This window comes from Myxocyprinus asiaticus, chromosome 13 (assembly GCF_019703515.2).
Source record: "Myxocyprinus asiaticus isolate MX2 ecotype Aquarium Trade chromosome 13, UBuf_Myxa_2, whole genome shotgun sequence".
NCBI lineage: Eukaryota > Metazoa > Chordata > Actinopteri > Cypriniformes > Catostomidae > Myxocyprinus > Myxocyprinus asiaticus.
Window position 1 is genome coordinate 41,834,009 of NC_059356.1, and position 144,179 is coordinate 41,978,187.

General features: G+C 39.6%; 6 protein-coding genes and 1 non-coding gene across 14 annotated transcripts; 2 read left to right on the forward strand and 5 right to left on the reverse strand.

Annotated features, from left to right (window-relative positions):
• Positions 1-5,200: 5,200 nt before the first annotated feature.
• LOC127450703 (desumoylating isopeptidase 1-like) lies at positions 5,201-17,743 on the reverse strand. Its single transcript, XM_051714990.1, has 6 exons — positions 17,418-17,743; positions 16,524-16,545; positions 12,335-12,404; positions 9,526-9,635; positions 9,145-9,267; positions 5,201-6,492 (listed from the first exon to the last, which is right to left on the reverse strand). Exons 1-6 carry the CDS (start codon positions 17,497-17,499, stop codon positions 6,399-6,401), a joined length of 501 nt encoding a protein of 166 aa, XP_051570950.1. The 5' UTR covers positions 17,500-17,743; the 3' UTR covers positions 5,201-6,398.
• Positions 17,744-27,294: 9,551 nt separating this feature from the next.
• cbx7a (chromobox homolog 7a) lies at positions 27,295-36,753 on the forward strand. The gene is made up of 6 exons (XM_051714991.1): positions 27,295-27,669; positions 28,785-28,828; positions 30,187-30,252; positions 30,421-30,487; positions 32,455-32,785; positions 35,236-36,753. Exons 1-6 carry the CDS (start codon positions 27,595-27,597, stop codon positions 35,853-35,855), a joined length of 1,203 nt encoding a protein of 400 aa, XP_051570951.1. The 5' UTR covers positions 27,295-27,594; the 3' UTR covers positions 35,856-36,753.
• A 941-nt stretch (positions 36,754-37,694) lies between these two features.
• LOC127450308 (histone acetyltransferase p300-like) lies at positions 37,695-92,114 on the reverse strand. Of its 7 annotated transcripts, none has more exons than XM_051714294.1 (30): positions 90,065-92,114; positions 86,402-86,973; positions 81,062-81,223; positions 78,832-79,072; positions 75,046-75,159; positions 73,713-73,940; positions 71,159-71,264; positions 70,914-71,045; positions 70,669-70,786; positions 68,170-68,341; positions 65,845-65,922; positions 65,639-65,727; positions 65,237-65,389; positions 62,115-62,573; positions 60,827-61,048; positions 60,469-60,631; positions 60,131-60,249; positions 55,226-55,465; positions 50,283-50,371; positions 47,327-47,407; positions 45,698-45,754; positions 45,489-45,566; positions 44,851-44,918; positions 44,304-44,454; positions 43,794-43,940; positions 43,389-43,668; positions 42,604-42,771; positions 42,186-42,347; positions 41,818-42,099; positions 37,695-41,691 (listed from the first exon to the last, which is right to left on the reverse strand). In XM_051714294.1, the coding sequence occupies exons 1-30, from the start codon at positions 90,156-90,158 to the stop codon at positions 38,884-38,886; spliced, it is 7,833 nt and encodes a 2,610-aa protein (XP_051570254.1). In that variant the 5' UTR covers positions 90,159-92,114; the 3' UTR covers positions 37,695-38,883. The 7 variants fall into 7 exon arrangements, with proteins under 7 accessions (XP_051570254.1, XP_051570252.1, XP_051570251.1 ...); XM_051714292.1 differs by having other exon boundaries at positions 60,098-60,249; XM_051714291.1 differs by having other exon boundaries at positions 60,098-60,249; positions 71,159-71,267.
• Positions 92,115-94,635: 2,521 nt separating this feature from the next.
• Positions 94,636-106,582, reverse strand: xpnpep3 (X-prolyl aminopeptidase 3, mitochondrial). 2 transcript variants are annotated; one of them, XM_051715211.1, is made up of 10 exons: positions 106,280-106,582; positions 104,016-104,138; positions 102,581-102,994; positions 101,155-101,339; positions 99,446-99,508; positions 97,987-98,100; positions 97,787-97,872; positions 97,475-97,658; positions 96,233-96,353; positions 94,636-95,953 (listed from the first exon to the last, which is right to left on the reverse strand). In XM_051715211.1, exons 1-10 carry the CDS (start codon positions 106,347-106,349, stop codon positions 95,781-95,783), a joined length of 1,533 nt encoding a protein of 510 aa, XP_051571171.1. In that variant the 5' UTR covers positions 106,350-106,582; the 3' UTR covers positions 94,636-95,780. The 2 variants fall into 2 exon arrangements, with proteins under 2 accessions (XP_051571171.1, XP_051571172.1); XM_051715212.1 differs by lacking the exon at positions 99,446-99,508.
• A 2,421-nt stretch (positions 106,583-109,003) lies between these two features.
• Positions 109,004-123,869, forward strand: LOC127450037 (hsc70-interacting protein-like). The gene is made up of 13 exons (XM_051713747.1): positions 109,004-109,129; positions 109,434-109,597; positions 109,881-109,932; positions 111,137-111,221; positions 111,678-111,751; positions 112,113-112,179; positions 118,900-118,984; positions 119,076-119,186; positions 119,647-119,749; positions 120,843-120,959; positions 121,031-121,088; positions 121,617-121,708; positions 122,714-123,869. The coding sequence occupies exons 2-13, from the start codon at positions 109,488-109,490 to the stop codon at positions 122,843-122,845; spliced, it is 1,086 nt and encodes a 361-aa protein (XP_051569707.1). The 5' UTR covers positions 109,004-109,129; positions 109,434-109,487; the 3' UTR covers positions 122,846-123,869.
• Positions 123,870-131,185: 7,316 nt separating this feature from the next.
• LOC127450052 (E3 ubiquitin-protein ligase RBX1) lies at positions 131,186-135,861 on the reverse strand. The gene is made up of 5 exons (XM_051713762.1): positions 135,723-135,861; positions 132,436-132,514; positions 132,151-132,221; positions 131,980-132,065; positions 131,186-131,401 (listed from the first exon to the last, which is right to left on the reverse strand). The coding sequence occupies exons 1-5, from the start codon at positions 135,798-135,800 to the stop codon at positions 131,389-131,391; spliced, it is 327 nt and encodes a 108-aa protein (XP_051569722.1). The 5' UTR covers positions 135,801-135,861; the 3' UTR covers positions 131,186-131,388.
• A 183-nt stretch (positions 135,862-136,044) lies between these two features.
• On the reverse strand, positions 136,045-136,116 carry trnaq-cug (transfer RNA glutamine (anticodon CUG)). The gene has a single exon. It is a non-coding gene; the product is annotated as a tRNA-Gln (tRNA).
• Positions 136,117-144,179: the final 8,063 nt, after the last annotated feature.

Below are 144,179 nucleotides of genomic sequence, written 5' to 3' on the forward strand. Positions count from 1 at the left end.
TTTTAGGGAGTGGGAAAAAAATAAGGGGAAAAGAGGCCACGACTGGGTTAAGCCTGTCTCTATCTTTTGGGTAGTCGACTTGTCCCCAAAAAGGGCCGTTCGACACTCATAACTATGTTGGGGGAGGTTACGTGTCGACCTGGTGTGCTGGCTATGAGGCACACAGCAGTCTGCCCACCACACACCGCCAGTTCACGTAACACAGTTCAGCCAGTTGTGGCATTTCGTATAGGGACCCCTAGTGTCACTACATCGACACAACGTTGAGTGAGTGACAGATAGGGAATGTCATGGTTACTTGTGTAACCTCCATTCCCTGATGGAGGGAATGAGACGTTGTGTCCCTCCTGCCACAACGCTGAACTACCCGCTGAAATGGCCGGACCTTATATCGGCTCCTCAGCATAAAACCTGAATGAGTGGTTGCATACCAGCTCCTTTTATACCCATATGTCCGGGGGAGTGGCATGCAAATACCCCTCGCCAATTTTCATTGGCCTTTTATCAAAGACCAGAGGTGTCTCGGGCTCCCAAGAGTGACCCCTAGTGTCATTACATTGACACAATGTCTCGTTCCCTCCATCAGGGAACGGAGGTTACACAAGTAACCATGACTTTCTGTAGTATAAGATCTAAAAAATTCAGCGGCAAAGTCGCCTGGCCCCAGAGCATTGCCTGTAGGCGAGGCCTTAATTACCTCGCCAAGCTCCTCCAAGTTTATCTCAGAATCAAGAGAATTTTTTTGCTCAGTCGTCAGTTTAGGAAGTTGTAATGGTTCCACAAAGTTTCTAATATCCTCATCAGTAGACAAAGACGTGGAACTATAGAGATCAAGATAGAATTCTTTAAAAGCATTATTATTATCAGTGGCCGAGGTAAATATTTTACCACCAGCAGATTTCACTGAGGGAATGGTAGAAAAAGACTCTCTCTGTTTTATATATCTAGCCAGAAGCTTCCCTGCTTTGTCCCCCGACTCAAAGTATGACTGTCTTGCCCTGAATAGCCAAAACTCCACCTTCCGCGACAAAATAGTATTATATCTGTATTTCAATCAGGTCAATTCTCTGAGGCTATTAGATGACATTCTGTGTTTCAGCTCTGCCTCTGCACTTTTAATATTCCCTTCCAATTCCATGAGTTCTTTCGCTTTGGATTTTTTGGTGAATGTGGCATACTGTATGATCCGGCCCCTAAGAACCGCCTTAAGTGACTCCCAAGCCATGCCTACAGAGGATACTGAGGACCAGTTGGTCTCCATATAGACACTGATTTCAGCCTTTAATATTTGTTGGAATTTAGGATTTTGCAAAAGGGATACATTAAAGTGGCAACTATATGATTTCCTTTTCTTCATATGTGGCAACACCTCTAAACACACCAGGGCGTGATCTGAGACTAAAATGTTTCCAATTGAGCAATCAACAACAGATAAAATGAGGGACTTAGATATTTAAAAAAATCTGTTCTAGAGTAAATCTTATGGACCGATAAAAAAAAATTTATAGTCCCTCCCAGAAGGGTTCAAAAGTCTCTAAATATCTATAAGACCAAGATTTTTCCTGTGAAGCATCAATGTTGCACTAGGGGTCTTGCACACTTTTGCTTAACTATGATCAAGGACTGAGTCCATCAAAAGATTAAAGTCTCCTCCCAGTATTATATCATGAGGGGTGCCAGCGACTGGCAACATCCCAGCAAGATCTATAAAAAAGCCTTGATCATCAACGTTAGGTGCATAAATATTAGCTAAAATAAGACTTTGCCCCTGAATTTCAGCTAAAACAATAATGACTCTTCCTAATTTATCTTTAATTTGTTTGAGACATTTGAATTGTAGATGTTTACTTATCAGTGTATTGACTCCCCTGCTCTTACTCGAGCCAGCACTAAAGGAAAAATGCCCACCCCATATCCTCCCAAATTTTTCAGCTTCCTGCAGAGAAAGATGCGTTTCTTGAAGAAACACTATATCATATTTTTTACGTTTAAGAAGAGAAATAACCTTCCCTCTTTTTATGGGGTGTCCCAACCCATTCACATTCCACATGGAGAGAGACAATCCACTATATTAACATTTTACATTTTGACATATAAGAAAAAATAGATAGTGTATCAAAAACAAGATTATAAAGACCACATTTCAACATTAGTGCGACAATCAAAACCCGAACATCCCCCAGAAACAAACAAACAGAAAAAAGAAAAACTGGCGTCCGTCCCTCCAAACTCAAACAGTCCATGAATCCTACGAGAATTTCCCTCAATTTCCAGGTTATGGTCTGCTATGTCAAGCAGATTCGTGAAAGAGTCCATCCAGGAATTTCACTGCATCCTGTCCCTCTGCTCCCTCAGGGATTCCAACGATACGGACGTTATTCCGCCGGCTACAGTTCCCCATGTCCTCCAACTTCTCCTAGACACACTCCAAATCCACCTTGGTCGCTAGTGGATTAGCAGATAATTCCCTCTACAATTACTCCAGGTAATCGATCCGTTTCTCGATATCCCCCACTCTTGTAACCGCATCAGTGAACTTCGCCTCCATGGCAGTGATCAATCGACCTTCATCAGCATTGCCGACATGTTCAGCATCTCTCACCGCATTTCCAACACCTCTCCGACCAAATCGACTCCCAGGTTTGCGGCCTGCTCGGGGGTGTCAGCTTGAGCGCGTAAGTGTCTTTTATTGTCTCCAATGCCCGAGGATTTTGAATTTTTTGACATATTGTTCTCCTAGAACAGTTATGGAACAGAGTCTATCAAATCTCACGGTTTATGTCATAAAAAGTATTAAAACTAGCAAAGTGCGCAGAGCTCGCCATTCACATGTCCAATCCTCGCATGGCATCACCTTAAGTGAATTTTGAGAGTTTATTCACATATCAAGCGTTTCCATTCAGGTTTGTTTTAGTGCAAATTTAAAATTCACATAAAAATAGTTGGATGGACACCCAGCAAGTGAATTAAAGTAACATCTCAACAATCTTGTCAGGTAATGAGAGTTTGCTGTGAGGGACCAGAGATGGAAAAAGAGGAGAGGCATGAATGGAGAGCTATAAGAAGCCAAAGTGTAAGAGACATGAATACATGTACTCAAGCATAAGAGTTTTTCTCATTTCAGTCCAGAGAGAGGGAGGGAGAGAAAGTTTGAATGTTCTCAGAAATACCAAAACTGACAATCCAAACCAAACAAACATTATACAAGAACAAGCATGATGTAAAGACAGTCCTAGGATAAAACTTGAGTAAAACTCAAGAAGAACATTCAAAAAGAACATTCCATTTCTGTCTACTATTGCAGCTTTATTTTACTGCAGCCGACCTACTTAACATGGGGCACCATAGACAAGACAGTCAGGGTGTGAGATATCACGTTTAGACATTATGATGAAGCCCAAAATGAGTCTTTTGGAACATCAGCAGATATGTAGCTAAAACTTTAGTGTCTGTGAAATCATAATCTCTAATCTCTAATTAAAGTAGCAGTTTGCCAAAAAATTTAAATTTTCATTTACTTACCATCATGTTGTTCCAAACTGGTATGACTTTCTTTCTTGCGTGGAACACAAAAGCAGATGTTAGGCAGGAAGTTAGAATCCTGGATGGAAAAAAAGATGCAATCAAAGTGAATGGTGACTGAGGTCAAATTTCTGCTGCTTTTTTGTTCCATGGAGGAAAGTCAGTCATATGGGTTTGGAACAACATGACGGTGAGTAAATGATGACAGAATTTTCATTTTTGGATGTACTATCCCTTTAAGAAGTGATGATCTTATTTCAATATCACTAAAATGACACAAAGTGCAACAGGTCTGTCAAAAAGCATTTAAGATAAGACAAAATACTAACAGAATCAATCACAGGTCTCTTCGTAGAGATTATGTTTTGGTTAACTGCTTATTTCTATTTTGAGATGTTCTCTTAAGGCCTTTCTAGGTCATGCTGAAGTGTGCACCAAGGCTCTGGGTTGTCAGATTGAGGGTTTGTCACAGTCATAACACAATAACATGCACACACTTGTAAGCGTAAGTGTGGAAGGGGATACGGACCGTCTCCAAAGAAGTCACAGAGACTCCTAGAGTGACAGAGTGAGCCAGAATGAGCAAGCGAGAGAATGAGTCAGTGAATGAGTGTGTAACAGTGTTGACTTTGGAGGGAAACAGAGGTGCCCCCTCTGCAGTAAAATATCGGACTGCAGTGGTGCAGCTTCATCGGTTTGTCATGTGTTGGAAAGGTTCTGTTTTAGTAGGTGAAAACTACAACACTTTACAATATGGTTGGTTTAGGGAGTACAACTTTGATTGTACCAACACTTTGTATCTACACGTTGGTTTACTGTAGTGTAGATGCTGAAGTGAAGAATGTACAGAGAGATGAATGCCAGGAAAACTACTGACGTTTCACTGTGTAACAGCGACATCTTGTGTTCTCCAAGAGAAGCACAAGTTTCTCGGTCGTTCTCCAAATGTTTATTTCATTGTTTTGGTTGTACCTGCCTTATCTGAATAAAATCCCGGTCTCTTTGCCTATGATATATGGAATCTTTTTTTTATCTCCTAATAAAAGTAATTTTGTTGCACAGGTTGAAGAAAAATCTTCTCTTTTCTTTATAAATAACAAATACCATTATTGTGATGTAAGGATTAGTTATTTCTAATCAAGTTTTTATTTTTATTTTTTATTTAGTTTAGCATTTTAATATAGTCTAATAAATTTAATTAAAATGTAATTCATTAATAAATGATAAATTAAAATAAATAAAAAATACAAAACACAGAACTCTGTTTTGGGTTAGGGGATAGAGTTCATAAAATATACATTCCTGTTAACTGTCTGTATAACATAATTTACAACTAAAAATACAACTGGCTTCTGGCAGCATTTTGTGGACATTTCATTCGGAACCTGGAGCTCACGTGCACAGTGACGTTGCAAGGTGAGGCTTCAAGGGCTTAAGCCCATGATTTACATTTTTTTTAGGCACCTTATTTTTAAAAGAAGATCGCTGTTTTTTTTTTTGTTTGTTTGTTTGTTTGTTTGTTTTTAACAATCAATTCTTAATTGCGAGGGGGAGGCTTCAGGGGCTTAAGCCCCTGATATCTGTTTTTTGTTGGGGTTTTTTTTTTTGTTTTTTGTTTTTTGAGGGGGGGGGGTGGTATTTTAAGTCTAAAGTACAAGAAAATCTAAGTAGAGTACACTGATTAATACTGGTTCTCTTTAATGAGATGACAAATGAGTTTACAACTCAAAATAATCAGTGCAGTTGATTTGTAGCAACAACCTGATAATGATAACAATCACATAAAAACAATAAAGAAATGGCAACACAATGTTACATTAAGCATGTTATGCATATTACATACCATACAAACAATATCACTTGTGCAGGATAAATAAACTGATTCCAAAAGAAGAATATTTGATTAAATACCAATAGCAAAGCAATAGGTTCAGCCATACAACATTGACAACAGCAGCAAATGTTCCTTTAATGGATATAAAAACAGTGTTTTATCATAAAGCATATACATTAGCATTTAGCTGGATAAATAGGGGACAACGTACACTTGAAGCATAACACATATAAATAATTCTGACTTAATACAGTTATGTTAAAACATTTTCATTGTGCCCAAGCTGGCATGTTAAAGGCACAGATATGTAAGTTTCTCTTGGAATCTGAGCTATATTTATCATAGTCCATTTAGTCACTTTCAGTATCATCTTAAGAGTAAAATCTAATGCAAGTTAACTAGTAAGCCAAATACAACATGTGCTTCATTGTCACAAAGTTTCACATGCATACAAAAAATAAATAAATAAATACACAGATGTTGAAAATGAAATTCAAGATTCTTGTTTTTATATTCTTTTCACTTTTTTGGCTTGCAACTACAGTATTAAAACATGAACAGGTACAGCTGAGCATTGGAAAAAAAAAAAACTTGAACAGGCTGCACAAAATACTGTAAAAGGAATCAAAACTGACAATAAGGGAAAAAAGTTGGATTGTCCTAACAAGTCAACTTAAAAATAAACAACAAATGACCTCTGCATGTGTGGGCTGTAGAGATTCAAAATAAAGTTACGTAATAATATGAAAATCATAGAAACCGAGAAGTCCATACTGAAAAATATGAACCGTCAGTGATATGGGAGGATGACCCATGATCTTGTGCATAAAACATTTTAGGCAGGAACGGACTTCTCAAACTTTTTGTCTAACTGTGAATGTGGACAAAGATAGGTCAGATCTTATTCATAAGTGCTCTATGAATAAGATTTTCAAGCCAACTCTCATTTACAACAGGGCAAACGTGTGTGAACAAACAGCCTTTGTGTGAATTATTGCGTATTGTGTATGTATGTGTATGTCTGTGTGAATATAAAGCTAATCTAACTGTGTTTATTATGGCTGTTGATGACATTCCCACCAGGGGGGGCGATATGTATGGAGTCCAGGATTGGCCGCAACACCTGACCAAATGGCCTGAGAGAGAACGAGAGGAGAGCATGATGTAGAGTGAAAACTGTGAAAATCATACTGCTCTTGTTACATACATTTTCACTACTGGAAATGTGATAGTTGAAAATGAGAAAGCATCAGATTTGCAAACACAAATAAGAACCTGGAATCGGCTAAACCATCACAGATCACAAACAATTTGCAAAAACTGCCCTAGTACTTTAGGCCTGATGTGGGAAAATATGATTTCTTGAAAAAATGTAAAATAAATATAAATGATCGTGCACATAGGGCACAGTTTTTTAAGAATTACCTGCACATATAAAATAAAGTCTCAATTAAAAGAGTTAGTTGACCTAAAAATGAAAATTCTCTCATTATTTACTCACCCACTTGCCATCCCAGATGTGTATGACTTTCTTTCTTCTGTTGAATACAAAGATTTTTAGAAGAATATTTCTGCTCTGTTGGTCCATTCAGTGCAAGTGAATGGTGACTAGAACTTTGAAGCTCCAAAAGCACATAAAGGCATCAGAAATGTAATCCATATGACTCCAGTGGTTAAATCCATATCTTCTGAAGTGATATAATACATGTGGGTGAGAAACAGATCAGTATTTAAGTCCTTTTTTACTATAAATCTCCACTTTAACTTCCACATTCTTCTTTCGTTTTTGGCAATTCACATTCTTTGTGCATATCGCCACCTACTGGGCAGGGAAGATAATTTATAGTAAAAAGGACTTAAATATTGATCTGTTTCTCACCCACACCTATCATATCACTTCAGAAGACATGGATTTAACCACTGGAGTCTTATGGATTACTTTTATGCTGCTTTTATGTGCTTTTTGGACTTTCAAAGATCTGGCCACCATTATCTTGCATTGAATGGACCAATAGAGTAAGAAATATTCTTCTAAAAACTTTCATTTGTGTTCAGCAGAAGATACAGTGGATATAAAAAGTCTACACACCCCTGTGAAAACAGCAGGTTTTTGTGATGTAAAAAATGAAACAAAGATAAATCATATCAGACTTTTTGCACCTTTAATCTAAAAATTACAACCTATGCAATGCCACTGAAAACCAAAGTGACACATTTCAGAGAAAAAAAATATAAAAATAACTGCATAAGTGTGCAATTGGGTACGTGACTGTGTTCAGAATCAACCAATCATCAAGCTCATGTGAAATAGTACACACTTGTCTTCACCCGAAGTGACTCCAAATAAATCTCAGCTGTTCATGTAGGATTTTTCTGACATCTTCTTGGTTGCATGCTACTACAAGAGCCATGGGCCACAAAGAGCTTACAAAGCATCAACGGCATCTCATTGTTGAAAGGTATCGCTCAGGTGAGGGCTACAAAAACATTTCCAAAGGATTAGATACCATGGAACACAGTGAAGACGGTCATCAACAAGTGGAGAAAGTATGGCACAACAGTGACATTATCAAGAACAGGACGTCCCTCCAAAATTGATGAGAAGACAGAGAAAACTGGTCAGGGAGGCTGTCAAGAGGCCTACAGCAACATTAAAGGAGCTGCAGCTATTTCTGGCAAGTACTGGTTTCTCCCTACATGTGACAACTGTCTCCCATATTCTTCATCTGTCTGAGCTATGGGGCAGGGTGGCAAGACCAAGCCTTTTCTGATGAAAAAAAAAAAAACATCCAAGCCCGACAGAAACCTGTATCAAGTCTCCAAAACCATGTGGAAAAATGTGTTATGGTCTGATGAGACTAAGATTGAACTTTTTGCCCAAAATTGTAAAAGGTATGTTTGGCGCAAAAACAACACAGCACATCAGCAAAAGTACACCATATCCACGGTGAAGCATGGTGGTGGCAGCATCATGCTTTGGGGCTGCTTTTCTTCAGCTGGAACTGGGGCTTTAGTGAAGGTGGAGGGAATCATGAATAGCTCCAAGTACCAGTCAATTTTGGCACAGAACCTTCTGGCATCTGCTAGAAAGCTGAAAATGAAGAGATCTTTCACCTTTCCATATGACAATGATCCAAAGCACACATCCAAATCAACAAAAGAATGGCTTCAGCAAAAAAAGATTAATGTTTTGCAATGGCCCAGCCAGAGCCCAGACCTGAATCCTATAGAAAATCTGTGGGGGGACCTGAAGAGGGCCGTACACAGGAGATGCCCTCGCAATTTGACAGATCTGGAACGTTTTTGCAAAGAAGAGTGAGAAAATATTCCCAAGTCAAGATGTGTCAAGCTAATAGACTCTTATCCAAACAGACTGAGTGCTGTAATAAAATCAAAGAGTGCTTCAACTAAGTATTAGTTCAGGGATGTGCACACTTATGTAGTTAGGTTATTATACTTTTTTTTTTTTCTCTGAAATGTGTCACTTTGGTTTTCAGCGGCATTGCATAGGTTGTAATTTTTACATTAAAGGTGCAAAAATTCTGATATGACTTATCTTTGTTTAATTTTTTACATCACAAAAATCTGCTGTTTTAACAGGAGTGTGTAAACTTTTTATATCCACTGTAGAAAGTCATACACAGCTGGGATGGCAAGAGGGTGAGAAAATGATGAGAGAATTGTCATTTTGGGTGAACTGTTCCTTTAAGTAGTAAATACTTTATCCTGGATACGCATCTGTCCCTGAAAAATCTAAATGCAAGTGTGCTTATGTTTAGTATACTCACGTGGAGAGCACCTCAGAGGGCAGATCTGTAATGTAGGAGGGAATTTTATTGCCAGTCAGAAACTGGGCCACCTCATTAGTGAACGTGTTACAGTTGTGCTCAAACAATCTGTACTTGTCCCCACTACAGAGACATAGGGAGAGAAAGAGAGAGATATAGAGACAGCGATCTAAAAATTCCCTAAGTTTGAAACCACCAAACACGGTCTTCATAACACCTCCAGATAAGTGAACCTACAAACAAAAATTCAAGAATACAGAAGTCTACAAATGAGAGTTGTGTAGCTAAAATCTTTGTTGACCAAATGTTTTTGTACTGTAGAAAGACTAGAGACAAACAATGGAATTCTCCTTTTACTGTCAGTAATAAACACACAAAAACCTGTATGTTGTCTCTCCAAGTGAAGACAGATAGTCCATTAAGATCTCCTCTGTCACCTCTGTACTTCCCAGCTCAACCACTGTGTCTGGAGGTCCCAGCATCGTCCCACCCTGTAAACACACACAAAAAATGATATGGCTTGAACTGCCCTTGTAGTCACCCTAAAACAAATGTAACTCTTAAGATAATGTTTTCAAGGTCTCTTAATCTCATTAAGGTATTTTCCAGGGGGAAAAAAAGACAAAAACAATGTGTAATTCAGGATGTCATTATGCCATTGTCAAGCATTGTCAATGTGCACTGAGCATAATCTGGGGCAATGTTTGACAGACTGACTGTGCAATTCAGCAACAGTAGGCCAAAAGTCATGGATGTCACTTAGTGGTAGGGACAGTTTGGGTTGACGTCACAAAAAGGCGAAACACATGAAAAAGTTATGTGCAGATAATTTCAAATAATCTTTAACTATTTTGATAAACTGTCATTCTTCACGACCACATCAAGCACTCCAATGAATATTTCACATAATTAATTTGATAACTTGATCCGTACATCTAACAATGTCTGTAATTTTGTCGGTCAGTGCAGTGATGCATGGATCAGCCAAGATGTTTGCCAGAATGACTGATTGATCTCATGGTAAACTTTTTGCCTCTAGTACAAGGAGTTCTGGGTTCTAATCTGCCTTAATATAACTTTTTGATTTAATAAACGAAGATTGCATCTGAATGACAGTGGACGACTATTCGCTTGTTAACTTAAAAAACCTGAAATACACAAGTCTGGCCCTGTAAAAAATTACTGCATAAATCAATCCACTTCTCATTTAATGATCTGTCATCTCATACATCTTGAGCTCCCTAACTCCTCCTTACTGAGAGTATCAGTCTGTTTTCTATAAGCAAAATAGTTATATTTTGCATGTCTTCTCATCTGAAATTATTATAATGAACGGTGGATAGTACCTTGCTGGTTACGCATGCATATTACCTCACCAGTTCTTTGAAACATTGATGATTGGTTGAAACCTGCTGAGTGACGACAGTCCCACCTACTGGCCGGAACTGGTGTTCAACAGCTGACTACAAATGCTTTAAAACCCAGCCGATAGTTGCTTCTGCGGTGAACTGAATGAAAGTGCAAGCGGTTATCTTCCACTGCCAGCGGCCACTGCATTTCATCACGAACAAACCAACTACTGGGCAAACAAAGGCATAAAAACCTATTTTATTTGTTTAATGAAACACGTGTAAATCTTGATAAAATCTTCTAAAAAGTTCAGGGGCTTAAGCTCATGAAGCCTCCTCCTCACAACGCCACTGGTCACATGTGAGCTCCAGGTTCCAGGTTAAATGTCCACAGAATTCCACCAAAAGTCAGTTGCATTTTTAGAAGGGCTGTCGATTTAAGAATTTAATTTATTGTGATTAATTATATAAAAATAACACAAAAAATTTACGCAATTAATCATGCCCCCTGACGCGTATGTAAATTCCGTAATAATGAATTAGCCATTCAAGCTTAAAGTACATCTGTTTTTAAGAGCTATGCGGCTTAACAAATTTCAGAAGCAGCACAGACACAGAATTAGAACCACTCACTGAGGAAGCACAACACAAAGTTTCAAAGTTTCCACTACTTTGGAACAGCATCCTAAAAATGCGGCGTTTTTGTCACTGAATACCAGTGAGACGCTCCAAACACGTCCATCTGAAGCACGCACATGTACATACAGTAGAGAAAATATCATTTTGGGGTTTTATTCTGACGGCTGTTTAATAAAAAAATTTAAAAAAACAGTGGCCGATGGGGCTGTATTGTATTTTTTATTTTTTTTTAAAGAATAAAGAAAATACAAAAACTGAAAAATGGTGCAATGAAATACAAAAAATGTAAATGGTTCAACGAAATACAACAAATGAAATACGGTAGAGGCCAGTCCCCACATTAATGCAAAAATGTGGTCAAACTCCACACATGCAATCCATATGCATCCCAAAGAATTCTCAACCGATGAACAAAACTGGGAGCTCTCTTGCACAACGTTTGTTTTCACGTCTCTAATCAGCACACATGTGTGTAACATGAGAGAGTGCCGGAGAGCGGGTGTCGTAAAACTCTTAAAGGGGCCACGTCCAATTTATAACTAGAGTTAAATTGCATGAAATTTCTCCACTTGGCTACATATATTTATTATAGGCCCTACATATTATATTTATACATTTTTGAATTATGATGCATAATTTATATGAATTATCTTTATTTGGGGGCCTTTATAGCAAATAATGATGTATGAGATTAATTGCAATTAATTTGATTAATTAATCGGCATGTTATGTAACTAATTTGATTCAAAATTTTAATCAACTGACAGCCCTAAGTTTTTGTTGATAATGTTATATGGTCAGCAGGAATGTATATTTTACACTCTATTCCCTAACTCAAACCCCAACCATAAACCTATCCATTAGTGGAGTACATATGTAATTTTAGAACAATAATGCAACCTCCGAATCATGCACCATTGCTTATGTGAACAAAATTACTTCCTGGTTCCCATGGGACCAGAACCAATGTCTGTGATGTTGTTTGCACAATGTTCTATCAGTAGAGCTAGAGGGATATGTGATCACAAATATATTGATGCAAAAATGTCTGATGGGGATGGCGATTTTCAGTAATTTGGCTGAATGGTGTTGATTTTAATGTGCATTAACTTGGAAGCAACATGTCGATTTCCTGTGTGTTGGATTTGAAGTGCCTGTTCTATCTTGGGTCCTAAAAGTGTTGAGGTGGGTTTTGACTTTACCGGTGGGCAACTTGAGATCCCGGCCCCACCATAGAAGAATTCTTCTCCATAGACCACTATAGATGTGTGCCTGTGTAAACATATAAACATTAGGGTCATGGGAGAAAACACCTTCAGCTAACTCATAATACCTCACTGATTCTTGAGATAAGGGACAGAAAATGTCTTACATACAAAAGTACTCTTTATGTTAAAAATCAAGAAATTCAGGGCCTGGGTAGCTCAGCGAGTATTGACGCTGACTACCACCCCTGGAGTCGCGAGTTTAAATCCAGGGTGTGCTGAGTGACTCCAGCCAGGTCTCCTAAGCAACCAAATTGGCCCGGATGCTAGGGAGGGTAGAGTTGCATGGGGTAACCTCCTCGTGGTCGTGATTAGTGGTTCTCGCTCTCAATGGGGCGCGTGGTAAGTCGTGCGTGGATCGCGGAGAGTAGCATGAGTCTCCGCATGCTGGGAGTCTCTGCGGTGTCATGCACAACGAGCCACGTGATAAGATGCGCGGATTGACGGTCTCAGAAGCGGAGGCAACTGAGACTTGTCCTCCGCCACCCGGACTGAGGTGAGTAACCGCGCCACCACGAGGACCTAAGTAGTGGGAATTGGGCATTCCAAATTGGGGAAAAAAAGGGGATCAAAAAAATTTTTTTTTTAAATCAAGAAATTCATAATAATAAAAATACTGGAAAAGTTGAATCTAAAGGGAATGTGTATACTCAGGTCATTTATTACTTATATTTTTAATAATTTCATTATACCTTTTTTAAATGAATGCTCTATACTTGGAAGCACATGTAACTTAACCTGTCCTCAGCAAGAGGTCACAATGTTAAACAGCCAAAAAGTGTTTAAAAATGCAACAAATTCATAAATATAAATATCAAATAAAAGGTAGGGATCTATAAGATATCAAACAATACATAAAGTAAACTTTAAATTATATTTTCTATTAAAAAGAAAAAGTTGTGTCCTCACTTTGCCTCAACTCAGACAGAATAAATCAGACAATGTCATGGTCAGCTGTAACTCTGAGGACCCCATTCCCACTCCCTGCTCATGGTGGATGCAACAGTAGGACACGTGGTCTGGTAAGTTTTATATTTTCAACTAAAAATGTTTAAGTCTCTGTGGTCACAGCTTCAACATGTCAACTCTGTCATTCCCATGATGATAATTTCTGTTAGAAAGTTTTGGCATTTTAGTTTAGGTTATAGAGGCAGCTTCAACTGTCTCCAGTGTATAACAAATGGTTAAGATGGAAAAATATTTTTATTGTCAACTCTGTCAGAATTTTTTATTGTAAAAACAGAAAACAATTTATAGAATGTATTTTATCACTTAACTCCTTTACTGAACACCATTTTTAGATAATTAAAGACTTTACACTATTGTCTGATGGATTAAATTAAAATAGCATTTTTTTAGTGTGTCTGACAGAGTTGACAAAAATGACAGTAAGATGTAAGTTATGAAGTCAATAAATGTCAATTTAAAAAAAAAAAAATTGAAAAAAGCATTTTTATACAAACCTGTTCCCTTACATGGTTCATTAGCTGAAAACTTTGTCTACAAATATATCCATTTCAAATTAATTTAGTATTAAAAAAATAAAACTCTTAATAAATTAAACGTGTTTTGTCATTATCTCAAGAATCAGTGACCTTATATATTATATAACTAAATTAATTTGTGTTTTTTTTTTTTTTTTTTTTAACTCCAGGCAACTTTATGTCCCAGGGATTTAATATTAATATTTTATTAAACAGATTTCAACATTTTCCTTCCTGTCATATGACGGTAGCATAAAAACTGACTTGTAAAATTTTTACAAGGCCTTCATCCTTTATTTTTGGTACTTTTTAAATGTCTTTTATGTATAGATTTGACTGTTTTTGTACCAGACCCAGACTTTCAATATTAAACTATGAAAATCCATTCTAAAAATACAAATGATTACATGTTTACACATTTATTGCATGATAATCTCAGAGTGAAATAAACATTAACCATTTAAATATTTATTGTGTGAAATGATTTCTTTCAATTTTTAAACAATTATGACTGTTCCACAACTGTGGCGTCATTTTCACCACACCAAACAACTTTTCCCCTAATACAGTTTTTTCAAAATTTAGTTCGGAGAGCAATTATTTTACATGGGGAATTTCTCTCAACTCCCGCGAGAAAATTCCCGGCCAAATTACCTACTGTTTTTCTGACAAACACCAAGGTTGTGTGGTAATTTAATTACCGTCCGAATCCACATCTCTGAGTTTATAATCCAAAAGCCATTTTGGAAATCCTTTTTGACTACTGCTAAGTGCCGTACGTTTGCGCTGCACGTGGTAACAGCTCTGGTGGTAATGGACAGTTGTGAAAGTTGCAGGATTGTGTAACAGAAATGTTTGAAATAATTCACAATAATAAAATTATGTCGCAGCTCCACCACAGTGAGTGGGAACTCTTAAATAGAAGAGAAAGAAAAATGAGATCCAGATCACGTAAACTTTTGAAATGGTCCATTATTATGGCAGCAATGTAATAAAATTGTAATATATCACATTTTTGTGTGGAAGCATATACTAAATACATTTATACATAGGGCTTGCATGACTACTCATTTATACGGGCCGAGTATCCCAGAAAAGTTGCTTATTTAAAAGGTTTAATTTCCACCTCCACTTTTTAAACACTGACAGATAATTCCAAATGATGTCTGTCATGTTGATAGATAAAACATAAGAAAACCATTTTTACCATAGCTCCTCAAATGTAATTTTTACTATCTTTACTGTCCTTGATTTGTGCGGCTTCAGTATCTCCTTGCGTGCGCTTAGGAGAGAGTGCGCAAACGGCGCAACTGAGGTGATGTGGGTGACGAAACATGCGTATCCCCATTGACAGATTTATTTGGCTGCGTTGATAAACAGTCTTGTCCTTATAGTTTCTTGATTCGTTTAATTGCTCTTTGCAAGAATTTTGGCTTGTTCCGTATGTGAAAATGTACACTGTAAATGTCCACAGAGCTTTACAGCGCGGTTCCCTCATGCTTTAAAAATGTTATTTTCACTTTAGCGTAATTCCAAACATATTAAAACGCAAATACAGAGGACACAGTTTGTGTATTGATGAATTTTCCATATAACAAGCGAAACTGCAATCATGTGATCGACAAAGAGTCTCACTCGTCCCCTGTGATTTAATTGTCATCCGAACGCAAGAGTTTTATCACAGAGGAGCCATGAAAATTTACTTTTACAGACGTCACCCTGAGAAACAATTGACGTCCAAATCGACAAAAGTGTCAGTGAAGAGCATGCTTGAGGTGAAATATGATGGAAAATATCAATTGTGTGCAGAATATTTTTATTGGGCGTCATTTCCAGTCCAGCTGTAATTTTGCCAAATGATGCAAAAAGTGTGAAAATGTTGTTTAATTGAGTGTTTTTAGGATATATAAAATGTTAGCAATGAAATTAGCCTCAGCAAGACATCGGAGTTGGCCATTTTATTTGAAAAACATTAAAAACATCATGTCCATCACATCCATTTCCACCACAGCATAAAACACAATGCAGAAATTTCATTTGTTACAATAATTACATAAATCTCCAGTGATGCATGTATGGACACTGTTGGACATTGTTAGAAGACAAGTTACAAAAAAAAATGTGAGAGTGTGAAAAATATTTTACCAAGACTTTACTTATACTTTCTGCACTGTGCTAAAAGAACCCGAAGTTGAAGAAGTCAAGTGTGTGTGTGTGTGTGTGTGTGTGTGTGTGTGTGTGTGTGTGTGTGTATACATGTTTATACTACACTGTGGGGACCAATGTAGTATAAGATAGATTTGTCCCCACAAGGATACTAAAACCTGAGATCACCTACCTTGTGGGGCACAGCCAGCGGTCCCCACAAGGGAAATGGCTTATTAAACATACTAAACTATGGTTTTTTGAAAATGTAAAAATGCAAAAAGTTTTCTGTAAGGGTTAGGTTTAGGGGTAGGGGATACAAATTATCATTAGATCTGTATAAAATCCATAAAATGCATGGAAGTCTATGGAGAGTCCCCACAATGATATAAGTTTGTTTGTTTGTGTGTGTGTGTGTGTGTGTGTGTGTGTGTGTGTGATTTTTTTATATGTAATCTATTACACAGTAGCTATTATAGAAAATGTAATTCACTTACCAAATCCCATCAAGCTGTTTTCCTGTAACAAAGAGAATGTTTTAAGAATACTGAGAGCGAATAAAAATAATTTATGTATTTTCAATGTAATGTATGTATTGTTTTACTAAGCCTTTTCGTCAACAAAAATTTTGTATCGCCATGGAATAGACAAAGTTTTTTTTTTTTTTTTTTTTAATTGAACTGAATTGAATCTTCCTATTCTCAGAGATATTCCTTATAATAGGTTATAATATTAAAATAATTATACTAGGTCATGAACGAGAAGTGGTACATTATATGAATACTTAACTTATATAACTACTTGGTTAAATTGTTTTCCGTTTGATGAACTGGCTTCATAATAATAATAATAATAATAACCACTAGTGGTCCAGCGCGTGACGCACGATTAATTGCGATAAAGAACGTCATGTTCTAAACCCTCTCTGCACTGCATTCGTTAATACTACTATATAACTGAAAAGCCATCGGTCTCAATGTAAACAGCTTTTAAGGATAATGTCAATAAAATGTGCCTCCACCGATCAGCTCAGCCGCACAGTCTTTGGATGCCACGGCCCATACCCGAATTTAAAACTCTACTACAGTGAAGGCTTACTCATTAATATTCATGAGTCAAGCCTTTGCTATTGGGTGGTAACAACGTAACGTCATCATTACATAATTAATAATCAAAATATATATATATCATTAGGTTCTAAGTCTTCGCCATTGGAATGTTACCAACGACGTCAGCTTTACTAGATTAATATTCATGAGCCAAGTCTTTGCCGTTGGAAGATTACCAAACATGACCTCTGCTACATTGACGAGAAAAGCCTACCTCATAGTAGGATTTGCTGTTTAGCAGCCCGCACTATCGTAACGTTAAAGGTCTCTTTAATCACTCACCTAACATTATCGGGCTGATCTGGCGTGCCATTCCCCGAGACAAATCATAAATGAAGAGCTGCACTTTAAACGTCGAGTCCATGTTTGTGCTGGTGGTTTCGGCTAACTGGCCTCTCCGCGGTGTCCTGCTCGTGCGTTAAACGGCCTTAAGATGCACAAATGTGTACGATTCTCTTACATATTTATAAATGTATTAAATATTGTAGCTATATCGGAGTTTTTGAGAATCAAGAACATTAGGATGGGCTGAAGGATAAAATACGGCACATAAGCTCTTTTAAAATGCTGTCAAGATAAATGGAGTCTGTCCATGAAGCGTCACGCGCGTCAATATAACGGCACATCAGCGCCATCTACCGTGTTTTCAGACGATTACCTCAAGAAGACTTGAAAATAACACAAAACAAGCCCCTGATAAATTAGACAATTGTTGTTTCAGTTTGTACGTCTGTTTTTACTGTTATAAAAATCGTAATGACAATTTGCTGACCCATTTCTATCTCCACATTACTTCATTTCTTCATTCATATCAGTGGCAAAATGCTTAATTTTTTTTTTTTTTTTTTTTCGATGTTTACACGTCTTGTACTGGCTGCAGTTTTATCCTTTTCCCGCGCTGTTTTTCTACTCGTCTTGCCTATTAAACTCTGAGATGAAATTTAACATTTGAAGAGAAAATCCAAACCTTAACAAGAATTTCTGCAACTGAGACAAGCCAAAGCTTTCAGAAAGAACGATGTATCTAAGATGATAGACAGACGGACGGACGGACAGATAGATAGATAGATAGATCTATCTGTCTGTCTGTCTATCTATCTGTCTGTGTGTACAGCCATACATGTATCATTCTTTTATTATTTGTCTGTCTGTCAGTCTATTCATCCATCTATCTTTCTTTGATTATCTGTCTTATCAGTTTATTTATCCATCCGTCCGTCCACCCGTCTGTCTGTGTATCTATCCATCTATCTTTCTATTATCTGTCTATCTATTTATCTATCATCCGTCCATCTATCTATCTATCTATCTATCTATCTATCTATCTATCTATCATTCTTTTATTGTCTGTCTGTCAGTCTATTCATCCATCTATCTTTCTTTGGTTATCTGTTTTATCTGTCTATCTACCTGCCCATCCCTCTGTCCCCCGTCTGTCTGTCTGTCTATTCATCCATCTATCTTTTATAACCTGTCTGTCTGACTATCCATCTGTCTATCCATCCGTCCGTCCGTCTGTCTGTCTGATTGCGTATCTATCCATCCATCTATCTTTCTTTTATTATCTATCTATCTATCTCTGTCTGTCTGTCCGTCCTTCTGTATACATCCATCCATCCATCTATCATTCTTTTATTATCTGTCTGTCTATTCTTCCATCTATCTTTCTTTACATATACATTTTACATGTATTCATTTGGCAGACGCTTTTATCCAAAGCGACTTACAAAAGAGCAGGATTGGGGAGAAACAGAATACATGTAATGGGATTACGTATTTAAAATACAAAATATAAGTAACTGTATTCCACTACAGTTACAATTTAAATCATTGGTAATTAGAATACAGTTACATTCAAAAAGTATTTTGAATTTTATTGTCATTTGTTTCATTTAATATTTAGTCCTTTAAAAAGGAAAAAATTTATAAATATAAATGATGCGATTCAAAGTGCATTTGAACAGCGGTGAAACACTTTCTTATGATGTGTTACATTCATACGAGCAGACAGAGAAGTAAGTTTGAAGTAAGTTTGGAGCAGAAGAAATAGAAATTAACCTTGTGTAAATTGTCAGCTTTACGCTAAGCTAAAATGCTGTTTCTAGCCATTTTACATGCACATGTTACCAGGCACGATCTTATTTTTTTATCAAGAAAATTCACGTTGGATCATAATTTCTTTTTTACTAGTAAGATCTTTGATATTAGGGCAAAAATCTTATTCTTGATGATAATTTTTGTATTGTTTTCCTGTAAAAAATATCTAAAAATTCTTAAAACAAGATCAATATGATTAATCTTGTTTTAGAATCAACACTGCATAAGATATTTAGGTTTTTCAGAGAATGTATTTTGAACATGTGTATTTTGTCTTACTGTACTGGCAGAGTTTTTATAGTCAAAATAAGTGAAAAAAATCTACCAGTGCTGAAGAAGTAATCCAAAGTATTTAGAATACGTTACTGACCTTGAGTAATCTAACAGAATACGTTACAAATTACATTTTACAGCATGTATTCTGTAATCTGTAGTGGAATACGTTTCAAAAGTAACCCTCCCAACCCTGCAAAGAGGAATACATTACAAGCGAATCATCTTAAGGAGACATATTACCATAAAAGTGCCATATTACAAAGTTTCACTAGCATCAGAATAGTAGTATTCAAGACAGATTAAAGTGCAACAAGAATTATTATTATTTTTTTTTTAGTGACTGGTTTAGTGACTGGACTGGCTCATGGAAAAGATGTGTTCCCTATCTGTCACTCACTCGAAGTTGTGTCGATGTAGTGACACTAGGGCTGTCACTCAAGCCCCAAACGCCTCTTCTTTTGAAAAAAGGCCAATGGGAATTGGCGAGTGGAATTTGCATGCCACTCCCCCGAACATACGGGTAAAAAAGGAGCTGGCTCACAACCACTCATTCAGATTTTCTCTTCGGAGTCGAGTGGTTGTGTTCAGCGAGCTGAATTACTCTGCCGATCAATTCACCTTGAAAAGCTGTTGGATTTAAGGTGCATTACAACAGCTTCTCCCCCTCTTGCACTGGTGAAGTGCAGAGGATGCCCCTGGGCGCTTCAACACCTAAAAGAGTATATTTTCACTTCTAAAAGAGTGGCATTAATGGAGAGCATCTTTTTAAAGATACCTCTCTGTTTGTGTGTATTTCCTGGCTGCAGTCATTACCTCTCCGCTTCCGATGGCCACGATTGCGGTCTTACGTGCTTGGGCGCTGCCCACACGGAGACAGCGTTCATGGACGGGTCATGTTCTCACTGCGAGAGTGTGACCATTGCAGCGGTGCGGTCGCGGTTTTTCCTTTGTTAGAGGGAAAGACCACCCCAGCGGCTCCCCACCTCGATCCTTCTACCTACGGGTTTGAGGCCGCGTCGGTTAGCACTGGGGGCGATTTGGGGACCCCAATGGGAGCCACTCCACCGGGTAACTCCCCACAGACCTCCCATTCCCCAGTATGCTGGTTTGCCCCGCTGGGATGAGACCACCGGCTCGTTTCGGCGCTTACGAAGTGGATGAGCTCTCGAGTGCAGCATCAGAGAGCGGGCTGTCCAGTCTGACGCTGAGGACTCGACTGGGCTCCCACCTTCAGGTGCGGTCGCCCAGTCGCAGCCTGACGTGCAGCTGGCAGCCATGCTTGCCCTGGCGGCTGCGTGTGTCGGGCTGGAGTGGAACTCTTGAGATGTGGGAAGCTGACAAGATATGGTTCCTTGACGCCCCCATCTCCCAGGTCAGCCTGTTCGGCAACACCGTCAAGGACTTCGCCCAGCAGTTCTCAGCGGTGAAACAGCAGATGAAGGCTATTCAGCACATCCTGCATCGGCGCGGTTCAAGACCTTACACCTCATCTGCTCATCGCTAAGGGCGTCCTCCTGCTGCATCAACACTGGCTCCACCGCAGCCTACCCCTGCGGCCCGGCCCCGGCATGGAAGCCGGCCGGCCCCCAAGAACCCGAGGAAGTCTTCGAAGTGCCCCTGAGACGGGTGACCCAGGCACATGGAGACCTGCTGCAGGCCTAGAGATGGTAAGCAGACCACTCCAATCCTTTGCCTTTTCGTTGATTCGCCGCATGCCTGAAGAAAAGGAGTGGTTTCCTCATTCCCTGGGTCACATATCCGGTGCTCACGGCCGTCGTTATCACGACCACCGGCCACCGTTGTTTTATGGCAGGTATGGCGCTCCAGGTGCGTTCCCCCCGCCCCTGCGCACCCAGCTGTGGCACAAACACGCCCACACCAGGTTGGTTCTGACGGACCGCGGGGACAATATTCCTCCTCCCCCCTCCCCAGCCGATCCTATGGTGGGTATCAGGAGCCAGTGCTTCGATGTTCCTGGACTCAGCACGGCCACGGGGCTTGAGCCCTCTCGACATAGCGCCTCAGGCTCCGTCCCGCTGCGAGGCCCCACCCGCCGGTACGTCTGACGAGATTGTCCCCTTGGTTTCCCTAGCCCGGAGCTTGGAAGCGTGGCTTGCGCTTCCCAACCTGTTGCGATGGCTGACCCAGACCGTCCGACTCAGCTACACAATTCAGTTCGCCAGGCGCCCACCCAGGTTCAACAGCATCCGGTTCACCTCGATGAAGGGCGAGAACGCCGCTACCTTGTGTGCGGAGCCTGTCCCTCCGGCCGAGATGAAGAAGGGTTTTACAGCCCATACTTCATCCTACTGAAGAAAGGCGGTGGGTTGCGGCCAATCTTGGTACTGCGAGTACTGAACTGGGCTTTGCATAGACTCCCGTTCAAAATTCTGACGCAAAAACGCATTCTAGTGAGCGTCCGGCATCAAGATTGGTTCGCAGCGGTAGACCTGAAGGATGTGTACTTCCACGTCTCGGTTTTACCTCAACACAGACCCTTCCTGCGGTTTGCATTTGAGGGCCGGGCATACCAGTACAAGGTCCTCCCCTTCGGCCTGTCCTTGTTCCCTCACGTCTTCACGAATGTCACAGAGGCAGCCCTTGCCCCGCTAAGGGAAGTGGGCGTCCGCATCCTCAACTATCTCGACAACTGGCTAATCCTAGCTCACTCTTGGGATGTGTTGTGTGCGTACAGGGACCTGGTGCTCACGCACCTCAGCCGGCCTGGGCTTTGGGTCAACTGGGAAAAGACCAAGCTCTCCCTGGTTTAGAGCATCTCTTTTCCCGGCTTGGAGTTGGACTCAGTCTCGATGTCGGCGTGCCACACGAACGAGCGTGCACAGTCGGTGCTGAACTGTCTGAAGGCATTCAGACGGAGGACAGTGGTTCCACTGAAACTGTTCAGAGGCTCCTAGGGCATATGGCATCCTCAACAGTGGCCACACCGCTCGGGTTGATGCATATGAGACAGCTTCAGCACTGGCTTCAGACTCGAGTCCCGAGATGGGCATGGCGCCGCAGGACACATCGTGTGGTCGTCACGCCGATCTGTCGCCACCTCTTCAGCCCTTGGACCGATCTAGCATTTCTACGGGCAGGAGTTTCCCTAGAGCAGGTCTCCAGGTGCGTCGCGGTTACGACGGACACCTCCAAGACAGGCTGGGGCACCGTATGCAACGGGCACACAGCCGCTCTTGGACTGGCCTGCGGCTGCGTTGGCACATCAACTGCCTCGAGTTGTTGGCAGTACTGCTCGCCCTGCGGAGGCTCCAGCCATTGATCCTGGGCAAGCATGTGTTGGTCCGGACAGACAACATGGCGACGGTAGTGTACATCAACCGCCAAGGTGGCCTACGCTCCCGTTGAATGTCACAACTCGTCCGCCGTCTCCTCCTCTGGAGTCAGCAGTGCCTCAAGTCGCTGCGAGCCACTCACATCCCGGGCGACCTCAACACTGCAGCGTATGCGCTGTCATGACAGGTTACGCTCAGGGGAGAGTGGAGACTCCACCCCCAGGTGGTCCAGCTGATTTGGAGTCGATTCGGTCGAGCACAGGTAGACCTGTTTGTTTCCCGGGAATCCTCCCACTGCCCGCTTTGGTACGCCCTGACCAAGGCACCCCTCGGTATAGACATGCTGGCACACAGCTGGCCCAGTGACTACGCAAATATGCGTTTCCCCCAGTAAGCCTACTCGTACAGTCCCTGTGCAAGGTCAGGGAAGACGAGGAGCAGGTCGTCCTAGTAGCACCCTGCTGGCCCACCCAGAGGGGTGGCTGTTCCCCTCCACCTTGAAGGTGTATGTAACCGCCATTTTGGCACATCACGATGCAGTAGATGGTAAGTATTTGGGGAAGCACGACTTGATCATCAGGTTCCTGAGAGGCGCTAGGAGGTTGGATCCCTCCAGATCACGCCTCATCCCTCGTGGGACCTCTCTGTAATCCTTAGGGGTCTACGGGGAGCTCCCTTCGAACCCCTGGAGTCAGTTGAGCTTAAGGCACTCTCTTTGAAGACTTCCCTCCTGACTGCACTCTTTTCCATCATGCGGGTAGGGGACCTGTAGGCGTTCTCTGTCAGAGAAACGTGCCTGGAGTTCTGTCCGGGCTACTTTCACGTGATCCTGAGACCCCGACCGGGCTATGTGCCCAAGGTTCCCACAACCCCATTTAGGGATCAGGTGGTGAACCTGCAAGTGCTGCCCCGGGAGGAGGCAGACCCAGCCTTGGCATTGCTGTGTCTGGTGCGTGCTTTACGCATCTATTTGGATCGCACGCAGAGCATTAGAAGTTCTGAGCAACTCTTTGTCTGCTTTGGCAGACAGCAGAAAGGGAGCGCCGTCTCCAAACAGAGGATCGCCCATTGGGTCATTTACGCCATCGTGATGGCATATCACGCTCGGGACATGCCGCCCCCCCGTGGGGCTACGAGCCCACTCTATTAGGAGTGTGGCGGCCTCCTGGGCCCTGAACAATGGCGCCTCTTTGGCAGACATCTGCAGAGCAGTGGGCTGGGCAACACCCAACACCTTTGCAAGGTTCTACAATCTCCGGGTTGAGCCGGTCTCGTCCCGTATATTGTCAGGTACGAGCAGGTGAGTTCCGGGACAGCTGGCCGGGTGTACCGCTTGCGCCTAGCGCCTTTCCCCTCTCCTGAGGTGAAGACGTGCGCTTTTGACTCCCAGTTGTGTTCACAAGTTGTGATCCCTGGATGACTTTCCTCCTTAGCCCTGTGGCAGACGAGTTTGCGGAGGAACTTGCTGCCGGCCCAGTACATGTGCTAACTAAGCCCTGCTGGGGTAGGTGCTCCACATGCGTTGGTTCCCCATAGGTGACCCCATGTGATATATCTTCCGCTAAATCGTTTCCCTGTTGATAAACTGCGTCTTCCTTGGGCAGAGGTCACCGTGTTTGTAGAGCTCCTCCCCCTTTGGGTAGAACCTACCATGTGACATATTTCCACTCGAAATGCCCCCTCCCCCTTCCGGGCGGGGTGTGGTCTCCGCGGTGTCTTCCCCTTGGGAGTGACACCCCCCCAACGTAGACACTTATGGCCCCCAGCCGGTAAAAAAAATTCCACTCTTTTTGGGGAGAAAAAAGAGGAAAAGAGGCCACGGCTGGGCTAGCCTGTCCCTATTTGTTGGGCAAGTTGACTTGTTCCCAAAGGACCGTTCGATGCTCAGAGCATTGGGGGAGGTTAAGTGACAGCCTGGTGCGCTGGCTACGAGGTACACAGCTGTCTGCCCGTCTCGCACAGCCAGTTCATGTAACACAGTTCAGCTTATTGTGGCGTTTCGTGTAGGGACCCCTAGTGTCACTACATCGACACAACGTCGAGTGAGTGACAGAAAGGGAATGTCCTAGTTACTTTCGTAACCTCCATTCCCTGATGGAGGGAACGAGACGTTGTGTCTTCTTGCCACAATACTGAACTACCCGCTGAAATGGCCGAGACCTTGTCTCGGCTCCTCAGCACAAAACCTGAATGAGTGGTTGTGATCCAGCTCCTTTTATACCCGTATGTTCGGGGGAGTGGCATGCAAAATCCACTCGCCAATTCCAAATGGCTTTTTTTCAAAATCAGAGGTGTTTGGGGCTCCCAAGAGTGACCCCTAGTGTCACTACATCGACACAACGTCTCATTCCCTCCATCAGGGAATGAAGGTTACGAAAGTAACCAGGACGTATTTAGCCTTTTTTGAAGACAGAAAGTGAGTATGATGGCCAACGTGGTATGATGAAGCTGAAAGTCCGGGAAAGAGTTTTGGTGCCTTTTTGTGTTGCTACAACAAGGCGCCATTCCTTAGCCGACTGCGGGCTTCTAGTGGGTGCATATCTCTGCAGAAATGATTTTAGGTATGCTGGAGCAGACCCAGTGACTGTTCTGTATGCCAGCTTCAGAGCCTTGAATTTGATACGTGCATCAACCGGCAGACAGTGAAGAGAAACAAGGAGTGGTGTAACATGTGCTCTTTTTGGTACATTAAAGACCAGACATGCTGCTGCATTCTGGATCATTTGCAGGGGTCTAATTGCACATGCAGGGAGGCCTGCAATGAGAGCGTTACAGTAGTCCAGTCTAGTTATGACATGTGACTGAACAAGAAGTTGTGTGGCATGTTCAGAAAGGAAGGATCTTATTTTCCTGATATTGTAGAGTTTAAATCTACATGATCGTGCTGTCTTTGAGATGTGGTCTGTGAAATTTAGTTGGTTATCGATGGTTACCCCTAGATTTCTGACAGTTTTGGAAGGCGTTACTGTAGTTGCACCCAGCTGCACGGTGATGTTGTGTTCAACAGCAGTGTTGGCTGCAAAGACAAGGAGTTCCTTCATCCAGGCTGAGATGTCTGCCAAACAGGCAGAGATTCGAGCAGTCACAGTGGTGTCGTTGGGCTGGAAACACAAGTAGAGCTGTGTGTCATTGGCATAGCAGTGGTAAGAGAAACCATGTGCCTGAATGATGGATCCCAGTGATGTTGTGTATATAGAGATGAGAAGTGGCCCAAGCACTGAACCCTGAGGTACCCCAGTAAGTAGCTGATGTGACTTGGACACCTCACCTCTCCAGGCTACCTTGAAGGACCTACCTGAGAGATAGGAATTAAACCAGTCAAGCACTTTCTTTGATTATCTGTCTGTCTGTCTATCTATCTATCTATCTATCTACTGTATCTATCTGTCTGTCTATCTATGTATCTGTCTGTGTATACATCCGTCTATCATTCTTTTATTATCTGTCTGTCTGTCTATCTATCTATCTACTGTATCTATCTGTCTGTCTATCTATCTATCTGTCTCTCTGTCTATTCAACCATCTTTCTTTGATTATCTGTCTTATCTGTCTATCTGTCCATCTATGTATCTGTCTGTCTGTCTGTATGTACATCCATCCATCTATCATTCTTTTATCTGTCTGTCTGTCTGTCTGTCTATCTATCTATATCTATCTGTCTGTCTGTCTCTCTGTCTGTGTATTCATCCATCTATCTTTCTTTGATTATCTGTCTTATCTGTCTATCTATCCATCCGTCTGTCTATCTGTCTCTTTATCCATCCACCCATCTATATATCTTTTAGTCTGTCCAACTATGTCTGTCCATCCATCCATCATCCATCCGTCCGTCTATCTTTTTTTCTGTCTAAAGAAGATGTATCTTATCAAGATAAGTAGCTTATCTTTCAACTGAAATGACTGAACATGAAAATGGATTATGTTGTTAAAGTGTGATTTTTGCATGTGGTGATATTTACTGCCACATCTAACTGGTTAGACATATCAGCTGTACCTTTTTCTTTAAATCTGTGGAACGGATTTAAAGGCAATGAAATGTGTTTAATTTAATATAAAATAAATAAATAAATAAATAAATAAATAAATAAAAAGCACCCCGCAAGCGGTGGGAGATGCGAAGAACTTTGCGAATTCTCTGGAAATCGGCGGAGCTTTCTGTGGAATATATATATTCTTCCGGGAATTTTGTGGAATCCTTCGGTTTCCGGGCAAACCTAATTATCAGTCGTAAGCGGAGTTTACTACAGTCCATTGTAGCTATTTCTAGGAAAGCAATACTTAAGTCTTTCAAGTGCTTTCATTCCGTTGTAGGTTTACTTTTCTATATACAGTATATGGCTCTGAATAAACCCCATCACTCTATAATGAACTGCAATGAAGCAGAGGTCACCAGCGTTCTCGTATGGCTCAAAAGTGACTCATCGCACTAATAAGCCTTTATCGCTCACAGAGAGACCACCTTTTCCCGTCTTTCATTTCCATTTCTTGGCAAACGCAGTCTCGTGGCGACTCGCGCGCGGTGCAGCTGCTGCCAGAGGAACGGGACGGAGAAGTGGGTGGGCGCGCACCGCACAGATTGTGCACGCGCCGAGCCAAGCCATTGAGTGCATGTGTCGCAGATTTTAAAACTCAGAAAGAGCTAGAACAGCGGCGGAGCTAAGGGTACACAGAGAGAACAGGTGGGTTTAAAGCCAGTAAAAGCGCACCCGAGTCTTCGCGCAATAGTTAAGCAGCAAAGAAGAGGAAAAGAAAGAGCACAAACACTATTTGCGTCCTCTGCACTGGATGATCTCATGAATATGGAGCTGTCCTCAATTGGAGAGCAAGTGTTTGCTGTGGAGTCCATAACGAAGAAGAGGATAAGAAAGGTAACAATGTTGCTGATGCGTATAGAATTGCCATAATTTAACGCAATGTATTCTGCATGCACTACTTTCCCTTTTGAGATAACAAATACCCTGCAAAGTGCGGGGACAGTTTTCTTCTGTTGCCAGTTCAGGAATGACTCACGAGTGAAACATACCTAAGCATGCATAACATTTCCGAACTTTTTTGTGCATTACGTATAACTAACTGTTTTTATTATTATTATTATTATTATTATTATTATTATTATTTTATTTTTTCTTATTATTATTTTTATTATTTTACATTTTTAAAGTTTGTAAATGTTTTTAACATCTTAAGATTGAATTGCGAGCGCAATGGATGGGGGGGGGGGGGGGGTGAGAACGGTGCGCGTGTCATTGTCATCGATGCGCGTTTCGCTCGGAAAGCCGCCGCGTTTAGCGGCTACGCAGTTTATTTACAAGCTCACGAGGGTCAGGGAGAGGGGAAGAGGATGATGCATGTGCCTGTAACACCCGCCCATTTGCCAAAAAAATTGGGCCACTTAAATTCAACGGAATAATAAACCAAAAGATATTTAAACAGCGATAAATAAAACAATAGGTCATGTTTATTAATAGAGCACGCGCGAACAAATATCCCTTTGGCAGGTAGGTGTTTATGTCATTTTTTTTATTATTATTTTGTGTGTGGTATAAAGCCAGATGTCGGATGATGTTGTAATGTACAGTAATAGCTAGTGATGTTGATGATGACTAAGATTATGACTAACGCTGCATGTGCACGCGGGTTTCGTTTCTGCTCGAGCATGAGTGGGGGAAAGACCTTGGCCGCTCCACACGATGCACAATGCGAGTTGTTTACGCGTTTATGGCATCACCTATTTCCATCCCATGAATGTTCCTGAAACTCTCCCCTTTTTTTTCTTTTTGAACTCGAGCTCACCTTTTTCATTCTGTATAATCTTCCATGTCAAAATACTACTTTCTCAGTATTCACTCTTAAAGAGACAGGCTTGCTTTTCCAAAATCTGTGTAATGGATTTGTTGGGAGGAGAATTATAGTGAAGTATGTCTTTCTTTAAACCTTTAAAGTGAAACTGATGCGTTCTATTTGTTTCTCTCTCTTATTTTAGGGCAATGTGGAATATCTGCTAAAGTGGCAAGGATGGTCCCCTAAGTAAGTCTTATTCTCACATGAGAAAAATGCAAATAGTTGTTTTAAAAAAGACTAAATAACTCATGTAACTCATATAACACAATACTAGTCTATAGATTTTTTTTCTCAGTGTTTATTATCATTTGATTCTCATTACTGCAATACATTTTTAATTAATAATATATTCTTATTGTTTTTGCTTTTTTGGCTTGAGGTGTGACGTGCTTAATTGTCATGAAAATAGTATTTAGAATAGAAGAATTTTCACTAAGCAAAATGTAAATTCTTACTTATTTATTTATTTTTTTTATTTTTATTTTATTTGCATTGAAATTTTAACGACATGTTCTTGACAGGTTTTGTGAGATTCATTTATGACAATTTATGACAATGTTATAAACACTTACACACACACAGACACACACACACACACACACACACACACACACACATATATATATATATTTATATACTGTATATAGATTGATAGATTAGGACTGTGAATGCGGGTAAAGTCTTCATTCTATGTACAGTAAATCCGCTCTTGTGTTTATTATGCCCGGGACACGCATCGCGCGTAATGAAAAACGTGCACTGCTCCACACACTCAGTTTCTGTGCTTGGATGTGCAGTTGAATCAAGCATGTACCTCCTAAAAATATTCATCACAGAAATTAACGCGTTAAATTTCCCTGCCCAAATATATATATATATATACACACACACACACACACACACACACACACCGATCAGCCACAACATTAAAACCACCTGCCTAATATTGTGTAGGTCCCCCTCGTGCCGCCAAAACAGCGCCAACCTGCATCTCAGAATAGCATTCTGAGATTATATTCTTTTTACCACAATTGTACAGAGCGGTTATCTGAGTTACCGTAGGCTTTGTCAGTTCGAACCAGTCTGGCCATTCTCTGTTGACCTCTCTCATCAACAAGGCATTTTCCGTCCACAGAACTGCCGCTCACTGGATGTTTTTTGTATTTGGCACCATTCGGAGTAAATTCTAGAGACTATTGTGTGTGAAAATCCCAGGAGATCAGCAGTTACAGAAATACTCAAACCAGCCCATCTGGCACCAACAATCATGCCACGCTCCAAATCACTGAGATCACATATTTCCCCCATTCTGATGGTTGATGTGAACATTAACTGAAGCTCCTGACCCGTATCTGAATGATTTTATGCACTGCACTGCTGCCACATGATTGGCTGAATAGATTATTGCATGGATGATTGTGGGTGCCAGACAGGCTGGTTTGAGTATTTCTGTAACTGCTGATATAAAAAAAATCAACTATGCTTGGAATTGTTTTAGTGTGCTGAACAAATGATCTATTTGGTACTATCTGTGTGAATGTCAGGTACAACACCTGGGAGCCAGAAGACAACATACTGGACCCTTGTCTAGTCCTTGCCTACGAAGAAAAGTAAGTCACTCTCTGTTGACCATCTGTTATTGATGGGAAATGAATAGAAGCAGAGGGATGTTCTCTTCTCTCCTTTTCCTTTTCTCTATTTCTTTACATCTCTCTCTCTCTCTCTCTCTCTCTCTCTCTCTCTCTCTCTCTCTCTCTCTCTCTTTCTCTATTTAACAGGGAGGAGAAGGAAAGAGCTTTGGCTTATAAAAGGAAAGGCCTGAGACCCCGTCGAGTTATCTTGCGGGTATGAGTTAAATCTCCATTCTGCATTTAAATAAAAAACTAAAATAGATGTTCATGTGATATTTAGGTGATTATGGTGAACTGTAATGCATAATGCTTTTGGAATTTTTCTTCCAAGACAATATTAGAAGCCTTTGGGCCGTTCAGACTGAATACTAACTCTTATTGCGCAAAAAAAAAAAAAAAAAAAAAAAAACTAGATGCAGTCCAAAAAAATAGAATAAAACACAGGTGTCTTTAGATGTACTTTAAAAAGTTAGACACAAGACACTGAAAAACAGCGAGATGCTGCTTAATGATCAAAGATGACCAGCAAGCGTGTGTTTACATTGAAAAACAATTAAAAAACTGTGCAGACAGAAGCAACAAAACGTTTTGAGTGAACTGGCCCTGATCAGAGACTGTTTAGCCCCAGACAATGCACTTAAAATGAAGGGGAGAAATTGGATCACCCAATATGGTGGATGGAAAAAAGAAAGTCCCTCCTTACAGGTAAAAGAGCCAATCACCTTTTAGATGCAGACATCTCCTGTCAGTCAACTCGAGAATGTGCATGAGCATTAGCTAGATCAGTGTGATAAAGAGTGTTTTTTAGTGTGATCTGAGCCAACGAAGCACAATTTATGATACCAGTGTTGTCAGATTTTACTGCTGATTTTAAATATGCTCTTTGATCGTAATCTTGACTGACCGATTTGGAGATTTCAGTCTTTCCACATTCAAGTAGATAGGAGTTGCACTTGCTTTACTTGATTAAATCACGGCCAAAAAAAGTCATATTAATTCATATATTAAATATACGTAAATCAAAAAATTTATACAGATAATAAAAGTTCCAGTACTTTGGTTGCATCAAGTAATGTTTTCCTAATTAAAAAAATATGTACCCCTAAAGAAGTTAATAGTACTGAATAAAATAACAATACAATTTATTAATAATAGAAATATATAAACAATTATACACTTATATGTGAGATTGAGACCAGAGCTTATTTATCAGAGATGGGCCACTTTTATTAAAATGAATGGGAGTATTTGGAATACTAAACCAAGGAGCTCTGAGTGCCCAACGGTCAACAGATGTAGAAAGGAAGTCCCGCCTTGCAGTTAAAAGAGCCAATCACCTTTTAGATACAGACATCACCTGTCAATCAACTCTAGAACGCGCATTAGCTGTTTAAGCCGGGAAAATTTAATTTTCAGCATAATATGAGGTTAAGAATCACTATTTATGTTTCCAGTATTGTCAGATTGTATTGCTGATTTGAAATATGTTCTTTGATCGTAATCTTGACCAACCATATTTGAGATTTTGGTCTTTCTCCATTCAAGTAGATAGGAGCTGCACTGGCATGACTGGAAATAGCCTCCCGAGAGCGTTCCAAAGATGGCCGACAGTGGACTGACTTGCTAGAAAGACTTTGTTGAGACTCCAGTCAAGGGAGCCTCATGAGAGCCAAAATGTTGAGATCATATGACCACCCAAAAACTACTCACTTTATCTCAGTCACCTCCCTTTCACTCACTGAATAAATCAATAACTGAAAACTTGTTTTTCTGTGATGCCACATCCACACAGCTAGGGGTTAGTATAACTCCAAGACGACTGAAATATCAGCCAGTGCAACATAAACAACAAATTACTGAGAACACCTTTATATCTGATGTACTGAAGTGTCCAAAAAAACTGCTGCAGCGAATTCAGAAAGATCTGGGAATATGAGTTTGCATGTGTTTGTCCATTATTGGCTTCAGGGTCCAAATAGCATCCACAGGAGGCTGTACTTGACTCTTTCCTCCTGGATCAGTCCACAACTCTCCTCCTCTGTAAGCACATCAACAGAGCCTTTTAGAGTTGCAAGATATATTGCAACAGTTGTGATGACACTTCAGTATTTTAGAAACAACTTGCAGCCTGACCAATATTGGTGACTTCTGATAAATAGCATAACTTCAACCCCCTAACAGAACCTCTATCCCATGGACCTACGAAGTGCCCACAAGGTTCCGGAAAAGCCTGTCCCTAGAATCCGCCTGTCACTCAGCCGTTCCATGGGGACAGACATCAATAAGAACGGGCGGCGCAGCAGAGTGGGCTTCCGTCGCATAATGAAACTCAAGAATAGGCTGTGCAAGTCCAAACTCAGTGATGACATTAAACCATCGCAGCAATCAAGAAGTCCAATTCCTTCAAAAGTCTCTAAAGAGAAAGAGTGGGAGGAAGACGAGGAAGAAGAGCAGGAGAAGATGAGTGAAAATGAAGAGAACACAACAGACGTGCACCAGGAAATTCCAAGTGGTAGGTGTTGCGTTGCATCGGTATGACAACTGTTGCTAAGATACTCTGCATGTAGCATATTAAGGGTTATGAGGATCATTCTGAAAAATATTGTCAGAGAGACCATATTATACAATTTCTGAATCACAATGACAACTGGATAACATGTGTTTAATGTGAACATGTGATTTGAGAAATTGGTGTTTTGTAACTTGAAATACCATCACCTCTGTAAAGGAGTATTTAGCCAAAACTGTTATTGAAAACCCATATGATTTTCTGTCTTATGAAACACAAAAGGCAATTTTGCAGGATGTCTTGGTTGTGATTTATAATGTAAGTTAATGGGTACAGCTGTCTACGGAGCCCCTTAAGGCTCGGGTATACTTAGTTTTTCGCATACCGGTTCTCACACAGTCAAGCGCTCAGCCTTTCAAAGTATACTCTTTTGAGCTCGAGCGAAAATGAACCCATTCGATGCACATTATGACTGCTTTGTGATACTCTTTTAGTACAGGCAATGGCAGGTGCAAACACACAGATGAGTACTGTTCACATGTCATGAAAAACCGGGCTGCCCGCGGAGAGTCCGCACAGACTGTGCTGATGACGAAATTTGCGTCACGCATACTATGCACAATCTGATCCTGAATGCAGAAAACCTAAGTATACTTTGGCCTTCAGAGAACAGGGAAGGGAATTTATTTTATGGAATAGCTTTGCGTTCCCTCACAATAGCTTTATCAACTCCTTATGAAAATTAACCATGGTTTTACCAAAGTAATCACAGTTACAACTATGGTAGTTGTAGTAAAACCATAGTAACTATAAAATTTACCATGGTCTCACTACATTAACTATACTTAAGCTATTTGTAGTAAAACCATTACCACAAAACTTACCATGATTTTACTACAGTACCCATATTATAACCATGATATTTATAGTAAAAGCATAGTAATAATACAGGAAAACCAAAACTATGGTAAAAAAAAAAAAAAAAAAAAATTGTTTCTACAGTGTTACTGTAGTATAACCATGGTTAATTTGTGGTACAAGTACCATGGTTTTTAAACCATGGTTTCCACCAAAATACATGCCCTTATGAAAATTAACCATTGTTTCCATATAGTAAAACTGCCATAACCATGACTAGTAATCATTTTTGTGTTTTTTGGGGGTTTTTGTTTGGCAGAATGATTATGATTTTTACCACCATAATTTTGTTTTTTCCTGTATTATATGGTTTTCAAATCAAATCACTTAATTGTCACTCAACCATATACACAATTGCAACAGTGTGTGAAATTCTTGGGTGCAGTTCCGAGCAACATAGCAGTCATGACAGTGATGAGACATATACCAATTTACAATAACATCAAATTAACACAACACAATTTACATATCTAATATACTCATAATTACACACAACACAATAAACAAATAATAATATACAATGTACAGTATACAAAACACACAATATGGAATGCACAGTATACAATAAAAATAATATATATAAAATATACAGTAGGTTGTATTGTGCTTTATTGACATTCAGGTTGTCAGTTGATAGTCAATTGCCAGTGTTGTTAAGAGAGATATAATTATGACAGTCCGGTGTGAGATAAAAGAGTAATAAAGTGCAGTGCTGATGTATATTGATCGTGAGAGATCAAGAGTTCAAAAGTCTGATTGCTTGGGGGAAGAAGCTGTCATGGAGTCGGCTGGTGCGGGTCCTGATGCTGCGATACCACCTGCCCGATGGTAGAAGTGAGAGAAGCCCATGGCTCGGGTGGCTGGAGTCTCTGATGATGTCATTTTTCCATGAATATCATGATTAACATATGGTTAGTGTATTAAAACCATGTTAAAATTTGTGGCTACAATGGTTTTACTACAAATACCATAGTTCAACTATGGTTACTGTAGTAAACCAGTTGATAATTTTGTAAGGATTGGGCAAAGCTATTGTGAGGGAACGCCAAACTTATTGCGAGGAATGTAAAAATAGATCAAAATAAATTCCCTTCTTGTCCTCTAAGGGGCTGTTGAGCTGCAAAAATTAATAATAAAAAAAAAGTCTTCTGAAGCCATAAAATATCTTTGTGTTAGTAACAGACTGAAATTTATATAGTTATTTGCTGAAAATCTTCCCCTCTGCAGTAGCTCTCAAATCTTTTAGTTTTGCATACATTCAAACTTGATGCTTTAAGATGAGTCACACCGGGTTTCACGTCAATATAGTGCACAAGTTGTATGGACTACTTTTATTGTGCATTTATGTGTCATTTTTAAGATCTCGAGCCCATTTCCATTCACTTCATTGTATGGAAACGATAGACCAAGACATTCTGCAAAACATCTCCTTTAGTGTTGCAATGACGTAAAAGTCTTAACTATTTGGAATGACAGAATTATTGATGAATTATTCCTTTAAAGTTTATTGACAGTTTTTTGTCGTTCTCTATCAGGCCAAGAGATGTCCGAAGGCTACAACTCTTCCACAGAACAGGAAGCTGTAATCACCATGCAGGAACCTGAGAACTGCTCTTCCATTTTTGACCATGCTGAGAAGCAAAGCGAGGATACCTGCCTCATGACAGGTCCAGTTTTAGAAGTGACAGAAAGACCTGAAAACTTTATAATCACAAACACACAAAAAACCGAGTCAGTCACAAACATCACAGGGGGTGAATATGCTTTACGGGTATCACATGACACAGCAGACACTGACCAGCCACTACAAAACAGCACCAAAAAAGAAACTAATGAGGAAGCTGTGTTTGACAAAATACAGAACAGACCTTCGGTTATTGAGGTACATTTGAGTGCTAAATGTGGACAGAACCAGGTCAAAGAGGGTCAGTTAGAGAGTTCAGAGGCCAAAGACAAGAAAGGTATGGATGTTGATGTCACAACAGATTGTTCAACATTAAAGGTCCAAACTGACCAATCACAGGCTCCTTCCACCACTACAGTGCATCCTGGAAAGGTAATAGTGACTGAAGTGACTATTAATTCCTTGACCGTGACCATTAAAGAGGCCGTGAGTGCAGAAGGCTTTTTCAGTGGCGATGGTCTTGAGGTTTAAGTCGACAAAGAAACACAAGAACTTTACAACAGATTTATGTAACTTTAGTCAGGACCAAGTGACTTCTGAATAATACAGTTTGCAGTAGTGAAGCAGATATTGTCCATCTAAGCAAGGTAAGGACACACAAAAGTCTTTTTTTATTCCACAAAGTTTGTCATTGTGGTCAAATAATCATTGAACGACATTTCTGAGTATATTCAGTAATGCTGTAAGCAAAGACTTTTAAAGCATGTAATGAAAATCTCCATGTCTGTACAGCTACTTTTCCATCCGCAGCAGTGATTGCACTAACAGCAAGGAGAAGAAATGCTTTTGTAGGGATAATTCACCCAAAAATGAACCTTCCTTCCATGGAACACAAAAAGGAGATTAGGGACAGACAGTCTCAGTCACCATTCAATGTCATTGCATCTTTTTCCATACAATGACAGTGATACGGGTTTTGAAACAAGATAGGGGTGAGAAAATGACAAAATTTTTCTTTTTGGCTGAACTTTCCCTATAAATTCTAATTTAAAGACAAAATTACTGCTACATGTAGCATTCTGCTACATATTGTCCTATAACCAACCAGGTGGGAAAAGGAAAGGGCACCTGGCTTTGTTTCCATATCTGCGCCTGAGCTCTCGTCACTCTGAGGCCTTCGTGCATTTTTGAAGAGTCAGTATTAGTTTGCATTCACAACTGCTACAGCGGATGCTTTTTTGTAGGAGTAGAACCTGTTTATCTGAACACATGTGCTTTAGGTGTTGCTTTTAGCATAGCAGAAATCAAAGCTGAGCCTAAACGACATATTTGGGTTGTAGTCAAACATGGCTTGTCAGCTCTGTGGTTACTCACCTGTGACAACACTTTTTGCTTGCATGTACCGTAAATAAAATTGAAAAAAATGTTGTAGGTGACTTCAGTTCATTTTTGCATGTTATTTATGTGTTTGTGTCATTTAAGGAAGAAAAAAAAAAAAAAACTAAATTCCAAACTAGAATGAAGGTAAAAATATCCTTATTGCACACACTGGAAAACTGTATTCGGATTGATTCATTGCTAAACTTTATAATTGACTTTTTTCCCAGCAAACCGATTTCCTAAATAGAGACGGATACATCAATGTTACATTATAAAATAATTTTGTCCTATAAATGGTCATAATTGTTTGTCAGGAAAAAAAATAATTCTACTCAACCTTCATTTTCTTTGGTAAGTAGCCACCTAGTAATAAGTGAGGTTGGTAAATAAACAAGTTGGTATTCTCTGGTTTGTCAAAGCAGGTATATGATCAACTATTGGTGCTTTCCCTCCATCGGGCCTAATGGTTCCCTTTGCGGAACCGTGCCATTACGTACCGATTCTGGCTTATTCGATCGGTTACGGTTTCTTTTTCTATTGAGCTGCTGCTTATGAGTACAGTGAGCTAACCATGCTGGAAATTCTGTGCCAGGAACAGTTTCTAATCATACCGTATCGTACCGTGCACAAGTGGAAATGCTACTTGAACAATTACTGCTAAGAACTGTTCAGCCCAATGGTGGAAAAGTGCCACTTGATTCAACAGATTCCTGAGCATCGGGCTGAACCACAACCAGAAATGACAGCTGGCTGATGAGTCAACTATGACCATCCTAACAACCCTTATTAACACATTTATTCGACCAAAATATAGAGTATCTGCCAAATGAAGAGGGAGGAAGATTAAAGCACATAAGGTAAGTGGTTAAAAACAAGCAGTTACAATTTTCAAATGACTTTTCCGTGCTCTGCAAAGACAACAAGAACTTAATTGTGAAAATGAAAGGTTCAAAATTAAAAGGTTCAATTAAAGGACAAATAAATGAAATTTATTATCCTCATTTTATTAACAAACAAAAAAAAAAAAGTATCAAGTCCACAGTTTGTTTCCTTTGTACAGTACAAAATATTAAACTGAAACTCCCAAAGTTCAGAGCAAACCAAAATCTGTAAGTGGAGGACAATTAGGAGCAGAACTGGAGAGAGAAGGACAAAAACAGTAAAATCAGTGGCACGCTCTCCTTCTCAATTGTTTCACAGACATAGTTCATGTGTGAAATGCTGCTCAATGAGACATTGGCATGAAAAGATAAACTTCAGCACCGCATCCAACACACACATACATGCGCACGCACTCGCACATAAACAAATCTTTCTCTCATCCAACCTGTACAGATACACCTCCACTATCAATTGAGTTTTATAAGGAGTGTACACACATTCTGAGGGCGAGTGTGTGCGTCCAAGAACTTGTCAGGTTTCAAAATCTGTGATGTCCAATGGTTAGGCATTTCCAATATGGCATGAAATAAGATCCATTGGGCAGCAGAGTGCACACTTCAAAACAATCCCCCAAAACTGTCATTTATATTATACTTAATAACCTAAATCTCCAGCTTAAGTAAAGGAATAGATCCCAAATTTAATAGGTATTAACAAAAATATATTCTATGTGAACTGTAGCAGTCTCTGGGAACACATGAACAAAATCCATCATGATGACAAACGAAAAAGCTAGAATAAATAAAATGCAAAACTCAATTTACAAGAAAGATATGCATGTTTTGATGAATAATTATAATAACAATATAGGCATCACAACAAGATTTAAAATGTTCTACATCACTCTGTAAAACACATAACAGAGATTGGTACATTATGAAATAGTATGTAAAAAAGTCCATAGCATTTAATCATTCACCCATTAACTTTATAACACTTTTAAAATCTTAAAAAAATCTCTCTTGAAAAAGGCAAGTACTCCCATGGACCTGACATCGAAAATATTACTTGTGGATTGTTCTCTGAATCTGAGAAACAATTCTTTCTTTGTACACAATTGGCAAAAGAAAAAAAACTGCTATTCTTTCATCCCCCATACTTAATTGTGTTTAATAATTGTCTCACAAAGGAGAGTCCATTTTCAAAGAATGTATACTGAAAAACACTAAATAATTAATCCCTGTAGTATAAAAAAGCTAACACTGTCTCTGATGAGGTTTTGTGATTTGTGTAATAACTATATGTCTAAATGGTTATGATTCATGTTAATGCCAAGTTTCTGGCCACTAGAGGGCAGCATATCATTAGCTCCTGGTCCGTGGAGTCCCGCCATGCTGCTGAGCTGAGACAGCATGGCGTTCTGATCTGCACCAAACCCGCCTGGGTCTTTAGAGTTGTGCTGTGGCTGTTGGGGAGGTGGAGGCGGTGGAGCCATGCCCGAGTGGTGCTGCTGTAGGTGGCTGGGATGCGGAGAACTTGTCTGAGGTGAGATGTGGTGGGGCGAGGGCTGTGGTTGGAGTCGTGGGGATGGACTCGAGTGTGGTGGCTGGGATTGGGGTCGCGGGGAGGGCTGAGGTGAACAGACCTGGTTGCTGAGTGAGGACTGGAGTTGTTGGCCCTGCAGGTGGGGTGACTGAGAAATCTGTTGCTGCGGGCTCATGGGGTTGTTCTGTTGCGCCGGTGAGGTGCCACTGAGGTGTTGCTGTTGTTGAAGCATACGCTGATGCAAGGCCTGCTGCAATAATGCCTGTGTCGTCTGAGGCCCAGGGCCTCCCTGCGTGGGCTGTGGACCAATTCCTCCAGGGACCATGTCGGGACCTTGTGATGCCGTATTCTGCTGCATCTGAAGCTGGTGTTGCTGTTGAAGCCTCTGTTGCAAAGCAGCTGCAGCCTGCTGTTGCGCAGGGTTGCCTGGAAAGTTCTGCTGCGGGCCAGGTTGCACCCCTGGTAGTGACTGGCCTCCTGGGGGGACTCCCTGCTGACCCATGTAACCTTGCTGCTGCTGAAATCCAGCATGACTGCCCATCTGATGCTGTTGTTGCTGCTGCTGCTGAAATTGTAGTAGCTGCTGCTGTCTCATTACAAGTTCTCTGAACTGTGGGTTTATGTTGGCCATGTTTGGAGGACCCTGGCTATGCATTCCTTGCTGTTGCTGCTGCTGTAAGGAAGCAACTTGCTGCTGCTGCTGCAAAAGGGGCCGCTGTTGAATCTGCTTCTGCTGTTGCATTTGCTGCTGCTGTTGCATTTGCTGCTGCTGTTGAAGCTGAGAAAGTTGGTTCTGCATGTTAACATCCTGTCCAAGGTGCATGCCAGGCTGAGGCGCACCAGGATTGACACCCACTGGTTGGCCTCCCATAGGTGTTGGCCCTCCCTGTGGTCCAGCAGGGCCACCAGGGCCTCCTTTATACTTGTGAACCCGTTGCTTGATAAATGCTGCCATAAGTTGTGGGTTAGAGCGAAGAATATTGAGGACTTGCTGCTGCTGGAGAGGAGAACTGGGAGATCGCAGGGTCCGCAAAAGTTCCTGCAAGGCTCCCTGTGGAAGATTGCTCCCTGCTGCCCCGCTTGCTACACCACTCTGCAGACCAGCCTGCACCATACTCATCAAGGCATTTCGATTCAGTATTTGTGGTTGCTGCTGTTGCATTGGTTGTGGTTGTTGCTGTTGTGATTGGGGATGCATTGCAACCATTCCTGGCTGACCTATCATTGCAGGCCTCTGCTGGGGTGGTAAGCCTTGCCCTGTCCACTGTTGCTGCTGAGGCTGGAGTGATGGGTTAATTCTCTGCTGCTGTAGCTGCATTTGTGGTGGCATCTGGCCTTGCACACCTGCCTGTTGAGGCTGCTGCTGCATGGGCCCAGCTCCCACCATCATTCCCTGAGGTCCTTGCTGCTGTTCCATCTGCGCCCGGTTCACCGATGGTTGTGTCGGTGGGCAAAACCCTTGCACCCCTACCATGCCCATCCCAGGATGGGCTACTGCCATCTGTCCCTGCGGCTGCTGATGGTGCGGGTGCTGTGGCATCATGCCAGCTTGTGCAGCCTGTCGTTGTAGCAACTGAACCTGTGCCATCTTTCGCTGTGCATCTGCCACTTGCTGGATCTTCATGGCAATCTCCACAGCTGCAGGCGGAGGACCTGTAGGTTGCTGTTGCTGAGACATAGGAGCTGTGCCTTGGTTGCTGGGAAGTTGCGGAGGAGTTGCAGGGCCAAGGCCTGGTTTGCCCTGGGACTGTGAACTGGGAGAAGGACATGTGGGACGTGGACCATATTGATTGTGTGGCTGCAGCAGTTGTCCTGTCTGTTGCTGAGGAACCATTTGCTGTTGCGGTGAGGCCATCATTCCGCTTGGACCTCCCATCTGCTGAAACTGGTGGACAGGATGCTGTGGGGGCTGCTGAGGCACTCCAGCTGGGACTCCTCCTACACCAGGCTGTGGCATAGATGGATGGTTGGGTGTCAGCTGTGTGGGTGTCTGAGGGGTTGGAGGCTGTGTACCAACCGATGTAGGAGTGCTAGGACCTGTGGCTCCGTTGTTTCCTGGTGATGGAAGACCTCCAGGAGGCCCACTTCCACATGGAGGTGGTTGCCCTGCTCGCTGCATGGTGGCCATACGTCTACGCAGCATTTGCGCTTGCTGCAGCCTGTGCTGCAACTGCTGCTGACGAAGCTTGTGCTTGATGTTGAGACAGAAGGGCACAGGACACTTGTTTTCTTGGCAGTGCTTGGCATGATAGCAGCATAGTGCAATGAGTTGCTTGCAGATGGGACAGCCACCATTTGTCTTGCGCTTGCAGCCCTTGGTGTGTTGTACCACTCTCTTCATCTTCTGGCAGGATGGCAGAGAGCAGTTGGCATTGCGGCACTGGCATGCATGCACTAGTGACTGGATGCAGCGCTGAATGCTGAGACGTCGCGAGTCGCCAGGGTTCTGAGTGGAGGCTGCGGCTTGATTGCTGCTTTCGTCATCAAGACCCAGACCTAGTTTTTCCATCTTGTGCTCATGGCCTTTAGTGTTGTAGCAAGTGATACAGAGATCATAATCCTACAAAAGGACAGAGAAAGAATTTCAAAAGTGGTTTAGAGTTCTAACATAAGACCCCCTTTACTGAATCATATTTTTCACAACGTTCATTCACTACATCATATCCCACCTGCCACGATTTCTTACCTCACAAACGGTGCAGTGGAACCTTGTCTCGACATGGTGCTTGCATTCATTACAAGTGTAGACGAAGCGGTCCTGGCTCTGATTGTGCAGTTCTACTAGCATACACATGGAGCTCCATTTCGCCCGCCGCAGCGAGCTGAATTCCAGGTGCTTGTCTCGAGCCAGTGTTAGGAAAGCGTCTCGCCCATCCATCAGATCACAGGCCATCAGGAGGTCAGGGTCCAAAATTGGCGGAAGGGAATTGACCGTAGGGCCAGCGATGAGACGGATGACAAAAAAGACCTTGAAATTAAGCACCATGTCAGTGCATGTGAAATCAGACCATACACAAATTGCAAACGGTTTAAATGGTTTTGGGAGCTACATACCTCTTTGTGTTTCTCCATGGTGGCATAGAGTTTCTGTGACAGATCATTGGAGACATTTGGCATGCCTGGTTTCTTTTTATTGGCTCGGCTTAAGCTACTCTTGTTCTTGCTAGTCTTCTTGCTGTTCTTCTTTTTGGCATTCTTGCTGTCACCACTGGTCGCCTAAATGGCCAAGAAAATATTATGAATGAAGCAGCTGCACTGAAATAAATTCTTCCGTCAGGCGAAACATTAGGGCATTATCTAAAAAACCTAAGGATGTGCTCAATATTTTTCTAGACACTCCCTAGTTTGTCTATGGTGGGATTGTTTACATAGCAGAATAGGGACCTAGTATTATTGTAGTATTATGCAGTATAAAAGATCTCCTTTGGATTCTGAGTGTATGAGTGATGTTTCCCAAAACTCTTGCACTCACATCAATGCTTTCACTAGAGGTGTTGTTTTCTTCTCTCTTCCGTTCTTCCTCTTCCTGTTCTAGCTCTTTAATGCTCTCCTCCAACACATTAGGCCAAAAATCACCCTCAAAATATGGGAGCTCCTTCGCACTGGTCAGGCGATCCTCTGTTGCCTGCTTAAAAATGTCCTGGGTAAGGGGAAAGGAAGAGTTAGTGAAAGACTTCAAATATAACTGGTAAAACACATAACAGTTTACATGAAATATTTAAGACTTCAAAAGGGAAAAAAACTATCGGTACCAGAGTGCACAATTTGTATGGCGACTAGGGCTGGGCGATATATTAAGTATGCACAATATACAGTATTTGCCAAGATTTTACAGGTAACCTAAAATTTTGCAATATAGTGAACAGTGCAATGATATTAATAAGCTTATATTGTCCACTATGTTTCCCAAAGAACGTATCAGACTAATTTTGTGATCCCTCTTTGTGTTGCATCTTATAAGTATGAGAGAGCATTAAGACATTGTTTTAATAGCATCTGTAATTTAAACAATAGCATCAATTAATTTCTGTGAATCAGTTCAAACTGTCCATTTCAATGTCTAGATTCTTGGTACAAAAGAACGATTCAACTATTGTTTTGTGGAATTATGGTTCCTCCACTTCAAGTGATGAAATCATTTATAATATATTAAGAGAATTACAGAATATATAAGACCATTTATATTGCCCAGCATTAGGTGACTCTTAACCTCAAGAAGTAAATCAAGAAAATTAACTTTTTCAGCCATGGCAGTACCTTGTAGTCATGTATAATTCTTTCAGCAACTGCTTTGTCAAGCATTTTCTTGTACCACTCTTGTAAGCGTTTGGGTTTGGGAATCTTTTGGTCCGATGGGTGGCAGTGAAAGATGTAGTCGTCACCTTCACTCGGTGGGCAAGCCCATATATGGCCAGTGACAAAGCCCATTTTTTTAACATACTCCAGGTATCCAATGAGGATCTCATGATAGACTCCCGTTCTCAGGTGACGGGGCTGGAAAAAGTGCACACTGTCTAAGTAGGAGATGTACACACGTCTGCACGGAGAGAGAGAGAGAGAGGACATTGCTAAGTTAGTAGTGTTTCTCAGAACCTTTCGACTCCATTAACACCTGGTTTTAAAGTTGAGGTATGCAATTTTGGTGTTTATATTTTTTCCAACCTTTGATTGGGCGGAGGGCAGTCAGAGCCATATTCCTGCACATGCATTCCAAAGAAACAGACATCTGTTCCATCGATATCCTCAAATGCAAACAGAGCTTTTGTCCTGTACGGGAACGACTCAGACATCTCGCCGCTGTCTACAAACCTGTAAAAACAGTCAGTCAATTGTTTTGTTTTTTTACTTTTGTTCTTAGCTGTTGAAATTGTTTTCTTTAAAAAAGACTGGCATTGCATAAAAGAATGAGGACATTTACAAATTCAGGAATTTTAAATTAAAGCTGAAGTGTGCGATTTCTGCAGTACTAGCATCACCAAACGTAACTGCAAAAATTATCATTGTTTTCAAACAGATTCCAGAAAATACTCCCCTCTACCACTGGTTGTGAATGTCCTGAAACAGAATGTCCTGCCCCCACACTACTGGTTGGGCCAATTTCATTATCAATAAGTTGTGCTGCGTACAGAAAAGACAACACCATGCATTTTAAATAACTGCAAGGTCTCTCACCTGGACTTCATTCCAGGTTTGACCTCCACCACCTTATCAGAGATGTGCACCACACGGATGGTGACGTCACCGATTTCTGGATGACTGTGGCGCTTGAGGAACTCATTCACTCGTGTCTCTAGGAAACTACCCAGCTTTGTCTGAGGAAGCCCTGGAATAAGAAGCAAGCAGGGGAAACATAAGTTGCTTTAGATTTACAACATAGCAGTGCTAGTTTCATGTCTCTCGTCTCACTCTATAGTCTCTTACAAAATTAATTCATTTAAACTCAAATCATTAATTCAAAGTAACTAAGTAGCTGTAGGTATGTAGCTGTTTAATTAGTAGGATAATGTAAATAAAGTCGGTCATTACTGCAAAATTAACATCTTCAAGGTGATACAAGACCTGATCACCCTGTCCTAATTTATTTTGTGATAATGACCATGTACATTAAACCTAACTTATTCTTCTGTATTTCTGCATGTCTCTGCAATTTGTGTGTATTATTGGTGGGGACTTGTAAAAGAAAAATAAAGCAAATACATGAAGACACTTATACACTTACTCTTTGCAGCATATTTATTCTCTTTCCTCGTTGCATTGGCTTTTTTCAGACAGCCGTCACACACGAAGCTGATTGGATGGTCATAAGAGACAGAGAAAAGGGACAGGGATGATCAGGAACAGGGAAAACTGTGTCAGCTCTCTGGATATGCTGATAAATTTGGTTTATAGATATAATACTGAGCACTGATTATGATTAAATCAATTACACAACTGAAAAATTCTACTGCTTACTTTCAGATTGACAAATATAAAAAACAATGAGTAGTCCGGCTCCCTTTTTATGTAGCTCGTACTGAAAAGGTATTCAATGCATTTTTAATAAGACCAATAATCAATCTAAGAACATGGGCCAACGGACAGTACTCAGACTTATAGAGCTCTTGTTAGGGGAATATTTGACCCAAATTATTTTTAATTGTCCTGTTATTTTCAACCTTGTTTAAATGTTATTTTTTTAATTTAACAAATTAACTTTATTGAACATTTATTACTAAACGCATATAAAAAAAAAAAAAAAAAAAAAAAAAAAAAACACAAATCATGGTTTTAAACTCTCTTTAAATTTTGCTTACAAGGTTAGAAAAAATTCCCTTTCTTCAAAACGTCAAAATTCTTTTCAAATTAAATTTAGCTCACCCCGACGGCCATATCGTCTCATTGTGCAGAACACATATCTGATGCATTTTTCGTCCGCAGTCGGAACATTCCAGGAGTCTGTGGAAGAACACAGGGCTCAGACGACGCTCAACAAATCCACACTGTGACAGACTTCGGAAGTAGCAAATAAAGAAGACACAGTTGGTCTAATACATTTGGAGTAAATAAATAGGAAAGACTTGACATACAGTTCAGGGTCAAGGGTGTCATTCTTTTTCTTCTGAAACTGATCTTTATTTATGGACCTGAGGAGTGAAACAGAGAGAGAGAGAGAAGGGAGGAGGCCGCCCAATCAAGAGGGTCATGAGAATCAATGAACGAACATTCACCGTTATAATTTACTGTGAGAAACAGCATCACTGCAGTAAAAAATTATCAAAACATTCATAAAAACACATATACTACTAATCAAATAATTAATAATTTCAGATTTCAACAGAGCAGATATAAAAATTTGAATTTTAGACAAAAAAAATATAACATTTCATTCATTTGTAACACTGATTACAACAAAACTCATAATGTTTAGGCCTATCATTAACTACACACTGCCATAAGAACAAACAGTGAACAAGTAACTGCACTGCCTGATAAGTCTCAGGACTACACTGGTGACGCTGTTCAAAAGAACCAACTCAAAAGTCATTCGTTTGGGAATCGGACTTCACTGGTCACGCTGTATATTGCGTGCTGTCGATTCAAAAGAACTAACTCACAAGAGTCATTCGTTTGGGAACTGAAGTACACTGGATGCACTGTATGTTTCACCCAGTCTATATATATATATATATATATATATAAAACGACTCATAAAAGTTATACATTCGTGAATCGGACTACACAGGTCGCTCGATAGAAAAAAAAAAAAGACTTGCGTCAATTGTTTGGGAATCGGACTACACTGGTCGCACTGTATGTTGCGTGCTGTATATTCAAAAGAACCAACTCAAAAGAGTCGTTAATTCAGGAGTTGTTCCACACTGGTCATGCTGCATGTTTCGTGCTATTGACTCGAAAGAACAAACTCATAATGATCATTTGTTCAGGAATCGGCTTCACTGGTTGCGCTGTGTTTCACGTTGTAGATTTAAAAGAACCAAATCATGAGTGACACATTTGGGTGTCTTATCTTTTAAAGAACCAACTCATAAGAGTCATTCGTTTGGGAATCAGACTACACTGGTCATACTGTAGATTCAAAAGAACCAACTCATAGGAGTCATTTGTTCGAAATTCGGACTATACTGGCCATGCTGAAGATTTAAAAGAACCGACTCATAAGAGTCATCCGTTCAGGAATCAGACAACACTGGGCGCGCTGTATGTTTCACACTGTAGATTCAAAAGAACCAACTCATAAGAGTCATTCATTCTGAAATTGGACTACACTGGTTGAGTTGTGCGTTCTCTCGTTATAGATTTAAAAGAACCAACTCATGAGTGAAAGTTCGGGAATCAGACTACACTAGCAGCGCTGTACGTTTTGTGCTGTAGATTTCAATGTACCAACTCATAAGAGTCATTAGTTCAGGAATTGGACATGACTGGTTGCACTGTATGTTTCACATTGTAGATTAAAAAAAAAAGACTCATAAGAGCCATTCGGTCGAGAATCAGACTACACTGGTAGCGCTGTAAGTTACAAACTGAACAGGTAGATTCAAAACAGTTGGCTCATTCAAAAATGCACGTTCAGAAACCGTTAACGGAAAAGTATGATTTTTTTTTTACAAATGGAACCAGTTCCAAATAAGCAACCACAGTTTTGATAACTTTCTGACTGGTAGTTTAGATACAAATTTAGATGGGGTACTCACGTTTGAGGCTGGGAGGGATCATCTCCCAGGGATATGTTCTCGCCCTGGATTTCGTTGAAGCACTTCTCGCAGAAGTGGTACCTGTCAGCAAGAAGCCCATATTTGGGTGAACTAGAGTGTTCGCCAAGAGCACAGCCAATCACAGTGAGGGCACGTGGAAGCAGCCACCAATCAGGGCAGGGCAGGCCAGGAGACAGGCACACAGGAGAAGGCAGGTTCGTCGCCGGAAGCAGCCAATCATGAAGCAGGGATTTTGTGTGGGCAGATTGATTGATTGGTTGCGTGTAAATTTCGGAGCGGATGATTGGTCACATCAAAGCAGGCCAATGCAGACATCACAAGCATTAAAAAAGGAGGGAGAGAAAGGGAAGAGGGAGGGGGAGGAAGGAGGGGGGCAGAATGAATATTTTAAAAAGTGAGAAAAACAAAACTGTTATGAGGGAGAAGAGCTACATGATGGAAAGGTGGAGGGGTGGATCAGATGTAGAAGAAACCAAAAAAGAGAGAGCAGGAAGTGGAGGCAAAGCACAGACAGTCTCCGTCACATCCACTGAGCTTCAAATCCCCAACATAAGGCTGGATTTTACACGTAGAAGTGAGGGATACATGAGTAGATGTGACGGAATGTGAACAGGCGCAACAGAGACCCATCATCCTTTCAGGACATTTTAAAGAGGGTCACACCCAAAATTTAGTACAAACTAAATTTGTGACAATTGAACAGTTAGTAAGCCCTTAGTTGGCAGCATGAACTTTTCTAAAACGAGGTCTTTACCGCCACCCCTGGAGTTCGCTAGTTCGAATCCCAGGGCGTGCTGAGTGAGTCCAGCCAGGTCTCCTAAGCAACCAAATTGGCCCGGTTGCTAGGGAGGGTAGAGTCGCATGGGGTAATCTCCTCGTGGTCGCTATAATGTGGTTTGTTCTCGGTGGGGCGCATGGTGAATTGAGCGTGGTTGCCACGGTGGATTGAGTGAAGCCTCCACACGCGCTATGTCTCCATGGCAACGCGCTCAACAAGCCACGTGATAAGATGCGCGGGTTGACTGTCTCAGATGCGGAGGCAACTGGGATTCGTCCTCCGCCACCCGGACTGAGGCGAATCACTATGCGACCACGAGGACGCATTGGGAATTGGGCATTCCAAATTGGGAGAAAAAGGGGAAAAATACCCCCCCCACCCCAAAAGAAAAAAAAAAAAAAAAAAAAAAAAAAAGAGGTCTTTACCGGTTTCAGAATTTAAAGGAATAGTTCACCAAAAAAATTTGTAATTATCTAAACATTTACTCACCCTCAGGCCATTCCAGATGACTTCTTTCAGCAGAACACAAATGAAGATTTTTGAAGAATATTTCAGCTCTGTTCAGCTCAATGCAAGTGAATGGTGGCCAGAACTTTGAAGCTCCACAAAGCACATAAAAGCAACATAAAAGTAATCCATAAGACTCCAGTTGTTAAATCCAGGTCTTCAGAAGCGATATGATAGGTGTGGATGAGAAACTAATCAATATTTAAGTCATTTTTTATTATAAGTCTCCACCTCTGACCAGCCCAGACCAGTAGGTGGCGATATGCACGGAGAATGTGAATCGGAAGTGAAAGTGGAGATTTATACTAAAAAAGGATTTAAAAATGGATCTGTTTCTCACCCACACTTATTATATCACTTCAGAAGACATGGATTTAACCACTGGAGTCTTATGGATTACTTTGAAATTCCAAAAAGTACATAAAGGCAGCATAAAAGTTGTAGTCACCATTCACTTGCATTGTATGGACCTACAGAGCTGAGATATTTTTTAAAAAATCTTAAATTATGTTCTGCAGAAGAAAGAAAGTCATACACATCTGGGATAGCATGAGGGTGAGAAAATGATGAGAGCATTTTCATTTTTGGGTGAACTATCCCTTTAAATGTGTCAGTACTTTTGGGTGAATATTTAATGTAATTTCTTTCTTCATATTTTTTAATAATTTCAAAATATTTTAAAATTTGTATTGTTTAATATTTTTCATTTTTTATTTCTATATTTAATTTTATTTTATTAATTACATTTTTGAGATTCACCCTAAACATTTCTATAGAATGCAAGTATAATGTTCAGATTCAGTCAAATTTTGCCAATGGCAAAATTCTGGCAAAAAAATAACAAATGGCAAAATTTTTCACAAAGGCTATCAAATCATGGATTAACTGGGGAATTTTGCAATGCTTTTCACAAACACATTAGAGGAAGAGCAATGCTATTGTTTTGGTACTTAGTTTTTTGTTTTGTTTTTTAGAACATTGCCGTTTCATGTTCACTGCTACCAACTGAGATAAACATCACAAACACTCCAACGAATGCATCTGCCAATGAAGTTAATTGTAAGAACATGAATGTAAACATCAAAACAGGACAGATTTTGAGACAATCATTTAAAGCAGACCCTCTTTAAAATGGCCGTTTGAAAATCAGAAAGAGAGCAGAGATGTGAAATGTGGTCTATTGTGCCACGGAAAGTCAAATAAACAGGCCTGAAATTCAACAACACCCTGAGGTGGGAAATATGTGCTCATAGCAGAATAGCATTTACATTTTTACAAAGCATATGAAAGAAAACTTATCACATCAAGATCTAATAACTTTTAAAATACTTACCTGGCTACTTTTCCATACAATTACACAATGTACAACGAGAGTGTGTGTGTTAAACTGTCTTTAAACAGAGTAGTTTAAACTGTCCTATACCCTATAACTTTACTAAGTTATTATATAATAACTTGCTTCTGTCCATATGCAAAATATAGATCAAAATTGTATTCACTTTTTAAGTGCAAGTGGTTATTCATGCACTAAGATTCTGGATAGCCATATGCACAGATTTGAGAAAGATTGTGGGAGGTTCCTGGGTGTTCTTAAGATAAGGGTACAAGTGATTATATCTACAGTGTGAGAATAGTGTGTATAATACTGACCTGTTCTGGTAGCTGAAGTATGCAGCATCTCGAGGGATAGTACACAGCTGTTTGCCATAACAGCAGAGAGTCTGGGGAGAAAACTCCAACTGAGAGACAAAGAAAAAGAGGGATAGAGAATCAGAGATTACAAGAAAGAGAGAGGGATATCCAATTACATTTCCAATCATATTAAAGCATGTGAAGTGGCATGTTTATAACACCCCATGTTCAATAAATAATTAAATTTGCTACTAAAAACAGTAATAAAAGGAAAGTGCTGATAGATCCAATAACATTGATATAAATACATTTTTTTCCACAATATTGCATTGATTCAGGGGTCTAATGTTTCACAATTTTTATTCATCTACAGTATTTGTGTATTCATTTGTCCTACAGTTCAATAATGAAGAAGCAGACCCTCTAAATAAATGCAAACTCTGAGACCGCTACTTTTCAGTGCGGTCGGAGCCGACTGCGTGGAGAGCGAGAGATTAAAACTGAACCTTCAGATTCACTCTCTCTCTCAATCTCGATCCATTCATGATATTGTGAACACGCTTCACGGTACATTGAATTGTGATGCACGTATCGCAATATGTATCGTGTTGTGAGGTACCTGCCGATAAATCTAGGGTCTGGAACCAAGATCGGGTTCCATAAAAAAAAAAAAAAGAAAAAAAGATCCAGACGATTTTTGTGACTTTGGGTTCCATTGACGGTTCTCGAACATGCATTCATCTGCCAGTGTGGCCAGAACACAAAACAAAAACAGTCTGTGTAGTTCGATTCCCAAACAAATTAATCTTATGAGTCTACAGTGCAAAACATAAAGCACTACCTTGTTGTTGATATGACAATGTGAAGTCAAAGACACAAATGATCAGTTTTCAAATATTAATGAATTAATAAAATTAATACAATATTTTAAAGGGATAGTTCACCCAAAAATGAAAATAATCTTTTCCTTTGAAGAATCACTTGACAGCTTCCTAACAATGCGTGTTTATGGCGCTGGATACCAGTGAGACGCTCCAAACGAGTCCGTCTGAGGCATTCAGATGCACATAGAGCGACAAATAAAAATAGTGCAGACAGAATGCAAGAACACGCACTGTGAGAACTCAATGCAAAACAGATTGCTGTCAACTGTAGGCTTGTTCAATGATGAGAATAAAACAAACAATATTGAGTTCTTAAGCCAATTTTTATGTTGTCTAACCAATGCTTTATTCGTCTGCCACAATAATGCAATTAATTTCAAACTGAATTTCAATCCATATTATATATTTATTATAGGGAGGGTAGAGTCACATGGGGTAACCTCCTCGTGGTCACTATAATGTGGTTCGTTCTCGGTGGGGCGCGTGGTGAGTTGAGCGTGGATGCCGCAATGGATGGATCACCGTGGCAATGCGCTCAACAAGCCACGTGATAAGATGCGAGGAAGCAGCTGGGATTCGTCCTTCGCCACCCGGATTGAGGCGAATCACTACGCAACCACGAGGACTTAAAAGCGCATTGGGAATTGGGCATTCCAAACTGAGTGGAAAAAATAAAAATTACGATCTTTAATTTCCGACGCTATATGCAAATAAATCAGTTGACTTCCGTAACTATGCTAATGCCCGGCAGCTAATTTAAAAGATGTGATTTATTATTTGTTTCCATGTGAACTTACCCCACGTGCAGGTATGTGTGTGTGTGTGTGTGGGTGCTGTCTATTTTTCCCATTTGGGCATGTCATAGTTAAGATATGTTCATGCACGTCAGCTGCATTTCAGTATTTAGGTTTCAGTTTCTTCAGCAATCTGCATCAAACAAATGGGAAAAAAAAAAGTTCTGTCTCTCCTATAACATGCATACATTACTTACTTTTATTTATTGCGCAACGCGAGCGTATGCAAATACTCGGTAGCAGCCGTTATGTTTTTTCCCTATGCTGACGTAGTGCTGTTTGGCCGGAGCAAAGTTCACATATGTGGCTTGAACAGCCAGATGCATTTACACTTGACCAAGTTTTTTCTAGAATGCTTGGTCTTTTCATTATCAGAAAGCACACATGAAGTGACCAAGTGTAAATACCCCTATAGACGTGCATAAACAAAACACGGCGATTCTGTCGTCAGCAGCTAACTAAATATTGCCAGACCATAATACACCTCTGGTAGCAAAAATAGCAAACACAAAACGGGTTAAACCGGTGGCATGCTTGTTTCTTGTTCACAGGTGAGAGACGCTGCAATGTTGCTATAGTTATCACTTGTCATTGCAATTGTGGGAGACAATCCTGTATTCCGTACAAACATGGAATGAAAATTTATGGAATTCACTCCAGCATTTAAATGTGACTGTCACTCCTTACATTTTGTAGTGTGTACTTGGCCTATGTGTAGTTTTATTATGTTGGCTTCATCAAGCCAACATAATAAAACTGCATTTCTGCAAAAATATGCATTTCTTATTTGGAACCGTTAAGGAACCAGAATCGTTAAGAGGAATCGCACGTTAAATACCTTGTAATTCCCATCCTTACCTAAATCACAAAAAAAAAAAAAAAGAAAAAAAAAAGAAAAATTATTATTATTATTCATGCGTGGATCATTCAGCTTGATCACTGTATTATGCACTGCATCATGTACAAACACTTTCCCAGAATGTTAATTAAATATTGACCCTTCAAACATCCAAGCACTCGAGGTCATGCTCCAGGAGTGGAACAGGCACAGTGTGAATTACAGGGGATCTCAGACCCCAGGAAGGAACCAGAGACCCCCGGAAAGCTATTTTGCAAATAACTTGATTGAAGTCTTAGCCAATAAAGATTTGAATAGATCCCTTCCTCTATTGACTGTAACTCCACCTCAGCACACGTTTCAAGCCCTGTAACTCCATGCTTCAAGCCCTTGCAAAACCCCATTCCCTCTTTATCATCTTCCCATGAATTGTAATAGTGATCATTTAGAAATAGGGCTGAATCGATTAGTCAACGCTATCGACAACGTCAACAATAAAAAAATCGTCGACAAAAATTTTCATTGTCAAATAGTCGTTTGATGCCATTTAACGTAACATGAGATCATACAAAACTCTAATGATGACACGCGAGAGCAGCACTGCAGTTCACGCCTGACTGAGGAGAGGAAGAAAACACAGCTCACAGTCCAGATGCACTCTAAACTTTCCAAACAGCTTCAGGTGATGTAGATCGCAAAGTATGAGGGAAATATACAAAAATACCAAATAAGTAAATACAGAAGCACTCCCGTTGTGGAATAAGCAGAGCCAGAGCTGCCGCTCCGCTGAAACAAAATTCGCGTGTCGAGCATCTTTAAAGGAAACACCCCAGCGTTACATCTTTAATACAGTTATATTTAATGCGTTATAGCTTTATTAAAGTTCAAATAATAAGGAAGCAGGTCATGTAAATAACTACAAACTCCGAAACTGGCATTTCTCTGTGCGGTCAGTACCTCTTCTATGATTTGCACGAATGTCCCGATCTAAGGGGGAGAGACTGAAACTGCACCCGGCTGATGCACACTCTGTCGCAGGGACGCTCATCCCGAGTGGGCACGCTTAATGCAGCTAGATTATAACGTGATGGCTCACGACTTATTGTATCATAATATAGTATATGTGTCACTGCGCATTTCTTATTGTGAAGAGAAATGGCAATATGCAGCTTTATTAACAAGAAAGAATTGTTTTTTTTTTTTGTGAGTTAAAGATTGATTGAAGTGAACAGAAAGGTGAGAGAGGGTAGTCTTCGCCCCATTATACACTGCAACAAAATATGTTTTTGATTTGGCTTGTTTTCCAATACAAATATCTAAAACTCCATTAAAACAATGTACATTTACTTTAGCAGCAAAACTGCAGAAGAAAAAATTGTTTTCTGAGAATGTTGAATATAACGTAAAAAATACAAATATTTTAAAATATCTAAAAATCCTTTAAAAAAAGAAGCATTCACCTGAGAAGCAGCATAAAAGATATTTAGACTTGCTTTTAGAGAATAGATCTTGAATATAAGTATATTTTGTCTTTACTGCACTCGCAGAAGTATAACCAAATGAAAAAATACACTTATATACAAACTTCACTTATATTTAAGATACATTCTCTTAAAGCAAGTCTAAATATCTTATATGTTGCTTCTCAAGTAAATGCATTTTTAGACAATTTTAAATGGAAAACAAGACGAAAACACTTGATAACAATAAAAAAAATTGTGAATTTTTAAACTTAATAAAAAGTTTTTTTTTCCCTTTACTTCAGTGAATGTCATTTAGAGATATTTTTAAAAGATGATTTTGTCATCTTTATTATTAGTAAGCATGTTTAATACAAAATGTCTGGCACAAGCTGAATAATCGGTTAAGTGCAAATGATTAATCGTTGCAATAATCGCCCGAATAGTCGAATAATCGTTCTAATAATCGTTAGATTAGTCGATTATCAAAATAACCGTTAGTTGCAGCCCTATTTAGAAATAGAAATATATCTTTATGATCAAAGCGGGTGTACTAATTAATGCCGTGTATTGTATCGCGATACTTTTTCTCATGGTGTTGTATCGAAACTGTATATCCCTGTATCCAAATTTTTGCTGTGCTTTCAGAATCATTTCTATGAGATGCAGATTGAAACTGAACCCACATAATTAACTCCTCTCACAGACGTGCTGGGTCGATAACACGAGTATGGCACAGTTTCATTTGCGATATAATTATAATATCGTGATGTATCGCGATATATTGAATCATGACATATGTATCGCAATAAATACCGTGAGGTGGTTGCCAATTTCCAGCCCTAATTTTGAAAGATAAGGGATTCCCTATCAAAATCTAACGATATCTTCGAACATGACTCATTCAATACAATTTTCAGAGCTGAAATTATCAGTTTTGGAAAACGTGCACTATGCAACCCAAAATGTGCAACACACAACTCACCTTCCTTCCACAGCAATACCCCAGTTCCTGCATAACAGGGTCGATTTCCTGTTCAAACACCTCTGCTAGTTTGGAGCAGTATTTATACACCCGCGACGTCTTCCTGTTGTACAGCCAAGCGTTATTGAGCATCAGCCACACGTCATCCACGTACTGCCAGGGCTCCTGGTACTGACCCGTGTCCAGCTTACGCTTGATAGTGGACAAGTCCATCGGGCTCTTTACTATGTCAAAGTAGTCCTGGAGGAGAAAATCCAGACCACAAGAGAACATGACAGACACGACATTGATTGCAGGGGAAGATCATCCATGTTGTCATCAACATCATCATGGTCGAGAAGGCGGCAAATTGAAGGATGAAGATCAAGATCATCAGGTCAAAGAGAGAAGTTCCAGTTGGATGGGGTGAAGGATGTTGTGAAGGAGGGACCGTCCAGTGCGTTGAGAATCGGGGGGAGAGAAGAGGGTGCGGGGGGACAATGTTGAGCACTGTAGAAAAGGTTCACATGCACAAACAGAGAAAACCGTAACAGACTCCCACTGCCTCACTCAAATCTGTACCCCATTTCTCTTTTACACACACACACACAAACAAACAAACAAAAACAAACAAACAAACACACAACCATCTGGGCCAGCAACAATGATGACAGACTGAAGGACTGAGGTGGCAAAGATATCGAAACATTGTATGGTATTGTATTCTTACACAAACTGTTAAGAAATGCCCAAAAAATTATATTCTGCAATGAAATGGAGCCACTTTTTCAGACCATAAAGACTTTTTGCATGGGGATATTATTTTTATGACAACAAAGCGCATTTAAACCTTCAACTATAACTTAGATTAGATTATTTAAATTGTAAAATACATTTGTAAGAATCATGACATCATGGTAATATTTGTTGCACTAAATTTAATTTGTGCTGATTTTCACTCAAATTTGACACTTTTTGTCACTACTATTTTATTTCACATTTTAGTAATGATTATTTAGAGTGGAAATGTGCTAACTTATGAAAATAATGTCATAACACACACACACACAAAAAAAAATTATGGTCTTTAAAATAGGCTTTATTTTCTTTATGCAAATCTGTATTTGTTATTTTTTCCTTTTGATTTTGTGGTGCAATATGACCTGGACATTTCTTTGAGAGATTCACCCAATATTCATTAGGATTGTCATTCCTTGCTCAGTCATCATTTGTGATTCTCAGCTCAGAAACTATACAAAATATTAGCTAAATCTTTGGAGCAAAAAAAATTAAAAAATAAAAATAATTCTGCTACTGGTCTGGTAGAATAGTTTCATATCTGGATGCAGAATTAATTCGTTTGGCCAACTAAATGAATTTGCTCTTTTAAACTTGCAGTCTAGGTTGGCAGGGTAAGGGTTTAGGGTACAGTAAGCTGAGGTGAGTGCAAGATGGGTGATATCATCACCGACACATTAAATACAGCATTTACATCACAATTCATAGCGGGATTCACTGCTCTAAGTGCACTACCAACTGCACAAATCAACGAAACAGTATAAATACAGTCATGACTTCAGGCGTTGACCCCACAGTATTTAGATTGTGTGAAGCATAGAGAGTCAATTAAAAAGGAAATGATTTAATTAAGATCATTCTAAAAAGGTGTTGCTATTAAGGCTATGTGATACTGAATATTTAATTTGATTAATACAATTTGATTAAAATTAACCAACATTGTGAATATCGCAATGATGTTAATGTACTTTGTATTAAGCCATTAAGTTTCCAAAAGACTGCCATCAATTACTCCGGAGTATAAGTGAGATGAGACGGCGATATATTTTTTAAAGGGATAGTTCACCCAAAAATGAAACTTCTCCCATCATTTACTCACCCTCATGTCATCCCAGATGTGTATGACTTTCTTTCTTCTGCAGAACACAAATGAAGATTTTTAGAAGAATATTTCAGCTCTGTTGGTCCATTCAATGCAAGCGAATGGTAGCCAGAACTTTGAAGCTCCAAAAAGCACATAAAGGTAGCATAAAAGTAATCCACAAGATTCTAGTGATTTAATCCATCACCTGAAGTGATCCAATCGGTTTTGGGTGAGAACAGATGAAAATGTAACTAATTTTTCACTATAAATCTTGACATCAGCAGTCTCCTTGGCAATCATGATTACAGTTCGATTACACTTCCTAAAGCGCCATCTAGCACTCTTCGCATGTGTCAAGAACTAGGAAGTGTAATCAAGCTTGAAATCATGATCATGCCCAAAGGCTGCAGTGGCAAGACGTAAACTGCAAAAGGAGAAACATGTTTGTCAGTTCTCACCCAAAACCGAGTGGATCGCTTCAGAAGACATGGATTTAACCACTGGAGTTGCATTGATTACTTTTATGCTGCCTTTATGCGCTTTTTGGAGCTGCAAAGTTCTGTTCACTATTCACCTGCATTGAATGGGCCTACAGAGCTGAAATATTCTTCTAAAAATCTTTGTTTGTGTTCAGCAGAAAGAAAGTCATACACAATCAGTTCTCATGAACTCTTTGTTTCAGTGAATCAGTTCGAAGCACTGATGATTCATTAGAAGTCCCTGCAAGATATTGGACATGCTTTAAAATGTTTTAGTAAAAATTATAAGCAAAAATTGCTCTATTTTCATATTGGTGTATATCAAAAATTATTAAAAATGTTGTTCAACCGAGGAATATAGTGTGTAAAAAACATGCCTTGATCATTTAAAACTAGAGTTTTTTTTACTGTAATTTACTGCATTTATACTGTCGGATTCTACTTGGCAACAATGGCTGTTGTCAAAACAATACATTCTTATTAAACCGAATCATGGTTTAAAAAAAATTCAGAACCAATAGGCAGACATGCATATAAATAATATTGTCAAAATGCTAAACAAAATAAAGTCTTTTATTTTTTTGCTATATCTCCCTGCCCTTAGTTGTCATAATTTGAGCAGAGCACTGCAGTTTGAGGTTTTAAGAGTTGTCAGTTCAAGAGACGTGCCAATCAAAAATACAGATCTGGACTGCAGGCATCTTTCAGTCACCACCATCATCTGACAGTGCAACAAAACCATCTAATAAACCGGTCTATTAAATTAACAAGGCTTTTACAATGATGGTGACTTCATCTATGTTCACATAACCATATTTGTCCTTATTAGAAGCGGATCACAAATCATACAATGGGGACTACGCCAAAGCCTGGACAGACTGAGGTGTTTGAACCAAATATTGGTCTGGGATCAGTGAGGAATTAATATAACAGGGAGTGACTGAATCAAGGATCAGATAGAATAGAGCCACTAAATGGTATATACAAAAAATAAGTCTGAAGCTCGGTTACTTAATATCTTTGCTTTAAGCACCTGAAATCCATTGTGACCCAAGTGGATTTGATATTTATTTACTGTTCCTTACTGAACGTGTCTTATTTCACATCTCCATCTGACCCCTTCTGTTCATTTCATTTTAATATCAAACAGCTCTTTTTGTCTGTATTGTTTGCTTGGCACACCTCAAATGCACCCAGTGCCTCATTTAACCAAACTGCTGTTAAAGCAGCAAAATAACCAGAATAGCAGGAAAATCATTTTCATTTCAATAAGTCAATAATGATCAGATCTTAATATATAAATTTATAATCTGCTATGCTGGTTAAATAATAATTTGGTTGGCTGTGACTCTGGGGTTAAAATAACTGTGACGATTGGTGAGCTTGGCTAAAGGCTCTAAAATAAATGTAACATTTTTCTAAACTACAATGGCTGGGGGGCCTGGGTAGCTCAGCGAGTAAAGATGCTGACTACCACCCCTGGAGTTCACGAGTTAGAATCCCAGGGCGTGCTGAACGACTCCTAAGCAAACAAATTGGCCCGGTTGCTAGGGAGGGTAGAGTCACATGGGGTAACCTCCTCATGGTCACTATAATGTGGTTCGCTCTCGGTGGGGCACGTGGCGAGTTGTGCGTGGATGCCGCAGTGAATAGCGAGAAGCCTCCACACGCGCTATGTCTCCGCAGAAATGCGCTCAACAAGCCACGTGATAAGAAGCGCGGATTGACTGTCTCAGACGCAGAGGCAACTAAGATTCGTCCTCCGCCACCAGGATTGAGGCGAGTTACTAAGCCACCACAAGGACTTACAGTGTATTGGGAATTGGGCAATCCAAATTGGGGAGGAAAAAAAAAAAAAAAATACAATGGCTAAGAGTTCATGGCTAATGAATTACAGTCACAGTCCTGAGTTCAAGCAGATGAAAATAAGCAAAAGAAAGGTGAAGTTAAAATGTGAAAAGGGAGAAAATAAGGCAGTCGGCTATAAAACTGTTTAGATGTTTCACTGACTGGAGATCTTGATGCCCAACAACCACAAACATTTAATATTGGTTGCCAATTGGTTTCCCAATCAAAAACTGCCAGCTCATTTTCTCCAATGAATTGATGTATTATAAAATATTATGAACTATTTTGCTGGCACCACAATTCAATAAACCTCAAAACCACATTCAGTTCTGGTAAATTGCTTACATTTTTAAGTTAATTAAAGCTAATGTCTTGTGGACTCTGCATCAAGTGGAGTCTAGTTAAAGCAAGTCTCATGCTTTGGATTATAATTGTCCATCTATTTGACAAGAATCGACCACAAGAACAGATGTTCATAGACTGCACTGCCTTCTTTTCGAACTTGGTTGACAGAAACGCTACAGAGGCAAGCTTGCAACGTCTCTCTCTCATTTCAACACACAAGCACAGACATACGACAGCAGTCAGAAGAGAGAGACAGGGAAAAAAGGTAAAGAGTAATGAGACTAGAACTAAAAAGCGCTAGGTCGTTGTAGCATAATGCGTGTCAGCGCAGGCCCTTACCAGGTTAGTTTTGTTACTAGTTCGAATACGTACGGGTATTCCCAGTAACTGGGGGTCCACTGGCTGCCGGAAGGGCAGCGACTCGGGATCCTGTCTGTACAGAGCTTCCAGAGTGGGCATTAATGCTTGGCGGAGTTCGTCGGGCTTAAAGACTGACGTAGTAGAAGGAAGAAGTGAAAATAAGCAGATCAGTAGACATTCACATGTATTTACATACATGTAAATAAAAATGTACAGCCTATAAATAGAACTAGGGCGTCACTAAAATTCACAGGTTTTGAATGAATGTTTGAATAAACAGGTAGCATTTGAATGTTTCTGGCTAGTTTACTGTCTGGCTGAAATGTGACTTGTGTTTGCTTAAATCCTACCTTTCTTCTTGCTTTGTGTGTTTGCTGGGGTGCTGTTCGGTCCCCCTGCCACCTCTTCCTCATTTGGCTCGGTCTTCACCTCCGGTTTCTTGTCTTCTTCTGTCGACCCGGTCGATGTTTCCATTGGCTCAGTCTTACATTCATCACCTCCAGACTCCTCTTCCTTTATGCATCAGACCATTCAAATTAAAATCATAGTGACCAATCAAGACAAAGATGAATAAATGGATAAACTCAAACAAATGGTGTCAGAAAAAATTGAGCAGTTTTACATATATTTATATGAGACAAAATATATATTTTTATGTTTGTTTGAGATTGTCAGTCTGTTTTTGTAAATGTAAGTTTTCCCACTCACCTCTGGTTTCTGCTCTGTCTTAATTTCGCTCTCCATGGCAGCCATTTTCCCTGAGGCCCTTTCCTCTGTCTCATGGTCATCCTCTTCTTCCTTGACCTCAGTTTTGGGGTCAAGTGAAGCGGTGGGGTCAGATGATGTTAGATGTGAGCCAGGGTTGGCACTGCTGACTGAGGCAGGGGTCGATGCCTGACCGTCTGCAGTCAGAGATGATTTCTGAGATAGCTGAGGAGTGGGACAGAACAGCGGACTAAGTGAGAACTTATAGTAAATTATAGTAAAAAAGGAACAGCCAATAAAGAGCAGAGTATGAGAACAGTCAAATAAATGAGTCATAAGGAACAGCCAAAACAGAACAGCAGAGCGAGAGAGAACAAGCAAATAAGAAACAAAAGACAGAAGAAACAGACATTGAGCAGTAAAGAAAGGACTGTCTATAACAAATAAACGTCAAAAGGAACGGTCAACGATGAACAGCAGAGAAAGAGAGAACAGCCAAATAAATGAGTCATAAGAAACAGACAAAACAGAACAGCAGAGCGAGAGAGAACAAGCAAATAAGAAACAAAAGACAGAAGAAACAGACATTGAGCAGTAAAGAAAGGACTGTCTATAACAAATAAACGTCAAAAGGAACGGTCAACGATGAACAGCAGAGAAAGAGAGAACAGCCAAATAAATGAGTCATAAGAAACAGCCCAAACAGAACAGAACAGCAAAGCGAGAGCGAAATGTCAGAAGGAACTGCCAATGCGGAACAGCAGAGTATGAAAAAACAGCCAATGAGAACAAGTCAGAAGGAACAGCCAATAAATAAATAAAAAACAAAGAAAAAGATCAGCCAAATAAAAAACAAGAGTCAGAAAGAACAGCCAATATGGAACAGCAGAGCAAGGGAGAACAGCCAACGAGAAACAAGAGTCAGAAGGAAGAGCTGATAAAAATAAAACAGCAGAAAGAGCAGTCAATGAGAAACAAAGAATAACAGCCAATAAAGACAACAAAGCATGAACAGCCAAATAAGAAGGGTCAGAAAGAACAGCTAATAAAGAACAGCAAAATACTTAGAATACTTTGAGGAACAACGGAGGAAAGCAGCCACCAAAACAGAGTAATTCACAGCAGATCCAAACAAAAACAATAAATGAAGGATTAATGGAGATGGTGTAGACTTAAAAACAAAAAAACAGCTGCTATCAATCTCAGTAGTACGAAGAGCTTATGAGTCGATGCGAGGGTACAACAAGCAGAAAAGCCTAAACAAAAACATGCTTGATTGCAGAATACTCACTGGAGAGTGTGGGTGTGCACAAAGCCCGTGGGCATTCTGGGAAGGCACAGTTGACGCTAGCCCCGTATGGGGGCCTCCGGTGGCTCCGCCCCCACGCGGCGACTGCTGCAGCGGACTGGCTTTTTCTGAGCCCACCCCCTGTGCCATGGAGGGCAGCTGTGTAGCAGGTGGGGCCATAGAGGATGAAGAAGTGGGGGTGTGGGGTTGGGGGGTCTGGTTTCCCGGCAACTGCGGGGGCGTTAAGTGCGGGGCAGGGGTAGGGGTGCGGCTGCGTACAGGAGAAGGGGAGTTTTGACGTAATGGAGGACAGTGTGCGTGCAAGCCCGACTGTTGAGCAGGTGGAGGGATGTTGGACGGAGGCCCTTGAGGGCCTACAGCAGCTCCAGGGCTCAAGACAACTGACTGGGACTGAGCTATAGGACTACCGACTCCCAGAGACGGCGGAGTGGACATCTGATTCTGAGACAGAAAAAGAGACAAAGAAACACTTAACTGTGTGATAATACTTTTAGGCTGGGTGATGCATTGAATATTTACAATATATTTGCAGTGATTTTGTTGGTGAAATAAAATTAAGCACTGTCATGAATAACATGGTGATCTTAAGGTGCTTACTTGGCCATTAAGTTCATTTGAGTAATCACATACAGCGTTGTAGCAACTCATAATGTAATAACTGCACATAATGTAATAAGTATTATATTATCAATGTAATAAAATGTTCATAATGTAATAATTCAAAACATAATAAAATCTTGAGTTCATAATGTAATAACTGTTTTTACATTATGAGAAATGTATTACATTATGAACCCACCAAAAATTTCAATTAAAATGTAATAATTTTATCATATTGTAATAATTTTCATAGTTTCCTTTTTAAGGCATAAAATAAATTGGTATTTCATTTCAGTACTTTTTAAAAATCTAAATCTAGTCTTAAACTACCCACGAAATGCATCAGATTTAAATATTCAAGCATTTGTTATTATTTTTATTATTATTATTATTAATAATAATAATGTTGTTGTCGATGTTATTCTTATTATTGTACTTCTAATATATATAAATAAGCTAAAGACACTTTAGTTAAGAGGATATTAAATGCTTTTCAATTTGACAATGAAAAAGTATACATACCGTACTTAAAAGTAGTATTGGTACTCATTCTGAAAAATAATGGTTTCAGGACATCCCTAGTTAGCAGCAAATCTGAGCAGGCTCTTTTTAGTGAATCAAAAAGACTTCTGAATAATTAGGAGCTGACTGAATTAACTGACTCACTCCAAATAAACCTACTGTTACTGTGTTATGTGTGCTTAAAGAGCACCTACATACAATATATTTTTTCATCTACCAGCCACCTTGGCTTGTGGGCTAAAAAGTTTATTTCGGACCCTGTGAATGTACATCTGAGGGCACGTTGAAAGATACAGTACAACTTACATTCACATACGTCTCTCGTGCGTACACCTAAGGTGTTTCAACCACAGGAAGATGTCAGTATAACAGCATGTGAAGAACTTGAAGAACTTGTCAACTAACATTACCTCAGGAAGATTTAGACAATAATGTCCTTAGCTCGTTAGTACGAAAAATTAAAAGCTTCTCTATAAAGAAACATATCGCTACAATTATAAATGCATTATACATTTTTGCAGAATATAAATGTTATTTTATATTCAAAAGTTTTCTCAAAAGTTATGACAGCCATTTAAATGATTATATCTCAACAATTATTAGAAATGTAATAATTACATCATAGAAAGCTGAAACTTTTTTTTATAGTTCACAAATGTAGCCTAATAAGCCTACATTTCTTTTAACGTAATAATCTATTAAAAAAAAAAAAGAAACGTATTACGTTTTGTGCTCATAACTTTATTATGCTGAGAGAAAGTTATATTGTAAATATTGTTTCATTTATTCCAGCGATGCTGAGTTTTTTTTAATCAAATTTAAGACTTTTTCAAGACCTGAACAAATCAAATTAATACCGTATTCCTATATCAAAACAAACCAACACAATCTCAAAATAAATCATGTATCACAGACTCTTATTTAAACAGGCAGGGGCACACATTCAACATGGCCTTAGCATTGCTTATCAGTAAAACAGGGGTACGCTATATGCAAGTTTAAAAATACTGAAGGCATGTTTTCCACATAAATATCAAACTAAAATTGGTCTGTATACCATTATATAAATAGATACAAATTAGAGGTTGACCAATAGATTTTGCTGATATGATAATGTGTTGATAGAAAGGCAATTAATCTGCCAATAGCTTTTAAAATTGGTAGCCTATATGAAACGTTCTTAGTCTTTCCTTCCTGTGATGGGGGCAAGAGTCCAAATTGAACTAAATACCAGATGCAGTTTATGGTGCAACCAAAATACCAATTACCAGGGGGGTAATTATTTAATCAGATCATAATCTTTTGAAGTTTGATAGTCACATTAGGTCATATCAAGATTCCTGTCTTTCCACCTCCAAATTTAAGACCTCTCTAAATCATTTAAGATATTTAAGGCTTTTTATGACCTTAAATTTTGGAAAACTGAATTTAAGACATTTTAAGACTTTTAAAGGATCTGGGGAACCCTATATTCATTATGTGCTGCCATTACATTATGAACAGTGATTACATTATAAGTTGATACAGTGTGTTCATAATGTAAACACATTTCTCATACAATAACCTATGACGTTATGCAAAAAACATCATTACATTATGAGCTCAAGATTTTATTACATTGAGAAAATTATTACATTACAAACATTTAATTTCATCAATAATGTTATACTTATTACATTATGTGCAGTTATTACATTATGAGTTGCTACAAGTGTTAATGGATTTCCTCATTTAGCACTGTATGTTTTTTAAATGTTTAAATAAAATTGTAAGTACTTGAATATTGCCTTTCATACATATTGGCACAAAAACTGTCAGGATTATATTGTCTTTAAAAGGGGTTATTAAAAACTGTACTTAAATAAGGTCTAAAGAGCAAGCAAAACCAACTGTAATCTATTATTGTGTAATCAGACAGGCATTAGAGACATAAAATCATGCTGAGTCATATAAAGTAAATATTTTAATGTGTAATAGCTGACCTGCGGCATGGCTCCCTGCCTTGCAGGCTGATTCAGGCCAGCCGCACCCTGGCCCAGTCCAGCACCTGTGCCTGGAAACTGGTTCTGCATGTACTGGTTTTGTAACTGGGTTACATTGGGTTGAGCCATTCGAGGTGCTCCCTGCATACCCATCTAAAAATAAAGAATAAAGATGCCAAATAAACACTTGATATCGGATCCACAAACAAGCAGAAATTAAATGCTGATTCGACGATAACCTGAATAACTAAGAAGCTTCTAGGACTAGAAAAGTTCGCATTTACACCTGCATTGAAGTATTTTAATCGATGAAAAGTATCAATGAAAATGTGTATTACACATTAGTTTTATTACGCAGAAATCACCCTAAATGTCTAACACACAGACCACTCTTAAGTTTACCTGATTGAGATTTGCTCCCACTGGCAGGGGCGGCGTTACTCTTTGACCCATTGGCTGCTGCATCCCCACCTGAGCAAACTGATTTATACCTGCACAGGAGAAAGAGTCACACCTGAGACAAACACACTAATGTTTATTTATTTACAGATGTTCTACAAAAATGTGTGCTTTAACTACAAGCCATTAAGTGAGTGCATATGTCACACCAGCAGGATTCTGCATTCTGTTGACCATCTGGTTTGGTCCAGTGGCTTGAACGAGGGATGGATCAGAATGGGGACCATCTATGAGAGATTCATTTACAAGACCATTCGTTACAACTACTTCACACAATAAAAAAAAAACAGTAGCAACGTATTCCAACTGTGTGTGCATTTACAATAAAATTTTACATGGCTTGTTTCCAATACTTTGTCAGGAGAATAATGAGTTACAATTACAGTGGTCATAAAAGTATTTGGACATTTAAAGGGATAGTTCACACAAAAATTTAAAATTCTATCATCATTAAACACCCTCATGCCATCCCAGATGTGTGGAACTTTCTTTCTTCTGCAGAACACAAATTAAGATTTTTAGAAGAATATCTCAGCTCTGTAGGTCCATACAATGCAAGTGATTGAAGCTCCAAAAAGCACATAAATGCAGTATAGAAGTAATCCATATAACTCCAGTGGTTTAATCAATGTCTTCTGAAGCGATATGATAGGTGTGGGTGAGAAACAGATCAATATTGTCCTTTTTTACTATAAATTAAAAAGTTAAATATTGATCTGTTTCTCACCCACACCTATCATATCATTTCTGAAGACATGGATTTAACCACTGGAGTCATATGGATTACTTTTATGTTTCCTTTGTCATTTTTGAAGCTACAAAGGTCTGATCACCATTAGGGCTGTCAAATTAAAATAAAAATGTTGAATATTCGTCAAATTTAAGAAAAATACGCACATTCGAATGCTAAAACTGCGCATTCGAATTTTGGATGTGTGCCAAGCACTGGCGATGACTTCAGACTGATTGCATTCTTGCGCTAAAAAAGGCTAGATGAAGTGCAACAAAATACAGTTTAACAGAAACCAGGTGTCTCGAGACACGTTTTAAAGTTCTTTTTAACTTAACACTGGCATCTACAAAACAGTGCTCCTGCACGAGACGCAGAATAAACAAAAACAAAGAGAAACAAAGACATTCGTCTAGCGCGTTTACATAGAAAAACAAATGGTAAACTGGATGGTTGCAAAAGCGTTCGGTGTGAACAGCACCTTATATTAGGTGGAGGTCTTTGGCTGTTGTGTCTTGCTCACTTATCAGCATTTCTCAGATTAAGTGATGGATTTGTCTGTAAAGGAGTTCAAGAAATGTGTGTCTCGAGATCCTCGTGTTCTGTTCCTTTCTGTCTGTTTGAACAGCCCCTGACCAGGGATCACAAGCCGCTTTACCACGAGTTCAGCCAGACACCACTGCTATCTGGGAATAATTCTACCCTACATACAGCGGTAATTCATGAAGAACACTGTGGTATATCGCTGTTATTATGAAGTTTGAGTCTGTGGTAGTATATACAGATATACACAGAACTGCCTATTGAAGCGTTTCCCCCCTCGTTTTACTTTTGATTTAAAATTTGAGAATATGAACCGACTAAAACTATATTTTTTATTTTATGCACTTTAGTTTAAAATTGAATGTTTTTTTAACAGCCAGGAATGTTCTTTGCAATAATATAACACTGTGCTGTATGGTTTTATGTATTCAATGTGCCCTCTTGTGGACTAAGGAAATAATGTCAATTTAAAAAAATCAGCTGACTTTAAAATTCAAATTTAATTCTAATTTAGAACATTTTTACAGTAAAAATTCTAATTTAGTTTCTCTGCCAAATTGACAGCCCTAATCACCATTCACTTGTATTGTATGGAACTACAGAACAGAGATATTTTTCTAAAAATCTTCATTTGTGTTCTTCAGAAGAAAAAGTCATACACATCTGGGATGGCATGAGGATGAGTAAATGAAGAGTAAATGAATTTAAGACACACTTAAAAAAAAATGCATTGCTATAGACAACAAAATATCAAACCAAATGGGAGACATTTTCTCAGAACTAACTTCATTTTTCTTAGTCATTTTTTAAATTACTTTTAACCAACTTGTGGCAAGGTGATTTTAGTGGATGTATAAAGTCAGCTCCCCTCAAGTTCACTCAGGTGTCCTAGCACAGTTACCTCAGGTGTAGTTCAACACATCAACTATTAACATATTCCACAAATATTTGATAACCAGAAGGTGTCTTCATGTTGAGCAGTATATCTATTGTTTTTTTTAATAGATATACTGCTCTTGTTTTGCTTGAAATATATGCTTGTGCCACTAGTCTTTAAAATAAAATGTCAACTGATTTGATATTTTATCATCTAATGCAAGTCATTCATAAAAAAATTTTTTAGAGTGCTTTAAGTGTCCAAATAGTTTTTGGGGTCACTGTATGCAGGGTATGCATGAAAAAGGTATGTAAGTATACATACTGGGCAGCTGTGCCTGATTCATGCCGGCTGGTAGGGCTTGAGGTAGGGCACTGTTGGGCATGCCGGGTTGGGCCGGCATCATGCCCTGCTTCTGCAGTCTGGTTCTCCTCTTCTCCTCCAGCTCTTTCTGAATCTTATAGATCTTCTCTGCCAACAAGTGGTAATACTCCGCCTGGAAGAGATACACACTCATGAGGCAAAGACTTACAGATTCATAAAAGAGGGATGTCAAGTTCTCGCATGAACATGCAAGCCACTGTGAACGAGCTTCTCTCATGGTGGTCCTGAACAAGCAACAGACATCAAGATTTTCACTGAAAAAAAAAAAAAAAAAAGACTGAAAATTTGGGTTGTTTCTCACTAAAACCTATCATATGCCTTCAGGCCTGTTTACACATGCAGCGACAAAGCAACATGATCTCACTTTAAGGGATAGTTCACTCAAAAAAGAAAATTCTCTCAACATTTTCTCACCCTCATGCCATCCCAGATGTGTAGGACTTTCTTTCATCTGCTGAACACAGATTTTTAGAAGAATTTCTCTGCTCTTTTGGTCCATACAATGTAAGTGAATGGGTGCCAAAATTTTGAAGCTCCAAAATCCACATAAGGGCAACATAAAAGTACTCCAGACAACTCTGGTGGTTAAATTCATATCTTCTGAAGTGATAAGATAGGTGTGGGTGAGAAACTGATCAATATTTGAATCCTTTTTCAAATTCTCTTCCCTGTTCAGTCAATCTCCACTTTAACTTTCACATTATTCTTCTTGTGTTTTTCATATTCTTCATGCATATCGCCCCCTACTGGGCAGGGGGGATGACTTAAATTACTTAAATATTGATCTGTTTCTCAGCCAAACCTATTAAATCACTTCTGAGGACTGGATTTAACCACTGGAGTCATATGGATTACCTTTATGCTCCCTTTATGTGGATTTTAGAGCTTCGTAAATCTGGCACCCATTCACTTGCACTGTATGGACCTACAGAGCTAAAATATTCTTCTTAAAATCTTAATTTGTGTTTTGCAGAAGAAAGTCATAAACATCTTTGACGCCAGGAGGGTCAGAAAATAATGAGAGATTTTTCATTTTTGGGTAAACTATCCCTTTAATTTTAATGAGAGCTGGCAATTTCCGGCGGCATGAGCAACAGTGACCGTTGGCGGCCAGATCTGGGCGTGTCTAGTGACTTCGGAAAGCTGAGAAATGTTCAACTTTATACAAATGAGGAGCTACTTTCGGCAACGACTACTAATAAGTGTGAAGACAGTGTCAGAGAAGCTCATGTCATCTACCTCCTGTGAGATAACGGGGTTGAGTGCATTTAAAATTTCTGTGAGAAATTTCACTGTTCTATAAGATTTGTCTGTAACCACAAAGAAGAATACAATAAAAAATTATGCATGGAAAGTTTCAACAGAGTTTGATTTGCACATTGATAGATTGTTCATCTTGTTAATGATATGATGCAATGAGCACTGCTGCAGTTTATATAAAAACACTCTTCCCAGCAGAATTTTCATTTTTAGTGACAAGAAGACTAATTTCACATAAAATTAGAATAACATCTTAGTTTTACCAGCAATATGTCTCATCTGTGATCAGATTTTCAAAAGATATGGCCATACGTGCAGTCAACCAATGAAACTAGAGTGACAGATTTTGCCAATACGATAAATAAAGTGGTATAAAAAGGCTGATAACTGATTAATCATTCAATTTATAGAACAAATGCTTAGTCTCTCCTACTTTGACAGTCATAGACATAGAGGCTACAAAAGTCCAAAATGAATAAAATTCCAGAAGCAGTTTATTTGTTCAACCAAAATCCCATTATAAACAAGAAAAACGAAGATGTGGTGCATAACACAGGACTTTGATCTATAATAAGCCCAAAATACACTTAAAGCGATAGTTCAAAATTCACTGTAGATATAGATTTAAATAGATTTCGATTTATTTCACTTCTAGAGGCCGCTGTTATACTGTAGAATCAAGCCATTCTGACTGTAGAAGAGGAGGAACACTTGACAACTATCGGCATAGGTTTTTGCAGATAAGTGATAGTTTTAAAAAGAACTATCGGCACAGATTAATCAGTAAAACCGATATATCAGTCTACCTCTACAAGTAACATGAAGTGACTAGCGACAATGCAATAATGTCGCTGCATTTGTGACGCACAGGCTGCATGGACTACTTCCATGATACTTTTGGGTCCTTCTTTAAACTTTAAAGTGGGGCACCAATGCCATTATACCGAAAAGATGGACTGCAATATTAATTGAAACACACTGAAATGTTCTGTATATGCTGTAATGACATGAAGGTGAGTAAACTGACAGTTTTTATTTTTGGGTGAACTAATTGTTTAACTGTACTGCTACATTTACAAACCACAACAAACTCTGCTTCGGTGTTTGGTTTTTAAATGGTAATAAATCAAAGATTCTGACTGAAATTTAAAGACGAAGTGTGCATGCGTGTGTTCTCACCCTGCTGTTGGCAGATTCGTACATGTCGCCCTCCACCTTGCGTGCATAAGCTACAAGATTCTCCATCCGCCGATCCTTCAGTGCTGCAGGGTCTGGAGTGGGAAAGATAGCCTGCACACTACTCACACACACACAAACATAACACACGTGAATAAGAGCGAGCAGACAAACTTGGTATAAACAACAAACATCACCATCACAATTCCTACATAAAACTGCAGACCTTGTGTGAATCAGTCACTCACAGTTTGTGTACGAGGTGATTGCGGAGGTCTTGTGTGATGTCTTCGTGCCAGTTCTTCCTCATTCCTGCAGAAGGGGGAGTGGCTGTCGCTGCAGAAGCCATATTACCAACACCTGAGCTGTCATTCATCAGACTGACAGATAGAGAGAGAGAAAGATCATCATGTTAAAAATAATAGTGTCTGACTCCATACAGAACAATCAAGGCTGCAGTGTTGGTCCACCAAGCTCCAGTGATGTTCAGTACCTCTGTGCAGTCATATTTCTGTGCATCATGCCATCTGGCAGCATTCCAGGATGCTGGTTTGACATCTGTGTGCTGACTCCACCATTCACTCCCATTGGATTCCCACCTGCTGGGACACACAGTATAAGACATTATACACTGCAAGTAGTCGTTTAGTGGACACTTTTATCCAAAGCAACTTAGAATACACTCATTACAGGAACAAGTGTCTTGTCTAAACGCACAATGGTGACAATTCATAAAATGAACCTAAAACCTTTTGTTACCATCTTTAATTTTTGATTTGTTTATTGAGGCTTTCAGTCAGGTACAATCATAGCATTACAGTTTGCAATTATTTAACAATCCAAGCTAAATTAAATTAAGATATCACATAATATCACAAAGTGCCTCATATATAGAAAGAAACTATATACATCCAGGGAATTGTTCATTATGTCCATATAGGTGTATATATAGAAGTACAATCATACAACTTGTATTTGAAAAGGTAAATTATGTTTTATCCCAATTCCACGTAGCTACCTTGTCCCTACTTATTCATTAACAAAATCAATATCATCTCTCACTTGTGATACATATGTAACCCATTTTTCCAGGAAGACATCTTTTTGCAAATTGACACAAAGTAATTTTTTCCATCAGGTATATCTCTGCTGTTACATCAATCCAGTCGGTACTGATGTAAAGTCGGTCTTTCTTGTTGTGGCCATTTCCGTGTAATTGCTTTTTTACTGGATGCTAACAGTTTGCCCGTCAGATATTTGTCTAAAGGATATTAAATAGCCGAAAATAAAGTGTTTTGCTTTGTTGGAGGATGTCTGTTCTAAAAATATTCTCAAGGGCTATCCATATGTCCCCCTAATATTTTTGAACATTTGGGCATTGCCAGAAAATATGGTAGTGGTGAGCCTCTAAACATCCACAGTTTCTCCAACATCTTGAGAGGGTTTCATTATATTTGGCTGTTTGTTGTGGTGTTTTAAAGAAACGTATTATGTTTTTCCAACAAAATTCTCTCCATATCAATGATTTAGTAGAGCTCCACTGAAATTTCCAAATGGTAGTCCATTCCTCATCTGTGATTTCCATTGCACTTTCTTTTATCCATCTTTTCTTAAGATATGTTTTTCTGAATTTGTCTTCATATTCATGAGGCTTTTATATATTTGTGCAATGATCTTATATTTTACTCTAGACATATATACTTTTATTAATAATTCTATGGGTTTAGCGTGCTCCTCATTATATCTTTCAGTTCCTGGTCATAAAAATTTCTTATCTGGAGGTACCTATAAAAGTCTTGTTCATCAAGGGGAAATTTTTCATTTATTGATTGAAAGCTTAAAATTTCACCCTGTTCTATTATAGTGCAATATGCGGTGATTCCGCTTCTCACCCAAACTTTAAATCTACTATCCATTTTATTTGGGGGGGAAATCCAAGTCACATGCTATCCACTTAAATGTTTTAATCTGCCTTGATGGCTCATTTACTTTTATCATTGTTTTCCATACTCGTAAGGTAGCTTTCATCCAGGGGTTGTTTATATCATCGATATAAGTTTGTAGTTTACTGTCTGCTAATATTGCTGGGGTAGGGACATTTTTTGAAATGTACCTTTCTATGGTTTTCCATGGAGCTCTGTAGTGAGGGTCACACCATAATACCACCGTCCTAATCTGTGCTGCTATGTAGTAATCTTTTAGTTAAGTAAGCGCCCAGCCACCCTTATCTTTAGAAAGTTGTAATGTTTTTTTCCCCTTGCCATATAAATCGTGATCGTATCATATCCCATTCTGCAAATTGTTTCGGGGATATCTCCACAGGAAGTGTTTGAAACAAATATAAGTATCTTGGTAAAATATTCATTTTGACTGCTTCTATTCTTGAGCTCAGTTTGAAGAAAGGTATTAGATTCCATCTATTTAAGTCTTCTCTCATTTTTCCAATGAGAGGCCCATAGTTCTTCTCATGTATGTCTAATATATTCTTTGTGAGGTTAATTCCTAAATATTTGATTTGATTTGATTTTTGTGTGCCATTTCAATTATTTTATCTGGGGGGTTATAATCATATGCAAACATTTCTGTTTTATCGATATTTAATTTGTAACCTGATAAAGGGCCTGAGTTTTGAAGCTGTCTCATAAGTTGAGGCAAGGAGTTGGATCAGACAGATAAATTAATATGTCATCTGCATAGCATGCTATTATATGTTTCGTCTCTTTGATAAAAATAACTTTAATTTTTTTCATCTTGTCTAATACTTTGTATTAATGGCTCTAAATAGTGCAAAAAGAAGAGGGGACTGGGGGCACCCCTGTCTGGTCCCTCTCTCTAGTCTAAAGTAAATGTCTCTGACAGGGAGCCATTGATTTTAATGCTTGCTGTCGGGGTGTTGTATAATGCTTGGATGCTTTTTATTATCGGCAAAATCCACTATCGGTCGACCTCTAATTTCTACACATGGTTATCAAAACAATGTCAGTGGAGAATTTTTTCTTCTCCCAGAAGTTCAGTATCAGGGACCTGACGTTTCTGAAATCTCTCACCCATGTTGTTGAGTGTCTTCATGCCAGGTTGAGTGGGTACAGAGCTCTGCTGATTCTGATTGGTTGCTTGGTTGCCCTGGTAGGTGAGTCCGAGCGCAGCGTACGCCCTTTCGATGGAGCTTGGGTCTATCTGACTAGGCGGGTTCAGGTTTGGGGCTGAAGGCTGGCCACCAGGCAACGACCCCCCTAACGGACCACCCATACCCATACCAGCTCCTCCCAAAAGGGCTAGATAAAGAGAGAAAGACAGATGGGGACATACAAAAATATCTAACCACCCTTTTTAAAACAAATGAAAATAAGTAATCTTGAGTTTTAGGCTCATGGCCATGAGTGATATTCTGTGAAATACGTAAACTCTGACTGGCCCAAAATCTGCAGACTGGAGCCGACGGGCACTGACTCGGCCTGCTTTGCAAATCGCTATGTGTAATCTAGCCTTCAATGTATTTTTCGTGTTCAATACAAGTTAAGCTCAATCAACAACATTTGTGGCATAATGTTGATTACCACAAAAAATGATTTAGACTCGTCCCTACTTTAAAAAAAAAAAAAAAAAGCAAAAATTGAGGTTACATTGAGGCACTAACAATGGAAGTGAATGGGGCCAATTTCTGGAGGGTTTAAAAGGCAGAAATATGAAGCTTATAATTTTATAAAAGCACTTACATTAATTCTTCTGTTAAAACTTGTGTATTATTTAAGTTGTTCAAATTGTCATGTTTATGGTCATTTTAAGGTTTTAGGGTTTCCGGTGTTACGTTGTCATGGCAGCAAAGTTATAAAATTGGCTATAACTTTATACAGAAAAGGTTAGTATATGATTTTATCACACTAAAATCATGTTAACACACATATTGTTTACATCTTGTGGCTATACTTTTGAAACAGTGAGTATTTTAACGTTTACAGAGTGGCCCCATTCACTTCCATTGTAAGTGCCTTAATGTAACCCAGGTTTTCCTTTTTTTAAAGAAAACTAGGGACAAGTCGAAATAAATTTTTGTGGAAATCAACATTATGCCACAAATGCTGTCGATTGAGCTTAACTTGTATCGAACCGGGATACTCCTTTTGGGCCTTATCATCAAGGTTATTTATATATGTGGTTTGATGCTTTTATTGTCTTATGCAGCTCATAAGTGTAGCACGGCTGCGAGAAGTAATGAAACCATGTCTCTAGGTGCTGTACTGACACTTCTATGGCAACTGATGTAGATATACTGGACATTAACTACACTGTCTGAAGAAACTGATCCGATGTCATTGCTTATATAATGAGGGTGCAAACAGTCAGTCCTAAAGATTTGAGCATTTCTATGTGTGAACTCACATTGCTGGTTCCTTTTGTCGCCGGCGCTCTTGAGCGGCAGGCAGACGGGACAGTCGTGCCGCGTGCAGTTCTTCCAATGAGAGATGATCTGCCTGGAGGAGGCGCAGTGAGCCACTGCATAGGAACACACACACGCTAGTAAGATGCCATGTTAGTGTGGGAAGATAAAACATGAAAGAGTGAAAATACGGAATGGAGAGAGTGACAGGCAAAGTTCAGAATGGAATATTAACATACTACTTACTGCCCAGCATGTATTGTAGACAGCCTACTGTTTTTTGTAAATAGTTTGAAAATATCCAATATGTAATGATAACTGGTTCAAACCATAGTTATATTGTTGTCACATGACCTCACTACATTGCATATACAGGTGCATCTCAATAAATTAGAATGTCGTGGAAAAGTTCATTTATTTCAGTAATTCAACTCAAATTGTGAAACTCGTGTATTAAATAAATTCAATGCACACAGACTGAAGTAGTTTAAGTCTTTGGTTCTTTTAATTGTGATGATTTTGGCTCACATTTAACAAAAACCCACCAATTCACTATCTCAAAAAATTAGAATACATCATAAGACCAATAAAAAAAAAACATTTTTAGTGAATTGTTGGCCTTCTGGAAAGTATGTTCATTTACTGTATATGTACTCAATACTTGGTAGGGGCTCCTTTTGCTTTAATTACTGCCTCAATTCGGCGTGGCATGGAGGTGATCAGTTTGTGGCACTGCTGTGGTGGTATGGAAGCCCAGGTTTCTTTGACAGTGGCCTTCAGCTCATCTGCATTTTTTGGTGTCTTGTTTCTCATTTTCCTCTTGACAATACCCCATAGATTCTCTATGGGGTTCAGGTCTGGTGAGTTTGCTGGCCAGTCAAGCACACCAACACCATGGTCATTTAACCAACTTTTGGTGCTTTTGGCAGTGTGGGCAGGTGCCAAATCCTGCTGGAAAATGAAATCAGCATCTTTAAAAAGCTGGTCAGCAGAAGGAAGCATGAAGTGCTCCAAAATTTCTTGGTAAATGGGTGCAGTGACTTTGGTTTTCAAAGAACACAATGGACCAACACCAGCAGATGACATTGCACCCCAAATCATCACAGACTGTGGAAATTTAACAGTGGACTTCAAGCAACTTGGGCTATGAGCTTCTCCACCCTTCCTCCAGACTCTAGGACCTTGGTTTCCAAATGAAATACAAAACTTGCTCTCATCTGAAAAGAGGACTTTGGACCACTGGGCAACAGTCCAGTTCTTCTTCTCCTTAGCCCAGGTAAGACGCCTCTGACGTTGTCTGTGGTTCAGGAGTGGCTTAACAAGAGGAATACGACAACTGTAGCCAAATTCCTTGACACGTCTGTGAGTGGTGGCTCTTGATGCCTTGACCCCAGCCTCAGTCCATTCCTCGTGAAGTTCACCCAAATTCTTGAATCGATTTTGCTGGACAATCATAAGGCTGCGGTTCTCTCGGTTGGTTGTGCATCTTTTTCTTCCACACTTTTTCCTTCCACTCAACTTTCTGTTAACATGCTTGGATACAGCACTCTGTGAACAGCCAGCTTCTTTGGCAATGAATGTTTGTGGCTTACCCTCCTTGTGAAGGGTGTCAATGATTGTCTTCTGGACAACTGTCAGATCAGCAGTCTTCCCCATAATTGTGTAGCCTAGTGAACCAAACTGAGAGACCATTTTGAAGGCTCAGGAAACCTTTGCAGGTGTTTTGAGTTGATTAGCTGATTGGCATGTCAAAATATTCTAATTTTTTGAGATAGTGAATTGGTGGGTTTTTGTTAAATGTGAGCCAAAATCATCACAATTAAAAGAACCAAAGACTTAAACTACTTCAGTCTGTGTGCATTGAATTTATTTAATACACGAGTTTCACAATTTGAGTTGAATTACTGAAATAAATGAACTTTTCCACGACATTCTAATTTATTGAGATGCACCTGTATTTTATTCAGAAAATAATATTGTTGTCATTTGTTACACTGGACAATGACGATGACATTGAGAACGTTGTATTATAGGATATACGTAGTTTTCCCACACAGTGTGCTCTGGTATACTTCACATTTTGGTAAACGTAGCAGGCTATCTTTTGAAAAACATTTGCATCCTGTGCACAGTATTAGGGGTGTAATGGTTCTCGGTTAAAAAAAAAAAAAACGAACCGTACGGTTCGGTAATCATTTGCTCCGCGGTTCATCTCTAGTTTAATAACACATCTGGATCATACAGTTTGGCAAAGAAAATATAGCGCCAAATAGACATGCGCAGTTGTAACCTCCACTAATGCACCTGTATGGCTCTGTAGATCGACACACTCCGCCTGTTTCACATGGGTCAACTTTCTACAGAGAGAATCTGTCCTATTAACTGTTAGTATGTTAAATCAGTTGATGACATCTCAGTTCTGCACGTGTTAGTTGGCAAAATGGCAAGTGGAGAAAACAAGCCGCAAGAGAGAAGCCCCTGTGTCATTTAAGTGGTAGTGGCTTAGTGGGCTAAAGTACAGAACTGGTAAGCAGGTTGCTGGTTCGATCCCCACAGCCACCACCATTATGTCCTTGAGCAAGGCACTTAACTTCAGGTTGCTCCGGGGTTACTGTCCCTGTAATAAGTGCACTGTAAGTCGCTTTGGATAAAAGTGTCTGCCACATGCATAAATGTAAATTTAAGTCTCCTGTCTGGGAACTTTTTCTTTATGCGGTCAATTACAACAGCGATGGTCAAAAAATCATTACAAAACAGGCACTGTTTGCAGACATTGCTCAACGCGAGTGCTGTATACTGGTACTAGATCAATATTTGATTAGTTATTTACGCTGACATCACCCGAGGATAGATAGCGTGCGGTGCGCACAGAACTGCAGGTGAGCCGAAACTGCACACAGACACACTCCCTTCCGTCTTTAAGCAGGCACTCGGTGCTAGTTCGGACAGACATGAAACAAGAACTAAAGTGCTTGGGGTGTTCATAGCCAAAGTTATGTTGCCCTACTCCGCTGATGAAGATGTGAGATTTCTGCGTATGATTAAAATACTAGAGTCGCGTTATGACATCCATTCTCATATTCATTTTAATAGCAAGTTTATTTCTTCTATAGTGATGTACAGATTCTGAATGCCGAATATACATTGAGTTGAGTCTGAAATGCACTTTATGTTGATGCATGTAGCATAATAATGCAGGTATAAAGTTAAAATGTTGAGTTAGCAATTAGAGAATTTTCTTTTAGTTAAGGACCCTAACGAAAAGTAACCATGGTTTTATGTAGTAATACTGTAGTAGCAATATAGTAACCAGGGTTTTACTATAGTAATATTGTAGTAGCCATGACTGAAGTAACAATGACTCCTGTCACCATCTTGATACAATTAACCATTGTTTTACAACAGTAATACTGTAGTTTCCATATAGTAACCTTGATTTTACTATAGTATTGTAACCATGACAGTAACCATGTTAATTCTGTGGTTACTATGATTTTACTACAAATACAATGTTTAAACTATGGTTACTGTAGTAGAACTATGGTGATTTGTAGTGAGGACAAATCTCTTGAAGTGTCTGTTACCAAATAGAATATTTTAATTTTGGATTTGGGAGTAATATTTTTTTTTCCCTGGAACATAAATACCAAACTGTGCCGAAACCGTGACCCTAAAACCGTGATACAAACCGAACCGTGAGAAATTTGAACCATTACACCCCTACACAGTATACAAGAACAGTACGAGTAATATGCCATTCTGAAATGGCATTCAATGGCAACACTCACCCTGGCATGATTTGCCAGCCTGACAGTGTGTCATGTGATTGAGGACGTTCTTCATGGTTCTGCAGTGGGGCAGGTTGCACTGTCGCACCTCTCCGTTGGTCTGTTCCCTGCGATGGCACTTGTGCGCGTGCAATAACAGCACTAGCTGCTGCTGGATGAGTTTACGTTTCTCGGGGTCTGCTGCAGGGGGCGCTGTTGCCCCGCCTGGCCCTGATACACCGCCCACCGCACCTGAGCTCTGCTACAGAGAGACAGAATCCATGTTTTTGCAGTAATTTTACAAAGATACTCTCAAGACAAAGAAATCATTTTGAGATTAACATAACTAGAAAAAGAAAATATTTTAATCACACTAAAATCATGTTTACATATGTTAACATCTTGTGGCTATACTTTTGAAACAGTACATTTTAATGTTTGTGAACTGGCCCCATTCACTTTCATTAAAAATGCCTTACTGTTACAGCAATTTAAAAAAAAAAAAATTATACATATAAACGTGGACGAGTCAAATTTATATTTGTGGTAATCAACACCATGCCACAAATGCTGATGATTGAGCTTAACTTGTTTTACACCTGAAACATTTCCTTGAATATTTTATTCATTTCAATGACTTTTCCAGGCCTGGAAATCACATTTTAAAAACTCTGATATTTTTCCATAGTTTTCCATGACCGTGGGAATCCTGGTAATTTATACCCATCCATGGGAGCACACGTAATCCGCATATTTTTTAAAGGTTTTCAGTATTGACTGTGGGAGAATATATGCAAAATTCAGCAGAATGGATTTAAATATGATAAAATGATTTCAGAGATGAGAGCAGAGTCAGAAATGAATGGAGGCTCTGGACAAAAAAATCTAATTGTGGGGCAAAATTTGCTCCTGTATTTTATTATTATTATTATTACTATTAACATCTGATATAGTTACAAACACATACATCCCAATCTAATTTGAGTTTTCGCTAGACATTATTTGTAGCACGCCATCCGTCAGGCACATATTTCCGAGTCAGCTCAGTCTGGTGGCGGATCATCCCACCATCCATCTGCACAGATGGGCACACCGCTTTTCTCGCAATGCATCAGTTTGGTGTCGTGCTCCTGCAAGAAATTCCGTGACCGTTCACTCCTCTCACTGAAAATAAAACTTTATGCTGCTATCTGTCTGGAAAGCCTCCTCACCTACTAGAGGCCAAAAGTGCAAGAGGGTTGGATGTTATATAGCCTATTTATTAAATTAATCAGGTCTGAGAAATCACAAAATATAACTGAACCAAACTACTTAATATTATTAATATGTTAACCTGGATATGTTACATAACCCTAATGTTATTATTATTATTTTTTAAACAATAATAATTATTGCTGTATTATATTAGTTTTGCAGACTATGTTAACTAAATACCCAAAGTATTTGGAAATTCGTGAATGAGAGTACGTGAATGTGAAAAAAAAAATAGAAAAAAAAAGTGATTCCGGAATGTGTTTCAGTCACAATGCACATGTTAACATGTAGTGTTAACGTAGTGTTAATATAGTTAATTTGTAATTATTGAAACATGCCTTTTGACATTGTAACTGAAATATTCAAAATTGGAATCTAGCTAAATCAAATTAAATTGGAAAAAAAATGCCAATACCCCGCCCAACAAATATTAATTTAATTTTATTAGTATTTGCCTAAAGTATCACATTATTCAAACTGAATTAATTGCTTAAATTGAAGTATGGCATAAAAGGATGACACCTATTATAAGGTTAAAAAAAAAACTGCCCTTACAAAGGGAAATAATGCCCCTGGAAATCAATTTAATTTCTGGCTCTGGCTGAGAGTATTACCTACACTCTCATTAAAGTAGACAAAATATTGACATTTTATTATTATTAAATTAGTTGTAGCTTTTTTTTTTTTTTTTTAATCAACATTTATTCTAAACTCATTCAAAACAGAATGGGTGGGGGTTGGATGTGTACAATTTTGTGAATGATGGCATTCAAATTTTTGCGGAAATCTGCAGCAGTAGGCCATCTCTCTGGGCCATCTCATAACCAATCCACCAACCTTTTTTTTCTCTCTCTCTCTGCAAAAAAAACAATAAAATACAAAATTGCTGATGGGAAATAAAAACATAATTTTGCCAGTTGTTGTTGAAGGAAGAAAAAAAATCAGGGAGCAAGCATTGGTGTGGTTTGCAAGGAAGTTTTTTCTGTAGTTCTCTCACCATGGCACCCATGTTCTGCCCGTGTTGAGGTTTCTTGTCCATGTTGAATTGGTTAATGCTGTTGGGTTGAGCTGTTTTATTTTGGAGCTGGGGCCCCGGAGACTGACCCCCACATGGACCGTACGAACTGCTGTAGGGGCCTGGAGCACCAATTATTCCCATCTGAGAGAGAGAGAGAGAGAGAGAGAGAAGTAAGAAATCCATTCAATCACAGAGAGGGCCAGTTTTGTGATTCAAAGACGAAGTTCAAAGTATGACAGAAGACTCAATAAAATCATAATTGGGAGTTTTGTGACTTTTAGTCCATTGCTGTGTCCCAAACGACACACTATACCAGAGACAGGCTACTTCTATTTAAACAAATAGTAGAAATTGGAACGCCCAACCAAGAAGCACCCAACGGTCAACGGATGTAGAAAAGAAGTCCTTCCTTAAAGGTAAAAGAACCAATCAACTTTTGGAAACAGACATCGCCTATCAATCAACTCACTAATGCACATGCTGGGAAAATTGCACGTTTTAGCGTAATATGAGGTAAAGCAGCACATTTTATGATTCCAATTTCATCAAATTTTATTGCTGATTTGAAATATGTTCTTTGATCTTAATCTTGACCAACCGTTTTTGAGATTTCGTTCATTCCCCATTCAAGTAGATAGGATCTGCACTGGCATGACTGGAAATAGCCTCCCGAGAGCATTCCAAATATGGCTGACAGTGGATTGACTTGCTAGAAAGACTACTATACACTATGCACAAAATATACTATGCACTCAGTCATGTAGTGTATGAATTTTCAAAGTGTAGGGTCATCCCAAATGGAACACTTTTTTTACTACACGGAAGCGTTCGCCGTTTAACTGCTGATGGAACTGACGTTTCAAGCACATGTGATGTGTTGCCGCTAGCTTTAGCGTGTTAGCCAACCTCAGTTCAACACGTGTATCTTAAACAACGTACATATTCACACAGCTTGGGGTGATGGTAAAGCAACTCACATTTGTAAGGTGCTGTATCTACTGAATTCTGCTAGCTGCTATATTTTTCATTATTTACAACCGTTTTGTCAGAGAAGCAGCGCAGCCAGGTAACTCCCCCCTTCCGCTATGTACGGCAAGCTGTGTGCGCTGAGTGCATGAACTGTCCACCATTCCACACTCCCGTTTTGATGGTTGAAAAGGTGCATCCAAAGTGTAACCCCGCATTTTCAGTGTTAACATTCTACTCGCACTACTTATACTTCAAAATGGCGTAGAACAGTGCAGAAGTGTACGGTTTGGGACCCACTTCATGTCTATTAGCTTTGAAGCATCTATATTCTAGTGTAGTCCAAAAGTTTACAAAAGTAACTTTTAGCAGAAATCGCATTTATCGCAGTGGTCTTTCTCTTCTGGTAACACAGACAAAACATTTGATGATTCATCTAGCAATCTACAAGTTTCTCCAAACAGATACTCTAGAATGAGAATGTTCTTCTAGCTAATACCACCTGCAATCGATTAGCAACTAGTAAATTGTGTTGCATGGCTGTGAAGTAAACTAAAGGCTATTTAAAGGAGGCAAGCCCCCTGAGATGTTCCACACCAACTTCTTGTATCAATGGACCATTTTTACAATTCCGGGTTTTGGAACGCAGAAGTAAACGATTGCAGGGTAAACTTCGATAGCAGTGAATGGGACACCATGCAAATCTAATTTTTGCTTACCCATTTGCTTCAACGTCAAAAGAAAAATGCCACCATTTCGTCTCCACAAATTTTCAAATGAAGAAAAAAATAGAGAGTGGTGGATTACGACCGTCAGTAGAGAGAAGCTGAAAAATGTATTGTCACTCCCTCAGCAGCTGTATTAGAAATGCTGCTAAATAAGGCAGAAATGGCGTCACCACAGTCAGTGAAAAGGGTCCATAGGAAATAAGTCGACACAGGAAAGAAAACAGCACTGGTCAAGTGATTTCATTGGGTCTTCAACAGCAAAACAAGACAATAAACATCAGTCGCCAAACTACAAACAAAATCAATGGTCATCAAGCAAAACATAATTTAATTTCAGGAGACGCTGAGCTGCTAAAAGAAATAAAGGCCAATCATTCAGACTGTTTTACGTTCATGTTCCTATTTTTTATTCATCTTTTATAGGCCTATATAAAAAGTGGCACTGTGGTCTCCCAGCAAAGTATCTATTCCTCAAAAACACAAACAACTGCTAAACAGCTCCCACTGTCTTTACCTAGTAAAACAAAAACAAAAATCTATAAAAGCTCATTCCCTCTTTTTTCGGCCCATTTCCTGCTGTCCATAGGGCTGGGCGATAGGACGATGTAATCGGATATCGACTATGTCTTACAAAGATCACGATGCCAATTCCGAACAGACATGATCGACAATATCGGGAAATGGCAAAACCATGGATTTGGGAAGTCGCCAAATATATTAAACAGTGACCAGGGTGTGAAACTAGCACCTGCCACCCGCCAAATACGACGAAGTCCAAATGTATTTCATGCTCGGGTAATTTTGCTCATCTACCCGCAACAGGTGGGCACATGACAAGAAATGCTATTAAGCACAAAGACATGCGCTTGAAGAAACACACTTTATTATATTTTTAAGAACAGACAAAAGAAAAGCTGTCAATAGCTGTTTCCATCAATGCTTTTTTATGCGCATTTTAGGATATTGCATAAATCTGCTGGATGGAAACACCAAGATGTGAATAAAATCTCCAAAATGCACATGGAAAACTTATACACTCGCTTGAGGTGGATACATTTTTTATTCGATAAGAAGGAATGCGCATAAACTATGATGGAAACACGTTTACAGAATAAACTCCTATTGAATTTAACAGGAATACAAGATACGCATTAAAAAAATCATGCAACTAAATAAATAATTCATAACTGGACGAACCAGCGGACCAATCATTGCAACTGAATTGTTGCCCTGGTCATTCTGAAATACCGGTTTCCTAGTTAAAATCCAAAGCCTGCATAGAGTTTGCAGAGCAAATAATTTAAACACAAACTTGCACTTTTTCCCGAAGAGCAGTTTATTGATCCTTTTTTTATTTTTTTGATCCCCTTTTCTCCCAATTTGGAATGCCCAATTCCCACTACTTAGTAGGGCCTCATGGTGGTATGGTTACTCACCTCAATCCAGGTGGCAGAGGACAAGTCTCAGTTGCCTCCGCTTCCGAGACAGTCAATCTGTGCATCTTATCACGTGGCTCGCTGTGCATGACACCGCGGAGACTCACAGCATGTGGAGACTCATGCTACTCTCCGCGATCCACACACAACTTGAGAGCAAGAACCCCTAATCATGACCACGAGTAGGTTACCCCATGTGACTCTACCCTCCCTAGCAACCGGGCCAATACGGTTGCCTAGGAGACCTGGCAGGAGTCACTCAGCATGCCCTGGATTCGGAATCGCGACTCCAGGGGTGGTAGTCAGCGTCAATACTCGCTGAGCTACCCAGGCCCCCAGTGTATAGATACTTTTAAAGAATATCTTATAGATCCACAACGCAAAGTCATGATGGAGGAACTTTTTTCGCAATATTCTAATTTTTTCGCATAAATCTAATTCACAACTTGGATGGAAACATAGCTACTACTCATGTCTGATTCGCTGTTAGTTCAGAGGCGTGCCAGGCGAGCTGGAACAGGTTTCGTGGAACAAGCGCATGTAAAGAGTTTTCACTCTCTGTTTCATTAATCTGAAAACTGTTTGCAAGAATACTGCTGTCTATGAGAATGCTGCAAATTATCTCAGATCATCTCAGGAGGTGCTGTGAGTATTATTTTCTTTTGGCAGCATTAACTGTATTACTAAAACGAATTCGATAAGAACACACATTTGACATCATTTTTTTGGGAACACAAGGGAAATTATTAGGCTTATTTATTATGATTATTATTGTCTTTACATTTATAATTGTCTTTAGTTGTTCATCTGTAGGCTATTAGTAATTTTCCATCTGTTGTGTTGGATGCTTGCATGATGGCAAATGAAGCCGTTGGAGACGGTAAATGTTTTGATTTGGGGAGGTGGTTAAATAAGATTTGAGTGCACTACTACTACTGGGCTTAATAGATACAACTATGCAGAACTTTTTATCTTCTCTCTTCCATGTTCTACTTAACGGCAGATGTGGCCCCTGTACCAAAATAATCGCACACCTCTGCTCAGCTGAATATGTAATACTAATACTGTAAATTGCGAAGCAGATTTCCTTGAATCCCAGCAAACTCACAAAAATCCCTGTGAACACAAAATGCTGCATCAAAACGTATAAACGTGTGTGATCCTGCAAATCAGTATGTCCTGATCTGCAGGTACAGTGTTTTCTGTCATTTTCAGCGATCATGTGAAGAAAAAAAAAATAAATAAATGCAATAAATGTTTTGTACATAAAAAAACCCCAAAAACTTCTCTTTACATTGTTTTAGTAGAACTTAAACATGATTTAATTTATTTCTTTAAAAAAATTATTACGATACATCTCCACTTTATACAGAGCACCCCCACTATTTTCAGAAGCAACCACAGCGATTTTGATCTGGAACTGGGCCTGGTTCCGCGACTGCTACCGGGTCATTGAATAACGTATTACGTGCCAGTAAAGGCAGCCGGTGGAGTTTCTGGTGCCCCCCTAGGGAGTTGGTACCTTACGCAGACTGCGTAATATGCGTATAGGGAGTGGTGGTACTGATTACCGGCTATCGGAAACCCTGCTGCTGTCTCCAAGGTTCTGTCACAGTGACTCTGTTTGATAGTGCACTAGCAAATGCAGAAGTTAGAGACATTGCTGGAACCCTGCAGGTAATCTACACTGTCATTAACCCATTTAATCCCACCGGTTACAATTGTGACCAAGGTCTTAAAGGAGTTTTTGATGTATATTGCACAGAGTTGTCAACTGTAAATGACAGTGCAGACTTTTTTGCATGAGTGGTGCAAATTGTCACATGACCAGAGCTATTTAATTCCACTGTGCTCCTGGATTGTCTGTCAAAACTCCATAAAAAGAAGCACATAAATTCTGTCATAATACACTTACAACTACCATATTTTGTACATAATTTGAATTGAGTTGTGTTAATTTTCTGTTGTTCAACTCTGTTGATGGATGACTGAAAAATACATCTGGATGAAGCATATTTTGTCCACTCATGTTTATAAAGATATCGCGATTATCTACAAAAAATTAATTGTAATATTTTAATCGTTTGACAGCCCTAATACAAATATAAAAGTAGCCGGTCACTATCGGGCTTGTTTGCCGGGCTTTCTTGAAACTTTCTGTTTTGTAAGAGGCCCACTTTATGCATTACCTTGTTTACTGCTCCTGGTTGCTGAGGTCTCAATGCCGCCTGTGCCATCTGCTGGCCCACGTTCTGCTGCTGCAGGGAATCCGGAAGCATGTTACCATTACCAGCCATGCCTGCGTTCATGTTCACATTGGCATAGCCCATTCTGGGCGCACCGTTCATCACCTGCCCTCCCATCATGCTTTGCGGCTGTCCATTTCCTTTCTGGACTCCCATCATGCCCCGGTTCATGCTTACCATGCCAGGCTGTGGCATCATGCCAGACTGCTGCTGTGGACCACCCAGTCCCTGGGCGACAGTGCTGCCACCCAGTCCTCCCATCATCCCCAGGGAGGGCGCGTTTCCAGGGCCACTGGTGACCGTGGAGGTGGACGGAGGGCCACAAGGGCGGAGGAGCTCAGAGAGGTGCTTGTGTTTGGCTGCAGTGTCCTGGGCTGAGCAGCCAAGGGGTACTGACATCCCTCCTCCACCCAGACTGGTGTGCAACTGGTCCATGCCATTAGGAAGGCCCAGGTCGGAGGAGTTAATAAGTTCATCAGGGAGGTCATGCTCCAGGTCGAACAGAGAGCCAAAATCTAAGACAGTGGGAAAAGAGACTAAAATCAGATTGTTGCTTACTGAAAATCACACATAATTAGTCGTATCATAGAATGATAATGGGCTGCCCAAAATGACCCAACGTGCCATCTACAAACAAAAGCAAATAAAAGAACCTCACTCAATCACTCTACTAGTGGTCGACCGATATGGGTTTTTCAATGGCCAATAAACTATCTATAGAGTAGAGTGGCCGATATAAAATATTACGGCAAATGCGTGTATATATATATATTTTTTTTTTTTTTTTTTACACCAATCAGCCACAACATTAAACCACCAGCCTAATATTGTGTATGTCCCCCTCGTGCTGCCAAAACAGTGCCAACCCACATCTCAAAATAGCATTCTGAGATACTATTCTTCTCTATTCTTGTACAGAGCGGTTATCTGAGTTACGGTAGACTTTGTCAGTTTGAACCAGTCTGGCCATTCTCTGTTGACCTCTCTCATCAACGAGGCGTTTCCATCCACAGAACTGCCGCTCACTGTATGTTTTTTGTTTTTGGCACCATTCTGAATAAATTCTAGAGACTGTTGTGTGTGAAAATCCCAGGAGATCAGCAGTTACAGAAATACTCAAACCAGCCCATCTGGCACCAACAATCATCCATGCGATTATCTAATCAGCCAATCGTGTGGCAGCAGTGCAGTGCATAAAATCATGCAGATACAGGTCAGGAGCTTCAGTTAATGTTCATATCAACCACCAGAATGGGGGGAAAAAAAATTTGATCTCAGTGATTTGGACTGTGGCATGATTGTTGGTGCCAGATGGGCTGGTTTGAGTATTTCTGTAACTGCTGATCTCCTGGGATTTTCACACACAACAGTCTCTAGAATTTACTCAGAATGGTGCCAAAAACAAAACACATCCAGTGAGCGGCAGTTCTGTGGACGGAAACACCTTGTTGATGAGAGAGGTCAACAGAGAATGGCCAGACTGGTTAGAACTGACAGAGTCTATGGTAACTCAGATAACCGCTCTGTACAATTGTGGTGAGAAGAATATAATCTCAGAATGCTATTCTCAGATGCGGGTTGGCGCCGTTTTGGCGGCACGAGGGGATATACACAATATTTGGTAGGTGGTTTTAATGTTGTGGCTGATCGGTGTACATATATATATATATATATATATATCTCTCTGTGTTTCCTGCACCACTATTCTGAAATATATATAACAACATGGCAAAAGAAATGATATTTTAGAGAACCTGCGAGTTCAGTCATCTCGTAAATTGTAAATTAAAGTGATGTGTGATGAGATTAAAAGGCCACAAACTATTTAAAACAAAAAACAAAAAAAAAACACACCTTCTTTTGCGTTGTCATTGCTGGCTGCTCTCAAGAAAACACATACAGCGAAATCAGTGTAGTCCGAATTGTAAACAATTGATTCTTCTGAGACAGTTCTTTTAATCAATCTCACAAATTAACAAGTTATAGTTTAAAATAGTCTAAAGAATTACTCACTGAATCTGTCAGATACATCAAAATCTGTACATACTGATCTGTAAAAAAAAATAAATAAAAATTGTTTTGTTGCGATAAAATGGTATTTTAATAAAACAAACACGCTTCCACGCCGCAAGAATATATATATAAATATTTATACAAAATTTACAATTTTCATCAACAAGGCTGTCTGTAGGTTTCGGAACTGACACAAGGGGAAACAAACAGCCAAGTGGGTACAGTTACCAATACCGATAATCTCAAAATGGCTTAACATCTAAATTAGTCAGTCTAACCAATATATTGGTCCTTTACTATATTCTGTGGCACTACACTCACCAATGGTGAAATTGGGCAAAACTCCGTTGTTGGGTAAAACTTCACCTCTACTACAGAATACTGCACCTGATGTGCGCAGTTCTCAAAATGAAAGACTGAGATTATCATTTTATGCAGAAGCCATGCAGAACCGGAGTGCATGTCCAACAGTTGGTACTATAATAAAAAACACATGGCATGGGATAACAATGGACAAACGGTGGGACAAAATGGGGGCCTTAACTGTAATGGCAGGACTTAATAAATGCAATGTACACTAAGTATGAAGCAAGCAAACTTTTAAGTGCGGTCTACATATTAGTGACAGACCGATATATCGGACCATTTATCTGATGTTTGATCGTTTTAAATGTATCTGTATTAGCCAATAACTGTGTCCACTTAAGCGATTAACAGTGGTCTTTCCTTCAGTGTCAGTTCCAAAAATCTACTGACAACCTCGACAATGGATAGTGCACATTACCAGTTATCAATATCTATTTCCTTAATAGAATAGATTCAACTTGAGAATACTGTGCAAAATAAGTATTTATATTTAGCAATCATGTGTGCATCGTATTTGCTATCATTAAATTATATAAGCATTTGCCACCCTGCTCTCTAGATATCGGTTTTAGCCATTGAAAAACAGGTATCGGTAGTACACCACTTTATTTGGCTTTCTAGGCACTAAAGATAGCTTTAGACAAGTTTTCACTTAATGCTGGTCAGTCTCGAGACGCCATGCAGCACTGATTTGTCTACTGTTTAGTGGTCACTAAAAGTAAACCAACTTGAAACATCTTTTGCATGCTTCAAAGTTTCAAAGTGTTCCAGACTTCATTCTCAACCATGTCAGCAAAGCGACGTGATTTATCCGTGTGCATGTCGCGTTTTCCTTGTATGCACAAACTACTGACAAGCTCTAAATGCATCACCTCGTAAACCTTTGACGCCAAGCTCAGTTTGTAAATCAAGCTCTCGAAATCTTACAACGAAGCACGAGACAAAAGTTTTTGTGTAACACATACCCGGAAAAACAATGCACACCATGATGACCACGCACAAAGAGTATTGTAAAACACCTCATTAACTTCAAATGAAAACATTGAGCTAATTAGCCAGCTAGCTAAGTTATTTAAATGCCGGGAATTGATGCAAACAAACAAATAAACAAAAGAAACTCTAAAAAATACAAGTCGAATGTTTTTTTTTTTTCCATGGATGCACGCGAACAGTGGCAGCAGGCGCGGGACTCGCTGCACACCGCAGCGCGTGAACGTTATTATTTACCGTTTCCATCGCTCGCGGAGACCGACAGAGCTGGGGAAGACAATTTAGGCCTCTTAGCTGTAGGCGGACCGGAGTCCAGCACATTATCGGCCATAGTTTTCCTGCAATGTTAATGTTCAAGCATATATCCCTCGTAGGATAGCCCTTCCCGTTGAGTCTCGAGCCGATGTGAAAACGTTCACGAGCTCCGGACGGAATCCCGTTTCCCTTTCATGGGACGATGCGTGCAATGCCAGACTAGTCCACAAAAATTCTCTCAATTCGATATTCAGTCCTCCTTTCTTTCTGTCTTGTTCGATTTTGTTTCTCTTTAGTTCCTCAAAGTATGTTGGCGAAGGGAGGGACAGGCGGTCATGCAAGCTCGCCGCAAACTCACGTAGCTTCCTCGGCGACTGAGCAATATTCCCAAGATTTATCCTCGCTGCTTGCGTCCGTCTTTTCCGCCATTGTCGGCGGCGAACTGAAGTGTTGGGCTTTCTTTAAGGCGTTGTGTGCGAGACGATGAGGAAAAGCCACAAGAACCCTCTCCGGTGTGACCGTGTGTCTTCATGCAATGTTTATGAGAAAACAATAAGATTCAGCATTACGCCTCTTTGCGTTGTAGTATGTTCATTTGTCACCGAGCATCACTTTTACTAAAAGGAAGGAAGATTAAAAGTCCATCAGACTCCTTAAAATAGATATAAACGTATTAATCTCCTTCACTGTCTTTATTTCCTCTCAAATAATGAAGATGGGGTAGATGACAATAAATGCATTGCAAAGGACTGTTCTTAGATTTAAGCAATCGTATGCATGTCAACGTTAATGTATCCTTTCATCCTTGAAATAGTCCCGATTAAATCTTGTGCACAAACTCTTTGCAGAATAAATAACAATGGTGCAAACACTTGTGTGAAATGTGCACGAAAGAGCTGAAATGAGTTTTCAAGCGAGTTAACACTTTAGGTTATCACAAACAACTTGCATATTTCATGTCCAAGGTTTTAGTATTTTGCAACAACTCTTCTGAGTGAAAAGTGACGAGTTAAACAGTATATTGCGTTCGTGCACGCGTGCATTCACGTCTGAATATGGCTCGTGCGCCCTCTGCGTGAATGTGTCCAGTGCACGAGCGCAGGGGGGGTTAAAACTGTTTGCAGAAAACCACTGACCATTTCTTCAAGAGCGCACGACCACTCTGCACTGCGCACACTGTACAGTCCATATTTTTGATAGGCTCATGCATGCAAAATGCAAATAAATGTTTTCAAACGTGGCTGTCTAATGCACAGAACATGTCCCCAGTTGAGGATGTTTTCTTGCAATCGTGCAGTTTTTGTATGCACAGGCTAAAAATGAGAATTAAGTGAAGTTGTAGATTTTCTGATCAATGCATATGCATGCATTTAAATGCACTGAAAAAAATCAAGCAAATAGAAGGATTTGTCACTGCATGACGATCCACCAGCAGTGGGATAGAAAACAGAATAAACTGAATCGAGATGGGCTTTAGTAATATTTCGGGTCTGAAGCATCTGCCGATCCGGGCGATATTGCCAGCTGCACCCCCCAAAATCTGGGGGTCCTCAGACCCCTTTCACAGGCTTTGTGATGCTGTGAACCCCCCTGCGCGTTCATCCCTTATAAATGTCTCTCTTCGCCTGCACAGTTCCTGCTATTTTCCCCAATTTCAGTGTAGTCCACCGGCAACCGGCGATGCAATTTCACCGATTTTTCCCACTTCGAGACGAAGAGTTTTTTTCTGCTGTTATTTCCCTTTTACCCTGATGGGCTTCCCTTCGTTTAAATGTATTGCCCTCTTCCGCTTCGTTTCAAAAAAAGAAAAAGAAAGGATAACCCAGTCCGTTCTTTGATTTTTACTCGGGAGAATCTATAATATCCCTCCGTCTTCTTTCGTTAATCACTCGGTCTGTGTTTTAACCGGTGTGGATCCGTGAGGACGGAGCCGCTTCGCTGCCAGCGGCGCTCAGAGTCGCAATGGTCGGCGCTCGAGTGGCTTTTTTTTCGGTCGCTCGTGCCGCCTCCACTCTCTCCGCACAAACAAAATGGCGGCTTGTTGTTTCTACTCCTCTGGCTGGGGGAGGGAAGGTTGGAGGTGCAGTAACATTAGTAAAGGGGGTGGAGGGGGAGATGGCGATCGGGATTTCCCGGACAGTGCCGTTTCCGTACTGTTTCGGAGCTGCGATTCCTCTGGGCGAGGGGCTCCAGCATCATCTGATGATGAAGTCACTATAGTTAAATGATGCTCAACAGTCTAGGACTCTGTCAGTTGATTTGGAAAATGTTACTTGGTATCACATCCAAAAGGTCTTGGGTTCACATTTAAGAGACCTGGGGGTCAAGTGCCTTGTTAAAGGGCTCATAAGTTAAAGAGGCAAGAGTGGCTGTGCCTCCAAACTTAGTAGGCTGCCTACATAGACAACATTTTTGGGGACCATACGCATGTTCCAAGTCAAAAACCTCAAACCAGAGCACGCTACCCAACTAGACAGCATTTTTAGGCGTCAAAACATATTCAGCATACAAGGATGCAATGGTGGGGCACTTTTATGTTCATGGGGGGGCAACGTTATCATTTCGCTGTCAGTCAGGATGGGGGCATCTTAAGTTTCAAAGGGGGCAATAACAATTTGCTTCTGCCAATTGACACACTCCCAACTCGTAAATACGATAATTCTGACATGGCTTGAACACACCATAGGATACAAACTTTGGTGGGGGGGAGTGCCCATTGATCCTTTGACTGTCAGTTATGGGAGGGGGGTACTTTGAGGCAAATCTTGGGTGCAATGCCCCCTAGCCCCCACCATGGTCTGCCCAGTTCAATAACTTTAAAACCTAGTTCTCTGCCTACATAGACAACATTTTTCAAGTAAGCTCAGATCAAAAACCTCAAAACAGAGCACGCTACCCAACTAGACAGCATTTTTAGGCATCAAAACATATTCAGCATACAAGGATGCAATGGTGGGGCACTTGTATGTTCATGGGGGGCAACATTATCATTTCGCTGTCAGTCCGGGGGGCGGAGTGCCCCTTGATCGTTTAGCTATCAGTCAGGGTGGGGGCATCTTAAGTTCCAAAGGGAGCAATAACAATTTGCTTCCGCCAACTGACACGCTCCCAACTCGGAAAGTCAGGGCTCAAAGAAAATCCTAAGTTTCCCACTCGTAATTACATCTTTTTGGTGGCGTTCGTGTGCACTCAACTCATAAATACGATAATTCTGACATGGCTTGAACACATCATGGGATGCAAACTTTGGTGTGGCACTTATAGGTTTTTTCGTTTGGCTATCAGTCAGGATGGGGGCATCTGGGGGGGGTGGGGGGGTTACTTTGAGGCAAATCTTGGGGGCAATGCCCCCTAGCCCCCACCATGATCTGCCCAGTTCAATAACCTCAAAACCTAGTTAGCTGCCTACATAGACAACATTTTTGGGTATCATTGGCATGTTTCAAGCAAGCTCAAATCAAAAACATAAAAACAGAGCATGCTACCCACCTACATCTGGGAGGTTTTTTTGGGGGGGGGGGCTTGAGGCAAATCTAGGGGGCAATGCCATGGTCTGCTCAGTTCAAAAACTTCAAATCAGGGCAAGCTACCTAAATAGATAGCATTTTTAGGCATCATAAGCACATTCAGTGTCTGCTCCAGAGCCACTACATGCAGACTTTGGTGGGGCACTTATATGTTTGTGTGGGTAGGGGGCAACGTCAATCATTTTGCCATCAGGCTGCAGGGTGGTGTGCCCATTTATAGTTCCACTGTCAGTCAGGGTGGGAACATCAGAAGTTTCTGGGGAGTTTTGAGGCAAATCCAGGGGCAATGCCCTCAAAGGAACAGATCATCCAAAAATGCCATCCCAGATGTGTATGACATTCTTTCATCTGCTGAAGTTAAGCATTTACAGCATTTGTTGCATAATGTTGATTACCACAAAAGGTCATTTCAACTTGACTCTTCTTTTCCAAAAAGAAGGAAAAATCTTGGTTGCAATGATGCACTTACAATGGAAGTCAATAGGGTCAATCTGTAAATGTTAAAATACTCACTGTTTCAAAAGTATAGCCACAAGATGTAAACAATGAGTGTTAACATGATTTTAGTGTGATAAAATCACTTACAAACCTTTCGTGTAAAGATATATCCTATTTAAATAACTTCATTGTCATGACGACGTAACGCCGTAAACCCTAAAACTACCGCAAAAAGTTTTAAACAACTTATAGCTCAAATAATACACAAATTTTAACAGAATTAATATTATTCTTTAAAGTTATAAGAATCACATTTCTGCCTTTAAACCCTCCAAAAATTGTCCGCATTCACTTCTACTTTAAGCGCCTTACTGTGATCTTGATTTTTGCTTTTTTTTTTTTAAAGAAAAGGAGGGACAAGTCGAAATTATTATATATTTTTTTTGTGGTAATCAACATTATGCCACAAATGCTGTCAACATAGCTTAATTTCTATAAAACCCTGAATAATTCTTCTAGTTATTTGTTACAGGACATCAGACTATTTATTATGATTTATGTGCATTGTTTTCCCAGATCATAGCAAAACAGAGAATTAGACATTTATTTTGACAATGGTAGAAAAAAAGACATCCCCATTTATGACAATAAAAACAGCAGAAAAAACACTCAATTCACACTCAAGCAAAAGTAAAGCTTCTCTCTGTGAAACAGATAAATTGTCTCACAAACACAATTGTTTACCATGCTCATTAGATTATTGTCTCCTCCTAATCAAAGTGTCTCCTATAAGCCTTTATCTCAGATCTTAGGAGGGCAAGTTAAAGTGATAGTTCACCAAAAAATGAAAAAAATGAAAAGCTCTCTAGGTCCATACAATGTAAGTGAATGGTGACCAAAACTTTGAAGCTCCAAAAGGCAACATAAAAGTAATCCATATGACTCCAATGGTTCAATTCAAGTCTTCTGAAGTGATCCAATCGATTTTGGGTGAGAACAGACCAAAATGTAAATCCTATTTCACTGTACATATTGCCATTGTAGTTTCTAGGCACAATTATGCTTTTAAACTTGATTACAATTTCTAGTGCTTGACGCATGCGCAGAGCAATAGATGGCACTAGGAAGTGTAATCGAGCTTGAAATCATGATCACCAAGAAGACTGGAGATGTCAAGATTTATAGTGAAAAAGGAGTTATATTTTGGTCTGTGCTCACCCAAAACCGATTTAATTGCTTCTGAAGACATGGATTAAACCACTAGAGTTTAGAGTTTTATGCTGCCTTTATGTACTTTTTGGAGCTTCAAAGTTTTGGTCACTATTCACCTGTATTGTATTGACTTACAGAGCTGAGATATTCTTCTAAAAATATTTGTTTGTGTTCTGCACATATCTAGGATGGCATGAGGTTGAGTAAATGACGAGAGAATTTTCATTTTTGGGTGAACTATTCCTTTAAATACATCACGTGAACCAAAAAAACTAGAGCCTCCAATTTGCTAGCATAGGAATGAACTGGGTATCAGGGAGACAGTGCACCCTGCCCAGACTCGTCCAGCTCTTAATTCTCCAGATTTAATACTTAACTGGAGCAAGTTCTGTAAAATATAGACCTCCCACAGTAAGTGGATTCACTCTAAGGCATTTAAAGAAAACCCTATGGGAGATGTTAGGAAAATGGAGGGCCGAGACTCATGCTGGAAACATTTGCTGTTCCCTCTCCTGATGCCTTCAGTCTTCTCTCTGTGCACAAGCTCTCTCCACATCAGCAATGGTTTTTGGGGTGTGTGCAGAAAGGATGAGGGGCCCCCCCTGATTTTGGATCACCACATCATCCTCGATTCGCACCCCGAGACCTCGGAAGCGCTCTGGACTTGAGCTTTCGTCCTCACTGATGTACAACCCTGGGTAATGGGAGGAAGAGATGAGAATTTAAAGGAATCTTCTAGGTTCAATACAGTAAATATAAGCTCAGTCGACAGCATTTGTGGCATAATGCTGATTACCACAAAAAAAAAAATGTAATAATTGACTCGTCCCTTAATACACATGGTTTCAAATGTATCGCCACAAGCATGAACATTAAACTGTATGTGTTAACATGATTTTTGTAGCCAGCTGAGCTATAACTGACTACGAGTGATTTCAAGACCAGTTCTGAGTATTTTCTCAATGATATACACCTGGTTCTATAGTAATAACCATGCCATGCTGCAGTGGCTGTGAACGGGACAGCTCAGGTGTGTCATGAACGTCCATTCCCAGGTAGTGGCCCACATGATGGGGACAAAATTTCCGAGCAGCCTGAGAGAGAAAAAGACGAGTCAGACCAACAGACAAGCATCTATTAACCAAAAAACTAATTGAACTGCTGTTTGTAATGCGATTGCTTTGCAGTTCACAGCATGTGAAACGCATTAATTCATTGCCATTAGTAATAGAAAAATAAAGCGTTAAAAATGTGCACAATTGAATCATGCCCCCGGAACATAATAAGGAATATTCCTACTCCTGCTTGAAGTACCACCTGTTTTCAGCAGGGGGCAGTAAGCAAAACTCCAGCTGTTTAGGCAACGTGCAGCTGCTGTACAGACAACAAACCACACTCAGGCTTGCTCGACACTAGTGACAGCACAATATGAGAATGTGTTCTTACGTTCAAACACAGCTGGCCAGAGCGCAAATCTGAACGCAGGGATCTCGAAACATGTTTTTATAAGTTTCAAACTTTGTTTAACTTTGCAATTTAAAAACGGTATGTTTATGATGTGACGCAACCAGTGAGACACTCAAAGTGTCCGGATGATGCATGTGTACATTGACGCGTCCTTAGAAATGCCCTTAAAATAAATCTATCTTAGACAAATTGACGAATTTAATTGCAAAATGGACTGCTGTGAACTGTAGGCCAATGATTGGCTTATGTTCAAAATATGGAAATAAACAATATATTGCTTTCTAAAGACACTTTTTCTTATCAATGCTTTACTCGTCTGCCACAATAACAATGCATTTTTAACTGAATTATCTTATCTGAATTATTATTTTATAATATATATTTTTGTATTATTTAAATATAACTATTTATAATTATTTATTCATTATATATTGCTTTTTTTTTATCTGAGGGGCCTTTTCAGCAATTATTTATATATGCGATTAATTAATCAGTATATCATGTAATTCATTTGATTAAAAATTTTAATCAATTGACAGCCCAAGTTGTAAAACAATGGACCAAACATTTGAATCTGGTGCCGGGGTTAAAATTAAATTAAATAAATAAAAGAGTGTCTATGATTCCTGATGTTCTGGGTGTTTCAGAGACTCTCAGTTTGGTAAAAGAGGCTTGAACTATTAATTTAATCATATCTGGGAGAAACAGTGTGCTGATTATTTTTGTGCTTCATCAACATGCAGAGTACCTTCAATGTGTCTGTATCACTGGAGGATTGTGGGATGATTCCGAGCTCTTTGAGTTGTCGGGACAACAGAGCGAGCATGGTGGAGTATATGTAGTCCAGGCTGATCCCAGGATTACATTGAGACAGACAGGCTAACTGCACTTCCAGTACGGCCTCATACAGCTCTCTCTGAGCAGAACTGAACCTGGAGACAGGCATGTGGAGTGAGTGCTATTCCACTTGGAATGCTAATTAATGACTTACTAATAGCATGAAATTAAAGCTACATTATGTCTGAGACAATGAGACTTTTGTTAAAAACAGCAGTCTCACTTTCCGTTCACCGGCCAAGTGCGCGTGATGTCACTGACGTAACCAAAATATTCACAACCCCCATCCAACAACACCATTTCTCCATCCTGAGAAAGAAAGAAAAATAAAAACTCAGTATCATCCTTGTTTACATTATAAATATTTCCAGACTCTCCCTCCAAGAAAAAACTCCCAATAAGTGATGATGTTTGGTGCTTTACCTTCACTAATTGATTGTTGTTGATGTAATGAAGTGTGTTGGCTCGGTTTCCACCGGCAACCACAGGAGGGTATGCCAGAAAGTTAGCACCGTGAGCACGGCATTCAAAATCAAACTATAAAGAAGACCAAGAAAGAGAAACAGTATATCAGTCACCATGGGCAGCGCTAGGGGTGGCTACCGGGGCTTAAGCCCCGAATGTTTTCAGTAAAGCCCCCGAAGGTTTTTTATCATCTTATAGTGCCCCTGCTCGCAAAATAGGCCGTTCAAGCGAAAACTCGTTTTGTTTATCTAAACGTTTTGATTCAGTCGGTCTGTCACAAATGCTACCCAGTTCATTCCTGCCTCCTCTATCTCTCAGTTTGATTGAGAACTCTGTTTCAAACAAATGAGACTGGGCATAGAAATGCATCCATTTTCAGACTACAAACTCGTCAGACATGTTTAGTAAGTTCTATTCTCTGGTTTGTGTGCAGTTATGTTGTGTTCTGTTGTTTCTATCTCTGTGGTGAACCTGTTTTTAGATAAGCAAAACGTGTTTTCGCTTGAACACCACATTTCGCAAGCGGGGGCTGCTAGAACTTGCTCTCGCGCAGTCTCATGAACGAGCAGAGGAGATCAACGGTCGGTCAACAGTTTCACTAAATAATACATTAGTTCTCGGTTTGTTTCTCACTAAAGCTCATCGTATGCTTTCAAGAAAATTGTGATTCTCATGGAATAATTTATAAGACATCTGAATTATACTTTTGTGTGCTTTAGAAGTCTGAAGAGGTGGTCACCATAAACTGCCATTGTATGACATCACTGAGCACAAACTTTTTTCACAATTTCTCCCTTTGTGTTAACAAAAAGAAAGAAAGCAAAATAGGGTTATAACAACACAGCGGCCAGTAGACAATGACTGAATATTCATTTTTGGGTGAACTAACCCTTTAAATCTTCCGCATATGCATCACCATTTTAGAGAGAGATTGAGAGGGACAGACAATCTGTGCATTTGAGAGTCCACTGAATGTGATGTGACCATTAAAGGGATAGTTCACCCAAAAATGAAAATTTTCTCATCATTTACTCACCCTCATGCCATCCCAGATACTGTATGTATGACTTACTTTCTTCTGCTGAACACAAATTAAGATTTGTAGAAAATGTATCAGCTCTGTAGGTCCATACAATGAAAGTGAATGGTGACCAAAATTTTGAATGACCAAAAGCACATAAAGTCAGCATGAAAGTAATCCACAAAGACTCGAGTGATTAAATCCAGATCTTCTGATAAGTGTGAGTGAGAAACAGATAAATTTTTAAGTCCTTTTTTACTATAAATTCTCCTCCCTGCCCAGTAGGTGGCAATATGCACGAAGAATGCAAATCGCCCAAAATTAAAACAGTGGAATGTATACACACGCATAGTGTAGTCCACATTATGTGTGTGCGCATGTAGCCCCTCTGCTCACCTTCGCATAAAGAAGTGCCTCGTCAATGTCTCCTCTTGACATAGCCATCGTCTTCTTAAATGCCTTAAGATAAACACGCAGCTCAGTGTATGTTTGCACAACTCCTGACTGTCAAACACTCTGTATTTCACAAACTCAGTGAATACAAGATACAAATCAGTATCAACAGTGACCTGAATCAGAGGCATCATGCCCATTCAGAATGAGGGAGCACATGCCCCCTCAGATTTTTAAGGCAAGAGGATTTTGAATGGATTATCGGAACTTCCAAAAACGTATTTGTGTGGTACCTTTGATAATTTAATTAAATGGTTAATGCATGTACAAATGAATGCCTGTGGCAGAAATCTTTATTCACATGTTTAAATTGTGAATTAAAATATGTTGCGCTATACACGACAGCCAGTGGCTGCTTCAGAGATTGCGTTCATGGGGAAGGTCGAGCACCACGGGCAAATGCAGTGTTATGGTAATAAAAACGAATTAATTGCATCAACTTCAGTGCAGTTAACATTTGCCAACTATGTCTGATCTCTGTGGAACAGTCAATTAATATTTCTATCAAAACTAATATAGATTATGTTTTTGTTTGATTGGTCGCTGTTCATTTACTTTGGTGCTAAAATGCATTTTTGTCAGGTTTTGCGGCGTCTTTACACTTTCTTAAGATTTAAAGAAAGCAGCAGCTTGTTATCTTTCAGTGTGAATCGTCTGTTTTTCAGTCATGATAAAAACTTTAAGCAGTGAAAGGCGGTTTTGCATGGTTCCTCAGTAGCCGCGTGTTCCATATTTTCTATGGGAGAAAGGTGACGTGGGTGGCTGAACTGATCGAAGCAGCAGCACTTGTGTTCACGAGACATCAGCCGCTTTTTTTTCATGACTGTTAGCACACACTGCGCAAGATAAAAACATTTTATCTTTTCGCAGCTGCTGCGTGTCATTGACCACTCAGACCCACATGACTTTAATCAGATGCCATTCGGCTTTTAGTCAGTTCCCGAACATTCTGATCGATCGCTCCCTATTCCCTATATAGTACATACTGTTTGGGTTTATCATGGGAAACAAAGACAATAAGCATATTATTAATTGCATAATTATACTGGGCTGGCAATTTTTTTTTATACATAAAGCTACATTTACAAAGGCCTAACATGTTTTCAATATTTCTTTGAATAAAGTATATTTGTTTTGTACTTCACTGAAGTGTATTAAGAAGAATGCCACTAAAATATTTAATTTATTAGAAAGCATTGGAATTACCTAACTCTGGTTAACAAAAATAATGTATCTTTTTTTCACTCTTTTTCTCTTATTCTTCTTTTTTTCCTCCTTTACCATTATGCTGCTGTCTGTCGTGTATAAAAAGTGCATGCAAAAAAGTGATGTAAAACCGCCTGAAGATATCAGACATGCACGCCACCACATAAAATGTAACCAAATATATTCATTTCAGATTATTGACAAACAGCTGCAAATTTTATAATTATTAAAAAAAGTGATACTGTTTCCCGTTGGATTGGGGTTGCGGTGGCTGACCTTAGTGCCACCTCAAACAAAATAAGTGCATGATGCCCCTGACTTGAATGCAAAACTGAAATGCTGAATTCACTAACTGATCATGATTATTTTACTGTTCATGAATATTTTTGAATATTCAATTTCGAGGTGTACCGTATATATTTTACCGTAATGAGGGCGGTTCTTACCTGGGCGGTGATCCGTCCTGCTTCCTTCATCAGCGCGACCTCTGCTGGACTCTTAATGGCTCTGAGGGAGTGAGTGAGTGGTCTGAGAGACAGCGTCATGGGTCCTCCCTCCAACAGGGGGCGCACGTGTGTCTGATGTAACCGCGGGTGGCACGGTTGAGAGCTGTCATACCATATTGTTTCTCCTAAGAGATTAATTGCATCATCACTTGGATGTTTTTGTACATTCCTGTAGCTCAACTAGTAGAGCATTAACAGTGGCAAGATCATGGGTTCGATTCCCAGGAAACGCACATACTGTACTGATAAATGCATACCTTGAATTAGCAATGTGGAAAACTACATATTTTCAAAAACAACTAAGTTCGTGGGTTGTCTGAATGACTAGGTAACTAGTCGGTTTTAAGGAAGCCCTTTATAATTAGGCTGTTTTTTTTTTTTTTGGTTCACCTGATCGTAATAGGACACATTTCTTAAAGGAATAGTTCACCCAAAAATCACGTGCAGACGATGCGCATTGACGCGAACTCTCCAGAAAATCTAGGCTGCACACGGACGCTACACGTGCACTGTGTTGATGATGAAATGCACGAAACATAGCGGCAAGCGGAAAACCAAAGTATACTTAGGCCTTTAAAGGGGGCATTTAAATAAGACACATGCCTGCATTAAAAACAGTTAGACAGAGCATAATGCGGGGTTTCAAAACACATCTTATAAAGTACTATTTTTAACAAGACTCTCCCTCTTTAAAAACGAAACACTCGTGGAAGGATGCTAAAAAAAAAAATAGCGCAAGACACAACAGCCAAAAATGTCTGTCTGAATGTGTATGGCCTAAGCAGTGGCATTTCAGAGCATGCTAGTAAAGTATTGTTGCTGAAATATGAAAACGAATAAATATACTGTGTGTGTGTGTGTGTGTGTGTGTGTGTGTGTGTATATATATATATATTACACACACATATTAAAAAAACAATCTAGATTAAGTAGTTGACAATGACATCACAATTAGTCCAATTAGACCATCGTAACACATCCCGATTCCTAACCTTGAATACACTCTTAAAGCCCTGGTCACACTGGCTTTGAGCACGTGAATCTAATTCGGACTTTGCAATGGACCAGGATATGATGTCATGTGTGAGGGCTACTGGTTTTAATAATAAATCACAAATAGCAAAAATAATATATTTAAAATGTTTTAAAATGCCATCAAGTTCGCCAAACTTGAACCATCCTCAGCAGTGTAATGTGAATTTTCATCGCGTGAGCTTGCGTCTACGCTCTCCCGCGTTCAGATGCGTTTGAATTGGAGTGAATGGAGCGCAAAATATAGTGTGACCACCCCTTAAGTCATTATGTATGAAAGCATCAGCCACATGCATACATGTAAATATTCTGTATGTTTGTTTTCTTTTTTTACCTTTCAAGCTCTTTAACACTATGCCCAGTTCCTCTGTGCTGTGAACTCTCTCTAGACCTGTCAGGGCTGCTGCACCATCTTTCCCCGAACGTGGTCCGTCCCAAAGCTCTCGCGCTGGGTCTCGCCTGGGGACGAACAACACGGCCTGGTCCGGCTTACCCGATCCGTACATCACCAGCGCGCTGTCTGGTTCCATTATTCCTGTCAGATACAGGAAGTCCTGGTTCTGATGGAACGGGTAAGGGATGTCATTGGTCATGTAGCGAATGGGATGTGATAAGACGATGACGATGTGGGAGGAGTTTGAGGAGATTCCAGAACCTGTCAGTCGCTCTTTCTGCATCTCGATCAGAGATGCCAAGCGCTGCCGACGCAACTCATATTCTGTCTGGGTAAGACCTGGGGTTACCTCACCTGTGAGAGGGGAAAGAGTCAAGAGAAAAGACAAAAGCAGGGTTGAGAGGAAGACAATGTCAAGATGAGGTCATTAACACGACTCTTTCCATAAAGAAACAGTTCACCGAAAAATGAAAATTCTCTTATCATTTTGTCACCCTGATGCAATTCTAGATGTGTATGACTTTCTTTCTTCTGCTGAAAACAAATGAAGATTTTTAGAAGAATATCTCAACTCCAGAGGTTTAATCCATGTCATATGAAATGATCTAATCGGTTCTGAGTGTAAACAAACCAAAATATAACTCCTTTTTCACTATAAATCTTGACAGCAGTCTCCTTGGCAATCATGATTTGAACTCAATTATAATTCCTATAGCACCATCTAGCCATCTGTCGTCAAGCACTAGGAAGTGTAATCGAGCTTGAAATCATGATTGTACCTTGAGACTACAATGGCAAGACGTACAGTGAAAAAGGAGTTATATTTTGGTCTGTTCTCACCAGAAACTGGTTAGATCACTTCTGAAGACATGGATTTAACCACTGGAGTCATATGTATAGCCTTTATGTGCTTTTTGGAGCTTCAAAGTTTTGGTCTTAATTTACTTGCATTGAATGGATCTACAGAGCTGAAATATTCTTCTGAAAATCTTTGTTTGTGTTCAGCAGAAGAAAGAAAGTCATACACATCTGGGATGTCATAAGGGGGAATACATTTTCATTTTTGGTCAAACTATTCTTTTAAAGACCTAAACAAAAATAATTAAAATAAAAAATGTGTGTGTTTTATTCAAAGTCTGTGAGCTTTGAGACTATCCATATGCAACTGTACTCCTAACAGTAAACAAAATAAACTTTTAGCAGATATATATACATTTAAAATGTTTAGTATTTCTATTCTGGGAAAATTCTGATGACTCATCTTGCACTCAATTTTCTGTCCAATCAAATGCTCTCTAGAAGGAGAATGGAGTTAGCCAAATGTGTCCTCTAAACAGGAAAGGTCTTGCCAGTTGCCAATCTCTGTTTCTATTACCATGTGCGATGAGGTGAGGGTGTGTGTACGGGCTCGGCTGGCCCAGGTAGCGCTGAGGAACTTTCTTGGTTTTCCATCCCCCTGTTTTCACATACACATTCCTGCATGGACACCATACAATCCCTGTAGAAAAATAAAATTAAATGTTTAACACACTGATGCAAAAAAAATTATATTGTGAGATCAGCTCAATGTCTTTTGTTAAAGTGTTAAATGCATTTCATATATCAACGTAGAATATTGATATTGCACATATATCATGTATCAACTAATACTGACATATATTACAGGCATCGAAACTAACCAATGAACTTAACAAGATTCTCAATGTCTTAAACCAACATGAAGCTCAGAAGTTGTTGCATCATACTGTACATATTGTGAATTCAGGACTGTGATTAGTCCTTAAAAGAAACTTAGTGAAACCACATTATAATTAATTCTGGTGTAGGCTGTGGACAAGGAAATTAATATATATATATATATATATATATATATATATAGTGTGTGTATACAGCTGAAGTCAGAAGTTTACATAAACTTAATTTGAAGTCATTAAAACTCATTTTTAACAATTCCACAGATTTCATTTTAGCAAACTATAGATTTGGCAAGTCGTTTAGGACATCTACTTTGTGCATTACATGAGTAATTTTTCCAACAATTGTTTACAGACAGATTGTTTCACTTTTAATTGACTATATCACAATTCCAGTGGGTCAGAGGTTTACATACACTAGTTAACTGTGCCTTTAAGCAGCTTGGAAAATTCCAGTAAATGATGTCAAGACTTTTAGACAATTAGCTTCTGATAGGAGGTGTACTGAATTGGAGGTGTACCTGTGGATGTATTTTAAGGCCTACCTTCAAACTCGGTGCCTCTTTGCTTGACATCATGGAAAAATCAAAAGAAATCAGCCAAGACCTCAGAAAAAAAATTGTGGACCTCCACAAGTCTGGTTCATCCTAGGGACCAATTTCCAAATGCCTAAAAGGTACCAAGTTCATCTGTACAAACAATAGTACACAAGTATATACACCATGGGACTATGCAGCCATCATACCGCTCAGGAAGGAGACGCATTCCGTCTCCTAGAGATGAATGTAGTATGGTGCGAAAAGTGCAACTCAATCCCAGAACAACAGCAAAGGACCTTGTGAAGATGCTGGAGGAAACAGGTAAACAAGTATCTATATCCACAGTAAAACAAGTCTTAATCGACATAACATGAAAGGCTGCACAGCAAGGAAGAATCCACTGCTCCAAAACTGCCATAAAAAAGCCAGACTACAGTTTGCAAGTGCACATGGAGGCAAAGATCTTACTTTCTAGAGAAATGTCCTCTGGTCTGATGAAACAAATATTTAACTGTTTGGCTATAATGACCATCGTTATGCTTGGAGAAAAAAGGGTGAGGCTTGCAAGCCGAAGAACACCATCCCAACCCTGAAGCATGGGGTGCTTTGCTGCAGGAGTGACTGGTGCACTTCACAAAATAGATGGCATCATGAGGAAGGAAAATTATGTGGATATATTGAAGCAACATCTCAAGACATCAGCCAGCATGTTAAAGCTCAGCCGCAAATGGCTCTTCCAAATGGACCATGACCCCAAGCATACCTCCAAAGTTGTGGCAAAATGGCTTAAGGACAGAAAAGTCAAGGTATTGGAGTGGCCATCACAAAGCTCTGACCTCAATCCAATAGAAAAGTTGTGGGCAGAACTGAAAAAGCATGTGTGAGCAAGGAGTCCTACAAACCTGACTCAGTTACACCAGTTCTGTCTGGAGGAATGGGTCAAAATTCCAGCAACTTATTGTGAGAAGCTTGTGGAAGGCTACCCAAAATGTTTTACCCAAGTTAAACAATTTAAAGGCGATGCTACTAAATACTAACAAAGTGTATGTAAACTTCTGACCCACTGGGAATGTGATGAAAGAATTAAAAGCTGAAATAAATCATTCTCTCTACTATTATTCTGACATTTCACATTCTTAAAATAAAGTATTGATCCTAACTGACCAAAGACAGGGAATGTTTTCTAAGATTAAATATCAGGAATTGTGGATTTAAATGTATTTGGCTAAGGTGTATGTAAACTTCTGACTTCAACTCTTTGTGTGTGTGTGTTTGTGTGTGTGTGTGTGTGTGCGTGTGTGCGTGTGTGGACTCTGAAATTATTGCTTAAAGGCTTAGCTATAAAGTAAAAAAAAAAAAAAAAAAAAAAAAAAAAACGACACTACAAGAGAACTATTATGGATTACCTGGACTCCAGTGAGACCGAGAAATAAACTGAACGGCGAATCTCAGTAGACCGGTGGAGGAATGCAACATCGGTGCAAGTTCACGTAATTCCTACAGAGGTGAACTGATGTGCCAACTTTCAACATGAGGTAGACTAAGTTCGCACAACTGTACGCATTAAAAAACGTTAGCAAAATAAGTCAACGCTCCGTAGTGCTAACTTAAAAGTAACATACTGTGGTAAAGAATTCATATTTTGGTTTAGCGCTTAATCTTACAGTTCATAGCAGGATCGCATGAAAGGTGGTAAGTGTCATCCTCCACATGTAAGACTCTGAACGCCTATTGGTGGATTGATGAAGGACTCCAGCGCTCTGATTGGTCAGCTCCGTCATTACCGTAACATTCTGCGACTTTGAAGAACGGAGGACCCCTCTTGAAATTTATATATATATATATATAAATTCAAGAGGGGTCCTCCGCTAATGATTAACGGACCCCTCTTAATTTTTTTACATATATATTTAGAGGGGTCCTCTGTTACTGAATATATATATATATATATATATATATATATATATACACACAAGGTTGGGGAGTAACGGAATACATGTAACGGGATTACGTATTTAAAATACAAAATATAATTTTCCACTACATATCAATATCTAAAAATCCTTAAAACAAGATCAGTTTGATTTATCTTGTTTTAGAAACAACACTGCATAAGATATTTAGGTTTTTCAGAGAATGTATTTTTAACATGTGTATTTTGTCTTACTGTACTGGCAGAGTTTTTATAGTCAAAACAAGTGAGAAAATCTACCAGTGCTGAAGAAGTAATCCAAAGTATTTAGAATACGTTACCGACCTTGAGTAATCTAACGGAATATGTTACAAATTACATTTTACAGCATGTATTCTGTAATCTGTAGTGGAATACATTTAAAAAGTAACCCTCCCAACCCTGTGTGTATATATATATATATATATATATATATATATATATATATATATATATATATATATATATATATATATATATATATTCCTTTTATTTAAAAATAAATAAATAGTAAAAGTATATTAATAATAATTAATAATAACAGAATAATATATGAAAAAATATAATTCATTATTATTACTACCATTATCTACTACTACTACTACTAATAATAATACAACATTTCACCATTCTTTTCTAATGCTTTATAAGGAAAAAATCATAACAGCTTACAAAAGGTATTTCAGTTTTTAAAATAAAAACATCCCCAAACTGTACGTGTAAAAAACATCTCAGCCCATACTTATATATTGATAATGCATCAAAGAAGTAACAAATCAATAATAATAACAATAATAAAAACATAAATTAGACTAGATAAAATGAGCAGCATTCTAACCTAAATAAATTAAATATAAGCAAATAAATTACAAAAATAAAACATTGTTTCTGGATGTGAAGCATAATATAATCAAGATACATCAATATCAGCTCAATTATTTTAGCCTAGAAAATACTAGTAATATTACATACTGAAGTTCTGAAAAGATACTTCTTCCATTTGGTTTGTTATATGTATTTAATGTTTATTTATCTATAGTGACTATTTAATTTAGTGATCATTTATATATTTATAGTGACTACTCCAAAAGCTGAAACATATAGACACAAAATATTTCTGAAAAAGAAGACTCTGCCTTCCTAGCTTTCTTGTTTATAGAAAAATTGATAACTCCAAATTATTTTAAAGGGTTGTTTTTGAAAGTGATCACCAAATCATGTCTAACGAATACATTTCCCTCGCAACAGAAACAAATCATGCAGAAACAAAATGTACAGTTTAGTTTTTCAATAACCTGCCCCCAAAAAATGAAGCAATACAATTGATAAATTGTGGACAACATGGTCTCTGACTACATTAACCCTTGTTCATCAATAATAAAAAGTTACTCAGAGGTCCTTAGAGGGCAAAAATGTCTGCATCAAAAAACTGCCATAATAATATTATAGATTAATATTATTTTTAATTTTCAATGAGTTAATCTTTTTAACCAACATCAGTCCTGACTGATAACTACCAAATATTCATACATTTTCAGGATTTTAACCCTTTAAATGCCAGTTTGTTTACATATGCCACTGCTGTTTTTTTACACACACACACACACACACACACACACACACACACACACACACACACACACACACACACACATTTCTCAATTCACACATACAAAACATACTCTGACATCCATACCAGCACACCCACACAATTTTAGCTGCATCGTTTATTCAACTGGCCAACAATGCTCTATTATATAGCAAACAGAAAATAGGAAAAAAGAATGCATTTGCTCCATAGGCTAAACATGAGAAAAATGGCGCCATCTGGTGGAACATATTAAAAATTTAAATTTTGAAGCCAGGGCTCCAGAATGAAAGCCTGCACTGGGATCAAATATTGCAGTTTTAATGGGTTTCAATGGGGACATTTTTGTCCTGAAGGTCCTGAGTGTAGCTAATTTGTGCACACAGTGTATTATAGATGTATTATAGGAACTGAGGTTGAAATATGAAAATTCCTCCAAAAATACACACCTTTGGCAAAATGTATGCTGTTGGCATTAACACAGCCAAAACTGAAAAATACAAAAATGTACCTAAGGTCGCACAAGGGTTAACTTTTAATTTTCATAAACCAAAACGGACCCCTCTTGTTTAGATTTCAGTTAGTAGTTCAATTCCTGCCTGTGCAGAATTTGCAGTGTCGCGTTCACTGACTCACGCGTGAAGCAGAGCGAGTTCAATCTCGCGACCCCTCAAATCGCTTCTTGGGAAGCGCGTTTCAGAGACTTCGCTGTTTCAGGTACAACATTGATGTTTTGTTTGTTGAATTTGGAAACATAGGGACAGTTAAACTAATGAATATGTTAGTACCACTGTTGATTTAACAAGTCGCGCTTCCTCGTGCATTATTTCCAGAAGCTTCTATGGAGCGCGTGCGTTAATCCTTTGCACCACTAATTACGGATAATTTAGTGCACGGTTGAACATTTTGTGGTTTTTTGAAAGCACTTTCATGCGACGCAAGATGCATTTTGCTGTGCAGTGATCGGAGTCGGACCCGTCATACGATGGGAATATTAATGCATGTTTCCTTATTTTTCCAGCGTGCACGTGTGTTTTTCTCTAGGTGAGTTTTGATCCAGCGCCTGTAGTGGAATATGGACCCGCGCAAAGTGACGGAGTTAAAGGCCTTCGTGCAGATGTGCAAAGACAATCCAAATCTCTTGCACCTTCCAGAAATGAGCTTCTTTAAGACCTGGCTGCAGGGGTCAGTGCCTTATGAATCTGGGTTGTTGTTTGTGTTGTTTACGGTTTTAAATTCAGTATTGACTTTCAGTGCAATAATTTACATAATGATAAAAATGATCAAATCCCATAGGAATTGTGTAATAAAGTATTGTGTCATAAAGTAAGTTTTAATGCCTCCCAGAAAGTTCCAGCTCTATCCCCTTTTCAGTGGAGCACACGGACAAATGAAGCTGTGCATGGATTTATGACAGTTATGAGTTTTGGTTAGCTGTAAAATGTAAATATGTGTGACTTTATTGTAGAATGGGAGCCAATGTACCTATACCAACCAAGACTGGTGGTTCATCATGCAAGGTAAGATGTGAAATCAACAGTTGCATTGTCTATTGTGTCTATTAATTATTGATGAAATGTTCCAGGCTCAATGCAACTTCAACTCTATTGATGACCACAGAAAATAGCATCGACTCATCCCACAGTTTTAACACATTTACAGTGCACTTGCAACGGAAGTGTATGGAACAAGGAATTGCACTGTAATTCATGTTAACATAACACACATTTCCAAAGGATAGCCACAAGATCAAAACATTATGTTAACACAAAATTTGTGTGAGAATATTGACTACTGACCTTATCTGAGCAAAATTGTGCTGTAATCCACTATTTCAACTCCTGTTATAACCATGCTTCTGGACCAACTTTTGCATGATACAAACAAGGATAACAGAAAATGGACTGTTTGCATATAGAAAATATCCATTGCATGAATTACATTAGTAACACGTAGCTAGACGTTGGTATAGAAAAGTAGTTCCACCACTAACAGGATGATTTAGACAACTTTTCAGCTAATAAATAAAAATAATAATAATTTGTACCAAAGTATAAATATAAGCACTTTACCTGAAACAGAAGCTTCACATTTTGGTTTTTAAACCCTCCAGAATGCCTTAGACTTCCACTAAATGTGCATTACTGTAAAAGCAAAACAAACTGAGGGATGAGCCAAATGCGTCTTTAGATGTCTCTTGAAGGTGGCTAGAGAACCATCTGCTTGGTTGGAGCTTTGCAGGTCGTTTCACCAGTGAGAAACAGTTAAAAGTAAAGGTCTGGGAGAGTAATTTTGTGCCTCTGTGTGACGGCACATAGACTTGAAGTTGTGAGTGTATATAGCGGGGTATCTGTTCTGTTCTTTTATGTTCTGTAAGTGAACATCAATGTCTTCAATTTGATGCGAGCAACCATTGGTAACCAGTGCAGTTGAATGAAGAGAGACGTTAAGTGCAGTCTCTTGGTCTCGTTGAAGACTGGATCAATTGCGTAGGTTTGAATGTACATGCAGGAAACAAGAAGAGAATTGCAGTAGTCCAGTTTAGATATAACGAGACTTTTTCTGTGATAATCGACAGCATGACAGCGTTTAGGGCACAAAATAATTAAAATCGAGATTAGTGCTAGTTGTGCTGTTACAGTGGCATGAATGACTAAATATGATATGATCTAGATATTGCCTAAATAATGCCTGTCCAATTGCCATGTTTTCATTTGCTTTCAGGGAAGCTGTCCATGTGATGGAGCTCCCAAAGCAGCAGCAGAACCTGAACCAGCCCTTCCATCTGAGAGTGAAGAAAGTGAAGTAGGTGTGTGTCGTTTGTTGACTGATATTTCCTTCAATATCTATTGTTTGCTCCTCATATGCCATCTTGAGAAAGGCACGTTGCTGTGACCTTTTAACATTCCCTAAATGTTTTCCAGTTATTGCAGCTGTCACCTGTTTCAGCATTTCCCAAGTGTGCCACACTTGCCATTTCTAAACTCTCCCTACAATAAGTCCACTGGCGATCTTTTTTCTTTTTTTTTTTCTTGATATTCCTATCCTAGCTTGAGAGAAGAACCTTTCCCTTTCCATTATTCTTTTAAAGGTTTTAAGCAACAGTGACCCTATTAGGTATTTAGACATATATCAATCCAAGTGTCATTTATTTTCAAGAAAATAAATGTTTTACTAAAGGGAGTTTGTTATGCTTGAAATATTGAAACATGCTGTTATAAAAACATGAATGTGAATATTAATATGCTGGCATTAATTGCACCAGAAATCGACATGGAAGGTGTGATTGAGCCTGACACAGATGATCCTCAGGAGATGGGTGATTACGAGAACCTGGAGGTAAATGCAGTGCATGAACAACACGCTTTTATTTCAATGTATTGGACATTCAAATAAACCAATAAAGTCAGGAATAAGGCAGTGTCCAAGATACAGCCTTGCCATTCCTGCTCAGTTTTATATTACTTTGATAGATCGTATTCATTGTAGATAACCATTGATGCCAAGACTTTTGTATTGGCTATCTCTTTTTTTGTTTTTTTTTGTTTTTTTTTTTAAATAAAATTTTTTTTTTTTAAACATATGACAGAAAACGCAATCTATCTGCTTGTGATTTATGTTTACAAAGACTGTTATGATGCATTTAGTGTAAAGTGCAATTATACAAACAGGATGATAAAATAGTTTTCTTTTATGTCAGATTACTGATGAGATGATTGACCAGGCCAATGAGAAGAAGATGGAGGCCATTGGAATGTTAGGAGATGGTAAGTCACAACTTACTTGAAATTTTTAAATTGTGTAACCATAGTTTGCATTGCTTTAGATGTTGTAGCAGTCCATCATGTGGTTATAAGTAGAGGTTGGCCAAAAGTGGATTAATTAGCCAAAATTTGTTTAAAATTTATAGAATGATGAAAAAATATCTTAGTCTTTCCTTACTATGACAGGCACAGACACTGAGGCTTCAAGAGTCCAAAATTAATAACACTCCAAAAGCAGCTTATTGTGCATAATTCGGGACTTTTAACTACAAACAAGCCCGAAAAACTACAGGGACTTTTATTTTGAAATGACGAAAACTTGGCTTCTTTACAATGCTCTAAGTATTTAACAAATTAAGCTTTTTATAGCCTAGATATTCTCCAGAGGAAGAATTTCGTGTGTATGCACTGTGAACACTTTTTTTTTTTAGGTACACCTTTACACCTGCATATTCATGTGATTGTCTAATCAGCCAATCTTGTGGCAGCATTGCAATGCATAAAATCATGCAGATATGGGTCAGGAGATTCAGTTAATGTTCACATCAACCATCAGAATGGGGAAAAATGTGATCTCAGTGATTTTTGGACTGTGGCATGATTACATCATGATGGTGCCGCGGATGGCCGCCTCGGTGTGGAGCGCTTCTATTGTTTTGTTGTTTTTGTTTGTTTGTCCTGTGTTTAGTAATCTTTTTCCAGTCAGTTTTAACAGAGATGAACTGCTGAACATTTGACAGCATATACCAGTCAATCTTTTCCCGGATTTTGAATATTCGGACGTTTTGTTTGACATTCTAGTCGGAGGTGCGGCTGTGTTGTTTAAACGCGCTATGAGACGCAGGCAAGGGAGACGAGCAGGCGTGCTGGTCAAGCTCCGTTGGCGGGGCTTTCGAACAACGCTGCCGAGCATTCATCTTGCGAATCTCCGCTCTCTTCCTAAAAAAACGGACAGACTACATCTCCTCACCTGCACAAACAAGGACTTTTCAACCTCTGCTGCCTTGTGCTTCACAGAAACCTGGCTGAGTGAAGCCATTCCAGACAGTGCGTTACATCTGCCGAGCTTTCAGCTGTTCAGAGCGGATCGCATCACGGAGTTAACGGGGAAAACTAGAGGTGGTGGAACATGCTTTTACATCAATGAAAGTTGGTGTACAGATGTAACAACGTTAAAGAGGATGTGCTGTCCTAATTTGGAAGCGCTCCTTATTAACTGTAAGCCTTTCTACTCATCACGGGAGTTTTCCTCGTTTATTCTGGTGAGTGTTTACATCACGCCAAACGCGTGTTTGAATGCCGCTCTGCAACAGCTGGCTGATTAAATCAAAGACACGGAACAAAAATACCCGGACACAGTTATTATTCTTGGGGATTTTAACAAAGCAAATCTCACACATGAACTGCCCAAATACAAACAGCACATTACATGCCCCACCAGAGACAGAAATATACTGGATCATTGTTACACAACAATAAAGGATGCATATCGCTCTGTTCCTAGAGCAGCTTTGGGACTCTCTGATCACTGTCTGGTTCATCTTCCAACCTACAGACAGAAATTAAAATCTGCTAAGCCTATAGTAAAGACTGTACAGTAATGGACCAACGAAGCAGAGCTGGAACTACAAGCCTGCTTTGACTGCACTGACTGGAGTGTTTTTGAGGCTGCAGACACCAATCTGGATGAGCTCACAGATACTGTTACATCATATATCAGTTTCTGTGAGGATATGTGCATTCTTACCAGAACTTATTTAACATTTAACAACGATAAACCGTGGTTTACAGCGGAACACAGGCAGCTTCGTCAGGCCAAAGAGGATGCTTACAGAGTTGGGGATAAAGACTTGTACAATCAGGCCAGGAACACACTGAATAAGGGAATCAGAGTGGCTAAAAGAAGATACTCTGAGAAGCTGAAAAACAAGTTTTCAGCTAACGATCCTGCATCAGTGTGGAGTGGCATGAAACAACTTATGAATTACAGGACTCCTGCCCCCAACCCTGTGGTGGACCAACAACTGGCTGATGACCTGAAAGTGTTCTACTGTAGATTTGAAAGGCCCAATCTCACACCCCACACCCACTCTGACCTTCACTTCACACAAACACCAACACCTCCTGCAACCCCCCCTCCTCCCCCCTCCTGTTACTCAAACTGCACTTAAGATCTGTGAAGATGATGTGAGCTGCGTCTTTCAAAAACAAAGGATAAGGAAAGCACAGGGCCCAGATGGCATTTCACCTGCATGTCTTAGATCCTGTGCTAACCAGCTGGCCCCCATCTTCACAGAGATCTTTGATAGATCACTGGAGCAGTGTGAAGTCCCATGCTGCTTCAAACGTTCCACTATCATCCCCATCCCAAAGAAACCAAAAATCACAGGACTTAATGACTACAGACCTGTCGCCCTGACGTCACTGGTCATGAAGTCATTTGAGAGACTGGTGTTGGCCCACCTGAAGAACATCACTGAACCCTTTCTAGATCCCCTTCAATTTGCTTATCGAGCAAACAGGTCTGTGGATGATGCAGTCAACATGGGATTGCATCATATCCTGCAACATCTGGACAGACCAGGGACATATGCAAGGATCCTTTTTGTGGACTTCAGTTCGGCTTTCAACACCATCATCCCAGCTATTCTTCGGACTAAATTACACCAATTCTCTGTTCCCACGTCTATCTGTCATTGGATTACCAGCTTTCTGACAGACAGGCAGCAGATTGTGAGACGGGAAGTTAACTTCCAGCACCTGTACAATCAGCACTGGTGCCCCCCAGGGATGTGTGCTCTCCCCACTACTCTTCTCCCTCTACACCAATGACTGCATCGCCAAGGACCCCTCTGTCAAGCTCCTGAAGTTTGCAGATGACACCACTGTCATCAGCCTCATCCGAGATGATGATGAGTCTGCATACAGAAGGGAGGTTAAACAGCTGGCTGTCTGGTGCAGTCAAAACAACTTTGAGCTGAACATGCTCAAAATGTTGGAAATGATTGTGGACTTTAGGAGGAACCCCCAACACTGTCCCACCTCACCATTCTAAACAGCACTGTGGCAGCAGTGGAGTCATTCAGGTTCCTGGGCACTACCATCTCACAGGACCTGAAGTGGGAGACCCACATTGACTCCATTGTGAAAAAGGCCCAGCAGAGGTTGTACTTCCTTCAACAGTTGAGGAAGTTAAACCTGCCACAGGCACTGCTGATACAGTTCTACTCTGCAGTCATTGAGTCTGTCCTCTACACTTCAATAACTGTCTGGTTTGGTTCAGCTACGAAATCAGACATCAGAAGACTACAAAGGACAGTTTGGACTGCTGAGAGGATTATTGGTTGCCTCCTGCCCCCCCACTTCCAGAGTGAGGAAAAAGGCTGGAAAAATCACTCTGGACCCCACTCACCCTGCCCATTACATTTTTGAACTGTTGCCTTCTGGCCGACGCTTCAGAGCTCTGAGCACCAGAACCGTCAGGCACAGGAACAGTTTTTTCCCCCAGGCTATCCATCTCATGAACAGTTAAAACTGCACCTTTGAGCAATAATTAATGTGCAATACACAGCTTAGTTTTTTTATATTATCCAACACATCCTACCTCTTCTGCCATTACATTCCCTTGCACTGTACATAGCCGATTTGTATTTAGATTTGCACTACATGTGTGTGTGTGTGTGTATATGTATGTATATACAGGTGCATCTCAATAAATTAGAATGTCGTGGAAAAGTTCATTTATTTCAGTAATTCGACTCAAATTGTGAAACTCGTGTATTAAATAAATTCAATGCACACAGACTGAAGTAGTTTAAGTCTTTGGTTCTTTTAATTGTGATGATTTTGGCTCACATTTAACAAAAACCCACCAATTCACTATCTCAAAAAATTAGAATACATCATAAGACCAATAAAAAAAAACATTTTTAGTGAATTGTTGGCCTTCTGGAAAGTATGTTCATTTACTGTATATGTACTCAATACTTGGTAGGGGCTCCTTTTGCTTTAATTACTGCCTCAATTCGGCGTGGCATGGAGGTGATCAGTTTGTGGCACTGCTGAGGTGGTATGGAAGCCCAGGTTTCTTTGACAGTGGCCTTCAGCTCATCTGCATTTTTTGGTCTCTTGTTTCTCATTTTCCTCTTGACAATACCCCATAGATTCTCTACGGGGTTCAGGTCTGGTGAGTTTGCTGGCCAGTCAAGCACACCAACACCATGGTCATTTAACCAACTTTTGGTGCTTTTGGCAGTGTGGGCAGGTGCCAAATCCTGCTGGAAAATGAAATCAGCATCTTTAAAAAGCTGGTCAGCAGAAGGAAGCATGAAGTGCTCCAAAAGTTCTTGGTAAACGGGTGCAGTGACTTTGGTTTTCAAAAAACACAATGGACCAACACCAGCAGATGACATTGCACCCCAAATCATCACAGACTGTGGAAACTTAACACTGGACTTCAAGCAACTTGGGCTATGAGCTTCTCCACCCTTCCTCCAGACTCTAGGATCTTGGTTTCCAAATGAAATACAAAACTTGCTCTCATCTGAAAAGAGGACTTTGGACCACTGGGCAACAGTCCAGTTCTTCTTCTCCTTAGCCCAGGTAAGACGCCTCTGACGTTGTCTGTGGTTCAGGAGTGGCTTAACAAGAGGAATACAACAACTGTAGCCAAATTCCTTGACACGTCTGTGTGTGGTGGCTCTTGATGCCTTGACCTCAGCCTCAGTCCATTCCTTGTGAAGTTCACCCAAATTCTTGAATCGATTTTGCTTGACAATCCTCATTAGGCTGAGGTTCTCTCGGTTGGTTGTGCATCTTTTTCTTCCACACTTTTTCCTTCCACTCAACTTTCTGTTAACATGCTTGGATACAGCACTCTGTGAACAGCCAGCTTCTTTGGCAATGAATGTTTGTGGCTTACCCTCCTTGTGAAGGGTGTCAATGATTGTCTTCTGGACAACTGTCAGATCAGCAGTCTTCCCCATGATTGTGTAGCCTAGTGAACCAAACTGAGAGACCATTTTGAAGGCTCAAGAAACCTTTGCAGGTGTTTTGAGTTGATTAGCTGATTGGCATGTCACCATATTCTAATTTTTTGAGATAGTGAATTGGTGGGTTTTTGTTAAATGTGAGCCAAAATCATCACAATTAAAAGAACCAAAGACTTAAACTACTTCAGTCTGTGTGCACTGAATTTATTTAATACACGAGTTTCACAATTTGAGTTGAATTACTGAAATAAATGAACTTTTCCACGACATTCTAATTTATTGAGATGCACCTGTATATATTCATACATGTGTATATGTATATATATATTTGTGTATGTGTGTGTGTGTGTGTGTGTGTGTGTATGTATATGTGTGTGTATTCTACATATACTTTTTTCTTTTCAATATCTATCTATTTTTTTATTCAATTTTAATTATATTTTTTTAAAGTCTTGTTGCTGTTTTTGTATTGTTGTGTATTGGAAGCTCCTGTCACCAAGACAAATTCCTTGTATGTGTAAGCATACTTGGCAATAAAGCTGATTCTGATTCTGATGATTGTTGGTGCCAGATGGGCTGGTTTGGGTATTTCTGTAGCTGCTGATCTCCTGGGATTTTCACACACAACAGTCTCTAGAATTTACTCAGAAAGGTGCCAAAAACAACCAGTGAGTGGCAGTTCTGCGGACAGAAACGCCTTGTTGATGTGAGAGGTCAACGGAGAATGGCCAGACTGGTTCGAGCTGACAGAAAGGCTTCGGTAACTCAAATAATCACTCTGTATAATTGTAGTGATGCTATTCTGCTCACTACAATTGTACAGCGGGGTAATCAAAGTTACCGTAGACTTTGTCAGTTTGAACCAGTCTGGCCATTCTCTGTTGACCTCTCTCATCAACAAGGTGTTTCCATCCACAGAACTGCCGCTCACTGGATGTTTTTTGTTTTTGGCACCTTTCTGAGTAAATTTTAGAGACTGTTGTGCGTGAAAATCCCAGGAGATCAGCAGTTACAGAAATACTCAAACCAGCCCATCTGGCACCAACAATCATGCCACAGTCCAAATCACTGAGATCACATTTTTTCCCCATTCTGATGGTTGATATTAACTGAAGCTCCTGACCTGTATCTGCATGATTTTATGCACTGCACTGCTGCCACATGATTGGCTGAATAGATAATCACATGGATGATTGTTGGTGCCAGATCGGCTGGTTTGAGTATTTCTGTAACTGCTGATCTCCTGGGATTTTCACACACAACAGTCTCTAGAATTGACACTGAATGGTGCCAAAAACATCCAGTGAGCGGCAGTTCTACGGATGGAAATGCCTTGTTGATGAGAGAGGTCAACAGAGAATGGCCAGACTGGCTCGAACTGACAAAGTCTACGGTAACTCAGATAACCGCTCTGTACAATTGTGGTGAGAAGAATAGTATCTCAGAATGCTATTCTGAGATGCGGGTTGGCGCTGTTTTGGCGGCATGAGGGGGACCTACACAATATTAGGCTGGTGGTTTTAATGTTGTGGCTGATCGGTGTATATATTTCACCAGACCAGACAAGAAATGATGGGGGAAAAAATCTGAAACTAACGGCATAAAATTTTTGCCGATAACTAACTGATAGTTCCAAAAAGCAACTATCGGCACAGATTAATTGGTAAAACCGATATATCGGTCTACCTCCTAATTTTAAGTGGAAACCAACAAACTGTTCTGGTCTTTTTAGGTGACCTACAGAAAGCTCTCGACCTCTTCACAGAGGCCATTAAACTCAACCCGAGACTGGCCATTCTATACGCCAAAAGAGCCAGGTATCAACCAATCCCGGCCTTGTGTTTTAGCTGATTTCATTTCTGATCGTTTATGGCGTTGATTATGACCTGTTTTTGTGTTTTCTTTCAGTGTGTATGTGAAGATGCAGAAACCCAATGCTGCGATCAGAGACTGTGATAGAGCTATTGACATCAACCCAGACTCAGCCCAGCCTTATAAATGGAGGGGGAAAGCACACAGGTAACAGGTTGAATTCATTATCACTGTAATATGAGAGAAACTACTCTTCTGATGTAGAACAAATAAGTGTTACAGTGTCCTAACCAGACAGTAATTGTTCTGTCATCATTGAAAACAAAATGCTGCATGAAGCAACAAAATTGCACTCAATCAGAACACAACCCTCATTTTTTTTATATATATATATATATAGTGCTGGTGAGCAGGATTTTGGACCAGTGAGATTTTACTATGGGTGGAGCTACTCGGAACAACATGACAAAAATAGAAGCCAAGTGATCAACAAAATGTATATTTATTATGCAACATGTCTTGCAGGCACAACTGTTTAGGACAAAAACTCAAATTAATCACTTTGTTTTATATATGTTGTGCCTAGTTCACATCTAGCTTGTATCTGCTGTGTTTTAGACTCATTATTATATTGCTGTCATGCTGAAGATCTCTCTCTCTCACACAGGTTGCTTGGGCATTGGGAGGAGTCATCCCGAGACTTGGCGATGGCCTGCAAACTAGACTATGATGATGAAGCCAGTGCCATGCTGAAAGAAGTCCAACCTAAGGTATCAATGCCACACTCTAACACTGTTATGTGACCTTTACACAAACACATGCTCAAGTTCGGGAAAACGGTTGTGAGAACTGTGCCATTTATAAACATTCAATCAAATTTCAGCACTTTCAAAAATATGCGATTAATTGCAATTAAAGGTAGTTTAGTTCACTCAAAAATGAAAATTCTCTCATTTACTCACCCTCATGCCATCCCAGATGAGTATGACTTTCTTCTGCAGAACACAAATGAAGATTTTTAGAAGCTTTGCAGGTCCATACAATGCAAGTGAATGGTGACCCAAACTTTGAAGCTCCAAAAAGCACATAAAGGAAGCATGAAAGTAATCCAAAGGATTCCAGGGGTTAAATATTGAGCTGTGGGTGAGAAACAGATCAATATTTAAGTCCTTTTTTACTTTAAATTCTCCTCCCTGCCTAGTAGGTTGTGATATACATAAAGAATGTGAATCGCCAAAAACAAAAGAACAACTCTTTGGAGAGAAGAGCGCAAAGGAGGGCTGTTTGAAAGTGGAGATTTAAAGTAAAAAAGGACTTAAATATTGATCTGTTTCTTACCCACAAAGAAGTTAAAGCAAATTTAGAGTTGATGTTGTTAAATGCTATGTAAATTTAACTATGGCATATCACAGCTCAACTAAAGCAATGATTACATTGCGATCTACAACACCTCAGGATCCACTGCAGCCAAATAAGGTCAATTTCCTTCAGAGGGCACGCTCACGAGACGCAACAGGCAATAAAGATGAGGCTGAATCCTGCTTCTTAAATTGCCAGCTTTTTATTCAGTGAAAGGATCGTGGTGCTTCACACTACACACCTCAGTCACTGGCGAGTGAAATCTGAATTTGTTCTAGCCAGTGGCGAATTAGACATTTTAAAATCGCATAGCCCGAAATTTAGTCACATATGCAAGTGATTTACTCACAATGTAGAGGCCTGTTTTTGGGTGAACTATTTCTGTAACTCTGAAAAATCATGGGATTAATTGCGGAAAAAAATTTGATCGAATAACAGCACTAAAACAGTAATGGAGTACATTATCTACATTTTATCTCATGTAACCTCAATTGTCCATCACAGGCCAACAAAATCATGGAGCACCGGCGCAAATATGAATGCAAGCGTGAAGAACGTGAGATCAAAGTGAGACAAGAAAGAGTGAAGAAAGCGAGGGAGGAGCATGAGAGAGCTCAAAGGGTAAGAAAACATGATGATGCAGTGTCTTAATTTAGAGTTGGTCTTGTTAATGTGTGTCTGTGTGTGTGCAGGAAGAGGAGGCCAGACAACAGGCTGGAGGTGCACATGGAGGCTTCCCAGGATTCCCAGGTATATCAAATCAATCAAATCAAATCAAATCACTTTGTCACACAGCCATATACACAAGTGCAATTGTGTGTGAAATTCTTGGGTGCAGTTCCGATCAACATAGCAGTCGTGACAGTGATGAGACATATACCAATTTACAATACCATCAAATTAACACAACACAATTTAAACATCTGTTATACACATAATTACACTCAACAATATACATATAATAACATACACTGTACAGTATACAATACGCTGTTTTTGTTTTTTTTGTTTTTTACTATATAGATACACATTATTCAATAAAAATTAAAATATATATAAAAAAAAACAAAAAAAAAACAAATGTTAAATACAACTAATCCTTGCTGAAGGGTATATAAAGTCTGTTTATTTCAAAAATTACGTTCATAACAGATCAACAAGATTATTCATATGATAGTAAAACCTCAGATCTCGTTTGAGGCACAGAGTTTGAACACTTCATCATCACTTAATTTGAAATTGTATATATTGGGATTGACATTTCCACTGACCTTTTAGGAGGTGCTGGTTTCCCTGGTGGAGCTCCTCCGTTTGGAATGCCTGGACTTAACGAGCTATTTAATGACCCAGAGGTTCTCATGGCTATGCAGGTACAATTAACCTTACAACACTGAGCACCAGAATGGTTGATTTGAAATGTTAAAGGGATTTTACACCCAAAAATGATCTCATTCACTCACCCTCATGCCATCCCAGATGTGTATGACTTTCGTTCTTCGGCAGAACACAAATTAAGATTTTTAGAGGAATATTTCAGCTCTGTAGGGCAATACAATGCAAGTGAATGGTGATCAAAATGTTGAAGCTTCCAAAAGCACATAAAGGCAGCATAAAAGTAATCAATGCAACTCCAGTGGTTTAATCCATGTCTTCAGAAGCAATATGATAGGTGTGGGTGAGAACAGACCAAAATATAACTCTTTTTTCACTGTATGTCTTGCCATTGTAGTCTCTAGGCACAATCATGATTTCAAGCTCGATTACACTTCCTAGTGCTTGATGCATGCGCAAAGCACTGGATGGCTCTAAAGGAAGTGTAATGGAGCTTGAAGTCATGATCGCCATGGAGAATGCTGATGTAAAGATTTTTAGTGAAAAGGAGTTACATTTTGGTCTGTTCTTACCCAAAACTGATTGGATTGCTTCAGAAGACATTGATTAAACCACTGGAGTCATATGGATTACTTTTATGTTGCCTTTATGTGCTTTTTGAAGCTTCAAAGTTTTGATCAATCACTTGCATTGCACGGACCTACAGAGCTGAAATATTCTTCTAAAAATCTTCATTTGTGTTCTGCAGAAGAAAGTCTCATCTGGAATGGCATGAGGGTGAGTAAATGATGATTGAATTTTCATTTTTGCATACTATCCCTTTAACGATCACAATTTAGATGAGTTTTCTTTTACAGCCTGACTGATAAATCAGTTTCATCTGCACGTTTTCATCACATGTTAAAATCTAGTTTTGAGATATTATTGGGCCTGATTTATAATATTTGAATTCTGCATTTCATCTAACATACATCAGGCAGCATTGACAATTCACTGTAATGTCTCGAGAATTCATACATTTCCATTACCTTCTACTTGTCTAGGATCCTGAGGTGATGGCAGCATTCCAAGATGTGGCGCAAAATCCCGCCAACATTTCTAAGTACCAGGGCAACCCCAAGATCATGGCCCTGATCAACAAACTCGGCTCCAAGTTTGGCGGCCAGCAGCCTTAATGGGCAGAACGAGTTAATGTGAATGAGTGAATGGGGAGAGAGTGAGTCAAGTTCCAATACTCTGATGTAGCTTTTTCTCTTTTTCTGATCTCTACAAGCATTTGAAGTAGAATACTGTTTTACCAGAGTCGTAACTTATATAATGATATGCAGATGTAGGAGAAGAAACTATGAAAGAGTATTGGAACAGGTATTCTGTCATTGTTTACACACCCTCATATTTTTCGGGTTTTTCTGGCAGTATGTTAGTCTCAGTCACCATGCATTTTCATTGGATGGAAAAGAGATGCAATTAAAGCGAATAGTGACTGAGGCTAACATTCTGCCCTACATCTTTTCATGTTCCACAGAAGAAAGTCATCCAGGTTTGGTAAATGATGACAGAATTTTTATTGTTGGGTGAGCTATCCCTTTAAGACTATGATCTTAATCTCCTCTCCAGATAATTTGGGGACATTTGAAATTTATAATGCAGATGTTCTCAGTTCTGGATTTGAGAAGCACATCTCTAGCTGCACAGACAAACTGCAATGAACAAAAGTGCAGCCAACCATTTCAGGAGATTTAGTATAATTCTAATAATCACATTCATCCATTAATTAGAACTGCTTATGGTTTTGGTCAAGGTTTTTCCCAAATCATTCTTCTTGATTCGATTCACTTAAACATCAAACATTGTGCGCTTCAACAAGATTGATTTGGTCTAGTGGGAAGTTCAATGTGGCTTCATTATTCTCCAGATGAAGATGGCATCTAGGTTATATTATCACACATGATTATCATTTCTTGTCCAAAGCAAGCAGTCAATCACTTGATTTCATAGATGTTCCTTTTAAAGGTATATGGTTAACATTTTTTTATTTTTATTTTTTTTATTTTTTTTAAACATTCTGCTTACCCTCAATGTAACCTAAATTTTTTTGAAAATCCAATGATGAAACGCACTCTTTCCTTTTGTAAAAACATTTGCATCTAATATTGAATTTCATGATGATTTTACTCAATAAACATTTTGGTTGTTGCACATTTAAGTAGTCTGTTAATTAACCAGCTTGAATTTAAGATGGTTTAAAAGAAATGCAATGCATACTGACACCCTAAATTATTAATTCAATATTATTTTCTGCAGCGCTTTTTACCATACATATTGTTCCGAAGGAGCTTTACAAAAATAGTGCCGTACAAACTCCAAGTTAGCAAGGGAAAGACTCACTAAGGTGTGAGGAGCCAACACTGCTGGGCATGGCCTCCTCCTAACACCAGAGCTTGTCAAGCAAAAAACGTACCATTTTCAAAATTTTAAGGACAATGATGGATGATTCAAGGCTATTTCCCATAATTTGGACAACAAACATTATTGGTTGCAGTGATTTAGACCAGTTGAAAGTGTTTGATAAAAAAAAAATTATTAGCATTTTTTTAAATTCTAGATTCAAGCATTAATTTTTACAACCCAATTTTGCCCTTAGGTTCAGATTTAGCTTCTGTTGTAAAAGGTTAACTAGCTATCCTTAAACTTCTTGAGTCTGATAATACATTTACACTAGCTTTTTACATTTTCAAGTGGTGCTTGCCCATACAAAACTTACTAGATGGTTGTTTAGTGCAGTGTTTTTCAAACCTTTTGTTGCCAAGGACCCCCAAATATGATGATCTCCTCACTAGGGGCCCCTTTCTCAAATATAAAGCAGCTATATACCGTACTATGTATGATTATGTATAAACAATTATTTATAATGTGTCAGAATAATAGTAAGCATGACTTTATAAAGACATCATGTTATTAAAATAATTAGCAAAATACCACATTTAAAAAATTGGTGTTTTTATTATTGTTCTAAAGCCAAAAGAAATCGTTAAAATATTATCTGAAAAATATTTACTTTGCATTTAGTTGACGTATTTTTTTGCATTAAGTTGACAGCATGTATTTTCTTTTATATATATATATATATATATATATATATATATATATATATATATTAACATTTTATTGATTAAAAAAATAGGATTGATGAAACAGAACATACACACATAGAATCTAATTATATATCCCTCCCACTGAACATTACACTACAGACATCCAGTGGTCCAACACAAAATGAAAGTAAACATACTAATACTATAAAAAAATAAATTAAAAATTAAACAGACAAGAGGAAACACTTATGAATAAATTAAAAAATAAAATCACACATCTAAAACTACAAATCTCCCTCCACTGCCCCTCCCCGAGAACCCTCCAAAAAGGCCAAATAGATGCCCCATTTTTTATTAAACAAATCCATGTTACCTAGCCTTCTATATGACATTCCCTCAAATGCCACCACCCTGCCCATCTCTGTGTGCCACTCTTGAAATGAGGGTGCTCCAGCCGACTTCCATCCCCTAAGAATGATTTGTCTGCCGATCATAACACTGGCTACAGCCCAATTTTTTATGTATATATCCCCTATATTAATGACCGTACAGAGTCTGGGGCAAAATTAAATTTGAGTACCCAGTACGTCACACATAAAACTCTGAACCCTCAACCAAAATTCTTGGATCTTAACACCAACAAAAAACATGAGTTGTGTCCCCATCTTCTGATTGGCATCGCCAGCAGGTGGGTGTGTCTTTAAGACCAAGCCTATACAATCTAGAGGGGGTCCAATAGAATCTATGTCAAATCTTAAATTGCATAAGACGCACCCTTGCATCTCTAGATGTAGACGACGTTTTTTTAAATCCTAGCCCACACTCCCTCCTCCAATACCAAGTTTAAATCTTTCTCCCATAATCTCAACAGAAGTTAAAGCTCCGTCCCCCAGACTCTGAATTAGCAGGGAGTAATACACTGATGCCTCATGACCTTTTCCAAAAGCAGTAATCACCTCTCCCAGAGTATCTGCCACTTTAGCGGGGTGTATGCTACTCCCAAAAATAGTACAGAGCAGGTGGCACAGCTGTAAATATACCTAAAGAACTGAGATCTGGGAATCCCAAAATGTCTCAACACTCCACTCTCATATAGGTCGCCGAGTGTATTAACCTCCTTCACAAGCCACTCTGACCAGCAGAAAGGGGACTTATCAATACATAATTTTGGGTTCAGCCATATGCTCGAAGCAGCATTTAAATAAATGTCTGAATTAAACACTCTGGACACTTTTGTCCATACCGTGTGCAAATGTGAGATAACGGGGTGTAACTTAACTTTTCTGGTTAGTTTGATAGAAAGGCTTTGTAATGGCGAAATAGGTGCAAGAACTTCCTGTTCAATACAAAAACAGGGAGGGGCTCTCTCAGGTGGATGCGACCAATGAGCCAAATGTCTGAGACTGAATGCATAATAATAAAACATCTTGGGTAGGCCTAGCCCACCTTTGTCAATCGGCCTATGCAACTTACTGATATGTAATCTGGGACGTTTCCCATTCCAAATGAAGGACTTCGCTATGCTATCAAATTGCTTGAAATAAGAGAGGGGGACATCTATAGGGAGAGACTGTAGCAGGTAGTTGAATTTTGGAATACAGTTCATTTTAATAACATTAACCTTCCCAATCATAGATAAATGTAAAGAAGCCCACCTGCCCACATCACTCGATCTTTTTATTAAAGGGTCAAAATTAACTCTAAATCAGACAAATTTGCTGGGAATAAAAATACCCAAATACTTAATGCCCTGTTTGGGCCACTGGAAGGCTCCCGGTTGAAAAGCCGTTATCGGGCAGTACGCTGTCATAGACAAAGCTTTGGATTTAGACCAACTGACTCTTTATCCTGAGAACTTAGAAAATTAATTAATAATTCTGTGGAGGCAAGGCATAGATCTAGTGGCCCCTAACCACATCCTCCACAGTCTTAGCAATAAATGCGCTGAGTTAATATGTTATTAATAAAAGTTGTATATCCTTTCTTATATTCTAAAATGAGAACTTTCCTGACCCATGACTTATATACAAAAAAAAAAATAATAATAATAATAATAATACATAATTTATATGTTAAAAATATATTTTAGTTTTTTCGATTATTTGTCTTTATCTTATGTATACATTTTGGATGGTTTATACATATTTTTTGTTATAATTTTTATTTTATTTGTTTATTTTTTTCCTTCACCTGTACTTGTCTTTGACTAAGTGATTGCATTCATACATTGTTTGATCTTATTGAACATTTATATAGGAAAAAACTCCACTGTTTTACCACCATTTGTGGACTTTTCAGACGGTCCTTTACCCATGTAGGCAAATTTTCCAACTTATATCAATGTTGGCGATCTGGAACTATTTCACCGTGACACCATCTGACCATCTTAAATACGGGACGCATCATATTAGCTTTAAATTCGGGACGATCCCGTATTTTACTGGACGGGTGGCAACCCTTCCTCCCGCCACCACCCCTGGAAAATCATCCTCCTTTCTTATCGCGGTTTCTAATGGTTCCAGGGCAAGATAGAACAATAACGGGGAAAGAGGGCAACCCTGTCAAGTGCCCCTATCCAGAGTAAAATAATCTGAAATTAATCCATTTGTTTGTACCGCTGCTACCGAGTGTCTATAAAGTAACTTAATCCATCCAATAGAAGTATTTCCGAAACCCGTATATTTCCAAAATCTTAAAAAGATAATCCCATTCTACCATATCAAACGTCTTTTCAGCGTCAAGTAAGATGGCAGCGACCGGAGACTGATCATTCGCTACTGACCACGTTATTAATGACATGCCTAATGTTATCAGAAGAGCCCCGAATAAACCCCACCTGATCTATATGTATAAGAGATGTCATAACTTTACTTAATCGAATAGACAATATTTTTACGTCTAGCTGGATCAGGGAAATTGGATGGTAACTTTACACTCACTTGGATCTTTGTCTTTTTTAAGAATCAGACTGATCCGTGCTTGTGTCATGGTTGGAGGAAGCTTTCCGTTCTTTAATGATTCAGAATAAACTTCTAACAAAAGTGGAGCCAGTTCTGTAGGGACAGCATGTATTTTCTGCACTATCAGAGTAACGTTAGATATATATTTTCACAAAACTATATGCAGATGTGGTTTTATTTCTTACTGTTAAAAGATTAGGGCTGTCAACAGAATCATTGGTTTCATGATTTCTGATCAGTCTTCAGAAAGCAGAATTAAACCATAATAATGTCAAATTTGGTGAATGTAAATATTTTACTCTTGAATTTATATATACAGTTGTGCTCAAAAGTTTGCATACCCTTGGAGAATTGGTAATACAGGTGCATCTCAGTAAATTAGAATGTCGTGGAAAAGTTCATTTATTTCAGTAATTCAACTCAAATTGTGAAACTCGTGTATTAAATAAATTCAATGCACACAGACTGAAGTAGTTTAAGTCTTTGGTTCTTTTAATTGTGGTGATTTTGGCTCACATTTAACAAAAACCCACCAATTCACTATCTCAAACAATTAGAATACATCATAAGACCAATAAAAAAAACATTTTTAGTGAATTGTTGGCCTTCTGGAAAGTATGTTCATTTACTGTATATGTACTCAATACTTGGTAGGGGCTCCTTTTGCTTTAATTACTGCCTCAATTTGGCGTGGCATGGAGGTGATCAGTTTGTGGCACTGCTGAGGTGGTATGGAAGCCCAGGTTTCTTTGACAGTGGCCTTCAGCTCATCTGCATTATTTGGTCTCTTGTTTCTCATTTTCCTCTTGACAATACCCCATAGATTCTCTATGGGGTTCAGGTCTGGTGAGTTTGCTGGCCAGTCAAGCACACCAACACCATGGTCATTTAACCAACTTTTGGTGCTTTTGGCAGTGTGGGCAGGTGCCAAATCCTGCTGGAAAATGAAATCAGCATCTTTAAAAAGCTGGTCAGCAGAAGGAAGCATGAAGTGCTCCAAAATTTCTTGGTAAACGGGTGCAGTGACTTTGGTTTTCAAAAAACACAATGGACCAACACCAGCAGATGACATTGCACCCCAAATCATCACAGACTGTGGAAACTTAACACTGGACTTCAAGCAACTTGGGCTGTGAGCTTCTCCACCCTTCCTCCAGACTCTAGGACCTTGGTTTCCAAATGAAATACAAAACTTGCTCTCATCTGAAAAGAGGACTTTGGACCACTGGGCAACAGTCCAGTTCTTCTTCTCCTTAGCCCAGGTAAGATGCCTCTGACGTTGTCTGTGGTTCAGGAGTGGCTTAACAAGAGGAATACGACAACTGTAGCCAAATTCCTTGACACTTCTGTGTGTTGTGGCTCTTGATGCCTTGACCCCAGCCTCAGTCCATTCCTTGTGAAGTTCACCCAAATTCTTGAATCGATTTTGCTTGACAATCCTCATAAGGCTGCGGTTCTCTCGGTTGGTTGTGCATCTTTTTCTTCAACACTTTTTCCTTCCACTCAACTTTCTGTTAACATGCTTGGATACAGCACTCTGTGAACAGCCAGCTTCTTTGGCAATGAATGTTTGTGGCTTACCCTCCTTGTGAAGGGTGTCAATGATTGTCTTCTGGACAACTGTCAGATCAGCAGTCTTCCCCATGATTGTGTAGCCTAGTGAACCAAACTGAGAGACAATTTTGAAGGCTCAGGAAACCTTTGCAGGTGTTTTGGGTTGATTAGCTGATTGGCATGTCACCATATTCTAATTTTTTGAGATAGTGAATTGGTGGGTTTTTGTTATTTGTGAGCCAAAATCATCACAATTAAAAGAACCGAAGACTTAAACTACTTCAGTCTGTGTGCATTGAATTTATTTAATACACGAGTTTCACAATTTGAGTTGAATTACTGAAATAAATGAACTTTTCCACGACATTCTAATTTATTGAGATGCACCTGTATATGTACCATTTTTAAAGAAAACATGAGTGAGCAGGCAAAACACATTTCTTTTATTTCTTATGGGATTCATATTCAACTGTAGGTTATAACAGAATGGCACAATCATAAAACAAAACATGGCAACAAAGAAAAAAATGAAATGACCCCTGTTCAAAAGTCTGCATACCCTTAGTTCTTAATACTGTGTATTGCCCTCTTTAGCATCAATGACAGCGTGCAGTCTTTTGTAATAGTTGTCTATGAGGCCCCAAATTCTTGCAGGTGGTATAGCTGCCCATTCGTCTTGGCAAAATGCCTCCAGGTCATGCAAAGTCTTTGGTCGTCTTGCATGAACCACACGTTTGAGATCTCCCCAGAGTGGCTCGATGATATTAAAGGTGATTTCTGTTACCATTATGATTTAAAAAGGAGCCAAACAACTATGTGATAATAAATGGCTTCATATGATCACTATCCTTAAATAAAAGACAGTTTTTTTGCATGATCAGTCATATTTTCAAAATCAATGCCAAAATTTCTGCCAGGTTATGCAAACCTTTGAGCACAACTGTGTATATATATATATATATATATATATTAAAAAATGTTTCCCACTGACATTGTTCACAGACAGTCTACCACCTCTAGACCCCAATTTGGAAAAACCCTGGTTTAGTGGAAATTCATTAGAGACCACCCCAAAGTTTCTAGATATGGCTCCAGTCCCTCCTTCGATATATATCTATGAGATTTTTGCCTATTTTATTATCTTCCAGGTTAAAGTTTAAAGTCTAATCACTTAGAAAATTAAAAGCACACCTCAACAAACTGTGCAATTCTAAATATGAGCTATTTAATGGTGATGTTTTTTCTTAAAAAGCACCACTAAAAGTAGCACATTTACTAATAAGCTCCAGTCTGTGAATAAATGTACACGAGACAGAAACTGGCAGTGTATTGGGCATTTTTCCCATTTATGCAATGATCTAAAATCTAACTTTTTTCCTCCTATTAGGCTACGAAGGCCAAGAAATGTACCAGTTTACAATAAGGTTCTTCTTGATAATATTAATAAATGCATTAGGCATCATAAACTAACAATGAACAATATTTTTAACAGTATTTATTAATCTTGGTCAAAGTTCATTTATTAAAAAAATACAATTGTTCATTAATAACACATTAACTAATGTTAACATATACAGCGTTTCATTTTAAAAATGTATATTAGTATGTTAATGAACCTTAACCAAGATTAATAAATGCTGTAAAAGACTTGTTCATTGTTAGTTCATGTTAACTAATGTAGTTAATGAATACAACCTGCAACATGATACCGAATTCTCTCAACTTACATTTTTACTTTTTATCACAAAGAAACACTATAGCACATGCTTTAAGACAACGCAGCTGGACATTTTCATTCTTAAAAAGCACATCTTTTGGAGTTCTGGTAAACAAAATATTTGCCAATTCCATGCATGTTATAGTAGTTTAGGAACCCGGTTAATCTTGAAAAATGAACCAAACCAGCTGGGCACAGAGGAACTTTATTCATAATTTACAGCTTTGAATGCTGCACAGCAGAGAAATAAAATAAAAATAAACAAAATTATAACAATTCCATGGTGACTGCATTGGTCTTAACAGGGGGAGGACAGTGGCGTCTGAACAGAAAGTAGCTCAAGAAAGAAAGTCCTGAATCTAACACTTAAACACTGGGCCATCCATATGTCGCTAATGGCCGTACCTAAAAAACAGAGCAATAACAGAAGTGTCAGCATTTACAAGCAACATGTCAGACCAACAACTGAAACAAATAATATCAACACAATTTTAAAATGTTCTTTAATCATTATTTGATCTTGCTGCCAAAGGGATATCACATTTTAGACAAACTTGGATTAAAAACGCAAAATTCTTATTTCATTTGAATGTAATGGAGTCAGGTGAGAACAATGTAGTATCACTTCAAATGTTCCATTTGAAATGATTATCATTGCATTTTGCATACTGTTTCACTTTTATCATACAATAGTAGGCACTACACACTATACAGTATACTGTGCAGTAAGCAGTATGCTAGTATTTCATTCCATACATAGCCTTTGTGTACTAGCACCACTATCATTTTAGGAAAGTGCCATTACGGAATATTAATAGGTGAACTCAATCAAAAAGATTCAAGATCCATGATATACTGCATCCTATTTGAGTCAAGAGACCTAGACTGATGTTAAACGTCAATGGGGATTCTTAATCTAAACAGGCCTATAGTCCCACAGTTTGGTTTAAACTGTTAAAGTGTTTAAATGCAAAGTCACTTACTTCTGAAACTCCCACTCTCTGTTGTCCAGGGGACACACCTGTCTGGTCTTCAGCCAGCGAGAGATGCAGTGGAAATGAAAGGCGTGCTGCAGAATCAAACAACACACAGTTACAAACACCATTCTACAGACCCAAAGCTCAGATGGTATGTGTGTGTGTGGTCATACTCACATTGCAGACTCCCCAGGCCACTGTGCACTCTTCTGATGTAGCTGAAGCCTGATTGGCCTGACACTCTATACCTGAAGGACATACAGGACTTTCAGATGAACAAACCAAGATTTAGATGACCATTAGAGCTCATACAACAGTAAGTAACGAAGCTCTGATAGTGGCAAGTAATTAACAAAAAGCAGAAATTATTAACATGAAAATGGCAATGCTAGAATAACAAAACATGCAATAAGATCACACCACATTAAAAGGTAATGAAGTCAAATGAGAGTTGATACATACAGAGGTCCATAATGTGATTTCTGCAAATGGCACAGTTGTCCACAACAATGTCCCAAGCCCACAGCGCCACAGCATTCCACTGCAAGAGAAAGAGAGTTCTAGCCTTAATGCAACCACCAGATATCCTTGTCAACATCACCATGTTTTTCAGAATGAAAACTATACCAAAAGCGCTCTGTTAAACTCTGTTCACCTATTAAACCATCAAATACATAGAATGATATTTAAGACAGACAATTTAATGACTTCCTTGTGATTGCCCTTACAAAAAAAGTACCACTGTAGCAGTCAAAAAGTCACCAAAACAACAAAGTGCTACACAGATGGTCCCAATTCCATGTCAATTAAATTGCAAAATGACAGAGTTTGTGAACTACCTAGATAGCATTTTGGGGCACTGAACGTTCAGTTGGAACATTTTGGAGCATCAAATGAGCATTTGATGGAATTCCTTTAGAGCAGTTTTTTTTTTTTTTTTTATCAAAATGTTCTAACGTTTGAAAGCTCACATGATGCCCAAAAATGTTCCAATTGAACATTCGTTACCAGCCAATGGTTCAAGCACTCAAATCAAACATTCGGAACACACTTATGATGCCCATTAACACACAAATAGAACGTTAGGAACACGCCCATGATGCACCAAAATACATGAAACGAACATTCACAACACGTCCCAAAACTCTCAAATCTAACGTTCAGAACACACCTATGATGTCCCAAAACAGATGAATCATACATCCAGAACACATTTATGATGCCCCAAAACACTCAAAATGAACGTTCGAAATACATGCCCCAAAACTCTTAAATGGAATGATAAGAACATGCATATGATGATCCAAAACATCCAAATTGAACACTTGGAACACATGCCCCAGTACTCTTCAAACTGAACATTCTGAACAGGCAAATAATGCCCCAAAACACTCGAACGGGACGTTTGGAACACGCATATGATGCACTAAAACACTCAAATGGGATGTTTGGAACACGCATATGATGCACTAGAACACTTGAATCAATTATTTAGAACACACCTATAATGCTCCAGAACACCCAAATCAAACATTAGGAATACATGCCCAAAAACTCTCAAACTGAGTGTTCTGAACAGGCATATGATGCCCCAAAACACTGGAATGGTACATTCGGAACAAACATATGATGCCCCAAAACACTCAAATGAGACTTTCGTAACACATGCCCAGAAAATCTCAAATCGGACGTTCAGAACATGCATATGATGCCCCAAAACTCCCAAATCGAACATTCGGAACAGGTAAACAATGCCACAAAACACTTAAATCGAACATTTGGAACACGCATATGATCAGGGTATCTGCAGGTTCGAAGGAATTAAATTTAAGGCCAACTTTAAGAAAATTTTTAGTTTTTTTTATTACTTTCGCAATAAAAAAGCTCCAATATCCCATCTAATGTTCCACAGCTCATGTTGTCTGGAGTTTTTTGTTTACTGAGTGTCCTTGAAAAGATATTTTTTCAATGTTTTGTACACGGAACGCTCCAAAAACACTTTAAATTGCAGTACATCTCATCGAAGAGACTGTACGTCTATCCTGCACAGCCTTGTTGTCATTGTCATTAAAAATCAAACAAGGCGCTACTGTGAATAAGGTCTAGCATGTGCTGAATAACATTTTTGTTTTTTCTTGGCAGATATCTTTAACTAATACTTTAACAGGCAGTTAAAGGGCAGTTCATTGAAAAATTGAATTTCTGTCATCACTGCTCACCCTTAAGTCTGAATTAATTTTTTTCTGCCATGGAACAAATAAGGAGATGTTAAGCAACATTGTTAAGCAAAACCTTTAGTCTCAGTCACCATTCACTGTCACTGCATCTTGTTTTTCATTCAATGTAAGTGAATGGTGACTGAAACTCCCTAATATCTCCTTTTGATATCCACTGAAATAAGAAAGTCATACAGGTTTGCAACAGCACGAAGGTAAGTGATGACAATTTTAATTTGAGTGAAATATCTCAAATAAAAACTCATCAGTTACCTTAAAAATGGCCGTTTAAAGTTGGCAAGAAGTATTGGAAATGTTAACAGATTCAATTATGAAAGAGAAGGAGAGGGAAAGACGCTTTGCTGTTGTTTTCCCCCTGATTGGTCTGAATAACTCGCAGCATCATGCAGCTTGCTCTGTGCGCTGTCAGTGTCCTCTTTGCTCCGCGACGTTATCACTGCGTGAGAAAAGTGACGTGTGTCGTGAGAGCGTGAGAACAGTGTCAATTACGTTGGCAGTCCTAAATCTATAGAGATGGAGATGAAAGATATAACAGGTGTAACTCTGCAGCTAAGTAGTTCTGTTAGCTTTACAATTATTGTCAAAGGTATAGAGTAAAATAAGGAAGCGCAACGATTTCAAAGGCGTCAAAAGACCGCTCCAGCCTTGCGCGCTTGCAAATTGTAACGTTGACAGCTGTGTCGATTATAAGCAGGAGCGACAGTGTTAGATACGCAAAATAACGCCATTTGCATTTCGGATTAACGGGTTTATACATGTGTAACATCGTAAGTTCAGTAAAAATGCGGTTCCCTGTGCGTGCTCACACTAAACTCAAGCGTCAACTGCTAAATGACGGATGCACGAGAGAGAGATGATTTTTACTCGCGCACATTCTTCTGTTTTAAGCGTCTCCTCTATTCACGCCGCAAAATTTAAGACTTCAGCAAACGAAATTTAAGACTTCTTGTAATTTATTTAAGATATTTAGGACTTTTTATGGCCTTACATTTTAAAAAGTAAATTTAAGACTTAAGGACCCACGGATACCTTGTATGATGCGCCAAAGCCCTCGAATCGAACGTTTGGAACACGCATATGATTCCTAAAAGTGCGCAAAATGCTGTCTAGCTGTTTTCAACAAGTTTGATGCAGGTTTTTAAGATACTTGACTCCCATCCGGCCTTTATTTCTCTAGTGGCCTGGTTTAGTAATCTCTCGTATCACGCTTCGCAACTGACCAGAGATCAGACCAGAAGCAAAGGGAACGCCCAGGTTATATGTATCTACCTGATACAAGATTACAAATATTGCCGGGACATATTAAAAGCCGCATCTAATAATAACAATAATAAAAACAACTCATGGGCAGGTGATTAAACCAAATGCCGATGTGAAAGAGCAGCACAGCTAATGCTAACCGGCGGATTATAACAAACTCTTCTAGAGGAGTCTGAATTTTAAAAAGACTACTTGATATTAATGTATGAATGTTTGACATAATTTCTTAATACTGAATTCCCAACCGATTACCTTTTTCACTTCAAAACGCTTCTTACTGGCTCCACTGTTGGCTCCACTCGGGGTGTCCACATCCATCGCGGCCGCCATGACTGCTGTTGATCAGATCTCGCGAGAGTGCTCGAGACTACAGCACTCCTCAGCGTTGATCAGATCTCGCGAGAGTGCTCGAGACACTCTAGCGACTGTGTAATAAACATACGTCATCCATGTACTAAAACAGGCCAAATTGTTGTCATTTACAAATTTAGAGTTGTTTACATCGACACTTTAATCAAGTTACTGACACTTTTCCGCAACGTGTTGATTTACTTTCGAACAATATAAAACTTCTAGGTCCTACCGAGATTTGAACTCGGATCGCTGGATTCAGAGTCCAGAGTGCTAACCATTACACCATAGAACCAGTTACTTCAACAAAATAGTCAAAGGAATATACATTCTGTGTTGACTATTCTGGCTACCGAGGGAATTCACAGCGGTCATTATCACAGCTGTGTACATTCCCCCACAAGCCGACACAGACCGGGCACTCAAGGAACTGTATGGGAGTATAAGTGAGCAGGAAACCGCACACCCTGAGGCCGCGTTCATTGTGACCGGGGACTTTAATAAAGCCAGTTTCAAATCAGTCGCACCAAAATACCACCAGCACATTAGTTTCAACACACGAGGGGACCGGGTTTTGGACCATTGCTACTCTCCCTTCCGGGATGGCTACAAATCCCTCCCTCGCCCACCATTTGGCAAATCGGACCACTCTTCCATTCTGCTTCTGCCCGCTTACAGGCAGAAACTGAAACAGGAAGCACCCACCCTCAGAACGATCCAGTGCTGGTCGGACCAATCAGACTCTACGCTACAGGACTGTTTTGATCGCACGGACTGGGAGATGTTCCGGTCCACCTCTGATGACAACATCGAGCTTTTCGCTGATAGTGTAATGTGTTTCATCAAAAAGTGCGTGGAGGACGTGGTTCCGACCAGAACAATACGGATCTATCCGAACCAGAAACCATGGATAAATAGTGATGTTCGCGCAGCACTTAATGTGCGGACCTCCGCTTTTAATTCCGGGAACGCGGAGGAGCATAAACAAGCTGGTTATGCCCTCCGAAAAACTATTAGAACAGCAAAACGCCAGTACAGGAGCAAGATTGAAGGACAGTTTAACACCACCAACTCTAGAAGCACATGGCAGGGAATTAACATCATCACGGACTTTAAAGGGAATAAAAACTCCGCCATGAACACCGCTGCCTCTCTCCCGGATGAGCTAAATAATTTTTATGCTCGTTTTGAGGGAAATAACACCGCCCTCGCGGAGAGAGCTCTCGCGGCTGAAGCTGCAGAGGTTAGTTCACTCTCCGTCTCTGTAGCGGATGTAACCCGATCCTTCCAACGGGTGAATATCCGCAAAGCCGCGGGCCCAGACGGCATTCCGGGTTGCGTCATCAGAACGTGCGCGAACCAGCTGGCTGGTGTTTTTACAGACATTTTCAACCTTTCCCTCTCTTTGTCTGTAGTCCCCACATGCTTTAAAACATCCACCATTGTGCCTGTTCCAAAGCAATCAAAAATAACTTGCTTAAATGACTGGCGTCCTGTTGCTCTGACCCCCATCATCAGCAAATGCTTTGAGAGACTAATCAGAGATTACATCTGCTCTGTGCTGCCTCTCTGTCTTGACCCATTTCAGTTTGCTTACCGCAACAACCGCTCCACTGATGATGCCATTGCATCTACAATACACACTGCTCTCTCCCACCTGGAAAAAACGAACACTTATGTGAGAATGCTGTTTGTAGACTACAGCTCAGCATTCAACACCATAGTGCCCTCCAAGCTAGATGAGAAACTCCGGGCTCTGGGCTTAAACAGCTCGCTGTGCAGCTGGATCCTGGACTTCCTGTCAAGCAGACGCCAGGTGGTTAGAATAGGCAGCAACATCTCCTCATCACTGGAGCCCCACAGGGCTGTGTTCTCAGCCCACTCTTGTATTCTTTGTACACAAATGACTGTGCGGCAACACATAGCTCCAATGCCATTAAGTTTGCTGATGATACGACGGTGGTAGGTCTGATCACTGACAATGATGAAACAGCCTACAGAGAGGAGGTGCACACTCTGACACACTGGTGTCAGGAGCACAACCTCTCCCTCAACGTCAGTAAGACAAAGGAGCTTGTGGTGGACTTCAGAAGAAAAGACAGAGAACACAGCCCCATCACCATCAATAGAGCACCAGTGGAGAGAGTCAGCAGCTTCAAGTTCATGGGTGTCCACATCACTGAGGAACTCACATGGTCCATCCACACTGAAGTCGTTGTGAAGAAGGCTCATTAGCGCCTCTTCTTCCTGAGACGGCAGAGGAAGTTTAGAATGAACCGTCACATCCTCACACGGTTCTACACCTGCACTGTAGAGAGCATCCTGACTGGCTGCATCTCCGCCTGGTACGGCAATAGCACAGCCCACAACCGCAAAGCACTGCAAAGGGTGGTGCGAACTGCCAGACACATCATCGGAGGCGAGCTTCCCTCCCTCCAGGACATATATACCAGGCAGTGTGTGAAAAAAGCTCGGAGGATCATCAGAGACTCCAGCCACCCGAGCCATGGGCTGTTCTCACTGCTACCATCAGGCAGGCGGTATCGCAGCATCAGGACCCGCACCAGCCGACTCCATGATAGCTTCTTCCCCCAAGCAATCGGACTTTTGAACTCTTGATCTCCCACGATCAAAATACATCAGTACTGCACTTTATTACTCTTACTCTTATATCTCACACCGGACTGTCATAAATTATATTATTATTATATTATATTCTCTCATAACAACTTACTATCAACCGACAGCCTGAATGTCAATACAGTACAATACAACCTACTGTACATTCTATATATACTTTTTTTTATTGAATAATGTGTATCTATATTGTGTGTATTGTATAATGTACATTGTATGTTATTATTTGTATATTGTGTTGTGTGTAATTATGTGTATATTAGACTTTAAATTGTGTTGTGTTAATTTGATGTTATTGTAAATTGGTATATGTCTCATCACTGTCACGACTGCTATGTTGATCGGAACTGCACCCAAGAATTTCACACACCATTGCACTTGTGTATATGGCTGTGTGACAATAAAAGTGATTTGATTTGATTTGATATGAGTAGGTGGGCTTCATTACATTTATCGATGATTGGAAAGGTTAATGTTATTAAAATGTATTGTATTCCAAATTTGTAACTACCTACTACAATCTCTCCCTTTAGATGTCCCCCTCTCTTATTTTAAGCAATTTGATAGTATAGCAAAGTCCTTCATTTGGAACGGAAAGCGTCCCAGGTTACATTTCAATAAGTTACATAGGCCGGTTGACAAAGGTGGGCTAGGCCTACCCAAGATTTTGTTTTATTATTATGCGTTCGGTCTCAGACATTTGGCTCATTGGTCACTTCCACCTGAGAGCCCCTCCCTGGTTTGGAATTTAACAGAAAGTTCTTGCCCCTATTTTACTCTTACAAAGCCTTTCTATTAAACTAATTGAAGAGGTTAAGTTGCACCCCATTATCTCGCAACTGCACGCGCTAAGGACAAAAGTGTCCAGAGTGTTTAATTCAGACATTTATTTAAATGTTGCCTCGAGCATATGGCTAAACCCAAAGTTGCGCATTGGTGAGTCCCCTTTCTGCTGGTCGGAATGGATTGTGAGGGGTATTAATACGTATATTAGGGGGGAGGGGTTTAATTTATATAACTGATTCCATATTTTATGTTGTGTTTATTGGTTTTTGTGGATGGAATCAATAAAAATGTTAATAAAAAAAAAAAAAAAGAAAAGAAAAAAAAGAAAAACAAGGGAAAGATCGGCTGTTTTTTATTTTAAATACACACAGATATATGCTTCTTGTTTGAACTTGAAATATTAAATAAAGCCCTTTCTCTAAAAAAACAAAAAAAAAAACAGAATATATTTATTGAAATGAAAATATTTTAGATAAGGTACTGTATACTCTGATTGTCATGATTTTTATCCTAAAAAATATGTCATTGCTTATTTTTGCTTATTTTGGGTGAAGCAAGTCCCAAATTTAGATTTATTTTTTTATTTTTTATTTTTATTGTTACAAAACAGATGCCTTGTTTCTTTTGTGAGATCTGGAAACACTGCAAAGTTTATCACCCACCTTTAGCACAGAGTACCTTTTTAAAAAGAAAGTTTTTAACCGTTCTTTAATTTTATTCCAACCGGTTACCATTTGGAAAGGAGGCTGCAGAACACTCCAACTAGAACGAAAAAAATACAGTTTCAGAATTTTCTTCCTTCAAGACGGCGAATCATCTCACACCTAAAAGCCTTCTACTTCACCGTCAACATACACGAGTCAACAGGCGGGATCTTCACGGCAACGAGAAGGCTCTCCACTCCCCTGCGACCTCCCACCCGTGTCTTCTGTGATTCCCGAGGGAACACACGAGGAGGCACAATCGGGGCCGCAAGGTCGAGCAAGATAATTTTGATGTGGACCTCATGCCAGTACACGCCCCGCAAGCCCCTAAATCTCCATACGCATGACCTCGTCACGTTCGGTGGTTTTATGCCAAAACGGAGCAATACTTCATCACAACCTGCTTGCTCCCACTCTGTCTCAGGGCAGCGCCCGGCTAAAAGCCCCACACCTGCTGCCTCAGCGCCACCAAAAGTCGCCGCCGGTAAAGCCACGCAAGCTGTGCAAGCCACAGCCCAAACGGAGGCAGCCACTTTAGCGCGAGCGCCGCACCGAAGGAACCCCCCCCCCGCCCTGCACAGCTAAAGCACTCCTGACAGGTACAGCCCTATGAAGCAGAATGCAGAGATTGCCATTCTTTCCGGGTCCGTCCAGAAAAATGTCAACTGGCCGAAGAGCATGCTCTCTCTCCCAGCCAACAAATATCCTTTTTAGGAGTCCACGAGCGAGCACGCACATCTCACAAGTGAGAGCATTCAGGCCATTCTCCAGTGTCTGTCTTGGCTCAAATTGGGAGAACACTTCCACTGAAACTGTTTCAAAAAGCATTTGAGCTTATGGCGGCAGCATCCGCCGTCATTCCATTAGGTCTTATACACATGAGACCTCTTCAGTTCTGGCTCAAGTGCCGTGTGCCACAGCATGCTTTGTGCCAATGGCACATGTGCATCACTGTATCTCGCTGCTGTCTAGCTTCTACCAGCAAGGTGTCGTGCTGGGTCAGATTTTCAGGTGGAAAGTGGTGACCACGGATACTTCCAACACAGGTTGGGGGGTGGTGTGCAGTGGACGACTGGCTTTCGGTACCTGGACAGGTGCGCAGAGGTTGTGGCACATCAATCGCCTGGATCTGTCGGCTGTTTTCCTAGCCTTGAAGCCTTTCAGCCCGAAATAGCGAATTATAATGTACTAATTTGCTCAGACCACATGACAGTTGTAGCGTACATAAACCGCCAAGGCAGAATTTGTTCCCTACCAATGATAAGACTGACGCATGACCTCCTCCTGTGGAGCAAGTGCCATCTCCTCTCCCTGCAAAGGACATATGTCCCAGGCAGTCGGAATTATGGTGCAGACCTATTGTCACACCAAGGGGCGATGCCGGAAGAATGGAGACTGTCCTGAGGATTTGGGAGATATTTGGCAAAGCGGAGATTGATCTATTTGCCCCCTGGAGAACGCCCACTGTCCCCTCTGGTACTCCAAGTTCCAAGCTCCGCTAGGAGTGGATGCAATGGCCCACAAATGGCCTGTGAAACGCAGATACGTGTTTTCCCCCATGTGCATCAATCACTCTGTCATATGCAAAGTCCGAGAGGACAAGGAAATGATTCTATTGGTTGCGCCCAAGTGGCCCAACCGGGGAAATACCGCTGAGCAGGGATCTCCTCTCTTGAGGGCAGGGCACATTCTGGCATCCCCAGCCCCAGTAACAGAACTGACTAAGTCGGTTATGAACACCATTTTACAGGCTAGAGCACCGTCTACAAGACGCCTCTGTGCACTGAAATTGAATGTGTTCACTAATTGGTGCTTTTCACATGGCAAAGACCCAGTTAACTGCCCAATACCTGAAATTCTCACATTTCTTCAAGAACTATTGGACGCAGGGCTCACTCCGTCAATGCACAAAGTTATGTGGTGACTATATCTGCGTATCACGCACCCAAAGCTGGCACCTCTATAGGCAAACATGATTTAATCATAAAGTTCCTTAGAGGAACGAGGTGTTTGAATCTCCCTCACCCAGCTACAGTTCCGGCAGTGGACCTAGCTTTGGTCCTGAAAGCACTCACGGGGCCCACTTTCGAGCATCTGGACTCTGTTGAATTGTGTGTGCTTTCTATTAAGACTGCATTACTGCTGGCTCTGGCCTCAGTAAAATGGGTCAGTGATTTGCAAGCACTGTTAGTCGACAATTCATGTCTGGAGTTTGGTCCAGATCTTTCAAAAGTCACCGTCAAACCCAGAAAAGACTATGCGCCTAAGGTTCTAACCACACCTTTCAGAGCGCAGGTGGTTCACCTTCAAGCCTTTTTCCCTCCTCCATTTATTTTGAATGAGGAACAGGTCATTGCATTTGTTATGCCTTGTGGGAGTGCTACATACATATGTTGAGTGCACTCGCCAGTTCAGACTGTCTGACCAGCTCTTTGTATGATAAGGAGGATGCAAGAAAGGAATGTCCGTCTCCAAGCAAAGACTTTCCCACTGGATCATTGATGCCATCACCCTGGCTAATGAGTCTCAGGGTACAAATTGCCCAATTGGTGTTAAAGCACACTCAACTAGAGGCATGGCCTCTTCATGGGCATGGACGAAAGGTGTGTCCTTACAAGACATATGCTTTGCAGCAGGATGGTCTTCTCAAAAAATATTTGCTAGATTTTACAACCTAAATGTGTCATCTCTCTCATCGCAAGTCCTGTCTGTCTACAGCGCTTGCTATTTCATTGGCCAAACATACATTTATGGCCCTCTTTCAAGTATGGGCTCCCTGTCATTAACTGCCTGCATTCAGGCCGTTGTATCTCGCAAAGTCACAAGCACTTTCATTATAAATAAAACTTCTTTCCTGACTGGGTTCATGAAAGGTTAATTCCTACTATGACCATAGTTCATATATATATATACTGAGTGTTCCCCACCTGGCTCACCATGAGGGTCATTCACTTGCAACATATTCATGTTGGTCGCCGTCCCCCGGGACTGCGGTGTCATGTTTCCTCTCTGGGAAGGTTATGTCGTGTAGTGCGGCATGATAGGAATCTGTTCATCTTAGTGATGTAAGTCAAGTTTACTGAATCGTAAGGGAACATCTCGGTTATGTATGTAACCTCGGTTCCCAGAGATGAAGGGAACGAGACATTGTAAGCTGGCCGCTCTTTGGACTCAGGGTTTTTTGAAGTGCGAGCGATGCACTCTTTGTCCCTCAGTCAGAAAGTTCTGAGAAATGGTGTTTGTGTGCCAGCTTTTATACTGGACAGCTTCGTACCTAAACTGTGAGGCTTAAACACCATAACCAATACTGGCATTATTGTATAAAGGTTTCAACTATGTCATGTAGAAGGACATTCCCCATAGCGTCAGCTTAGTGATGCAATGTCTCATTCCCTTCATCTCAGGGAACCGAGGTTACATATGTAACTGAGAAGTTTCTGCTTAGAATTAACCGAAATGAAAAACAATTTGTTTTTAGTCCCTGCTTATTTCAGTGTAGGTTTTTGGATGGCATCATGAAATACTACCAACTTTAGGATGGGACAAATTAAAATGCAGCTTCATTGTTTGATTTATTTGTGCCTTTGCTTTGTGTCATTCATGTTATTGGTGTATAGTGTTTTTTTTGGGTCTGTCTCTCACCTCATTTATGGCGGGTGTAATGTGCACGAGATCATCCCTACGCACGTCACAGTGAGCTTTGTGTCATTGTAGACGCAGGTATGCGGGCACATCTCCGAATAACCTGCAGGCACAGAGGTTATTAAGAACAGCAATACTATCAGCCTCATGGTGCCGTCCTCCTCTAACTAAAAGGCTGCAATAAAAAAATATTATTATTTGAAACAGAACAAAATAAAAAGAGCTATATTTATGACAAAAAGTGTGTAAAATGTGGCCTAGGGTCTGGTCATTTCTTTAAATGCACATGAAAGATCACAGAATTATTTTATATCTCTTTTATTTTCATCTTAGTTCAAACAAAGCAGAGTTTTTACTTTAAACAGCTTTGGCAAATTCTTGATTTTGACACCTCTGATCTCATTTTGTGTTGTACAAATAAACACTGGAGTACCACATTTCACAGCGTCTCTAACTTTTGTACATGAATGGGTAAAGACAGAGAAATGTTTTACTTTTTCTTTTTAATCTTGTACAAATTGAGTTCTCATCATGCTCATCCAGAGAGAGTTAATTTCTGTTGAATGCAAAACCTTCACAAAGAACAACC

What these genes read in the sequence shown, in the direction of transcription:
- xpnpep3 (XM_051715211.1), bottom strand. Translation starts at nt 106,349, where the DNA reads ATGTTGCATTCCTCCACCGGTCTACTGAGATTCGCCGTTCAGTTTATT. An exon ending in CAGGACGGATCACCGCCCAG is followed by an intron (nt 99,509 to 101,154) that starts GTAAGAACCGCC and finishes GTTTATCTTAAG; the next exon opens with GCATTTAAGAAGACGATGGC. An exon ending in GGTTATTACTATAGAACCAG is followed by an intron (nt 95,954 to 96,232) that starts GTGTATATCATT and finishes CCCATTACCCAG; the next exon opens with GGTTGTACATCAGTGAGGAC.
- LOC127450052 (XM_051713762.1), bottom strand. Translation starts at nt 135,800, where the DNA reads ATGGCGGCCGCGATGGATGTGGACACCCCGAGTGGAGCCAACAGTGGA. An exon ending in AGCGTTTTGAAGTGAAAAAG is followed by an intron (nt 132,515 to 135,722) that starts GTAATCGGTTGG and finishes TTTCTCTTGCAG; the next exon opens with TGGAATGCTGTGGCGCTGTG. An exon ending in AAATCACATTATGGACCTCT is followed by an intron (nt 132,222 to 132,435) that starts GTATGTATCAAC and finishes TATGTCCTTCAG; the next exon opens with GTATAGAGTGTCAGGCCAAT.
- LOC127450703 (XM_051714990.1), bottom strand. Translation starts at nt 17,499, where the DNA reads ATGGACTCGACGTTTAAAGTGCAGCTCTTCATTTATGATTTGTCTCGG. An exon ending in GATCAGCCCGATAATGTTAG is followed by an intron (nt 16,546 to 17,417) that starts GTGAGTGATTAA and finishes TCTTTGTTACAG; the next exon opens with GAAAACAGCTTGATGGGATT. An exon ending in CTTGGAGAGACAACATACAG is followed by an intron (nt 9,268 to 9,525) that starts GTTTTTGTGTGT and finishes ATGTCTCTGTAG; the next exon opens with TGGGGACAAGTACAGATTGT.
- cbx7a (XM_051714991.1), top strand. Translation starts at nt 27,595, where the DNA reads ATGAATATGGAGCTGTCCTCAATTGGAGAGCAAGTGTTTGCTGTGGAG. An exon ending in CGAAGAAGAGGATAAGAAAG is followed by an intron (nt 27,670 to 28,784) that starts GTAACAATGTTG and finishes CTCTTATTTTAG; the next exon opens with GGCAATGTGGAATATCTGCT. An exon ending in GCACCAGGAAATTCCAAGTG is followed by an intron (nt 32,786 to 35,235) that starts GTAGGTGTTGCG and finishes GTTCTCTATCAG; the next exon opens with GCCAAGAGATGTCCGAAGGC.
- LOC127450037 (XM_051713747.1), top strand. Translation starts at nt 109,488, where the DNA reads ATGGACCCGCGCAAAGTGACGGAGTTAAAGGCCTTCGTGCAGATGTGC. An exon ending in TTTAAGACCTGGCTGCAGGG is followed by an intron (nt 109,598 to 109,880) that starts GTCAGTGCCTTA and finishes ACTTTATTGTAG; the next exon opens with AATGGGAGCCAATGTACCTA. An exon ending in CTGGTGGTTCATCATGCAAG is followed by an intron (nt 109,933 to 111,136) that starts GTAAGATGTGAA and finishes ATTTGCTTTCAG; the next exon opens with GGAAGCTGTCCATGTGATGG.
- LOC127450308 (XM_051714289.1), bottom strand. Translation starts at nt 90,158, where the DNA reads ATGGCCGATAATGTGCTGGACTCCGGTCCGCCTACAGCTAAGAGGCCT. An exon ending in GGCTGGCAAATCATGCCAGG is followed by an intron (nt 75,181 to 78,831) that starts GTGAGTGTTGCC and finishes GCATCTTACTAG; the next exon opens with CGTGTGTGTGTTCCTATGCA. An exon ending in CGACAAAAGGAACCAGCAAT is followed by an intron (nt 73,941 to 75,045) that starts GTGAGTTCACAC and finishes CTCTTTATCTAG; the next exon opens with CCCTTTTGGGAGGAGCTGGT.